The 118,914-nt window shown below is 47.4% G+C and overlaps 9 protein-coding genes across 24 annotated transcripts; 3 read left to right on the top strand and 6 right to left on the bottom strand.

Moving 5' to 3' along the window:
* Positions 1 to 451: 451 nt before the first annotated feature.
* MLLT11 (MLLT11 transcription factor 7 cofactor) lies at positions 452 to 6,880 on the bottom strand. The gene is made up of 2 exons (XM_045896683.3): positions 6,082 to 6,880; positions 452 to 1,768 (listed from the first exon to the last, which is right to left on the bottom strand). Exon 2 carries the CDS (start codon positions 1,760 to 1,762, stop codon positions 1,493 to 1,495), a length of 270 nt encoding a protein of 89 aa, XP_045752639.1. The 5' UTR covers positions 1,763 to 1,768; positions 6,082 to 6,880; the 3' UTR covers positions 452 to 1,492.
* A 164-nt stretch (positions 6,881 to 7,044) lies between these two features.
* On the top strand, positions 7,045 to 15,058 carry CDC42SE1 (CDC42 small effector 1). Of its 2 annotated transcripts, XM_045896684.3 has the most exons (6): positions 7,046 to 7,184; positions 7,920 to 8,000; positions 10,461 to 10,773; positions 11,315 to 11,425; positions 12,150 to 12,238; positions 12,751 to 15,058. In XM_045896684.3, the coding sequence occupies exons 3-5, from the start codon at positions 10,720 to 10,722 to the stop codon at positions 12,222 to 12,224; spliced, it is 240 nt and encodes a 79-aa protein (XP_045752640.1). In that variant the 5' UTR covers positions 7,046 to 7,184; positions 7,920 to 8,000; positions 10,461 to 10,719; the 3' UTR covers positions 12,225 to 12,238; positions 12,751 to 15,058. The 2 variants fall into 2 exon arrangements, with proteins under 2 accessions (XP_045752641.1, XP_045752640.1); XM_045896685.3 differs by lacking the exon at positions 7,920 to 8,000 and having other exon boundaries at positions 7,045 to 7,184.
* Positions 15,059 to 15,361: 303 nt separating this feature from the next.
* On the bottom strand, positions 15,362 to 17,726 carry CUNH1orf56 (chromosome unknown C1orf56 homolog). Its single transcript, XM_045896681.3, has 2 exons — positions 16,633 to 17,726; positions 15,362 to 15,635 (listed from the first exon to the last, which is right to left on the bottom strand). The coding sequence occupies exons 1-2, from the start codon at positions 17,674 to 17,676 to the stop codon at positions 15,615 to 15,617; spliced, it is 1,065 nt and encodes a 354-aa protein (XP_045752637.1). The 5' UTR covers positions 17,677 to 17,726; the 3' UTR covers positions 15,362 to 15,614.
* Positions 17,727 to 18,482: 756 nt separating this feature from the next.
* BNIPL (BCL2 interacting protein like) lies at positions 18,483 to 25,801 on the bottom strand. 2 transcript variants are annotated; one of them, XM_045896682.3, is made up of 10 exons: positions 25,266 to 25,801; positions 24,409 to 24,504; positions 23,916 to 23,980; positions 23,487 to 23,711; positions 21,273 to 21,455; positions 20,985 to 21,087; positions 20,270 to 20,401; positions 19,368 to 19,454; positions 19,094 to 19,192; positions 18,483 to 18,622 (listed from the first exon to the last, which is right to left on the bottom strand). In XM_045896682.3, exons 1-10 carry the CDS (start codon positions 25,307 to 25,309, stop codon positions 18,586 to 18,588), a joined length of 1,071 nt encoding a protein of 356 aa, XP_045752638.2. In that variant the 5' UTR covers positions 25,310 to 25,801; the 3' UTR covers positions 18,483 to 18,585. The 2 variants fall into 2 exon arrangements, with proteins under 2 accessions (XP_045752638.2, XP_064444578.1); XM_064588508.1 differs by lacking the exon at positions 24,409 to 24,504.
* Positions 25,802 to 25,942: 141 nt separating this feature from the next.
* On the bottom strand, positions 25,943 to 45,158 carry PRUNE1 (prune exopolyphosphatase 1). Of its 3 annotated transcripts, none has more exons than XM_045896686.3 (8): positions 44,933 to 45,158; positions 37,717 to 37,809; positions 36,763 to 36,965; positions 35,210 to 35,394; positions 33,963 to 34,121; positions 32,994 to 33,088; positions 30,706 to 30,864; positions 25,943 to 28,058 (listed from the first exon to the last, which is right to left on the bottom strand). In XM_045896686.3, exons 1-8 carry the CDS (start codon positions 44,969 to 44,971, stop codon positions 27,630 to 27,632), a joined length of 1,362 nt encoding a protein of 453 aa, XP_045752642.1. In that variant the 5' UTR covers positions 44,972 to 45,158; the 3' UTR covers positions 25,943 to 27,629. The 3 variants fall into 3 exon arrangements, with proteins under 3 accessions (XP_045752642.1, XP_064444572.1, XP_064444573.1); XM_064588502.1 differs by lacking the exon at positions 44,933 to 45,158 and adding an exon at positions 42,319 to 42,527; XM_064588503.1 differs by lacking the exons at positions 35,210 to 35,394; positions 44,933 to 45,158.
* Positions 45,159 to 46,362: 1,204 nt separating this feature from the next.
* Positions 46,363 to 56,032, top strand: MINDY1 (MINDY lysine 48 deubiquitinase 1). Of its 6 annotated transcripts, none has more exons than XR_008507712.2 (10): positions 46,364 to 46,964; positions 50,555 to 51,373; positions 51,772 to 51,829; positions 52,233 to 52,297; positions 52,713 to 52,871; positions 53,200 to 53,302; positions 53,656 to 53,798; positions 54,533 to 54,683; positions 55,020 to 55,163; positions 55,387 to 56,032. XR_008507712.2 is itself a non-coding variant. In XM_064588498.1 (10 exons), the coding sequence occupies exons 2-10, from the start codon at positions 50,921 to 50,923 to the stop codon at positions 55,465 to 55,467; spliced, it is 1,398 nt and encodes a 465-aa protein (XP_064444568.1). In that variant the 5' UTR covers positions 46,364 to 46,964; positions 50,592 to 50,920; the 3' UTR covers positions 55,468 to 56,018. The 6 variants fall into 6 exon arrangements, 5 of the variants coding, with proteins under 5 accessions (XP_064444570.1, XP_064444569.1, XP_064444568.1 ...); XM_064588498.1 differs by having other exon boundaries at positions 50,592 to 51,373; positions 54,533 to 54,724; positions 55,387 to 56,018; XM_045896688.3 differs by having other exon boundaries at positions 54,533 to 54,724; positions 55,387 to 56,018.
* ANXA9 (annexin A9) lies at positions 56,033 to 71,434 on the bottom strand. The gene is made up of 14 exons (XM_045896692.3): positions 65,992 to 71,434; positions 65,556 to 65,656; positions 64,928 to 65,013; positions 64,649 to 64,745; positions 63,416 to 63,510; positions 63,099 to 63,212; positions 62,786 to 62,876; positions 61,125 to 61,204; positions 60,891 to 60,950; positions 60,269 to 60,353; positions 60,031 to 60,126; positions 59,888 to 59,946; positions 57,120 to 57,242; positions 56,033 to 56,888 (listed from the first exon to the last, which is right to left on the bottom strand). Exons 3-14 carry the CDS (start codon positions 65,000 to 65,002, stop codon positions 56,826 to 56,828), a joined length of 1,038 nt encoding a protein of 345 aa, XP_045752648.1. The 5' UTR covers positions 65,003 to 65,013; positions 65,556 to 65,656; positions 65,992 to 71,434; the 3' UTR covers positions 56,033 to 56,825.
* An 81-nt stretch (positions 71,435 to 71,515) lies between these two features.
* CERS2 (ceramide synthase 2) lies at positions 71,516 to 81,595 on the top strand. 3 transcript variants are annotated; one of them, XM_064588507.1, is made up of 12 exons: positions 72,173 to 72,268; positions 73,120 to 73,305; positions 77,256 to 77,429; positions 77,849 to 77,966; positions 78,150 to 78,268; positions 78,708 to 78,765; positions 78,869 to 78,919; positions 79,154 to 79,246; positions 79,648 to 79,776; positions 79,975 to 80,081; positions 80,212 to 80,365; positions 80,530 to 81,595. In XM_064588507.1, the coding sequence occupies exons 3-12, from the start codon at positions 77,257 to 77,259 to the stop codon at positions 80,668 to 80,670; spliced, it is 1,143 nt and encodes a 380-aa protein (XP_064444577.1). In that variant the 5' UTR covers positions 72,173 to 72,268; positions 73,120 to 73,305; position 77,256; the 3' UTR covers positions 80,671 to 81,595. The 3 variants fall into 3 exon arrangements, with proteins under 3 accessions (XP_054368609.2, XP_045752653.2, XP_064444577.1); XM_054512634.2 differs by lacking the exons at positions 72,173 to 72,268; positions 73,120 to 73,305 and adding an exon at positions 71,516 to 71,626; XM_045896697.3 differs by lacking the exon at positions 73,120 to 73,305 and having other exon boundaries at positions 72,125 to 72,268.
* A 186-nt stretch (positions 81,596 to 81,781) lies between these two features.
* On the bottom strand, positions 81,782 to 116,814 carry SETDB1 (SET domain bifurcated histone lysine methyltransferase 1). 5 transcript variants are annotated; one of them, XM_064588495.1, is made up of 22 exons: positions 116,681 to 116,814; positions 115,339 to 115,609; positions 114,414 to 114,565; positions 100,171 to 100,205; positions 99,656 to 99,755; positions 98,688 to 98,813; positions 98,319 to 98,520; positions 97,713 to 97,786; positions 96,422 to 96,612; positions 94,750 to 94,879; positions 93,916 to 94,090; positions 93,467 to 93,625; positions 91,970 to 92,596; positions 91,419 to 91,535; positions 86,293 to 86,462; positions 85,126 to 85,754; positions 84,023 to 84,051; positions 83,788 to 83,920; positions 83,395 to 83,560; positions 82,799 to 83,010; positions 82,449 to 82,537; positions 81,782 to 82,303 (listed from the first exon to the last, which is right to left on the bottom strand). In XM_064588495.1, the coding sequence occupies exons 2-22, from the start codon at positions 115,596 to 115,598 to the stop codon at positions 82,186 to 82,188; spliced, it is 3,894 nt and encodes a 1,297-aa protein (XP_064444565.1). In that variant the 5' UTR covers positions 115,599 to 115,609; positions 116,681 to 116,814; the 3' UTR covers positions 81,782 to 82,185. The 5 variants fall into 5 exon arrangements, 4 of the variants coding, with proteins under 4 accessions (XP_064444565.1, XP_045752649.2, XP_045752651.2 ...); XM_045896693.3 differs by lacking the exon at positions 116,681 to 116,814 and adding an exon at positions 116,484 to 116,663; XM_045896695.3 differs by lacking the exon at positions 116,681 to 116,814 and adding an exon at positions 116,484 to 116,663 and having other exon boundaries at positions 93,467 to 93,622.
* Between the last annotated feature and the right edge of the window lie 2,100 nt (positions 116,815 to 118,914).

The raw sequence follows: 118,914 nt of genomic DNA, 5'->3' as shown, positions 1-118,914 counted from the left end.
TCAAAGCCTAAGGTTTTCGCGTCTACCTTCTTTTCTGAACTTGCTAGTGTCATCTTTAAAGTATTTACGGCATACTGCCCATGTTCGATCCATTTTGATATTTACGGCTTCCCTTTTTGAGAGTCAAAATCTTGTTTCATTCCTGTTTACATGCTCTATTTGTAAGTTCAAATGGGGGTTTTTGTTTTTTAATGAGACGAGTGGTAAATAAGCAGATAAACATATTTGGGTGAATTAGTTTCTTAGGCACCTAGACTAAGATAATGAAGAGCATATTTGGTAACACAGGTGCCTTCTGAGGCATCTAGAATTATTACCTTGGTATTTTGGTAGCCAGTGGGCAAGTAGAAAAGTGGTTGCAGCTTTCGTCTTAGCGGAAGGGGAAAGCAAGGCTAATTTCGGAGATCTATACTACTTCTCTTTGAAGAGAGAGAAAACTAGAATCCAGTCCTGGGATTGAATGTCTTTATTAAAGAAATGAGTAAATGGCAGCACAAATCAGCAATAATTTTGGAAGGAATGGGGGGACAAGGTGTAGGGTTATAATGTGATTATTTCATGGTCTCAAGGTAGCTGAAGAACTGTGCCTGAGGCCCGCTGATGAGTATTATACATTGCAGATGAAGGGCAAGACTGAAACACTAAAGGCCAAACCCTATGCCTTTTAGAAACAGAATCAAAACCTTACAAATTATCATAGTATTCAGTAAGATTGCATCTTAAGAATTGAAATTGGAGTCATTTTCCTCAGAGTTTTCTGTTAGGAGCAAAGTTATAAAGTGAGTAGGCTTGAAGGAGGAACACCCTTTTGAGAATGGTTATTTCTGAAATGATTCCATGCTTTCCCTTATTTTAATTTTCCATGATGTATTATTTCCTCTTGTTTTATACTTTTAACTACCCCCAATTTCTCTGAGAAAAAGTGTATTACAAGGAGCAGGATCAAATAGCAAGAGACTTATCACCTTAGCCTTTTAGAAATCCTACTGTCTTGTAGCAGATAATCTCAAATTAAAACTTCTAAGGTTTTCATCAACTCTGGAAGAAAGATTTGTGTTTACTGATATGGAGCAGGAAATTAGGTTTGAGCAATCTCTAATGCTGATTAAAATGAAGTAAAAAATCGGTCCTCCATTTTGTACCACTGTACTACTCTCTGGTGCCCCCACCAGGCCTGTTATCTGGAATTAGTATCTGGGGAGGGGAAAGAAGGAATCCCTGTGATCCAGTACTCCATTGCTTGAACCCTTTTCTTTGTGGCTTAAGAGCTTTTGAGAGAAACTGATAAGATAGAGAAATAGATAGATAGATAGATAAATAAATAAATAAATAAATAAATAAATAAATACAACACAACTCTGGCAGATTCATCAGCACCACCTCAACACAATAGAGGGGAGAGAGCAAGATTAATAGGAGAAAAGGGTGGAAAGGAAGGGGCTTGAAAGGGAAGACGGTGAGGGCAAGGTGGTGGGAGAGAGAAGTCTTGGGCTTAAAGCAAATCCAATTCAAAGGAGTGGATACTAGCAATGGGAGCTCTCCAGAAGTTGAAGGTGCTGTATTCAAGGAGGGCATCGCCTTCGGAGTTTTTCTCCTGTTCTCCAGTTGCTTGCCCGGTCATTTTGCCAGCGCTGCTGTCTTTGATCTTGTAGATGGATGTATCTGACAGACCCAGGCCTTCCAGCTCCGACAGATCCAGTTCTGGAATGGGCATCCTCCAGAAAAGAAAGGAGCTGTACTGGCTACTCACGGGGTCCCTCATAACTTCCTAGAAAGAAACCACTTGTTAGTCTTCATGCTACAGCAACCTCTTCATGGCCCATAGCCTTTCCTTACTTAAAAACTTTACATCCCCATTTGCCTCTGTACATGATCCAAGTTCCCTAGAATGAGCTTTGGGACCTCTTCCTTTATGATGGTTTTCTACCATTTCCTAACTTCTCCCCATCTTGAAATGACTTAATTCACTGCCTACTCCTTCATGTCAATCTTGGGCCTGGTTTTCAAGGCTTTCTAGAATTTGGCCCCAACCTTCCTAGCAGTAGCACATTCTCTGCTAGTTATGCTCATTCCTCTCTTACTTACCTTTCTCTATTCTCTGCTTTTTTCCTCTACTCTCCATCTTTTTTTTCCTTTTTTTTTTTTACTTACTAGATCACCAGTTTATCATAAAAGACTGTAACTCAGGAACAGCAGATGGAAGAGATGCACAAGGCCAGGGATATAGGGAAAGGGTGCAGAGCTTCCATGCCCTCTCCAGGTATACTGCTCTCCCACATCTCCACGTGTTTTCACCAACCTGAAAGCTCCTCTCTACTCTCCATCTTAAAATAACTACCTAAGTTTAAAGACTACTGGAGGAGTCCCTAGAAGAATTCAAGTCCTTAGAGGAATCTTTCCCCTGAATCCTTATTATGTTAGTAAATCCTCAACTTCTTGACTTTGGCTTAATAGGTACCTCTATAAAGGGCTTCCATGACATTTCTGCTTTCTGTTTTCCTCCCTGCCTTCTAAACCCTACTATAAACTCACCTTTCCTGGAGGACTTCCTTAAACTTACTCAGCTCCCCCTACCCTGTATCTTCCAGCATCTCTGCCAACACCCTGTAGAGTTTTACCTATTATCAGTTTGGGGCTACAGATCACTGTTATGTGTCTTGTATAGGGACAGTCTCTCTCCTGCAAGAAACAGTTTCTCTAAAGGTAAAAACCAGTCTACTTTATACCTTCTTCATAGGTGCTGGGCTTTGCACACAAAAGACATTCGAAACTGTTGATTAATTTTCTCTCACTATTTAATACAATCCATAACTTGCCACCCCCCATCTATTATTAGCCCATAGATAAGTCTTAACAGCCTATATTTCGCTCTAGCCTATCTCTCCTTCAAAACAAAACCCAGGTGCTAAAAGAATTTTCCTGTGCTATAACAAGACCTTTTTTCTTTGATCCCAATGCTAGATTATACCTGAGAGCAAATGGATTGGAAATTCCAGGTAAGGAGAGTAAGAGCTTAGATTGGAAGGAGAAAGTCCCTTGTCAGGATTAGATACTGTTCCATGCTTTAACGAGTGCTCCTATCACCTTTCCTGCTCATCCCACCCACATCCTGATATATGACTATTCTACCTTCTGCACCCTGCTGGTTACTAGCCAAGGGAAGGGGCCAAAGCATTAGTTGAAATGTTCCCAAAGAAGCAGAAAGGACATTCCATTGCCTCCAAAAATAAAACCCCCATTTTAAAAGGCCTTCCTCCCAGCACACTCCATTGGCTCCTACCAGGCCTTGAGGGTCCTAAATAGTGGCCTTAAATAGGTTCCTAACTGCCTCCATAAAATGTGTTAGGCGAACATGATAACCATTACACTATAGAAATTCTATAACCCCAGGTAATGTGAACCATCTCAACTAAGGCCGAAAAACAACGTCTTAATCTAGAGCAGTTATGTGTGAGTGTAGGGGCTTAGGAAAAGTGGGCAGCCTAGGATGTTTTTAATGTTAAAAGCCAATTGTCAGTTGCTCTTTCTCTTCTGAGGTTCAGACTCCAAAATAAACCTTGGGAACTGAGCATTACTCAGCAGAGAAGCTGCTTAGAAGGAGGGTTATGTGGGGACTGGAACAGGGTGGGGGAGCATGTTAGAAAGGTGAGGTCATCATCCTATGATATTCAGCTCTGATCATCTCCACAGTAATTTGCAGAGACGTGTACAGAAAGAGAGGTACAAAAAAATGGTTGTACCTCTCAGCCTACCAACTCCAGCTTCAGTCTGGGACTACAGAGATCCCAAGATGCAAACCTCAGGAATCATCAGTGTTACTGACTACTGACTAACCACAGGGATTTTTTTTTGTCCTGTTTTTTCTGATTTTGTTTCTTTCCTTCCTCCCCCCACCCCGCTCCCCCCCACCCCCCACCAAGATTACCAGTTATTTGCCTACCTTGCTGGCTTCTTTTATATCCCCTCCCTTACCAGTCCCCTCCAGAGCAAGCTTAGTATAATGCTGGGCATATAATATGTACTTTAAAAAATAGAATCATAGGGGGGAAAAAGCCCATAGGATTTTAAAACTAGGAAACATGTTCAGGGTGCCTGGCTGGCTCAGCTGGTGAACTGTGCAACTCTTGATCTTGGGGTTGTGAGTTTGAGCCCCATGTTGGATGCAGAGATTACTTTAAAAATGAATAAATAAATATATTCTGTGCTATAACGTAGTGTATATTTAGAAAGAAGGACAGAAAGAGAAAGAAAAGAAAGAAAGAAAAGAAAAGAGAAAAGATGTTACAAATTATCTAGTGACTTCTGAAGCCTTCTAGCCAGTTGGATCCAGGTCTCATTCTCAATCTGGTCTTTTTTTGATGTGCTGCACATAGATAGTTGTCCACAGTTTTATATAATCCTATACCAATATTCTCAAAACTCGCTCCTGAAGAACAGATATTCAATGGATTAGGTGTTGATTATTCCTGTGATTCTGATCTGAATGATGAAAATGCAAAAGGTAGTAGAGAGCAAGCTAGAATCTGAGGGAAAAAGCTCTTTGACAAACTGAGTCCTTTTCTTAAAACCAGAGTATATATAAAAATTGTCCAAACAATCCCTGAGTGTCTGGCAGAGTGTGTCCTGCAATTAAAAATGCTAAAGGAAATTTTGTGAAATATTAACTCACAAGGCCTAAAATTTCTGGCTACGCCATTGACTCAGAGACATGTACATAAAGTACCAAATGCATTCTAGAAAGACACTCACACAAGCATGTATGGCATTTAAAATCAAGTCAAGAACACTGACTACACAGAAAATTGAAATTAAAATACCATCTACATTACATTACATTCATTAGTAATGAAATTTTGGTATTTAATATAGTACAGATTTAATTCCCAAATCTCCAAATTTTGCAAGAGGTCCCTTTTCCAGCAAGCTTTCTCTTCCCCTCCCCAAATGTTCTCCACCCATACCTCATCTTTCTTTACATTCCTTAAAGGGCTTGGACTACAATATACGCTCAATAAATACTTCTAACGGTCCTTCATTTTAAATTATCCAGATGTTTTAGGCAAAGGTAATTTCTAAATATCACCATCTATTCTTAGAGATACATGATCAGCAAATACATGGTATAAAAAGACACACTCTCTCTGAGCCACACAGACACACCCAAATACCCTTTGTCTAGACCCTCTGTGGGAATCCAAGGCCTGCCCAACAGGGCCTTGCTGTGTCATGCTGCCACCTTGGGGGTGGGGTGGGGAGGAGGACAAGGGATGGTGGTTGGAGGGGATGGAAGCTCTCTGGCATCTCCTTATATTTGCCTCATTCTGGTCTTGGATTTTCCTGTTAGCCATGCCCTCCCCCCATCTATTCCCACTGAGCTGCAAATAAGCATTCCTTTTCCAGAATCTGCCACCATATGTAGCTTTTGTGCGCTGTACTGATTTCAATGTGGGATCAGGCAGTTCTCCAACATAGAGGCCTCCGCCTTCCTACTTCAAGCTGCCTCTTTCTTTGGAGCAAAGGTTTGAGAAAGGGAGTGGGAGACTGTTAAAAGAGAGGTCAGGATTACTTTCAATATTATCTCATCCCTTCCCCCAAATTCCCTCCTATGGAGACAAATCAGTTTGGGGTGAAGGTAGACACATCAGTGGAACACTACAGAAAAAAAAAAGTAAATATAGGGAAGTACAGGCTGGAGCAATACAGGAAGACTAGAGAGTCATCAAAAAACAGGTAAAACAAATTATAGCTTGAAAAAGAAGATACAGATAACGACTGAAGATAATAAAATACATAAGACAAAATACAGAAAAATAGATACTTGAAATGAGATAAATGCTGAGAAATGATAGCTCCATGTAAATTGTTAGAAATTAATGTCTGTGGATTAGAAGGCAAGGATGGAGATCTTAGCAAAGAGATATAACAAGAGGACCAAAAAACTACTCATTGTTCATAGCGCCCCCTTCTCTCCTCTTGAGCCGTCCCCCAACCTTATCCTTATTTAGGGTCTTCAACCTAACCAGAAGCAGCTGCTCTTCTATCTTTGCAGCCCCTTGCCCCCTTTCCCTCAATTCAGTTTACCTGTTGTCAGTGAATTACTGGTGTGTTCCAAAGATGGAAGGAGTATCTCGGGGGCTCCGGCGTCTGCTCTGGGCGGGAGGAAAAGCTGTTGGGGCTTTGACGGCTTTGTCTTCTCACTCCCTCTCCCTCTTCTGTGGCTGAGTCTATCTGCTCAGTCTCCCCCTGCAATGCAGCCCCTCCTAAGAAGGGCGGAAGGACTCCCCGCCCCCTCCTTGCCTGACTCGGCTAATTCAAATGATAGGTTCCAGAACACTTTAGGGAGGGAGACAGGATTAAAGCATCTCCGTAGGCTTATTGGTCGGCACAATTATTCCCGAGCTCTTACAGCACCCCCATGCTGACTGGGGTGCAATGAATGAGCAGTTAATTGTCCCTTAATTTTAGGCTTATGGATTAAAAAGCTTAGCTCTAGATAACAATAGAGGAGTGTCCCTTTATTCCCCAATTTATGGATTTCAAGTCACGAAGTATTTTATTTTTGAGAATCAGAAAAATCCTCCACCCCTCCCTGCAATCCCTACTCTTGCGACTCGCCTCCGCACCCTCACAATGAGTAAATAAACCTAGCCCCATTCCACTTTGGGTAGAGCACAAGAGGACTGGGGGTTGTGTGTGTGCGTATGGGGGCGGGGGGTGACTGCGAATCTCTAAACTTGGCTGGGTCCGGGGGATTTGGGGGCTCCGCTTAGTTTTGCCCCGCAATGCCTGGCGCGCAAAGGGGACGTGCGACTGCGGGCAGCGCAGCTTGGGCGCCCGGCTCAGGAGAGCCCCTCGTGGGCTCCACGATCCCGGCTCGCGCAGCCCGGGCGGCGGCCGTCGGGGGCTGCCAGGCCCCCTCCCACGGCCCCGCGTGGTGCAGTGCCTCACCAGTCCAGGGGGAGCAGTGCGCCCAGCTCCGGGCCGGACGGGTTTCGTAATCGCGTCGCCGCCGTTTCCGCCCTAAGCCAGCCCCACCTCTGCCCGCCCGCCCTCGGCTCCCCTGCCGCGCCGTGCCGCGGAGCCAGCCCGGGAAGCCCACACTGGCGGGCCCGGAGCGGGAGCCCCCCCGCGCAGCCGCAGCCGCGCCCGCTGCAGCCGTACGCCTCGATGCCGGAGCACGGCAGGTGAGACCGCCGCGTGGGTCCCCGGCCCGCGCGCCCCGCCTGCCCTGCCGGGCGGAGACGCACCGGATGCTGGGGGCTGGAGGGAGGCCAGGGCTGCCGAGATGCTGGGTCGGTGGGAGAAGGGGTGCGCTCCCTGAGTAACAGTCTCCCTCCGCTCCGCCGCTCGTGTGGCGCGCACGCCGAGGCCGCCGTAGAGTCGAGGGCAGGAAGGGCCTGGGGGGCCGGGGCGGGCGGAGGCGAGAGGGGGAGAAGTTCTCCTGGAGACTCGCTAACCTCGGTGGTGGCGGTTGCGGGACTGAGTGTAGCACAGCGGGGCCCTGGAAGGGCTAAGTCTGAGCCCGAAGCAGCCGCGGAAGACAGTGACAGAGCCCGAAAGATTCCCAGGGAGATCCCAGTCCTAGTTCAGCGTTGGGAGGAGCAGAGGATTTCTGGGTAGAGTTGGGGAGCGGGCAGACATGGAGTCTCTGGGACTGAATCCACTGGGGAGGGAGCTTAGGGCCTAGCCCTGTTTCCTCGTAAGCCCCCACAAGACCTTTCCTGGGGGAAGGACACAGTTGGTGCTGGGTCAGATGCCTGTCACTTGACTGGAAAGTGCGTGTCCCCCTACGTCTCTGCTGCCCCTCAGCAGCCCTCCATGTCTGGAGGTCTCCACAAGGAACCAGCTGCAGCCCCGGGCTTGGAGCCAGAATTGCCCACTCTGTTCTCTCAATTCTCTTTCTCTTTCTCTTTCTCCAGCTGCTTCTTGTGAAGGCTTGTCGGGCAGCGGGTTGGAGGCCTTGGGGCTGAAGGCAGCGGGACCGGGAAAACCGGTTTCAGGTTAGGACGGGACCCGGGAACTACCTCTGTACATCCTCTCTGGAACCTTTCTGCCATCCCTCCTCCTGCTCACTCACTATAGTTTGGAAGCTCCTAAGCCCCAGTGTGACCTTGGTGTCTCCTAGCTCCATGTTTCACCCTTCCTATCTGGGACTCTGGCCCAGTTCTCAGTGCTGCTTGTCTGTCAGGATATGGCCTTACACAGTCTAATGCTGATTCCTCCTGCCGTTTTCCCAGCCCCTTCCCCTCCGCTGGGGGTGGGGGGGTGGGGGCACGGCACACGAAAATAGTGGACAATGAATTTGGATGCCTCTTCCTCCTGGGCTAAGCAGCCCAGGACTTCATTTTTCCTCAGCCCACTCTTCTCTAGATATTTTAAAGAAGGAGAGTGGCAGCCGGTTGCTCTTACTTCCTTTTCTGGTCCTGGCCCCCCACCCCCACCCCACTGCCACATTCACCCTGCCCAGTCTTCTCCACACTCTTGACCCCACTGCCAAGTTTCAGACCCTTATGTTCTATGTCCTAGGGAATGGAATTTCCTGGTCACTTCTCATCATCATTGGCCCTTTCGTGCCAAGTCCCACATACGCTTTCCCTCCACCCAGCTCTGGCCAGGTCCCTGGAAAGGGAACAGAAACGTCCTTGTTCCCTCCACTGCCCCTTTCCCTCCCTCTCTTCTCCCCTCTTCTCTCCTCTCCCCTCCCACCCTCCACTTCTGTCCACTCAGCTTTGTTCAGAAGGGGTGTTGGGGGAGAGTCCACACTCTGTACAGTCTGTCTGGTGGTGTTGGGGGTTTCCTCTGATTCTTCATTGTTTTCTTCATTCCCCCGCCTGTAACCCTTACCAGTCGCCACCACCACCATTGCGACAAACCGTGTGACTGACTGACTTCCCCACTGACCACAGCTCCCCTCTCTGGACAGCTGTGTTCTGACTTCCGCCCTGTCCCATTACTCCTCCCCTCCAGTGGTGGGAGGGGAAGTAAGCAAAAGCCCAGGCTCCTGGGTCCTTCTCTCCCCTTCAAGCTGTATCTCAGTGTGCCTGTGACCTCATCCCAGAGCTATTAAAAAAAAAAAAAAATCCTTTCATTTCTTAGATCAGTTTAGAGTGCCAGAGCATCGGGGCTCCAGGCCCGGAAGGGAGAGAGATTCCAGTTCATGCTAGAGTGTAATAGTCATGAAACGGCCCTGTTTGGCATCTTTGAGGTTGCCTGTATCATAGGACTGGGGACGTGCAGTGAGCACAGAGGAAACCCAGATGGGCCCTACCCTGGCTGGCAGGGAGGAAAAGGGGAGGAAGTTCTTCCTTGGACACTAACGCTATTGCAGAGTTCCTTGTGTCTGGTTGGCTGATGAAGCTTGGGAATGGAAGTGGTGAGGAGGGAGGAGAGAACAGGTCCCAGCATGATGGGAGGAGGCAGGTGGGGAGGCCTGGGCCCTACCGGGTGTGAGGCAGAGCAGAGTGGCACGATGGGACATATGAGGAGGGTGGGGAGGCCGGAGAAGGATTCCTCGGGGAACGTATGGCACCTGGTACACGCACAGATGCGGCCATGCCACGGGAGTGCACACATGGGACACAGATAAACAGACTGGAGACAGCCTTCAGGAAGGCTCTCAAAGCTTCTGAGAGAGGTTGGATCTCAGCTGAGGGAAATGAGGAGGAGCAAGGGCAGGGAATAGAGAGGGAAGAAATTCCTCCCTGTAGGAAAAGTCTTACTTGAGGTCCAACCTGCTGCAGTTAGTCACCTGCAACCTGAGCAGACAGGTCTCTGTCTTAAAGAAAATCTAGATGTTCTGGGTGCCTGGGTGGCTCAGTTGGTTAAGCCACTGCCTTCAGCTCAGGTCAAGATCCTGGAGTCCCTAGATCGTGTCCCGCATTGGGCTCCCTGCTCGGCGGGGAGTCTGCTTCTCCCTCTGACCCTCCCCCTTCTCATGCTCTCTCTCTCTATCTCATTCTCTCTCTCAAATAAATAAATAAAATCTTAAAAAAAAAAAAAAGAAAATCTAGATGTTCAGGGTAAGGTAAGGAAAAAGGGAGGGACAAGGGCGGAGGCCCTGTTTGTGAGAACGAAAAACCACCATTTCCTCTTCAGAGTCACTGAACTGCCCCTCCCTCTCTGCCCTAAACCCAGGGAGACGGGAGGTGGGGCTTGCTCATTTTTGCCACCATCCTTCGGCCCCTCCCATCCTCACCCTAAATGCTTCTGTCCCCTTCCTCTCCCTTGGTTCCAGCAGCTACTGCTCCTCTACCCCTTGTGCGCTTCTGGATCTTTTCCTTTCTCTGGGAGTCAAACTGTGAGGTCCTTATGCTTGGAGGGGTTAGTGTTGGGTGCAGGACTCAGGACTTTGAGGGAGAATGAGAAGACCTGGGCTCATCAGGAGGCTTCTCAAGGAGGGAGCAGTGGTAGAGTGGGATTTCGCACTAACTTTCTTCTGTTTTTACTTTCTGCTCAACCAGAGTTCTGCGTCTGAGGAAGACATAACCTCGTGCCCGCCTGCGCACCCTCACCAGCCCTGCTAGCCCCTCAGGGTCCGAGACGCTGACCCTCCCCGCCCAGCCAAGGGTACCTTGGACTCTGCTGTCCCCAGACCCGTGCAGCTGAGCAGACCAGGCGGCCATTACACCTGAGGGGACTGAGGAGTGGGCAGTCAAGGCACCAGAGCAAGAGCCCTCTGGGGCCTCAGGCAGAGGAGTGAAACTGGAACCATCAGGGAACATGAGTGAATTTTGGCACAAACTGGGTTGCTGCGTGGTAGAGAAACCCCAGCCGGTGAGTCCCCAGGCCCAACCCCCACCCCGGCACTCACAGAAGTCAGTTACCGGGGCCTGTGAGGCAGACACACCACCCACGATCTGGTGCCTAGAAAGCAAGCTGCTTGCTTCCCTCTCCGTCAGGATAGTCTCTCTGGCCAGGCAGGTGTGTACGTGGAATCCAGGGGGACTGGGTGACGGAGGAAGTGAATCGTCCTAGCTATCACTTCCTGTTTCTGTCCATTCTGAGCTGGGCAGGGGTTGTAGGTGGCGCTTAATGCCGGTCACTTTTCCCCATTGTTTCCTCATCAGCCAGAGGTGACTTGGATATGTCCTTTCTTTGTCTAGTATTCACTCTGCAGGTCCCTGCCCTCACCACCCTCCCTGTGTCCTTTCTGTGTTTATGTTGTTCCAGACTTACCTTTCAGACCCTAGTGATTTCCCTGTTGTAATGCCACATACCTTTGCCCATTGGGCCGTTAGCTCTTCCCCTAGTGGTTTTCAAGACTCTATTCCCTTCTTCCAATTTCAGACCTAACTCCCCTGTCTTCTCTAAGCAGAAAAAGAAGAGGAGACGAATTGACCGGACCATGATTGGGGAACCAATGAATTTTGTCCACCTGACTCACATTGGCTCTGGGGAGATGGGGGCCGGAGATGGACTTGCCATGGTAACAAGAGAATGGGGAGAGATTGATATGGGATTGTGACCTAGAACCTTTCCCCTTTTTTTGAAGTGTAAGCTGGGGACATGGTAAATACTTGGTGGGGAAGTAATCCTGGAACTAGGATTCTAGTCCTGGTCACCAGCTGCATAAACCTGAGACCTGGCATTTCAGGTCTCTGGCCTAGGTTCCCTCATTTTTACAATTAGCATATTGTTCTTCATCAGGATGGGGGATATATATGACTCAAGACTTATTTGGAGGGCTTTCTCCAACAACCAAAACCCTGTTAATGAAGAACTGCTATTCCAGTGCCGTAGTAAGTCATATCGTGGCTGGGTGTGTTGAGGCAGGAAAAAGGCTGAGCTGAGCGCCCCTGACCTAAATGATGTCAAATATCAAATACTCTTTTCTGCTCTCAAAATAAGGGAAATGGGCCTGGAGATAGTGAAGGAGGCTTTTCACCAATTGTGAAACTCAGATAAATATGAGAGTCCTTTGTGAGAGGTCTTATTAGTCAGAGACCCATTTTATCTCACCCTCAGGAGAGTCAGTATGAAGGGATACATTGAGACTTCCCTTGGAAGAATGGCTGTTGGTTTTCACCTTTTCAGACTGACTTTATTGCCAGGGAGATGGGGTCAGCCTCTTCCATGGAGGGCACAGGGGCGATCACTTACTGTGCAATATCCAGACTTAGGACGAGGGTCTCACATGTGCTTTTTCACAGACAGGTGCAGTTCAGGAGCAGATGAGATCCAAGGGAAACCGAGACAGGCCATGGAGCAATTCTAGGGGATTGTAGCTCCAACAGAAATGGTGAGTGATTAGAGAAACCCATTCAGTACCTCCAGCCCCCGTCAACACATCCTGATGCCCTGCCTCAGAACCCCTATCCTCTGCAAGAATGGGAGGTGAGAGGAGGAAGAAGGAATTACAATGGGGGAGTCAAGAATTTCAGATGTAGGGGCACCTGGGTGGCTCAGATGGTTGAGCCTCTGCCTTCAGCTCAGGTCATGATCTCCAGGTCCTGGGATCGAGCCCCACGTCGGGCTCCCTGCTCAGCAGGGAGTCTGCTTCTCCCTCTCTCTCTGCCTCTCCCCACTGCTCCTGCTCTCTCTCTGTCTCTCTGTCTCAAATGAATAAATTAAAAAAAAAAAAATAGAAAGAATTTCGGATGCAGAAAGGCAGAGAGAGAGGGAGGTGCAGACAGAAATCAAGAAAAGAGCACCCTAGAAATAGTTGAGAGTCTGCGCTGGGTGGTGCCTTCTCCCTGACGCCTCAGTTTTCCTTGAGGCTTATCTTCCTTCTTCAATTTCTTTTTTAATCAGGTTCTGCTGTCTGAAGCCTCTGTTCCATGTCCAGCCCAGAAGAGATGCTACCCCCTCCTCGAACCAGTGACCCCAGGGCCCCTCTTTTCCCTCTCTGCCTATTAGTACCTCAGAAGGCTTGGGGGCTGGACTCCCTCTCTTCCCTCTGGCTCTAGCCCCTCCTGGAGATGGGCTCAAGGCAGCAGGACTGACCAAGTGACTACTGGTTGGCCAGAGGAGCTCAGCTGAAGCCCTGGACACTCAGATCTGAGATAGGAGTTTTCTGGGAACCTGGAAGGCGTTCCCTTCTCCTGAATGACGGTCTAGGTGCCATCTGTTTTTAAACTCTTAACCTGGAACTCCTTAAATGGGGTAGGTGGGTGAGATTACCAAAGCTGAAGCCGGCTTTGCTGAGAAGCTCCTTACCTCCCTGCCCTTCTCCTTTTTCCTCCTGGAATGAACTGAAACAGAGGTCAAGCAGGGGATGGGAGGGTGACCACTGCCTAGTCTCCTCTTTCTCTTTAGATCTCAGACCTTCAGCTCATGGTCCCTCGATATCTCTCTGCCACTACCAGCTCTTTGTCTAGTAGGCCTCTAACCCTGTTTCTGCAGCACTGTGAGTTCTCCAACATCTTTTTCTTTTTTAATTAAAAATGTAACTTAAGATGAGTTCTCTTAATTACCCCCCTCCTTCTACTACCTCTACCTTTAGTCCCATCCCCAGTAGGAACCTTATTGTTTCCCATTGAATGAGAGCTAAGGTAAGAAGTGGGTCTTAACCTGATGGTACCCCATTCAAGTCTTGGGGACCTGGCCTGCCCTCTGCCAATCTCCCTGCTGGCCCAGGTGAGGAGGAAGAGGGATCTGGAGAGAAACTCAGAATGCTGCAAAACTAGGAAGTGTGTCTCAGAGTGGACTTCCTAACCATTGAGATTGAGAGGGTAGGTTGAAAACAATCATCTGTGAGTTTAGGGATCTTAAGATTCTCTCCGCATGGGAGCAGGGACACCTCTAGAGCAAAGGATTCTCAACGTAGGCACTTCTGACATTTGGGTTGGATAATTCTTTGTAATAGGGGACTGTCCTGTGCATTTTAGGATGTTCAGTAGTGTATCTGGCCCACCCTAGTTAGGACAACCAGAAATGCCCCCAGATATTGCCAGATGTCTCCTAGGAGGCAAAATCACCCCCAGATGAGAGCCACTGCTCTAGACTCAAGGTATTTTTCTTTAAAGTGTTTTCCCCACCCTACCCCCATCCCATTATTCATCCTAAGCCTGAGCCATAGATGAACCAGGCCCTCTTGCAAAGTAGGCTCTATAGGGCTGCACATAATGTCTGAAACAGTCCTTTATTCAGTGTGTTGCTTGTGCTTGCATGGGTTCATGTCCCTGATGGATGCGTACTGTGCTTCTCCATTCTTGTTTGGAGGAGGGGTTCCTGCAGTATGGAGGCAGGAACAGAGTATGGCGAGATTGGGGAAGGGAGAGAGAAAAAGCAGTAGGGTCACAGACACCCAGGTTTATCCTCTGCAAACTTTAAGCTCTATTTCTGTGCCCCAGTCCTAGAACCAGACACAAATAAGACTCAGGGAGTTTTGTCTGAAGACCAGGTCCCACTCCCCACCTGGCTGAAGAGTCTGCGTTAGGTGGGAAAATAATGCAGGAGCAGGGTCTTTAGGCAGTTTTTCTTCTCAGGTGTTTTTTCTTCTGGCCCCTCCCTTGCAGGGTGGTTAGGAAGGCGGAACATGACCAGTGAGCTCCTCCTGCTCTGAGACAGGATGGGGGTCTCTCATTAGCTCAGCAACAAGAAGCATCTTGATGGTGAGGGGGGTCAGGAAGGTGGGAACTAGGATCCACTCTGCTGAGTCCACCATCCATCAAGTTTGCCCCACCTATAGTGACACCTTCTAATTTTGTTCCAATTTCAGTGTATTTCCTGCCACTTTTCAGGGTCTAGGGTTGGTCATACATTCCCAATTGACTCTGTTCCAATCTACCTAGTTGTTCTGAAAGTAGCTCATCTTGTCCTAAAGTAGCTTAATAACCTGAGGGCTATAGTCAATCTGAAGGGTTCACAGGATAGGGGAGAAGGATGGGGGACACATGGACTCTGGTCACCCCGATCTTCCGCCTTGTCCTAATGCCTCTTCTTTGGACACAGTCGTCTTTGGTATTCTCTTGCCTTTAGCCACCTTTTCTAACGTATATGCTACCATCACTTGAACAATACTTAAAAAGTGATGGGAATGGGTTTGAGAGTCATAATTTATATTAAAATGTGTTGGACTTTTAAATACATTTTTCAAATAAAAAATGTTTAAGCAAAATAGTCACAGAGTAATCACTACAGGCATGTTTTGGGTCAAAGGATAAATATGGTTGATGAAGGTAACTGCTAAAAAGTAGCTGACATGGAATTTTGTGCCAACATCACCCTTTGCAAGGAGAGAAGGCCAAGTATTGTGGAGGCAAGGAGAAGACCACCATCTTTCAAGGGTTCAACTCCCTGTTCTTCCTGTTCCCTCCTCTTGGCATTCTTCTGAGATTTTTCAAGTCTTTAAAGAATCACTTATTTAAAAACAACTTTGCAAGTGAAGAAGAGGAGCAACATCAACATTTTATCCTGGGGTGCGGGGGAGAGTATAAAATATGCTGGGGGCAAGGGAAGGGATCAGGCCCGATGCTGCTGGTTACACAGTTCAGTTTTAAGGTTCAAGAGATTTCTGGTCTCCACCCTCAGATACCTCTGTAAAAAGACACAAGACCAAACATTTTTTTTTTCTAGTTTTGTTTTTCTGTACTAAAAATATCCAATGGGTGCTGGGATCGAAAAGGGTGGAAAGGTTGAGATGCTGACACCTTCTGTTGTGGATGAAGTGTCCATTACCTGCGGTTTCTCTCTATCTGGGTAAGGAAACAAAATAGAGAAAAAGGGGAAATATTATAACTACATCTATATTTTCCCTTCCTTGCTTCATCTCCCTCCCCAGAAGCCCTCATTCCTTCAACACCACTGACCCCTGTTTATGCTGCTTTTTTATACTGAACGGTATTGGATACCCAAGGAGAAAGACAAAAACTGGCAAAATGACAGACCACGTATACTATTTTATCGTCCTTCCCTTCTCCCCAAAGTTCCTGAAATCCTGTCAATTGAGAATATTTTATCCAGTCAGAGCCTTTGGTAGTTCATTTAGTAAAGCAGAGGACTATCCTTCCCGAAGAATTCTTAAATTGCTGGAGATAATCCCAGGGGTTCTTTGCGATAGTGGTGGTTAGGGGCATCAGCACTAGGGTCAACCAATCCTGTTGTGACTGTCATTTACTAGCTTTGTAAATCCCTGTTCCTTCACCTGTGAAGTGGGGATAATTATACCTCACAGCATTGTGAGGATTGATCCAGGTCAAGTGCACATAGTAAGACCTCAAATATTGGCTGTTACTATTTTTTTTTTTAAAGATTTTATTTATTTGAGAGAGAGAGAATGAGAGAGAGCATGAGAGGGGGGAGGGTCAGAGGCAGAGGGAGAAGCAGACTCCCCGCCGAGCAGGGAGCCCGATGCGGGACTCGATCCCGGGACTCCAGGATCATGACCTGAGCCGAAGGCAGTCACTTAACCAACTGAGCCACCCAGGCGCCCTTGGCTGTTACTATTAAATTGCATTAATAAACTGAGAACTATTAATATCTTCCATATCTATTATCTGCATCAAGCATTGTTGATATATCTCTAATCTTCACAATTTGGGCAATAATCCTCCCATGACCAATGATACACATTGCCCATTAACCAACCAGCAGTGGCTCAAGAAATAGGTGGACTCAGTGGCTAACGATGTAACCAGTATATTATGCATCAGTGACCAAACGAGGTAAGTAACACCTCATGCAAACACTTACTGGTTGCATGTCTGTGAACACTGCAGACAGACTGTTCCAGATATCCTCCAGCCCGATCCTGACCCGTCTCCAGAAAGCAAGGGCTGGACTGGGGCTGCGGCTGGGGCCAAAGAAGAGGAAGGGGGTGGGTCTGATTCTAGAGCTGAGGGGGGGTATGGGAGTGGTGGTGGTGGTGGTGGTGGTGGTGGTGGTGGTGGTGGTGGTACTGGTGGGGGTGGTCTGAGTGGTACAGCGGGTGTCAGAGCAGAGATCCGAGTCCAGAGGGCACTCCTCCCGAAGCCGGTTGCAGGGGCACTTCTCGTAGGTACAAGGCCGGTGCTCTGTGCGCAGCTGGCTCAGCGCGCCAACACGAAGGCGCCCAGAAAGGCCCTGCAGCTGCCCGGCCCGGGTCCGGCTCATGGTGCCCGACTTGCAGTGGCAATGCCACGGGCCCCAGGGCATCAGCACCAGCCGCAGATCCTCCGGAGGTGGTAGCGCTGTGTATGAGGGCTGTTGCCACCGGTTTGGGGTGGACCCTGCTGTTGACCACTGGCTCAAGGTATTGTCAGGGTGCATTATGTCCCCAGTAGACTGCCAGCTTTTGGTCGGCAGGTCTGAAGACATCCTGATCTCAGGCTCCTGGGTATTTGCTTTAAACCTTGAGCTGGGCACCCTCGCTGTGTTGTAACTCCTGCTGAGAGACGCTGCAGTGATGTTATTCTTTCTGGCGTTAATCACAACCCCCTCTTCCAAAGACTCATCCTCCTCGGCCGACACAATCGACTTGCTGACGCCTGTGGCCACTGTGGAGGCCAAGAGCTCCGCAGCAGCCGGGCCGGCCAGGCGGTCGGCACTGGCCCCGACGTCATCCTCATCCTCTATTGTTACCTTCATCCTCCTGGGACCACCGGTCCGGAGGGTGGTCGGGGGGTGGCGGGACATGGGGACCCCGAAGCGTAAACTGGCCGGCTGCGTCTCGGCGGAAGTCAGGCCTTGGGCCCCCGCCGCCCGGGGTCCCAGACTCAGCAGCAGGGCCCAGAGCAGCGCGCCGGCGGCGGGGACCATGGGGCCGGCCGGTGTGCGGCTGAGTGGGAGGCCAGCGAGGGAGGCCGGGACTCCTACCTGCTCTCCCTCCCTTCCGCTCTCGACCTGGCGGGTCGTTTGAACCGCGGCCCGCGGAGGGCGGGGGGAGGGGGACTCCTACGCGCGCGCCACGCCCCTCCCCCAGGCCCTCGCGGAGCAGCCCCGGGGGCTGAGCTCTTTCAGCTTAGGAACCACTGCGGCCAGAACTCCGTGCCAGAACCGACGGACGCATTGTGATGTAAGGGGCCCGGGCAAATAGGGCACTTCCTCGGAGCAGGGCTTAAATCTCGCATCGCAGTTTATTAACCGCTACAGATCTGATTTGACTCAAGAGGACAAAAGTACAAGTTTTGAAAGCACTCCTTCCCAGACTCACAGGCAGCAGCTGTGACAAAGAAGGAAACCGCGGTTCTTCAAGATTTAGGGAGCTGACTCCTGGTTCCCAGCAGGCTGCGTGGTCAGTTAAGCCCTGCCCTCCCCTCCACCTCTCACCGAGCTTCACAGACTGCTAGAATGCCCCAGGTGGAAAGGGTCTTAGCACCTTCATTTACAGGGGAGGAAAAGGACACTCAGAGAGAGGCAGTTATTTGCCCAAGGTTCTGCAGCTGAAGCAGGACCAAAACCCACAGCCTTCCCCTTTCCTGCACAAGATGCTGCTACATGCACCCCTCTAGCTGAAATGATGATCACCAGGCAGATCAGGTTCCGGACCTTGGAGCCCTGCTTCGAAGGCAGGGTCATGAGAGGAATGACACCCCAGTGAAACGTGAAGGTCCAGTGGTACTGGGGTTGAGGATGAGATGGTTGAGGGAACAGCCCAGATGTTTCAGGGTTAGGGCATAGGCAGATCAAGCTTTGCTTGGTTCTAAGGCCCTTGGTTCCTGTCTTCCTCTAGGTCCCTCCTGAGCCATGGAGATCCCGGTCCAGCCTAGGAGAGAAAAACAAAAAAATGGTTCAGGAGCAGGACCTAGGTTTTACTCACTGGTCTGGGAGAGAAGCCAAAGAATTGGAAGAGTCTGAAGATTGGGTGCTGGAGCTGGTGGTCATCAGGCTCCTTTGTTCCCTAGTACCTCCCCACTGGGTATTTTCTCTTCACTGCCCTTCTTGACTTCCTAACTTCTATGGCTGATCCCAATCTCCTCTAAGTTCTGTGCTGTGAATATTCGTTTATTCTCTGATGCCTCAGCACTTATATGTATAGTTTTTTTTCATTTGTTCTTGTTGGATGCAGGCCTTAATTTCTTCTCTGGGTGGGTGCAGTTTTCCCAGATATACCAAAGCATGTGGAAGCAGGGCCTCTATCTTTTAGTTCCTCTTCATCTCCCCCAAGGCATTAAGAAAGCAGGAACTGGCTTTATACATCCCACCCCAAACTTCCCTCCTTAAGCTCGGGACTCACTGTCTGACAGCTTCAGGGATGTGAACCTGATCCAAGGAGATGAGCTGGGCCAGCTCTCCCAGGCTGTTCAGAAAACGGATCTTTCGTGTGAACTTGGAACTGAAAAGAGAGGATAAACCAAGTTACTGGGAAGAGGGTTCCTGGAGACCCTTACAAAGGGAAATGTGGCAAGCAGAGCATGGTTAAGGCTAGAAAGAGCCAGGGTGGGGCAAAATCTTCTTAATCTTGATTTGGAACATGGGGGCAGGGAGGTCCTTGGCCTCAGAGCTGGTACCTGATGAAGGGCCGAAGCAGTGCCAGGAATGCCTTCACGTACCAGGTGGCGTGGACAACCACCAGGGCGCGCAGGTTTTTCCGGAGCCTGCAGAATAGGAAGGAGATCATTCTATTCTTCTTCCACCTTCATGCCAGATGATCAGGTGGAGCTATGTTCTGTGCTTTAACTTCCTTCACATCTGCAGTTTCTAGATTTCTCTGGCAGTTGGGTCTAGTCCCCACAACTTGGCCTGTAATCTGAGCTCCACCCATTGTGTTTAGCCCTTCATGCTCCTCATTTTTAGGCAACTCCCTTACCAGAATCCCTCTGCCCCATCTCCCTCCTGTGCCCTACCCTCACATAAATTCTTGGCTACTCCTTTTCCCATGCCCCCCACGACCGGGACAAAAACAAAAAAGAATGAGCTAGAAAAGTGAGCAAAGGGAAGATGGGGGAAAGAAAAAGGGAAAAGGAACATCGCGGGGAACAAAGCCATAAGGGTCAGGGATGAAGGCGGAGAGCAGCATACGATGGCGGCCTGGGCGGTAAACTAAATGGCGAGACGGGGAGGAGAGGAAGGGGTACCTTCTATGTGGCCGGCAACATGCCACACCGATTTATTGGGTTTTCACCATGGCCATTGGCAAAGGTATCATCATTGCCATCTTGCAGAGAAGGAAACTGAGCCCCAGGGAGGTTAAGTGACTTGCCCAAGGTAAATGATAGAGCAGGTAAATGACAGAGGCAAGATCTGAAACCAGATTTCCCTGACTCTGAGAGTTCAGAAGACAGGAGAGGCCTGGTAAGGGTTGTAGAGGGAGAAGGAAAAGAAGAAGGGACTAAAATGGAAGAGGAAAGAATGGAAACAGGGAAAGAGAAAGCGCAGCGGGAGCTGCAGCCATCCTGTCCTCGTGGCTCACCGCCGGTCCAGAGTGTGGTAACACTGGCGCATCCAGCCCAGAGGTGGGACCTGGGCCCTACTTGTGCCTCCACTCAAGTGAACAAGCAGATAATTTTCAGCGACCAGCAGCTCCAGAGTTCCCACCATATACCTGGGGGGAGACACAACTGTCAAGGGAGGTACACGCTTGGGGTTGTGGGGAGCGAGAGGGACATTATTGTAGACTCTGCAGTCAGCTGCTGATCGTGCAGGGGGTTCTTTTTTCCTTTTTTTTAAGATTTTATTTATTTGGGGCGCCTGGGTGGCTCAGTCGTTAAGTGTCTGCCTTCGGCTCAGGTCATGATCCCAGGGTCCTGGGATCGAGCCCCGCATCGGGCTCCCTGCTCAGCGGGAAGCCTGCTTCTCCCTCTCCCACTCCCCCTGCTTGTGTTCCCTCTCTTGCTGTGTCTCTCTGTCAAATAAATAAATAAAATCTTAAAAAAAAATTTTTTTTATTTATTTGACGGGGGTGGGGGAACACAAGCAGGGGCACGGCAGAGGCAGAGGGAGAAGCAGGATCTCCACTGAGCAGGGAGCCTGACGATGTGGGGCTCGATCCCAGGATCCCGGGATCACGACCTGAGCCAAAGGCAGACGCTCAACCGACTGAGGCACCCAGGCGCCCCAGGGTTGTTTTTTTTTTCCCTTTTCCCTCCCTAACATCCCCCTGAAGCCCCTCAGGGCTTCCACCTCACCTGAACAAGTGCTCCATGACATAAGGATAGTTGGGGATGCTGCTGCTCGGTAGGTAACAGGAAGTGAAGACAATAACAGCGTTGAGGCCATCACCATGGTAACCTGGAGAGGACAAAGGGAAAATTCAGTCCACAACTATGTAGGACAGTACATCTGTTGAGGCTGAGGGACTCCGAGGATCTCTGGAAGTTACAGAAAGGATTTTGAAGCCAGGAGCTGAGTTTCCAACTTCGGCATTTGATTCAAGAAGTCACGGTTCTTCCCCCTCCACGTATGCGAGCCATTACCACCATGAGAGAGGGCTTTCTTGTAGAGCTCAATGACAGTCATGTCCACTCGCTGCTCCCGCTGTCCTGTCCGGAACACCCTCCAGTGACGGCCGTCTTCTCCAACCACATCCCACACACAACCCCGGCCCAGCGTTTCTGCTGCCTCACTGGCCCCCAGACCCTCTGCCCGGGGCAGGTCATCTGAAAGAGAGGGATGGGGAAGGCTCGATAAGGCACGGTACATGCCTTCAGTATCTTCTACCTTCCCCAGGTTCCTAGAGTTGATTGCTCTAACCGCTCATTCCTCAGTTTTTTTTCCTAGGACTCTAGCCCTAGTTTGTCCAATTAATCCAGTGCCTTGCTGGTTTCTCTTTCCTATGACTCACGATCCTCACTTTTTCACTAGACACTGGCCCTGAGGTAACCCTGCACTATGGTAGGTCCATGGCCCTTGCCAGTATTAGTTTTTTTCTAGATTCTTTCTTTCCACGCCTTTCCTTGGGTGAGCTCATCTGCTCCCATGTCTTCAATAACTACCGGTAAGGTGATGATTCCAAATTTGCCCCTCTAACCCATGTCCCTAAATGCTTAGAGTGGACATCTTTAGTTTGTGTCTTTCTGTCATCTCCAAGCCACCAGACCCAAGTGTAATTCGAACTCATTCTCTTCCTCCTCTCTCCCATATTTCCTTTCTGGATGAATGACTCCATCCATCTAGCTGGCTGAGAGAGAAAACTGGTATCAAAGATTTTCTTCTGTCAGCCTTCAAGCCAACTGGACCCCAAATCTTCTTCCATATGTCTCCATTATATTCTCTTATCATTCTTTCCACTACTACTGTCCTGATTCAGGTTCTTAGCATTTCTCACCTGGACTTAGTGCTAGCCACCTAACTGGTTTCCCTGTCTCTAGTCTGTTTACTCCATTCCACCCTCTACCCCACAGCTTGAGCAAGCTTTGTTTTCTACCCTAGCTTTCCTACTCAAATGGCAATATACTATACCCACTAATTCTGCATGATCCTTCCATAGCAATGGAAACAGCTGCCTCATCTTAAAAAATGGTTGTCTAGGGGCGCCTGGCTGGCTCAGTTGGTGGCGTGTGCGACACTGACCCTTGATGGTGGGGTTGTGAGTTTGAGCCCCATGTTGGGTGTAGAGATTACTTAAAAAATAAAAATCTTAAAAAAAAAAAAAAAAAAAAGCTTGCCTAGTATTTAGTATTCCATTGCATGGATGCACCATATTAGAATCAATACTCTACTGACGGACCTTAAGTTGTTTCCAACCTCTTTAGATCCATTAAATCTGATCATGTTACTCCCTTGATTAAAACCACTCAGTGATTTCTCATTGCCTACAGGATAAAATCTTAACTCCTCAGTGTGGAAGCAAGGACCTCCATGATTTGACTCCTGCCAACTTAACACAGCACTCTGATTCAGAAGTTCAGGTGACAACTTGGACATGTGATTTGTGTCTGAAGTCGAGGGCAATCTTGTGGGTGAGCCCTTAACTTGTGGGGTCTGTCCTAACTCCTGTCAAGCACCACAGGTGAACTCTAGGATGCCCTGTTGATGTCTGGAAAAGTGGAGAAGTAGTTGGTGTGGGTAAAATCCATACATTTGGTGTCGGAAGTGTCGTGAGTAGAGAAGAAACAAAGTTTTCCTTAATATCATAATACTTAATACTTTGAATTCCCCAACATGTCCAACATGCCCTGTTCCTACCCAAGTTGTTTCTTCTACCTAGAATGCCTCCCCAGCTACCTGATAAAGACCAGCTCAGAATCACCTCTTCTGTGAAGTCTTTGCTAATGCCTCTCAGGCAGAACTGACCTTGTCCATATCCCTGCTGACCGTCCCCTACACATATGTAGACCATAATCTTCAACTACACTTATTTGTATATGTGTTAATTTCTTATTAAGCAGAGAACTCCCTGAGGGTAGGACGGATCTTACTTACCCTTAGAACTCGGTTCTCGCCCAGTAATAGCATGTAACAGTCACTCAATAAAAGCTTCCTAAACAAAGGACCCTCCCCACCCCTCTACTGACTACTCTCACATTGGATCTACAGACTCGACCTTTCCGTTCTGAGGAAATTAATTTTGCTGACCTTACCACTTGGCCCCCACCTTATTGTTTCTGACTTTCGTCCCATTAAATGCACCCTGAGCTTCAGCTCTAGCTTCCACTTGTACTGGCTCAGGCCTCAGGCCTCTTTCCCACCTTCCCATTCAAATTCATGCCCACTGTCCAGCTGCTCTGAGTCTGATGGGGTCTCCACTTCATCTACGTCCAGGTCAGAACTGCCATCAGGAGAGGAAGGTTCGGAGCACGTGGGAGAAGTTCCGTCGCCTCCAGTCCCCTTAGTCAGATTCAGTCGCAGCTCTGGGGCAGAAAGACGCTTACGCATGGGACGTAGGCCACACAAAGCTAAAGTGCTGGGAGTACCTGGGGTCAGGAGAGAGGAGAAAAGAATAGAAAAGTATGTGTGTGTTGGCAGGGGAGGCTGGAATTCCTGCATATGGTAGTGATATATGGGGTGAATTCTAAAGAACTTACACAGGGGATATTTGAGGAAAGAGCAGGGGAACCACAAACGGATGAGGGCGGCACAGCCCTTCACTGGCCTAGAATCAAGAACTTGAGGCCTACCTGTCTGTGAGTCTCTCTCAGGATCGTCAGGATCTTCAGAAGGGTCCACTTCTTCAGGAAGAAACCTAGAGGGGAAAGATTACAAAGGGGCAGAAAGGCAGGTGAAACGAATCAAGCCAGGTATCAGTTGATCAATCCTCTCACCAAGGCACAATTCTTTTTTTTTAAGATTTATTTATTTGAGAGAGAGAGAGAGAGAGTACACGAGCCAGGGCTGAGGGACTGGTGGGAGGAGGCACAGAGGGAGAGGGAGAGGGGAAGCAGACTCCCTGCTGAGTGCAGAGCCCAAGGCGGGGCTTGATTCCAAGACTCTGAGATCATGGAATCAACTGAAACCAAGAGTCAGAGGCTTAACTGACTGAGCTACCCAGCAACCACCGCGCCACGATTTTATCTTATCTTATCCCCTCTGCCTTCTTTGAACCCCTCCTTCCTTCAAGTCCTAATTCATCCTTCCGGTCCGCCATTCATGAGCATCCCTCACAGTCCTCACCTGGGGAATTCTTCGTCCTGCCATTCCTCCTTCAGCTCCAGTCCCCCAAGTCTCAGGGATGCGGCTGGCCCCACTGCTTCAGCATTCTCCCTGGCCCTAAGAGTCCCCAGGGGGAGGGGGTGATCATGAGACCAAGTAGGCAGTGTCTTAAGGGAACTGGGCTGTATGTAGGAGACACTGGAAAAGACGTCAGAGCTTGTCTCTGGGACAGATACTTCTACCACATCCACCACTTCCTGGAGACAGATGAACCCTCCTGTGGGGCTTAGGAGCAGAGGGAAGATGGAATGTCCAGCTAATCGTATCTACCTCTGTGGCGTTGCTCCGCCTACAGAGTGGGTAAGGATATTCCACATTACACCTGGCTGGAACCAGACAGACCTGCCCAGCTGTCACCAGGCAGAGTTGGGGAAGATGGCACCTCGTCAGGCCTGCCTTTCCTCCACCACACTGGGGAGTGGTGAGGGAAAAACCATGGCAGAGGTGGAGGGGTGGGGGAAGAAGGTAAGGAGGGAGACAGATTTGCTGGGAAGGAGTACCTGCACCTAAATTTCTTTCTAGGTCAGCTTTCCAGAGGGCCATTCTGGGGAGTGGGTGTTAGAAAACAGACAACAGACGCAGTTGACACAAAATAGACAAGCTTCCTTTAAAAACAAAACGATAGGGATTTATCCTGAAACCCCCAGTTCCCCATTTCCTACCTAGAGCCACCCTATCCCTTCTCTGCAAATTCATTCTCTTGCAGTCACGTCTCTTCCAGGAAGCCAAGATTTGCCCTGGTCAGAGCTGGACGGTGGGAAAGTCCCTCAAGACTATTCGTTGCTTATTTCCAATCAAGCGAGCCAGATCTTACTTACCCAAGGTCTAACGTCTTTTCTCCCGCTTCTTGCGTGGTTCCCATCTTCACATGTCTTCCTGTCTCCCTTAAACACTTGCAGCTTTCTGGGAGCTGGTTGTCCCAGGTCCCCAGCACTTCTGTGTTCTTTTTCTCTGTCTCACTGTTGTTGCTCTCGCCTCCAAGGGGGAGGGAAGTATGGAAGGGAGGTAACCTCACCTTCAAACAGGTTTTGCCACCTCCCTTCCTTTCCCTTCCCAAGCAGCAGGTTTGCCCAAAAGAAAAACCCTGCCTATGTGGGGGCGGGTTTTAGGGAAGAGAGGACATTTTCTAAAGTGGCTAGTCTTGGGGGAGTCGAGGAAGGCAGTTTGTTTTCCCTTCCAGACTCCTTATAACTTCTGGAAGCTGCTCTTTAAAAAAAAAAAAGAAAAAGGGAAAAAAAAAAAAAGGAAATGGTAAAAAACATTTTGGTTTTAAGACTATGCTTTTTGAGCATAAGCAAGATTGGGAACGCCGTTATTAAGAGGGTTCTGGAAGAAGAAACAGATGAACGGCCAAGGATAAGGAGAGATGGAAGACTGTTGTTCTTCATTCCCAAAAAAAAGTTAATGGAGACATTCCATACAGCAGGAAGAAGGGAGATGAATCTTGAGGAGGCTGAAACCATTATCAGAGGTAAGAAGAGACAATAAGGCCCCAAACAGGAAAAAAAAATGTATTTAATACTTTAACAAAATGCAAAATAAAGTACCCAAGTTACAAAACATAAATTCCTTTGGTTCAATAATCACACCACTATTTTTACCTTCCAACGGCTACAGACATCATCCCCTCAAAATGAAGTCACACCATCCCCCTCATACTGAAGACATCATGCCAAAACTGTTTCACGCACCCCACCATTCAGTGGAACCGCGGGCAACTTACATGAAGCTGGGCTGTGGGGCAGGAAAAAGGGGAACAGGTTGGTCTGAAGGGAAAAGGGAGACTCTACACATGCAGAACAAGTCGATGGGGGAGTTCTCTGCTGGGTCACTATGGTATGAATCATACCGCTGTACATGCTACGTGAAACTGAGTCCCTTGGTACAATCACATATAAATACAGACAGTTCAGCCACCCTGAGCATTCCCAGGTAGAACAGAAACAAACAAACCAATACAGAGAAGCAGGGAGAGAAGCAATGGCACCAAGAGGCAGATCACAGAATACCAGAGAACATCCAGTCCAGATCCTTAGTTTTACAGACGGGGCGAATGAAGCCTAGAGAAATGAAGTGTCTTACCAAGAGACCCACAGTTCACGGCAGTCGGTATTAGAACTCCATACTTTCTTTCAATGTGAGCAAGAAGAGAACAGGATGGAAGAGAAATTGCCGGGCCGCTAAGGCAGGGCCCAGAGCCGGGCTCTCACTGCAGTTCTTCTGTCTTTTGGGAAGAGTACCTATATGGTCTTAAGGCTTTCCTGGGTGTCGCCCAAACTCTCAAGCACCAGGGGTCTTCTGGGTCTTTCTGGGGTCCCTGTGGCTCTGGGACCAAGGGATCCAAATAAACTGAGAGCCAGGCCGGTTGACCAGGACGGAAGATAATGGTCTTTTAGCTGCTCCCCACCGATCTTTTTTTTTTTTTTTTTTTTTTTTTTTTTAAAGATTTTATTTATTTATTCATGAGAGACAGAGAGAGCAGAGAGAGAGAAGCAGGCTCCCAAGGAGCAGGGAGCCCGATGTGGGACTCGATCCCAGGACCCTGGGATCATGACCTGAGCCGAAGGCAGACGCTTAACCATCTGAGCCACCCAGGCGCCCTCCCCACCGATCTTAAAAGGGTCATAATCAGCTCAGAATACAAATAAATGTAGCTACCTCAGCCTCGGCTACCGTCACCTAACTGGGGACAGAGAGAGGAATCATGGAGTTGGATTCTGCTGAAGGCTGAAAACGGAATAGGAGTTTGCAAAGCACACTCTATTTTCTATCTAGCTGAATGAAGAAGAGGATAAATGAATACACGGAGACAATGGATGTTTGGTTCCATGAGAGATACTGGTTCTGTCACAGAGCCTTACTGAGGGTACACCTTCTTGTGCCACTCTGCTGGAACTGTGCAGGTATCATACTGTGCCCCTGGCCAGGGAAATACAGGAGAGTCAGCGCAGATTCGAAGATTTAAATTAAATAATACGATTTGTCTGATGGGTAGAGATCTGCGGAAAAGGCAGGAAGCCATCCCCAGAGCAGCTCTTTTCTTTCACTTCTTTCTTCTTCCCGGTTCATGAACACAGTACACCAGATCCCGGAGCCATGAAGACGGAACTGCCGACACATCTCAAAACATGCATTTGAAGTGGTTCAGCAACCTCTCTCACCATCGTGTCCCCTCCCAGCAGTCACTTCTTAGACAGGGAGGCAGCGGTCGACTGTGACTGCGAGATCTGACTGCACTTCTCAAAGATGACCTCGGCTGAGAGTTTAGGCAGCCCCTGATCCAGAGGGCACTCATCCACCAAGCTGTTCATGGGTGTGGGGGGCAGTGGAGGCTCCTCCTCATCTTGGCTCAGTCCAGGAACCAGGGAGTTACCTGCCCTGTCCAATTCCTTGTCTGCCTGCTCCCTGCACACACCCTCTGTCTCACGCTGCCCTGAAGGGATCTTCATGGAGTCAAAATACGCTGACAGGGCCTCCTGGAGCAGAGGCAGAAGTTTCTTCCGAGAGACCTGGGTGTTGCCCTGAAGATAGGCTTGGAGGTGAGGGTGGGTGCTTGGGGCAGGGGTTAGCTTCAGGGATGGAGAGTGGGAGTGTTCCAGCACTCCACAGATCTAAAGAGGAGACAAGATGGGGAGATGGTACATGAGGTGGGGAAGCAAACAGCTGCGGTTTCTAAGATAGAGACTTCTCTTACAGAGAAACTTTTTTTTTTTTAATTAAATCATCCAGAGTTCAATATTATTGCTTCAGAAAAAAGCACATTAGCTAATACACATAGTATTTGGAAACAGAAGAAACATTTGAGATCATATATTTCGTTTTATTGATAAGTAAACCCAAGCCTGAAGAGCTTAAGTATCTGAGAGCAAAATCCCGTAGATGATGGGAGAGGCTGAACCACAACCCAGGACCCCCAGCTCCTGACCTAGTGTTGTTTCAAGTGCTTAAAAACTTGATCTCCATCCTTAGTTACAATGGGACAAGCATCTAGATTGAGGTCAGGGGCAAGACAGAGGCAGAAAGAATGAGCAGATCAAAGTGGGGGTGGAAGGTATTCCAGGCATGGTGCCGAGTCTGACCATTTACAAATATCATCTCATTGAATCGTTACCACTACCTTATAAGATGGTTACTGGTATTACCTTCATTTACAGGTGGGGAGACAGAGGCTCAGATGGATTAAGTAATTGCCTGAGGTCATAGTTTGAATGAAGCAAAGCCGACACTTGAACCCAGGTCCACCACCAAAGCCAGTGTTCTAAATCACTCTTTTATATAATTTCTACCATAGGAGGGAGAGGAGAAGGGAGGGCACACTGTGAGAAGAGGGGTGCAGTGGGGAATCTTCAGGTATCTGCACAGCTTCAGGGGACAGCACAGAGGGGGTGTGGTGGGGAGAAGGCAGGGACATTTCAGAAGGTGGGAGAGGCACTTCCTATGGTCAAAGCACCCTTGCCTTCATGACATGATCAGTAAGAGCCACTGTTTGCTGCCTGCTTACTTTGTGCCCTGCAATGTGCTTTACATACGATCTTGTGTTTAATGATCACATCAGACTAATCAGTGGGTGATATTATGCCATGTACAGACTCAGAAGTCAATTGACTTGCCCGAGCTCAAGGAGCAGGTAAGTGGCAAATCTGGGAGAGAAAACATGTCCTTCTGCCTTTTAAAACTGTAGTTCTTGGGGCAACTGGGTGGCTCAGTCGTTAAGCATCTGCCTTCAGCTCAGGTCATGATCCCGGGACCCTGGGATCAAGCCCAGAATTGGGCTCCCTTTCAGCAGGGAGTCTGTTTCTCCCTCTCCATCTGCCTGCCACTCCCCCTGGTTGTGCGCTCTCTCTCTCTGTGTCAAATAAATAAATAAAACTGTAGTTCCTTCCACAGTGCCAAACTACCTTCCACTAAATGAAATTACATTTGCTTCCAGAAAAGGAAAGGGTGACATAACCTTCTTTGGAAGCAAAAGATTATCTGACTGTATGCAGACCAGTCTTTGGTAGTCCTCACACTGCCCAAGAAATCCCAAACGTTCCTGGTCTTTTTTTTTTTTTTTTTTTTTTTAAGATTTTATTTATTTATCCGACAGAGAGAGACAGTGAGAGAGAGAACACAAGCCAGGGGAGTGGGACAGGGAGAAGCAGGCTTCCCGCAGAGCAGGGAGCCCGATGCGGGGCTCGATCCTAGGACCCTGGGATCATGACCTGAGCCGAAGGCAGACATTTACGACTGAGCCACCCAGGCGCCCCCTGGACTGTCTTAAGCCCACTGTTAAATTCTTCCCTGGGCTAATCAGTAACCAACAGAGGAAAAGAAAGGGGAAGTAGTGGGAAAAGTGGCCAAACAGATCAGGAAAGAAAACAAACCTGCTCTTGGGTTTCTTCTCTACAGAGTTAGCAGTAGATAGAGTAATTCATCCCTGCATGGGTAAGTAGTAGAAAAGGCATCTCTGGTGTTTCCCATTTTCAAGGCAATAGGGTAAAAAGAAAGGAACTTGTTTTCAGGGATGAGGAATTAATGATTAGACCAAGAATTGAGTTTTAACTCCAGATTTATGACACTGCTTTTTAATCTGATTTCAAGTTCCTTCAAACAGGAACTGTGTCTCTAATTGTCTTTGGAATCTTTCTTTCTCAACAACAGTATGATTAAGGATATTCACATGTAGAGAGAATGGGGAAAAGCGAGGAGGGAAGATTCGGGAAATAGGTCAAGGGACGTCTGTGTAAATACAAGAACCAAGGGGTGCCTGGGTGGCTCAGATGGTTGAGCATCTGCGTTTGGCTCGGGTCCTGATCTCCAGGTCCTGGGATCGAGTCCCATGTTGGGCTCCCTGCTCAGCAGGGAGTCTGCTTCTCCCTCTTCTTCTGCCTCTCCCCCTGCTTGTGGTCTCTCTGTCTCTCCCTCAAATGAATAAATAAAATCTTTAAAAAAAAAATACAAGAACCAAACAGGTCTTTTTTTTTTTAAAGATTTATTTATTTGAGAGAGAGCTCGTGCACACATGCGCGCAAGTGTGTGCCCACGCAAGGGGGTGGGCAGAGGGGGAGAATCTCGAGCAGATCCCCCACTGAGCCCGATGTGGGGCTCCATCCCACAACCCATAAGATCATGACCTGAGCAGAAATCAAGAGTCAGACAATATACTCAACAGACTGAGTCACCCGGTGCTCCCCAAGGACAGGTCTGTACAGCACAGGGTGGTGCATACAAGCAGAGCTCCGTAGGGACTTCAGGCTGCAGAAGGGACAGACTCACCGTCATTCGGAGTGCTGCATGGGGACAGAAAATAGCCAGCTGCCGCACTGGCTCATTGTGAGTGTTGAAAAAGATAGTCATGGTGACCAGGACATCACAGTTGTGAGACTGGCAGAAAGCATGGAGATCTGCAATGAGGCCAGACCTCTGCAGAAAGGCCTGAAAGAGAAGAAACAGGGCGGTGATAAGAGCTTCAGCCGGACCCTCTTTGTCACCAGCAACAAAACATGCTCACGAAGGGTTTCTTGCCATGTTAACCTGGGGCTTATACTCCATAAGAACAGTATCTCATATTGACTCTGTGTTATTTATGTGCTGGGAAGCAGCAGGTAGAACGGGGAGAATATAGGTTTTAGATTCAGAGAGAACTGGTTTGAAAATCAGCTCTATGACCTATTAGCTATATAATCAGGGAGTTGTATAGTAAGCTCCTCGGACTTGAGTTTCTTCATTTGTAAAAGAGGCTAGAAACTTTATCAAAAGTGATTTTTTTTTTTTTAAGATTTTATTTATTTGACAGAGAGAGAGAGAGCGAGAGCAGGAACACAAGCAGGGGGAGTGGCAGAGGGAGAAGCAGGCTTCCCGCTGAGCAGAGAGCATGATGCAGGGCTCAATCCCAGGACCCCGGGATCATGACCTGAGCCAAAGACAGACTCTCAACGACTGAGCCACCCAGGTGCCCCAAAAGTGATTGTTTTAAAACTTAAAGCATGATCATGTAAGGAACATGCCTGGCACATACAAGGCTCTCCTGTTCTTGCCATCAAACAAGCAAGGCCTTTGCCTCGGAGCTAATTTTATTCTAAAACAGAACAATGGGGCATACCAATAACAACAGACACGGGATGCCTGCACCCTTGGCCCTTCATTCTTTGCCAAACTCATCTTCTCCACAGTCTCAGGTAGTATTTTTTCTACTGGATGATACTGCCAGCTATTTCAGGTCAGGGCTGTGCTCTATCCCTGGCATTTCTAATGTGTCGATTTGTACTGTGTCAATGTATGCTACTTGGCAAGCCTTCTCTGTTCTTATGTTTGTTTCTCAAATGAGGCAGCAAGGGGAAAGACCGGGCTCTTTTGTTTTCTTGAAATTACTTAGTATTTAGTAGAAAGCTGTACAGACTATGAGGGAATGTGTTCAGATCAGGTTGTCAAATGATGTAAATCAATATGACATGGAACCAGGTAGTGAAATACCATTGTCAAAGTTATATTCACTCACCCAGTCAACAAAATTTACTGAGTACCCACAATTGCCACGTACTGCAGAGGTGCTAGAGATACAGCAGAAACAAAAGAAACAGGGTCCTACCTCTGGTGGAGCTGATAAACTACCAGAGGAATATGGACAATAAGCAAGGAAACCATGAAATTGATTAGTTCAGTCCATTAAGTGCTACGAACAAAATTCAAAAACTGTTAGATTTTTGAGCACAGAGAATATTATGTCAATTACAGTGGTGAGGAAAAACCTCTTAAAAGAGGAGACATCTGAATTAAGACCTGAGTGATAAGAGCCAGCTCTGCAAAGGCAAAAGCCAGTGCAAAGGCCCTGAGGTGTGAATGAGCTTAATGGTTCCAATGAACAGAAAGAAAATTAGTGTGGCTACAGCAGTGTGAGTGCAGGAGTGGGGCTGGAAGGAGATGAAGTCAGAGAGAGAGAGGCGAGGGCCAGATCAAGGAGGGCCCTGTAAACCACAGCAGGGCCTTTAAATTCTATTAGGAATGCAAAGAGGAACACCAGGGTGGCTCAGTCAGTTAAGCATCTGCCTTCAGCTCAGGCCATGATTCCAGGGTCCTGGGATGGAGCCCTGCGTCGGGCTCCCTGCTCAGCGGAGAGCCTGCTTCTCCCTCTCTCTCTGCCTGCCACTCCCCCTGATTGTGTGCTCTCTCTCTGTCAAATAAACAAACAAACAAACAAATAAATAAAAATCTTAAAAAAAAAAAAGGAATGCAATGAAAAGGCAGCAGAGGGAGAAGGCTGATGTGATCAACTTACATCTTTTTTGTTTTATGTTTGCTTTTTTCGGACCTACATCTTATAAAGAGATCACTCTGGCCGTTGTGGGGAGAGTGGTTTGTAGGGTGCAAAAGAAGAAGTAGGGAAACCAATATGCAGCCTATCACAGTGGTGCGGTGAGAGGTCATGGACTGTGGGAGTGCCAGCAGACATGACAGAAGGTACACAGGTACAAGACATATTATGGAGGGGAGCCAGGAGTGAGGAGCAAGGTTACGCACATAACTGAGGGCTTTCTCTCCCACCCATACCTACACTTTGCTCTTACCTCCAAATCCATATATATTGCACTAATGGCCACCTTGGTGTCTTGTCTGGAGATGGTCTTCTGATCCTTTCTCAGCATCTGCTCAGTGGTCAGTCCTAGACAATGGATTTGAGACCAGGGGTCAAACAAGAGAGCCCAAGGTCCCCAGACCAGGAAGGTGAGGACACCAAGACAGGTCAAGGATGAGGAAAAACACAGCCTCTCTTTGAGGGGCAATGACTAGGGGAGATAACCAAGAATGTAACTACATAAGAAATTATTTTAAATAACTGAGTCACAATAGTTGCTGTTTCCCCTTTCTGCACAGTTTTAACTTTCTACAAGTACATGTGGTACTTTTCTTTTTTTTATGTCAACAGGTGGTATCTGGGTAAAAAATTATGGAAGTTATTTTTGTTCTCCTCCTTTGTCCTTTGTATATTCACCCTCAATGTTTCTCCTGCTTCCCTAAACAATCATGTAGACCTCACTCAAATAATTTAGTATTCCTTCAGCAGATTTTACTTATATACCTATATTCTCTGATTAGACCAGAAACCTGACACTCATATATTCCTCCTCTTCCTACCCAACAGCCAGGATAGAACAATCCAGTAAATGATTGATAAGTTCATGATCAGACTCATATACTACCTTGGTTCTCTCTGTTGTAAAGCTTAAATCATTATGCATGCTCTGAAATTGTTTCAATGGTGTTCAAGAATACAATGAACAATCAGGGCACCCAGGTGGCTCAGTTGGTTAAGCAGCAGATTCTTGATTCTAGCTTAGGTCTTGATCTCAGGGTCATGAGACCATGCTGAGTGTGGAGCCTGCTTAGGACTTTTTTCTCTCCCTCTGTGCCCCCACCCCCAAGTCTGTGCACTCTCTACTCTCTCTCTAAAAAAAGAAAAAAAGAATACGATGAACAAGTCTCGCCCATCTGTTTTCTCACGTGGAAGGGAGAGAAGTCAGTTTACTGTTTCATACCTGATATATCAAACTTTGCCTTTTGTAGAGAGTCAAAGATGTCATTCCTCTTGGGCAGATCTGGGAAGAGGGCCTCCAGTTTCTCCACATATTTGCTGTCTTTTGGGGTTGCCTTTCCAACTTTCAGGTCCATGTTGACACAATCCAGGATGATTGTCCCTGTGGAGACGAGACAAAACTCAAATCCTATGGCCTTCCATTCGCAACCACTAGAACGCACATAACCCTCAAACCAGACGGACATAATAGAGAAGACCGTGTGGCAAACTCACTGAAAACAAAACAAGAAACTGGGACTGTGTCTTGAGTAAGACTTCCCCAGACCAAATTAAAATGTAGGCAGGAAAATGGGGAAAAGGCAGAAAGGGTGCCTGAGCACCCCAATCATCAGAGATCTTGAAACCAAGTTAGAGAGAGATGACCTCCCTTCTGTAGGCCAAATTCCATGAAAGAAACTTAGAAGTCAGAAGAGATAGTCTAATCCAATTCTCTCTCTCTCTCTCTTTTTTTTTTTACAAATGGAAAAAATGAGAACAAGAAAGGTGAAGAAACTTGCTCAAGGTCACATAACAACCTCCTGGACAGGAATGGTATTAGAATCCATTCCCTGCTTCTGTGGCTGGTTCTCTTTCCATCATACAATGCTGCAGTAGGCAGCCCCTAGGTCTGTTGTCCCGTGCTTCCTTTCTGCTTTCACCACAGCCTTTTTTTTTTTTTTTTTTTTAAAGATTTTAATTATTTATTTGACAGAGAGAGAGAGAACACAAGTAGGCAGAGTGGCAGGCAGAGGGAGAAGCAGGCTGTCGCTGAGCAGGGAGCCCAACGCGGGGCTTGATCCCAGGACCCTGAGATCACTACCTGAGTCGAAGGCAGATGCTTAACCGACTGAGCCACCCAGGCACCCCTCACCACAGCCTTTTAATGTCTAATTGTCCCCTGAAAGGACCCAGCCTTTGAAATGGACGGGATAGCTTGGAGAGGGTATGATCAAGCTGGAAGTCTAGACTTTTCCATTCTCGGGAAAACTGGGTGGCTCAGTCGTTAAGCATCTGCCTTCAGCTCAGGTCATGATCCCGGGGTCCTGGGATCAAGTCTCACATCGCTTCCCCCTCTCCCACTCCCCCTGCTTGTGCTCTCTCTGACAAATAAATAAATAAAATCTTAAAAAAAAGAAAAAAGAATGAGGATCTAGACTTAAAAAAAAACAAGAGACTTTTCCCCTCTCCCGACCCGAAAGCCACCCTCACCGTGCAGAAGGGCTGCAGTCTGCCTGTCCAAGATCTCTGGTGCCCCCTGCAGGATTCTCTCGGTCACCAGGGTAGCACAGGACCCCACCAGCTCCACGGACATGGGGCAGGGAGGGCAGTGCCTCTGCTCGATGGGCCGATGGTCTAGCACCTCGGCTACCGCCTCCTCTAGGGCTGCGTCACCTCTGTGTGCAGAAGCGGGGGGTAGGGCAAAGAGAAGGAAAGATGGGTAGGGACACTCCAGCCAGTTCTAACCAAATCTCCACCTCACCCATGAAGGAAAATGCACATCTTAGGCGAACATTCAGAACTTTGGTCACTTCTACCTCTGCCTCCCTGTTCTCAAGTCTTTTCCTACATGTTGTAACTGAAGTCATCTTTAAATAGTGTATAAGTGAATTTGGTGAAGTATCAGCTACAAGTATCTACAAGTATTTGATGTCCTTGGGAGCTGCCTTTCGGATTGACACCCTTGGCATCCAACATCTAAATCTCTCCTGTCATCTCAATCCACTTAATACCCAAATTCCACACAGTTCATCAGATTCCATGGCTTCTATCTTTTCTACACGCCCCCCACCACCACCATGGCTCTGCTACTGCCTTATTCTAGGCCCTCAGTATCTCTCATCTGGATTATTCCAACAGTTTCCTAACCAAAGACCGACTCCTGATCTTGGGGCCCCCCTGTGCTGTCCTCCACAAAGCTGCTGAATGATCATTTGAAAAATGCAGATTTGATTTTGTTAGGATCTGGAATAAATATAACTCCCAATAGTTCCCCACTACCCTAACACCAAGTCTTGTCTCCTTGGCAGGGCCTACAATCTGGCCCCCACTGACCTCCCTAGTCTCACCTCTTCCTCTGTCCTACTTCTCTGTCACATTTTATGCTCCAGCCATGCAAAACAAATTCCAATTCTGCCAATTTACCATGCTATTTCATGCCTGTCTGCCTTTGCTTATATTAATTCCTTTCTCTGCCTGGATGCTTTTCCTAACTATCTTGCCTCCCCACTCCAGGAGCAAACACTCAAGAGTGAGATCAAGGGTCAACTCTCTTAGGAAACCTTTCCTCACGCCCTCTACTCCCCTTGACTATATTTAACTACCCCATCCTTCGTGCACCTCTTGTCCTCTAGAGTGTCGGTTATCACACACCTCCAACACCCATCACAATGCAACTAATGAGATATTGCCTTATGTGGGAAATAATTTTGCTTTTTAAAAATTAAAAATAGAGTTGTAACCATTATTCAAAAGCTTCTATTACAATAAATCTGCCACAAAATAGTGATGCCAAAGGCAGCTTTAAATGATTTCTGAGTTCTCCTTTAGTTTCACCTATCCATGTTTCTATTTCTTTTTGTTACTTGCATAACTGGAGAACTGACAATATTTTCTGTTGATTTTCTATATCTGATATAACCCAGCAATTACAATTAGCCTGTGAGATCCCGAGAGCAGAAATTCTTTCTTCCTCTCTTTATTTCTTAATCATCAGAACTCAACATGGCACATGATAAATATCGGCTTAACTTCCTTCTACTTACTTGGGTAAGACATGATGGTCAACAAGGATAAGAGTGAGTTGGCCAGCCTGGTGCAAGGCATGGAGGTCAATCTCATCCCGGAAAATCAAGAGGGACTCTGGAATGTTAATCTTCTGAAGGAAGAAAACATTGTCACCTCGTAGAGGTAGCTCAGAACGATTTATATTTAAGACTGGCACAAAGACTTCCTCGGCCTCTGTCGTCTGGATAAGGAAAGTGAAAAGAACACATGGCAATGTTTTGGAATAAACAGGAAAAATAACAAAATTATTGGGACTAAAGGAGATGTGATCTTGGGTAAGTCACTGACTTTCTCAAAGCCACAATTACCCAGTTGATAAAAAAATAAAAGGACCAGGACGCCTGGGTGGCTCAGGCGTTAAGCGTCTGCCTTCGGCTCAGGTCATGATCCCAGGTCCTGGGATCGAGCCCCTCACTGGGCTCCCTGCTCGGCGGGAAGCCTGCTTCTCCCTCTCCCACTACCCCTGCTTGTGTTCCCTCTCTCGCTGTGTCTCTCTCTGTCAAATAAATAAATAAAATCTTTAAAAAACAAAACAAATTAAAAAAAAAAGGACAACTCTTGCCCTCTCTCCTTCTTAGCATAACATGAAGGTCAACAAGGTAACTATTGGAAAAGACCTAGTTCTAGATGCTGCAGAGAAGGGATTATCAGTCCTCAAAAACTGACCTGGGCATGAGACCACTGGTACCCAGAAGAACTCAGTAAGTTTGAATATCGCTTTATGATTTACAATTTCTTCAAAATACATCTACTCATTTGATCCTCCCAGCAACATTGCAAAATAGTATCATTTCAGATTCTAGAGATGGTGACCTGAGACTCAGCAAAGTCAAGGAATTTAACTGACCCAAGACTAAATAGTGTTAAGTAGCAGAGCTGGGTCTTGCATCCAGATCTTATCATTCTAAGGGACTCTGTTGCTAAGTACTCACCTTTGCCAGGTAAAAAGCCAGGGCAAGAGCTGACACCATGGAGTCCAAGTCACAGGCTTCATTTCCCAGCACGATGTGTAGCGGCCGGGACTCCTGGTGAGGAAGGAGAATGGGACACTAGCAGAAGCATTTCTATTTCCATTTACCTTATATGTGAGCAGGGCTTCACATACCTCTTCTCACCGATCTTCACAGAGGAGGTAGATCAGATAATCTTACAGGTCCTCATTTCATGGATGAGGAAATGGCTGAGAGGCCACCCATGTTTAGCTAAATTTAAGCATTCCATACATATCCAGTAAGTAGAAAAGTGCCCTTTCTCCTACTACACCATCTCCTTGATTATTAACTTAAAAAAGAATAGCAGTAAATAAATCTCTAACTTCTTATGCTTCCTTGGGCACTTGAGAAATCAAAGGTAGAGCAGTTGAGGTAGCTGATGTATTCAAGCCATATCAACCTCAGTTTGTTTTTCTGGTCTTTGACCCCTGCCATTTTCAAAATAGGGAAAAGCATCCTTATACTTCTAAATCATAAGAGGTGAAGAGCTCTTGAAAATGAAGGTAAAAATAAAATCTAGTCCAGTTATCCAGGCCATGAAAACTCCCCCAACCCTGAGAAGCCTCAATGATAAGCAGATACAACTAACACTCTCACTACCCAGGACACAGACACTTTCCCCAGCAGGTTCAAATTAAAACAAGAACAGTTGGGAGCCTGGGTGGCTCAGGCATTAAGCGTCTGCCTTCGGCTCAGGTCATGATCCCTGGTCCTGGATCGAGCCCCATATCAGGCTCCCTGCTCCGCGGAAAGCCTGCTTCTCCCTCTCCCACTCCCCCTGCTTTTGTTCTTGCTCTTGCTGTGTCTTTCTCTGTCAAATAAATAAAATCTTTAAAAAAAAAACAAAAACAAGAACAGCTGCTGCTGCTGGAACTTTTATTTTTATAATTTATTTTTATAATTTATTATTTACTATTATTTTTAAGTAATCTTTACACCAAATGTGGGGCTCGAACTCATGAGCCTGAGATCACGAATTGCATGCTCCACCGACTGAGCCAGCCAGGAGCCCTGGAACTTTTATTTTTAAAGCTTGAAAAATCCAGCTATTAATAAGAACCGAGGAGGGAGGAATATCTGCTATTCCTAACCTTGTTCTCTTGCATCTCCCTAGCTGTCAGAATCTTAAATAAAATACATTAAAACCACAGTGCCCACAATAGCAGAGACAAAGCAGGGTTTTGCTTTGTTGGAAACATTTATTTTATTGAGTGTGCCGTGCATTGCTGTAATATTTTTACATGCATGAACTAACTATTTAATCTTCAAAACAACCCCAAAGAGGTAGGTACTTTAAGAATTATTATTTCAGGGACGCCTAGGTGGCTCAGTTGGTTATCTCTGTTTTGAAGATGAGGAAACTGAGCACAGAAAGGTTGAGGTAGGGACACCCGGGTGGCTCAGTTGGTTAAGCATCTGCCTTAGGCTCAGGTCATGATCCTGGGGTCCTGGGATCCAGCCCTGCACTGGGATCCTTGCTCAGCGGGGAGCCTGTTTCTCCCTCTGCCTGTCGCTCCCCCTGCTTGTGCTCTCTCTCTCTCTGACAAATAAATAAACAAAAATCTTGAAAAAAAAAAAAGGAATTATTATTTCATTCCAGGAATGAGCATTCTGCCAGATATAATGAGACCATAAAGTCCATGGCTCAGCTTAGGGCACAAGAATTCTCTCTTACCAGTTTATTTTTGAACTTCTATCTCAGCGTGCTTCTGACAGAGGAAGAGATAAGAGATAAAATGAGATATACCAGTTATAGCAGAGTTTCCTAATTTCAGTACTACTGGCATTTTGGACTGGATCATTTGTTGTGGGTGGGGGCTGTCCTGTGCGAGGGAGGATGTTTGGCAGCATCCCCGGATTCCACCCACTAGATGCCAGTAGCACCCTCAGGAATGACATCAAAAATGTCTCCAGATTTGCCAAATATTCCTGGGGGCAAAAATCACCACCAGCCGAGAACTACTGGGTTACAGACAGGTGAAAATCCAAACAATCTGACTTCTTCAATCAGGAAAGATTTGCTAGATGCAAGAGTTTCAAAAAGTAGGAAAGGGGTTCAGGGGAGCAAAACACAGCAATCAACAGTTATCAAGTAATGTAACTATAGGAGGAAAGGGAATCTTGGTGAACCTAGAATCATCTTGCCTCTTCGGCTGTTACCCACTCCCCTCCCTTCCCCAGGAAGCTACAGCCAGAAAGGTACAATTTTATAAGACTTCTAGTGGCATAAATTGCCCTATCTGGTGCCATAAATTGCCCTAAATAGATTTTTTTTTTTAATTTTATTTAAGTAATCTCTATACCCAACATGGGGCTCCAACTCACAACCCAGAGATCAAGAGTCAGATGCTCTTCCAACTGAGCCTGTCACGTGCCCCAGGTTTCTGTTTTTAAACCACCTTTTTCCGCATCTCCTACTCCCAACCCCCAGAGAAGTACAAAAGGCAGAGATTACCCGTCGAGGTTTTGCAAAGAGGACTTCTGGGGAAAGTTTGCCCTTAGGTTCTTCCCTGCACCCGTTTCTCTAAGCCTACCTCACAAGGGTGGCAGCCCAGACCCGCCCATACTGAACGGTAGGGGAGAGCGGAGATTCTTTCCAATATTAAACTCTTTTCCTACATTATACAAGAATTCAGTCCTACAGTAACTCCTCTAACTTGCAATTCCTCCTCCGGGTACCAGAGAAAGTCCCCCTGTTTCCTGGATACCAAGAACTGCCCAGATGGCTGTGGACCAAAGTGGCAACAAAGCACTCGACGTAAGTGGCTGCACAGATAACGAGCTCACTGAAGCAGTAAGGCGGGCACCATGTTCCCTAGAAAGGGAACCATATCATAAACACGCATGGCCATATGGTTCTGACTCTGGAGAAAAAAGGGATGCGGAACGGAGAAAAGGCAGAGCAAGAGGGACAGACCTAGTGCTGGGCCCCCAAAGAAACTTTCCAAAACTCACATTAGTGCTGCTTCAGCTGAATCAGGACCGGTCAGATCCGCAGCATGGAGGCTAAGCAGAAAAGCAGAAAGAAGGGACCACATACCACTAAGTCTGTGACTCTGAGGAGAAATGAAATCCACAAGAAGGTGAACAACTAATCCCTTGCTCAGGCAAGCCAAGAGAGCAGCCACAAGGAATGAATACAAAAGCAATCCTCTGGGACTTTTGCCATATCTTGGAAAGGACTGAGCAGGGGCTGTGGTGGCCTTCCTTTCCCTGTCAGGGCCCACCACCACCCCAGCCTGTCCGGTCTATGCACCACCCACAAAACGTGCTGTGCATATTCCCAGCTCTGACCTTCGCACTCTGTTCTGTCAGAAAGCAGCAGAACTGCCATTTGAAGAGACCACAGACTAGGCTAAATCCCTGCTCTGCTGCTGCTCCTTTTCCTTCTTCTTCTTCTTTTTTCTTTTTTAAAGATTTTATTTATTTGATAGAGAGAGAGAGCGCACAAGCAGGGGGAGCGGCAGGCAGAGGGAGAAGCAGGCTCCCCACTGAGCAGGGAGCCCGATGTGGGACTCGATCCCAGGACCCCGGGAATCATGACCTGAGCAGACGCCCAACGGCTGGAGCCACCCAGGCACACCCCCCACCCCCAGCTCTGCTTCTTACTTGTTGTGGGACTTGGGCCTCTCTAAGCTTCATTTTTGGTTTTAAAAATGATAATACTGTAACCAGTTTCATGAAGTTGTTATGAGGATTAAATGAGATAGCCTGTAAGTGCCTACTCGGTGGTTAGAAAGATGAGCTGCCTTCCATCTTCTTTCTCTACCCATCCCTCCTAGTCCATTCATGCCACCTAAAGCCCCTGTCTCTGTGTCGCCTTCCCTTTCCACCCAGACCACAGCAATCCTCCTCCTCCAGACCTCCAGCTGCCAGCACTCATATGGAACTCCTACCTTAAGGAACTCGCTATCTTTTCGTGGGCATGTATCTTAATCCTGAACTTAGTTTATGACTTCGGCGACTAAACATTCTGTTGTTCAAACAGGGACACTTTGAGAATGAAAAGGGATGCAATAAATGGTTATGTGCGAATAAACTAAAACTGTCCTGAGCTGCCCGACTTATAAGGCACCCTTCTCTTCATTTAGGAAAAACGTGTAACTCTTAACCCCCACCCCACCGCATCCTCCACCAGCTGAGAGCACAAGCGAAATAATCTCGCTTTTCTGACCATCAGAGGAAGGGGTGAGGGCAGATACAGCTATACTTAGAGCATGAGGAAACCTGAGCTGCCAATGGAAGAAATACAATCTGAGAGCCCCAAGTAAATATAAACTTTTCTTCCTAACAAAGAAACCAATAAACAAAAAAACCACCCAAACCCACTAGTCACAATGACTAGATCCTGATGCTCTTTGTGACCTCAATGCGGGGAGTGAGGATGGGCTCTAGGGCTGGCAAAAGCAACTACCAGCCTTCTGAAGCTGAATATGGTCTGGTGCCTCCTCTACAAAATAGTTAATGAGGGAGGAAAAAAAGGAGACAGAGAGCCAGAGATAGAGAAGCCCTCCCAGCAGAGAAAATGGTACCGATACTGACGAAAGGACTATGGTGTCTTCAGGATAGCCAGCCACTCCCGATTCCTGCCTTCCGCAATGAGCAGTGCAGACAACGCAGATTATCTGAAGGCTGCTGGATGAATACCTACACTTGAACGCAGCTCCACCCTGAAGCAAAGGTTTTTTCCCCACTAGTAGTGAAAGATGAGTCACCATGAATAGGACATTTAGTTAAACAGGATTTCTTTCTTTTTTTTTTTTTTTTAAAGATTTTATTTATTTGACAGACAGAGACACAGTGAGAGAGGGAACACAAGCAGGGGGAGTGGGAGAGGGAGAAGCAGGCTTCCTGCTGAGCAGGGAGCCCGATGCGGGGCTCGATCCCAGGACTCTGGGATCATGACCTGAGCAGAAGGCAGACGCTTAACGACTGAGCCACCCAGGTGACCCAGGATTTCTTTTAAATGGAACATCCTACTATCGTTGTGGCAGAGGCTGCAGAAAATGTCTCTGGTATCAGATGCCAGAGAAAAAAATCTGGTATCAACAGGAGTTGGCTGGTTATAAGCTGTCTCTATCCTGTGTAAAAGTCAAGCATCCACATTTCCCGAAAAGTTAACATAGCTTAACAGAAACACTCAAACTTAACAGAATCTCTGTCTAAATCATGTCTTTCTTTACACACGAAACAACAGTGCAGCCTCTGGGGAACGGGATGAGGAGACGAAGAAAAGATCTTGTTCTTTTTCATTTCATATCTTCTTTGTATTTAGGTTTTTTCACTGTGTGCATTTACCACTTCTATAATTAAAAGCTATCTAAGTTGTTGGCCACCACCTGTACGTCCTGCCACCAGTTCCTTCACTAACATTCCTAGAGTCCGGTTTTCTCATTTCTCCCAGCCCTGGCTAGGCTGTGTGATAAGAAGAACTCTAAGACACAACCTCACCTTCACAAGTTCAGAAAAAGAAAGATCTAGATCTTGCTCCTTAGGAGATGAATGCAGGCAAAAAAAGGTCAGGATACCAGCAATACCGGAAAAACCCAATTATTTTTCAGCTTCATACTGCTGTAGGAGATATGCTGTTAACCTGGGGGGACTCTAAAGCATAGATGCTGAAAGATAGATGCATGCAATGAAAGGCTATTTGGTGAGGTTTCGGGTCCAAGGGCTCTTTACCAAATGGTGGAAAGGAGACCCCTCATTTGGGTTATTATGGGGGAAAACATTCCACTGCTTAGCACTCAGAACAGTGCCACAAAGATTCTACATTGGTCCTCCAATGAGCTCCCAGTGGTGGAAATCAGAGGTAACCAAACGAAATGGTTCCAAATTGCCCTATGCATTATATCAACTTTCCCCAAATCTGTATTTCAGAAACAAAAATTTGGTGCAATTGGTACTATTAAAATTGTCCTTCACCCCTATGCTTCAGCAGCCGAGTCCACAGAAGTAAATTAGGTGACTTTTAGGATTTGTTAAAGACCGGAATTTATTGGCCAGGGGAATTTGCAGAGTTTAAGACACTTAGAAAGGAATGCATAGTCAACCATCCGTCTAGGTCTCCACATGGGCAGTGTAACTTGAAGTGGGGGGGGGGGGGGGGGCAGGTGACCTCCTAGAGCCTCTCTGCTAACTGGGAATAGCAGCCAAATGAAATGCTGCCTGACCAGTCCGCATGGCTGGGAGATTCCAACTAGCTCAGAGTACCAAAAATAAGCCACAGTAAGTACCAAAAATAAGTCAAGCTTATAGTTTTCATTCCAAACACACTTTGGGCTTATCCCTTCCAGGCGGGGGGATTCTTACGTAATTTATGTGCGTTAAGGCCACAGAAGAAAACTGGAGGCAGAGGAATGCAAGTTTTGGGTCAACAACACATATGCCTACAGTATTGAGCATGTTTAGCTTAAAAACAGATTTAAAGTTATGATTAGGGCGCCTGGGTGGCTCAGTCGGTTAAGCGACTGCCTTCGGCTCAGGTCATGATCCCAGAGTCCTGGGATCGAGTCCCACATCGGGCTCCTGGCTCAGCGGGAAGCCTGCTTCTCCCTCTGACCCTCTCCCCTCTCATGCTCTTTCCCTCAAATACATAAATAAAATCTTAAAAAAAAAAAAAAAGTAAAACATGATTCTCTAATCTAGAATGAGTTCCACCCGCCAGACAGAAACAGCTCTTCTAAAGCAGTAAGGCCGTGGGCCCAGGTTCTCTCGTACCTCCGGGGCTCACCGGGAGGCCAATGGGCCAAGGAGGCCGGGTGAGCGGTGAACTGAAAGAGGGGCGGGGAGAAAAGGATAAATACACCTCGCGCGGCACTACAGCCGACGGCACAGCCGCTCCACCTTTTGACGGAACTGACACAGGTGACAGTGAGCAGAGGCTCAGATGCAGGTCCCACATCCACGATTCCTCCTCGCAGCTCTTGGGGAGACCCCAAAGGCAGCAGCCAAAACCCGGGAGACGGAGCAGCATCCCCCAGAGCTAGGTTCTCGTTCCTCACTCCCCCCGGCCCCAAGCTTGATCCGATCCCAAGCCCCCTCCCCACAATTCCGTGTTCCCTCCCCACACCGTCGGGGCTCCCCAGATCCCACATCTTCGTTCTTTCTGCACCTCATGCTTCATTCCTTACGATCACAGACCGGGATTCGTTACCTGCAGAGCGGCTCGACAACCCTGCAGGTAGTCCTCCATGGTGAAGTCCCAGGTGTGCCACCGCCCCTGTCCGTGGAGAGGATACCAGGAGAAAGCGCCCCGCCCGGGACTCAGGGGCTAGGGGCGAAAGTCAGGAGGCGGGACTCGAACCCGCCACACAGCGATTCGGCCCCAACCCCCGCAGGAAGTGCGTAATCCGGCGCTCCTGGAGTCCGACGTCGCCCCGCCCCCAGCGGCGGAGGCGGAGCTCCGCGCCCAGAGACTCACGGGACCCCCTTCCCAGAGGCGCGAAGCGGGGCGTGGCGCAGGGCGTCCTGGGAAACGTAGTCTAGGAGCTCCGAAATGGCCCCAAGAATGGAGGGAAAGAGAATTTTCCGAGATTACTCATTTGACAGGGAAATGTATATGTGTCACAGTAACCTATGTTTGTGGCATCTAAACTTTCCCTTTCGAGTCAGGCTAAGTATAGCATCTTTCCATATATTACACCGAGCATCTGGGGTTGACGTCTTAAATTACAAAAGCAAAAACAGTCTTCCTTTCTCGGATTCTCCCCTTTACCAAACTGACCGATTGCCGCCAATTTTCTGCTGTCCATGTTATAAAAACATTAAAATAATCTTCTGACTCCTCTTCTTAATACCTACGGTCTCTTGCTAATTCCTGCTGCTACTTCCTTTACAACTCAGTAGTAGCCTGTTTGTCTAAAGCATCAGCAAATGACTCTTCCTTTTTCTGGACTGTTGTAACCTGGGTTTTTTGCTCCCTGCCTCCCTAATTGTTCAAACTGCCCTTTCAGCCTTCAGAGTTGCTTGAAGTTTCATCCTGCAGCAGCCCTGTAAGTCAAGTTAGGAGGGCCCTTCAGAATGTAGAGCTGGGTTCCAACCTCCCTTAACTGCTGCCTTCCAGCCCCACGGTAATGCAGAGTACTGCAAATAAGTGTACTCTCATCATCAAATGCCTCCTCCTTTATTGATCCAACCCTTTATTTCTTACTGCCAGCTTTTCCTGCTCCCCCTTCTTCCTGGCCCCCCCCCAAAATTGAAAGGAGGTGACCCATGAGAAGCTGAGGCCTGTGCTGGGAGCAAGGACCGGAGCACAGGGGTATTGGATCTCCTGCTTGCTCAGCTAGTTCTCTCCCTGCTGCCTCTCTTCCCAGAGCCTAGGGAGTCTTCCACACCTTCTGCCCAACCAGTTCCATTTCTAGACACACACACACACACACAAAGATACAGTAAGGGCTTGGAAAGTAGCAGAATTTTTTTAACTTTAAATGAGTAAATATGCAAATATCATGCTCTTTGGCCCTGCTTCTGTGGATTCAGAGCAAAGGCCTGCCAAACTCACTGAGAAAGCCCAAATCCAACCAGCCGCTGCTGTCCAGCCTTGCTCCTCCCCACCATCAGCAAGGGCACTTGCTCTTCCCTATTCTCACCAGAGAGGCACAAGCGCTCCGTCCCTTCCAGCAGCAGGCGGAGGGAAGAGAAAGGGTCTGTTGTTTTTCTCTCCTTGTTTCTCTCTCTCTCTCACTGCTGATCACCAAGCTGCTGACCAGGTCAGAAAGCCCTGATGGAAATTCTCCAGTGCTGGGCAAGCCCCTCCTCCTCCAGGGAGCTTGTCCTTGACTAATTTTTCTTTGTCCCGATGGGAAAAAAGAGAGAGAAAGAAAAAAGAAAAACCACAAACTTCCTTTGAAAACCAGCTTGTAGTCAGGGCCTGGAGCGCACGCCCTAGACTCGGCAACTCAGGAATCCTGAAGACGCTCTGAGCGACCTGGGAGCACCTGGGCTGCACTCCTGCCTGCCCCCCACCCTCCTCTGGTGACCTCAGTCGTGGGCTTGAGTCCGGAAGTGGCCACCGCCAAGCCAGGACAGGCGCTCATAAACCTGTGTAGACCTGGATCAGCTCTGGCCTTGACAGCTGGAAGGCAGCTGGGACTGTGGCAGCGCCCCTCCTTGTAGCCACCTTCCTCATCGAATTGCCACTGCTGGACCCTCCTCCTCTATCCTGGAGCAGCACCCACTTCTTTAAGGTAAAAACTTTGTTTTAACCGTTTCCTTTACCCCCGCCCCCGCCCCCCGCCCAGTTCTCATTTTCCTCTGCAGCTCTGGGGAGGTGACATGAAATGTCCCTCCACTTTTGGTCTCTACAAGTCTGGATTTTGAGAGGAGCTAAGGCAGGAAGGATATGTAAAAGGGATGAGCTTGGTTTCTGCATTTCCTTCGTGTAAGGAAAACTTCCCCCTCTCACTTGCAAGCAAATAGACAGGGCATGGTAGAGGTGATTGACTTATTTGGGGGCAAAATTTTCTCTCTCTCTCTTTTTTTTAATTTTAATTTTAATTTTTTTATTTTGTTTATTTGACAGAGAGAGACACAGCGAGAGAGGGAACACAAGCAGGGGCAGAGGGAGAGGGAGAAGCAGGCTTCCCGCGGAGCAGGGAGCCCGATGTGGGACTCGATCCCAGGAAACTGGGATCATGACCTGAGCCGAAGGCAGACGCGTAACGACTGAGCCACCCAGGCGCCCCTCTTTTTTTTTTTTTTTAAAGATTTTATTTATTTATTTGACAGAGAGAGACGCAGCGAGAGAGGGAACACAAACCGGGAGTGGGAGAGGGAGAAGCTGGTTCCCGCGGAGCAGGGAGCCCGATGTGGGGCTCCATGTGGGGCTCCATGTGGGGCTCCATGTGGGGCTCGATCCCAGGACCCTGGGATCATGACCTGAGCCGAAGGCAGACGCTTAAGGACTGAGCCACCCAGGCGCCCCTTTGGGGGCAAAATTTTAAACCAGTAGTTGCATGAAGATTTGGGTCAGACTGAGAAGGAGATGGCAGTGGGAAAGTTCCTGAGGGTGTGCGTGTGTTACTGAAGCTACCCGCCCATTTTATCTGCTTCTTCCAACTTCTGGCTATTTACTGCCACTGCAAGGGAGGGGCCAGGGCTATTTTACCTCCCTCACCCACCACCAGAGGATAATTCCAGCAGGAGAGAATGCGTGGGACTTGAGAAAAGAAGAGGAAAAGAATGAAATCCTGATTTGTTTGAGTGCCCTCCCCCTCATCCTTTCCTGCTCGGACATACTGGTGCCCACCCCTCCAGGAGTGCACCTTGTAGAGTGGCTATCTTCATTCCATCTCTTAAGACTCAGCCCACTTAGCTTTGCCCAGTTTCTCCGAGACCCAGCTCCCTCCGGTTTCCAGAAACCCTCCGGTTCCTTTTGGCTCATCCCCCTCGCCAGCTAACCACCCAACCCCCACTGAATTATTGATCATTTCTAGCATTGGACACAAAAGATAAGAAATGAATGCTGCTTTTCTCCGGGCTCTTTTAACTTTCTCAGGCTCTGATTTCTGCTTCCAAGGCTCAGCCTGTCATTTGGGAGGGGAGGGGAAAAGGAGATGAGAGACCAAAAAAAAAAAAAAAAAGTAAGGTGCTCAGGCAATTTTTGCTAGTCTGATTCTAAATTAACAACATGTAAATGAGACACAACTAGCATAAGTTATATTTGAAGCAGAAGGAGGATCAATTGGGGTGACCAGGCTTCTTTTGATAACTTTTCTGTCTTTCAACTTCATCTCCCAGGCCTTAACCTAGCCCTGAACTGCTGCCACTTTACAAGAAGGAAGCATGGTGTCAGGTTAGGAGGGAGCTGGAGAAAAGACAAGATTTCTGAAAAGTCTAATTTCTCCCCTTTTCTTACCCTGAGTAAGGGGGAGAGGGGAGCTAGGAGGTTGAAGGGAGATGTTTTCCAGGGGACAGGGTTTATGGCTTTTTATTGTTTGCTATCCACAGCCTTAATGAAATGTCTGTGCTGGACTCGATGCATAGTGCCAATACAGAGAGCAGGTTAAACAGGTCCAGGGTTTACATCTAAGATGACCTAGGTGGGAACAGACAGAAAGAACATACACAGAGGTAGGTAGATGAATGCAGAGGGAGTAGTTCCTTTTCTTTTTTTTTTTAAGTTTTTATTTTAATTCCACTTAGTTAACATATAGTGTTATATTAGTTTGGGTATAGAGTATAGCGATTCAACACTTCCATATATCACCTGGTGCTCATCATGAAGGAATATTTCTTTTCTTTTCTTTTCTTTTTTTTAAAGATTTTATTTATTTGAGAGAGAGAGAACTTGAGTGGAGGGAAGGGGCAGAGGGAGAGGGAGAGAGAGAATCCCCAGGCAGACTCCCCACTGAGCATGGAGCCCAACACAGACACACACGGGGCTCAATCCACAACCCTGAGATCATGACCTGAGCCGAAATCAAGAGTCCACCATCAAGAGTAGGCAGCCCAACCAACTGAGACACCCAGACGCCCCGTGAGCGAGTATTTCTTATGTAAATCAATAATCAGCATTGTCACATTCCATATAAAGAGTGGGCAAGAGAGTATCTCTGGGTTTAGGTGATTTGGGGAGCAGAGAGGAACTGAAGAGAAGTTGGTACCTCAACTCCAGCTGTCAAGAATTTACTGACAGAATTTGTCGGGGGAGTGGTTTTTGTGCTGAAGTTACTTACCAGAACCAGTCTCTGATTCAAGTCCCCACGGCCTACATTTCCCCTCTCGGGCCTACAGGAAGCCCCTCCCAAAACCTTTTTGCTGTGGTTTGGGATTGTGTAAAGTTCAGTAGACTTCTTTCTCCCCGGCGTTTCATCTTTTGGGTCATGATATGCCTGTATCTCCACTCTTCACCCCAAGCACTCTGTGACTGTTAATCTTTTCACGCTTGGGGTGGAGCAGAGAAAAGGGAACCCTAAGGATACCTGTTTGGGGGTGCCTGGGTGGCTCAGTTGGTTAAGCGACTGCCTTTGGCTCAGGTCATGATCTCAGGGTCCTGGGATCAAGCCGCGCATCATGCTCCCTGCTCTGCGGGAAGCCTGCTTCTCCTTCTCCCACTCCCCCTGCTTGTGTTCCCTCACTCGCTGTCTCTCTCTGTCAAATAAATAAAATCTTAAAAAAAAAACGATACCTGTTTGTGCTCTGGATGATCCGTGAACAGCTTGGGGGGGTGGTTGGTGTAGGGTAGAGGAATGACACCATCCTGGCTATGGTGGGGGTTACCAACCTGACGCCTGTTACAGGGTGAGCTAAAGATCACTGTATTAATAACCATTTGCACAGCTGACCCTTGAACAACACAGGCATTAAGGACACTGACACTGATACAGTTGAAAATCTATGTATAACTTTGGACTCCCCCAAAACTGAACTAATCACCTACTGTTGATTGGACCCTTACCAAAAACATAGACAGTCAATTGACACATATTTTGTATGTTATATGTATTATATACTGTATTCTTACAATAAAGTAAGCTAGAGAAAAGAAAATGTTATTAAGAAAATCACAAGGAATACACCTGAAAGTAATGTAAATTGTGTGTCAACTATACTTCAACAACAAAAAAAGAAAATCATAAGGAAAATACATTTACAGTACTGTTCATGTATTTACTGAAAAAAATCTGCATATAGCGGACCTGCGCAGTTCAAACCCCTGTTGTTCAGGGTTAATGGTACAGTTTTAACGCTTCTTTCTCTTTTTCCTTTCTGTCTTTGTCCTTTTACTTTCCCTTTCTCTCCATCTTTTTTCCATTCCTTGTCCTTATTGTTTTAGGGACGCTGACTCCATCCAATGACTTCAATCCTACCAGAATCCTTCCTCCCAGCCTGAAAGCCCTCTACCCTCATTGGTCCCATGTGGTCACAGCAAGTGAGAGGTGAAAAGAGCTCAGGCTGGGGCCCTTCTGTTTACCCAGCCGAGAAAGACATGCACTCCCTGTAGCCGGGAGTGACTGTGTAGACACTATCTAGCCTTCCATACTGTAGTCCTTTAATAAGACTTTTCTGGGTCCATTTGCTTTCCAGCCCAATGACTTCCTTCTTATTGGATCAGTCTTTTTTTTATCTATCAAGCCTAGATCAGGCAACTCCCTGAGGGCAGGAAAGTCCTTTGGTGCCCCTCAGTTGACCTCTTCTGACCATGGAACACCATCAAGCTGAGCATCCAGCCTCTGGTGAGGCCAGGATTGCAGAAGCAGTCAGCCCTGAAAACCATGAGGTCCTGTCACAACCAGAGGAGCACCCCCAGGACAAGGATGCTGGAGATGCTGATGGGACAGCCGGAGAACAGGCACCAGTAGACCAAGCTTCACGGCTGGCCCAGGGCCAGGATAACCTTGAGTCCCCTCCACCTGATGTGAGTTCCAGCCAACTGGGGCCAGCCCACGGGACACAGCCTGAGGTAGAGACAGTGGGGGCCTGCTCCAGGCCCCAAGAACTCCCCCTGACCCCCAGGGCCCAACAGCCTGAGCTAGATTTCTACTGTGTAAAGTGGATCCCCTGGAAGGGAGAACGGACACCCATCATCACCCAGAGCTCTAATGGCCCTTGCCCTCTCCTTGCCATCATGAACATCCTCTTTCTTCAGTGGAAGGTAAGAGAGAGTTTGGACGGGGGCTCAGAAATTGCTGGGGAGAGTCCCCCTCCCTGACCCACCTCCTTGAGAACACCTCTGCTGTTCTCAGACCAGGCAAAACTTTCCAGATTATTGTCTCTATTTCTCCTGCTTGAACAAGTGAGATAAGATATTCATAAAAACAAGACAAAACAAAACAATTCTCTGTCCTACTCTTGTATCTTTTACTGTCTAGCAAATGGGAGTGTCTCGCAATACTTCACATTCATTCCCTCACTGCAGTTGCAAGCCTTTCCCACCATGCCTTCCCCTTCTCCCCCTCCCCCGCCCCCGTCCTTCTATGTATTTCTCCTTCAGTGCTCTGTGAAGGAAAATGCACACATGCCTAACCCTTTGGTCACCCCTTCTGCCTCCAGGTGAAGCTGCCCCCTCAGAAGGAAGTGATCACATCAGATGAGCTCATGGCCCATCTTGGTGAGTGACTGGGCCTTGGAGAGGAATTACACAGAAGGTTCAAGAGCTTACACTTTCCACTCAGCCAGAAATCCAGAATATTGCGGGACTTCCCATTTGGGGCTCTGATGTGGCAAGGAGGGTGAAGGTCTACAGGGCTTCTCTGCAAGGCTGGGGAATGAAAAGCAAAAATCAAGGTATCAGGAGTCCAGGATTATAACCCTACTTCTGCCCTGAGCTTTCAATGTGACCTTGGGTGGGCCCTTCACCTTTGTGTCTCTTCCTCTGAAAAGTGAAAGGTCTGGATTAGATTCTAAGGCTCTTCCCAGCTCTGAAAGTCGGTGGTCTGTGACCATTCTCCAGGAGAAGAGGAAGCAGCTTTTGGGACAATTGGGGAAAACTGATGAGGGATCCTGTCTTGTAGGAGACTGCCTCCTGTCCATCAAGCCCCAGGAGAAGTCAGAGGGACTTCAGCTTAATTTTCAGCAGGTAAGGCAAAGGTCTGGGGGCATGGGAGTTTGCAGGTTTGTAAGGGGACACCTAGGCTATGAAGAGAAGCTTTTCTTCTGCTTCTCAAGAAGGCCCCTTGAACTATGATTTCTTTCTGCAGGGGGAGGAGGGTATATCTCTGTCCTAGAAAATGTGTTCCTTTATATAAGATAAAGAAGGGTTGAGGCAAGGGAGGAATGGAATGGCCTGTAAGAGAACCAGGGAAGAAAAGCAACAGGATTAATTTTTTTTATTTCTGGAGCTAGGAGTCAGGGGAGGGGAGGCTAGAGTAACCATCATTTTCTTCTCCCCCTGCCCAGCTTTATTGGGATATAACTGACACATAAGATTGTATAATTTGAAGATGTCTAACGTGTTGATGTGATATAAGCATCATTTTCTTTTCTAACCCCAGAATGTGGACGATGCAATGACGGTGGTGCCTAAACTGGCCACGGGTCTGGATGTCAACGTGCGATTCACAGGGGTCTCTGATTTTGAGTATACTCCTGAGTGCAGTATCTTTGACCTCCTAGGCATACCTCTGTACCATGGCTGGCTGGTTGATCCGCAGGTGAGGGTGGGATGGCCCAAATGAGACTCTTATCCAACGCAAACTGACAGACAAGCAAGGTGTTGTGGGGTGGGTGTTAGGGAGTTAGGGATTAGATTGGCTTGGGAAAGGAATAGGCATTAGAGGCTGGACCCAGTGCAGAATTCCTTGAATTTTAACCTTTTTGAGGGGCAAACATGGGCAAAACCAAATGCAAATAGGTCAGTTCTTCAGAAATGCAGTTTCAGGAACCTTTGGTTATAGGGTTGCAATCCTGTGGGCATGCTTCGTTTCCTTCCTAAAAAGTTCTTAATTGTTTTGGTACCACCCCACCCCACTGCCCATGCAGAGTCCCGAGGCTGTGAGCGCAGTTGGGAAACTGAGTTACAACCAGCTGGTGGAGAAGATCATCACCTGCAAGCACTCTAGTGACACCAACCTTGTGACAGAAGGTGGTAGAGCCCTGCTTTCTCTTCTGGGGGTCTTCTGTGGAGGGAATGATGGCTACCTCGGTGTATTGTTTACCGTCTGTCTCCCCCCACCACATCCCCCTAGAATGGAAACCCCATGAGAGAGAGTTGGGGGAATTGGCTGTTGCGTTCAGGACCTAGGGCTGCGCCTGGCGCAAGGCGGCCGCTCAGTAACTATTTGTTGGATGAATGAATACAGCCAGGCTTCAAGGGATCTCAGAAGGTGGGACCATCCTTAGGGCTTCTGACAGGGACTCTCTGGGTGATCCTTCTTCCCACTGTGGACTTTGGATTGAAGCCAAGCCCCTCGTGCGCCATTTTGTGCCTTCTGACAGGCCTGATCGCAGAGCAGTTCCTGGAGAGCACTGCAGCCCAGCTGACCTACCACGGGCTGTGTGAGCTAACAGCAGCTGCCAAGGAGGGTGAACTTAGCGTCTTTTTCCGAAACAACCACTTTAGCACCATGACTAAGCACAAGGTGATGAGGCTTTGGAGATGAGACGGGGGTGGGGCGGGTGGAGTGCTGTCACTTCCTCGAGGTTTTTTCTTCCGGGTCAGTGTGTCCGACAGGAGAGGGTAGATTAAGTTCAGGTACCAGATGACCCCGAGAATCCCTGTGCTTTACCACAACCGAGGTTTATTTCTCCTGCTGGATGGCCACTGCGGCTTGGCTGCCATTCTGTCCCACATCGTCTTCGCTCTGGGACCCAGGCTGACGACACGGCCTTCATCTGGAATGTGGGAGGGAAAAGGGAGAGGGACACCCCGCACCCGCTTTTAATGCTTCTGCCTGGAGATGACACGTGTCATTTCTGCCACCTTCTCACTGGCCAGAGCAAGCCCTACGGACTCAGGCTGGCCTCAGTGGGACAGGCGAGTAAAGTCCTCTCCCAGGAAGAGAATGGAATTAAATGGGAGAAGGAAAGGTCTCTGGCTCTCCGAGGATTTAGGCCAGCCCCGAGACCCACGGGGAGTAGGGTAGGGAGCAGCGTCCGGTGGGGGCCCCGGGCCGAGGCCTCCCGCGGGACCACGGTGCCCGGCCTCCTCTCGCCCAGCCGACCGCGGCGCCGCAGCCCGGCCTCCTCCCCGCGGCCACGGCTCGCGCCCTCTCGCCCCGGCTGGCACGCCAGGCGCCTCACACGCTCTCTGCGTCTCAGCCGAGCGCCTCTGGGTCGGCCGTGCCGCCCACGAACTTCGCCCTCTTCTCCGCAGGGTCACTTGTACCTGCTGGTCACCGACCAGGGCTTTCTGCAGGAGGAGCAGGTGGTGTGGGAGAGCCTGCACACCGTCGACGGAGACAGCTGCTTCTGCGACTCGGACTTCCACCTGAGTCATTCCTTCGGCAGGGGGCCTGGAGCAGGAGGTGCGAGGGGCTCCCCCGAGAAGCGGCGGCAGGTCGACCAGGTGTGTGGGCTCTTTGGGAAGGGTGCGGAGAGCTCTTCGCCCTAGGCGAGTGACGTGCGTTTCCTCACGTAGACCTCAGGAGCCACGACGCCCCCTTACCGCCACCTCCGGGCCGCCTCGGAGCCTGGAGCGTGTTCTCGGTCACCACCGAGTGTACTGGCTGTGTGTTTTGCTCTGGAGGAGGAGCTGGTGAATTTGAAGGAGAAGAAAGATGGGTTTGGAAACCTAGAGCCAGCCTGAATGTGCCCCAGGCCCCGGCGACCTCACTGCTCCCGATCTCTCGGCCCCTCTCTAGGACTACCTGATCGCCTTGTCCCTGCAGCACCAGCCGCAGGACACGGTGGGTCTTAGCGACTTGGAGCTGGCCCGGCAGCTTCAGCAGGAGGAGTACCGGCAGCAGCAAGCAGGCCCCCCCGCGCCCGTGCGGGCCTCGCCCCAGGTGAGCGGCTCGCCGCCCTGCCCGCCTGCCCGGGGGCCCCGAGCTCCGCCCTGCTCGTCCTCGTGATTCCTGCCCTCGTCTCTTCAAGGTGCTCCTCTCCCCTGGGTCCCATCTTCTCCCCCCAGCCCCCCGCCCCTCCTGCTCCTGCCCCCACGTCCTTCTAGAACCTCTGTCCTTGTGCTCTTCCGGGCTGACGAGTGACCCACTGTTAAATCCCATGCAGGGGAGAGGAGCCACGTCTGGACGCCCAGTCGGGGAGCGTCGGCAGAGGCCGAAGCAAGACTCAGACTGTGTCGTCCTGTAGCTTTGCCCAGTGCTGGGGCTGCCCTCCCTCTTTCGGAGGTGATGGCTATTCTACTTGCTCCCCCAGCTCAACCCCTGAGATATGCAGGGTAATGTATTTATGGACGTGGGGGATCAGAGCAGGCAGTAAATGCCAAGGTCAGACTCCGTAACATCCTGCCCTCGTGTCCTGCCGCCTTCTCTGCCTCCCAGTCGTCCAGGGCAACTTTGGGGTTGGTGGGGTGAGGATTTCTGGTTCCCAGCGCCCCTGCCCCAGAACAGTCACACTCATATATGGACTCAGGCTCCAGGGTGAGGTCCCTGTCTAGAATGCCTCTCGCCTACTTCCACCCCCAACTCGCTGGGCCCTTCCTGGCCATCCTGCTGGCCTGTCTCCAATTGTTTCAGGGTTTGGTTTGGGTTTCTATCTCCATTATTTGTAATGGCTTTCCTAGGGGTTTGGAAATAAAACTTCTTTCCTGAGATCTGTTGTTTGCCTTGCTCTGCCGCACTTGGGGTTCAGTATTTGCCCCAATTAGGGAATGCAAAAAGGTGGGCGAGGTTATAGAGGCCCGGAGGGTGGCTTTGCTTGTCATTTCTAATAGGGCCAGCAGAGGGAACCAAAGCCTGCTTATTTTCTTTTCTGTCTGTATTAGTTTTTGATAGGTCTTGGATGCAAATGGTAATCCAGTTTGGGAAGTGGGTTTCCAAGTCCCTGCTTTGGACAGATGCGATTTGGGCGTTGTGCTCCCTGCTAACCTATGACTTCCCAGGCAGGGGAGGGCAGCTTGATCAGATGGTCCTTTGCTGCCTCTATTACTGACCTCATTCCGGCTCCTGTTTCTCAGTTACTTTGCCTGAAATTTCCTGGGGAAGAGAGAATAATTGGGGGGCGGGGAGCTTCGAGGGGGGTGTTTGTTGCAGCCCTAGAGCCTCAAACAGGATCCCTGTTGAATATCCAAGTGCATATCAAAGGCACCTCCAACTTCAAGGCCTCCTCCCAGCCCATGTCCTGCTCCACCCAAACTTCAATCAGGGAACACAAACAACAGTGAAGTTTGCCAAAAGAATTCAAGAATCGGTGAGATGTTTTGGCCAGGGTATGGGAAGGATGAGTAGGGCAGAAACCATCAAAGATCTGTCTATACCCAAGACAGAGATGGGGGACCCAGGTAAGGCATCACTTTGAGATGAGGAAATCAAGGGATTCAAAAGAGACTTCAGATTCTAGCCTCAACAAGAAGCTGGAACATGTGGCGCTCAGTGAGGGGTTATCCTATTTGGAGGTCCAGCTGATTTCCGGCAGGCTCAGCCAAACATGGAGATCTTAGATCCTTGGATGTCATGGTGTGGTAGGGAGGGCAGGAGGCCAGGGAGGCCTCAGATGTCTTCGGCCCTGCACAGGGCTAGTAGAGCTGACCGGCAGTCCCCTTTCACTGCCTCCTGCAGACAAGAGAGTCAAGTGTTAGACCCCACTACCACCATGGCCCAGGCATTCTGTTTCCTCCCTTGTGCTGGTCCAGAACTGTCTGATGTCAAGAGTTGTGTACGAAATTAACCAAAGACTCATGAGTTCTCCAGGGCATGAATATGCTCGGTGGTGTGCAGGGAGGGCAGAGTGGAGGTAAGGGGTGAAGCTCTGGGGCTCCAGGTTAAGAACGAGCCAAGTCTCACCTGGAGAGAAGAGTAGAGGGACTTGCCAGATTTCTTTTTGAACTCCGATCGGATGCTTAGAAGGTCAGTCTCACTTCGAGAGATAAGGATGCGCATCAGGACTTGGTAATTGGGCTTGATGTCCTGGTAGAGGGAGAAACAGAAGGGGGAGAGGGTGGTAGTAAGCTTCTCACAGAGTAGAGACTGGACAGCATGGTAAATTACTCTAGAAAGGGGAAGCGAGGTGTGAATCCAGGGAAAAGAGAAGTGTACGTTATCTAAGAGGAAAATGGATCCTTGTCCACCCTCATGGAAGGTGATATAGCAGGAAAGATCGGTCTCTGTGGGAGCAGCTGGTTAATTCTCGTCCTGGCCACATGTCTTTCTAGGCCACGCCACTAGCTTAGAGCCTCATTCCTCAAGATCTCAGTGGTGGGCAGCTCCAACGGCAGTTCCTCCAAAAAGGATAGGAAAGACTTGCTACCTATAAAGACTTCCAGCATGAAAGCCAAGAAGTTCTCAACTTCCAAGTTAGTGAATGTCCAAGGAGGATATACCCAGCCTATCCCCAAACTGAGTTGATGGGGCTCTGAGAGAGAGCAGGGTCATGTGGCTTTTGGTTCTGAGCCTGACCTACCAGGGCCACCTCACATCCCCATCTGTATACATCAGTTTCTCCTGGTTGGACCCCTGGGTCCAGCATCACTGTCTTCCTCCTAAGCCTGTACCAAGCCTCCTGCCTTTTGGTTAAGGAAAGTAATGGAGGATTCAGTTTAGAAATAATAGAGGTACAATACGTGAATTATAATTGGTTATATCAAATCATGAATTTTAACTGATTATAATGAATGTGTTAGCTATCATGAGAGATTTCTAAATAAAAACGTTGGTTGCAAAAATCCTACTTATGTCATGGGCTGTATACCGGCGCTGTCACAATTTCCTAAAAGCTTCTTTCCCGGTGTTTCCTGTTACCGGACTCACGAGACCCTTCCCAGAACTGCCTGATACCCACACTTAAGGCATCTACACAGATCATAAATTCCCACGAGGGAGAAAAAAAGAAAATGAGGAAGTAACAGGATGCCATATTTCATTTGGACTCATTACCTCATGGTCAGTGCTGAGAGCTGCTTTATCTTAAATTTCATGTATCATCAATTTTGTATTGTGATAAAGATTGTTGATCGCTCCCTAATATCCGTTCTTCCCCTTCTTCCAACTCTTATTACTCCAAAGTTGTAGAATTGGGGCAAGGTACTCATTACTGAAAATTCTGGAACATTGATGCACAAGCACCCTGTCTAGCAAACCTACATTAAACATAATTCTTGCCTTGTTACTTGAGAATGTACGTGGCATCTCATACTTCCCCAGGACCTTTTAGTGAACATTCATTATATGGTTCAGATTGGTCCCAATTTTCCTGAATCAGCCTTCACTGAAGGTCATTTTTCTGAATAAATATTTGTCACAATCTATGTTTTCATATATTTCTCATAAGAGAGTTAAGAAGCATATGATTGAGTTTTTCCTTTTTAAAAAAAACTTTTCAGAAAAATAGGCCTATATTATTTTGTGACTCCTAGGATAAACCTGGCATTTACAACTAAGAGCATGGGTCCCACAATCCAAATACATTATAATCATTTACTGCTGGGATACAAGTTTGTTTATGACCGGAATTTAGACAGATAACCAGAACTCTTCAAATCAGTCTTAGTGTTGGCTCAGTATAATAGTACAGAGTTTACTGGGTAAGTAAAATATTAATCTACTGTCAAAATGGAAATCTCCATTGATGATAAAATAAGTGCACATATGTACTGTCTTTTGAATAGCTGTCAACAAGGCATGATGGTTTCTCACTCAGTATACAAGAAGCTATGCCATCTACCAAAACAATAACTCCTTTTATCTTCTTAAAAATTTGGGTGAGTTTTTTATTTATAGGTTTTGGGGGACAGTTGTACTAATAGGAGACCTAGCTCAATGAGTAGAACGACTGGATTCTGTTTATGAAATTACTCAAACCAACATCACCAATTTAGGTGTGGATAATAGGGAACTAGGTCCGACCAGTGTGGAGAAAGGTGGTCCTGGGTGCTAGAACTCTAATGGTTTAGCTTATAGGATAGACCAACACCTATTTGAGTTGACACATGGCAGTTAAATGTCTTATAAGACCATTATGTGTGTGTGGTTTTTAATTATTTTTAAATTCCAACATAAATAACATACAATGTTATATTAGCCATTATGTGTTTTATAGGAAGCCTATATGATTTATTAGCTGTATATGACCTTGGGCAAAGAATTTAACCTCTCTGTACCTCAGTTTTTTCATCTATAAGACAGATGGAGGGTGGCCATGGAGATTAATTGAAATGTGTGTAACAAGTTCAGCATAGGCCCTGGGACACAATGAGAGCACCCAAGAAATGTTGGTTCTTGTCATCACCATCATTATTCCGGTGACAACTGAAATTGGACATGGTGCTGTCTTACAGAGCAAATTCATATCTATATTTGGCCACCTAGACATCAGTTAGGCCAAAATTTTGGCTTCAGTGCCCTTTTGAGTCAACTCATTTAGCTTTAACCACGGCTCACGCCTCTATTATTCACAAGACAGTTTGCAAACCTAGGAAAAGAGAGCTACTATATGTTTATAAAGTAAATATGTGGTTGTCACATTAGCAACAGTGTGAAACTTCCTCTCTCTTGCCCAGAAGATGTCTTCCCCCAGTTTTTGTCCCAAAGGGAGGGGAAAGAAGCGTCCCTCTCACCTGGAGGGCTTGATGAAGTTTATCAGCAAAGTAGAGCGGTGTGTTCCTGATCACCGAGGCTGCAAGCAGAGAGGGAGAGATGGAGAGAGCCAGCTCCCACGCTAGGCCAGAGCCCTACCCGGCATGTGCTGAACAGGCCCTACCTAGGCTGAGCAGAGCTGCCTGGGCATCTCCGTGGAAAAGGTGGTGGACAGTCTTCTCCAGCTCGTGCCCAGTATACCGCTGGTACAGATCGAACACTTGTGGGGGGTGTGGGAGGTAGTTAGAAAGATAAATGGGAGCGGGGGTTGATTATCACAGAGAAGGGTGAGCCCTCCCCACCTTCCTCAGCCAAAACTCATCATTAGAGTAAGCGGGGAAGACAAGAAGTCTTGCGTGTACCTCGGACGAGGTGTTCAGGATTTCGCTGGGTGAAGATTAGGACCCACGTGCCCTCTGTGCTGGGCCCTTCAGCCTGTCTTAATGCCTGGGAGGGAGGAGTAAACCGGGATCATTGGTTGGGGGTACGGGAGCCACGGTTGTGATGTTCCCAGAATCTGTGATCATGATGATGGAAATGGGATTCAGAGTGGAAAAGCTTAATTGAACCTGTGAAGCGGTTGCCTTTATTTATGGTTAAAACAAACAAACAAAAAGGGAATAGGGCTAAGAGAGGGACTCTGCCCTCACAGCTCGATTCCCCAATTTGGGGAAATCCTGGCACTCAAGGAATTAATCTCCAAGGGAAAGTCTGAGGAGGGTTACCCCACCCAAACGCCCCTGAGAGGAGAATGTGTCAGTTGACGAGCTCACTGCCTGTGAGTTCAGGAATCAGAGGCTAAACGAGTGAAAAGCCTTCAGATGGTCACTACCTGAAACTTCATGTCCTCACCTGTCACTGAGGACTCCCCCAAGGCAAGGAGAGATTTGCAGGACAAGTGGGGACACTTGTCACTGGCTCTAGGAGTGGGTGGAGGAGGGTGTCTTACGTGCGTGGCTGGGCAAGCTCCTCACCCCTGCTCACCTGGACATCCTGTTCCACCAGGTTATAGTCAATGATTCCAGAGTAGCTCTCACGGGCCCCCTAGAAGAAACTCTCTCAGGAGGACTCTTTGAGGGGTAGTTTTTTACCTCTAGGACAACCAACCCAAACCAACCAAAGCCCTCTCCCCAAAGCCTTCTCTTGTTAATTATACCAAAGCAATGCTCCCCCCTCTCCCCCAGCCCCCTTACTCTCCTGAAGGCCAGTCCTCCTCACCATGGCCAGGGCCAGGAGCAGTTCCTGCAAGATGCCGCTGGTCTCACATTTGATGTCCTCCTCAGCCTCCACCTGGAAATCTGGGGTGGGGGCAGGAGCTCTCTGAAGTCTCCTGATTTTTCCCAATGTAGATATTCCCTGTCAAATGCCCAACCCACTGTGCCCTGCCTACACTGTCATCTCCTGCTGGGGGTAGCCTGATGGCTGCTGGTTCCCAGGATGTAAAGCAGAAGCACCATTATGGCCACCCTGAAAACATCCCTAAGCTGTGAGTAACCCATGCGCTGTAGGGTCATGCACCACAGGGAGCCAACCTGCTAGGGGAAGGAGGCGTCTGTTATTTGAGGGCCGGCCAGCAGTCAAGGGGGATAGGGAAACTTACATCATAAGGCAGGATGGCTAGGGCCTGGCCCCTTCATTGGAGGCAAGGAGAAGTGATGTGGAAGGATGTGAAGAAGTGAAAGAAAAAGAAGGAAAAGAAAAACAGAAGCAAGAAGTGAGAGGTAGGGGACGACTGGGTGGCTCAGTCTGCCTTCAGCTCGTGTCATGGTCCCAGGGTCCTGGGATTGAGCCCCGCGTCAGGCTCCCTGCTCAGTGGGGGGCCTGCTTCTCCATCTCCCTCTCCCCCTGCTTGTGCTCTTTCACTCTCAAATAAATAAAATCTTAAAAAAAAAAAAAAAAAAAGAAGTGAGAGGTAGGAGAGGAATTTAGAAAGACCAAGAATGGCCATCAAAGGAAAATTAGGGAAAGCAAAAAAGGGGGGGTGCTCAGATAAGGATGAGGGAAGGCCAGTTAGCAATTAGTGGGTGAGGCATGTGGCAGTCAAGCAGGGGCCTGAGGGGTAGTACCCATGACTTAGAGAGCAGGTCCTCCACCTTTCCCCCCAGCTGCAACAAGGTTCCATTCAGCCTGGGATGGGGTGTGAGGGCAGAATCAGGAAGGGGCTGGGAAGATGACATGGGTACCCTTGGGATCGTCACAGTGCCCGACGTCATTACCTCGGAATCTGCCCTGGAGCCCCAGACTAAGATGGCTACTCATTGCTTCTCTTTAAAGAAAGGAAATGATCATCGGGGTGCCTGGGTGGCTCAGTTGTTTAAGCAACTGCCTTCGGCTCAGGTCATGATCCTGGAGTCCCGGGATCGAGTCCCGCATCGGGCTCCCTGCTCAGTGGGGAGTCTGCTTCTCCCTCTGACTCTCCCCCCCTCATGCTCTCTCTATTTTTTTTTAAAGATTTTATTTATTTATTTGAGAGAGAGAGAATGAGAGAGAGCACATGAGAGTGGGGAGGGTCAGAGGGAGAAGCAGACTCCCCGCTGAGCAGGGAGCCCGATGCGGGACTCGATCCAGGGACTCCAGGATCATGATCTGAGCCGAAGGCAGCCGCTCAACCAACTGAGCCACCCAGGCGCCCTCATGCTCTCTCTTTATCACTATCTCGCTCAATAAATAAAATCTTAAAAAAAAAAAAAAAAAGAAAGAAAGGAAATTATCACATTGGGCTCTCGCCCTGGGGGAGACTGAGAACTGGCAAGGGTGGGGGGAAGACCCCAAGGGAACAGAGCTGGGGCAGACACGTTCCCAGAGGGCTTGCCTGTAGGGAGTGCCAGAGAGTGGGCGCTGTCTTGCCATCCCTTTCCCCTCTCCTTACGTGCTCTTACTATGTTTGTAGACCGTCAGGCACTCCTGCAGCTGGGCTGGGCTTCGGGTGGCAAGAATTTCCACGGCCACATCCTCAGCAGAACCTGAGTTCTACAAGAAATTGGGAGGCCACTCTGACACTGGGCCATGTCATTAGGATGGCAGAGAGCAGAGGCCGACCACTTGTCCTTTAAGGGTCATTATGGGCTGTTTAAAGGGGGCCCCTGCCAAGTCGACTCCTCTGGAGTGGGCAAAGGCAAATCAGTCAACCCTCTCCTCCCCTCAGTGGTGTCCTCACTTCCTAGACACCCAGCGAGCCTCCTCTGCTGGTACCTTCAAGGCTGTCCTCAATTCCTGGGCATCGAACTGGGCTGCAGGCTGCAGCAAAGCCATCACAGTCCTCTCGAGGTTGCCAGAGAGTGCTGCCTGCAGGGACTTCAGCAGGTCCTACAATAAAAGGTCCCCATGGCAGAGAGCGGGCACCATGGGGAGGGCCCTGGATGTGTGGGGAGCTTTGGGAACATCTGGCTGGTTTTTTCCTAAGGCCAGAAGCACCAGCCATCCCCCTCTCAGCTGCTATTGCTGTACTCCAAGTCTTCCAGGGGGCTGCTCACCCCAGTCCACTGCTCCTGGGAAGTCAGCGGCCTTACCTGTTGGGTGCGCTCCTGGAAGGCTCGAGAGATGAGCTGCCTTTGCTCTCTGCTCCTGTTGGTCAGTACGTCCACGATGGAGCCACGGTCCACACCTGAACCAAGATGAGGGCTGGGTCATCAGCTGGGCGGAACCCAACAGAATCTTTACAGGGCGGGGATCCCCTTCCTCCTTGGACTTGAAGCCTCCAAAGGGTGTTGCAACATCCCCACTTCCATTCAGCCTCAGAAGAAGATGCAGGGCCACCGGGGTGGCTCAGTCGGTTAAGCTTCCAACTCTTGATTTTGGCTCAGGTCATGATCTCAGGGTGGTGGGTTCTGTGCTCAGCGGGGTCTGCTGAAGATTCTCTTCCTCTCTCTCTGCCCCTCCCCCCAATGCTCCTGAGCACTTTCTCTCTCTCTCTCTCTCAAAAAAAAAGAATTTAAAAAGAAGAGGGCGCCTGGGTGGCTCAGTTGGTTAAGCGACTGCCTTCGACTCAGGTCATGATCCTGGAGTCCCGGGATCGAGTCCCGCATCGGGCTCCCTGCTCGGCGGGGAGCCTGCTTCTCCCTCTGACCCTCCTCCCTCTCATGCTCTCTGTCTCTCATTCTCTCTCTCTCTCAAATAAATAAATAAAATCTTAAAAAAAAAAAAAGATGCAAATAAGATGCCAAAATGGCATGCGAACCTGACCCAAAATTAGGTGAAGGTGGCCTGGTGTGGTGGGGGAGAAATGGCTTGGTGATTATAGACTTAGATTAGAATCCCAGTCCTGCCATTATGAGCTGTGTGAACTTGGGCCAGCCTCTTTGTCTCACCAAGCCTGTTTCCTCATCTGTAAAATGGAAATAAGACTTACCTCACAAGGGTGTCCTGAGAATGGTAATGACATACCTACCATGGTACTTGACATACAGGAATTCAGGCATTCCACAAACATTTATTGAACAACGTCATTTCCTCCTTCCTGGCTCCTTCTTGGTCTGCGGACTGTTTTTTTTTTTTTTTTTTTTTAAGATTTTATTTATTTATTTGAGAGAGAGAGAATGAGAGAGAGAGCACATGAGAGGGGGGAGGGTCAGAAGGAGAAGCAGACTCCCTGCCGAGCAGGGAGCCCGATGCGGGACTCGATCCAGGGACTCCAGGATCATGACCTGAGCCGAAGGCAGTCGCTTAACCAACTGAGCCACCCAGGCGCCCTGCAGACTGGTTTTTAAAAGGTGGATCCTCAGGTGCAGAAGGAAAGGGCTCACCTTGTCCTGCAATGGCCCTCAGCAGCCTTTGCACATCCTTGTCCACGCTGAAGCTCAAGAAGGTCCTGAGGGTGCCCAGGGTTCCCCAAGCTGCAGTCTGTAAGAGCATGAGGGGTGGGGGGTTGGGGGGAGCATCACAGGTCCACACATGCCTGCCCCAGTGCCTCAGCACGGCCCTTGGCATGGTCTCAGGGCCTGCTCTCCCTTTTCCCATCCTCCATTCCTTCACCGCCCTGGAGTTGATATAGTAACAACGATTCCAACGATCACAGCCCCTACCTTGCTGGCAAGGCCCAGGTGGCTGAGGATCTCCTGGGTCAGGGATGATCTTGTCTTCCCACTGGCCACAGACATGGTATGACTGGCTGTCCCAGGGAGGGAAACAGGAGCCAACTGAGGAGAATTTCCTGCCCTTTGGGCCTCTTTATGACCCCCAGACCCTGAGGCCCACCTCCCATGCCGGTCCTTTCCCATGTTGCAGAAAAAAAAGAACATCAACCTGCTTGTCAGGTTTGGGAGCCCAAATGGAGGGGTAAGGGGATGACATGGGTACCCTTGGGATCGGTGCTCAGTGGGGAGCACCCATCTTCCCCACCTCTCACCCCTCCTTCAGGAAGCAAGGATTGATCAGGAATGCTGTTAGAATGAGCACCAAACAAACCCTCCCTGACTCCAGGGTGGTCCCAAGGCTCCCAAACTTTGGTCTCAGGTGGATGACCCCCTTCTGAGATCCATATCCCTTCCTTCTGATGGCCTGGCTAGGTGTTCCTGGGGCGGTGCAGGGGAGGTGAGGCGATGTGGCAGGATTAAGTATGTGGGGTGGGAGATAACAACCTCTAAAACATCTCCCCACCTTCAGCCCCAGCCCAGGAGTAAGCCCCTGCCCCCTGCCCACCAGGCTGTCTACCTGCTGCCTGCCTTTCCTCCTTGGAGTCTCTGGCAGTGATCTTCAGCTCAGCAGGTGTGATCTCGGGGCTGATGTATGTGTTCCTTCGGGTACATGGGTGCCTAGACAAGGGAGCAAGCACTCACATTAGAAAGAGAAAACTCCAGGGGCGCCTGGGTGGCTCAGTCGTTGAGCGTCTGCCTTCGGCTGGGATCATGGTCCCAGGGTCCTGGGATCGAGCCCCGCGTCGGGCTCCCTGCTCCGCGGGAAGCCTGCTTCTCCCTCTCCCTCAGCTGCTCCCCCTGCTTGTTCTCCCTCTCTCGCTGTCTCTCTCTCTGTCAAATAATAAAGTCTTAAAAGAAAGAAAAAGAAAAAGAAAACTCCTTTCTCCCTCTCCCAAGGGATCCACAAGCTCTCCCTCCTCCTTCCCCCCTGAGGGCCCAGGTCCAGTGCTTACCTGGAGGTGCTGGGGGCGAGTGGCAGTCACAGCCTGGCAACTGCCTGTGTGAGCACCGGCTTCTGCGTGGTCGGCCAGTGTGCCTCCCAGGCCGGGCAGCCAGTCAGATGACCTCTCTAGCAGCCCAGCCCAGCCGTCGCCTGGGCTCTGGCCCCTCCCAAATGTGGGAGAGGACCCGGCCGTACCTGGTCCCACAGGCAAACCCCTCCCTAGCGAGCATCTTTCCTCCCAGGAGCCGGGCCTCAGCCCGCGGAGAGAAAATTCTGCTCAGCCTCTCAGCAGCTCAGCTGGACACAAGAGGCTAGGTGCGTTGTTTCCCCTGTGAGGCCAGGGGGGAACCATAGAAGCCCAGGCTTTAAGTCCAGCTTCTGACCTGGCTCCGCCTCTGGCCCCAGCTCCCTGGGGGGACAGGTCAGACAGGCTCCAGGCTGATTTAGAGGCTGATAGAGAAAAACCTGTTGGGGCACATACCAGCAGGGCACCCCAGCCTGCACCCCAGAGGGGGTCCTAACCCCCAAACTCCCTGACTACTACTACCTTATCAGAGCCAGTCAGCCTGGGTGGGAAGGGCAGGGGAAGAAAGAGCAGGTATTTGAGGGTGGGCACAGATCAGCAGAGTCAAGGGAGAAAAATGCAAAGAGTGTTCCCTGTGGACAGAAGCAGGATGCTCCCAAAAGGCAACAGGGAGATGGGAGAGGCTCCCTGGGTTCCTGTGTCTTCGATTCCTTCTGGGGCCTTTTGGCTGCTAGGACTGTTTTAGCAGTAGTGATGCAACCGCTGCAGCTGGGCTTGGGGCTGCCAGTGCACAGAGCGGCAGGTGAGCAGCCCTGGGAGCCCCGGGGCCCCTAGCAGGTAGTCGCTTGAGCCTCACAGCCTGGGACCTAGGAGCAGTCTCCTTCCTGCTTTCCTCCAGTCCGGTGGGGGCTGGGCACAGAAGCTGGAGAGCTGTTTCCACTCCTCTGCCCCTCTCCCCGCCAAGAAAGGCCCTCGCCGGTTCTCTCACGTCCCTGAGGAGGGAGGGACCTGCCCCTCTTCCACAGAGCAGACCAGGCCTAAGAATGCACGAAGGGAGATTTCCTTGGTGGCAATCACTGCTTCTCACTTTGTCTCCTGTTAAACTGGGAAACATCCACCAATTTTTGCCGTGAGAAAGTGGGTTCAAGCCCCAGCTCTGCCAATCGTTCTGTTCTGTAACCTCAGCTAGTCATTTCAGGTCTCTGTGTCTGTTTCTTTCCCTGAGAAAAAAATGGGACTATTGGGAGAGACTGAAGTGTGTGGAGGGGGCATCCTGGGCACCTGAGAATAGTCTTCCTGGGAGGACTGAATTAGGTAATATATGTGATGGCATTTGGCAGAGAAAAATGCCTTGTAAAATAAGGCTGGCAGATTTAATGAAAAAAAATACAGGACACCCAGTTAAATTAGAATTTCAGGTAAACGATAAATAATTTGTTGGTATTAAGTCTGAACCAAATATTTCATGGGATATACTTAGGATAACAATCATTTGTTGTTTATCTGAAATTGTGATTTAACTGAGCATCCTGTAATTTACCTGGCAACCTGGAAGATGGGACTCAGTTTCAGCATGGTGATTAAAAGCAAAAATTCTGGAGCCAGACTTCTTGGACTCAGAATTCCAGTCTCCTATGTGACTAGCAATTACCTCAAACTTTCTTTCTTCTCCTTTTTTTTTTTTTAAATTAATGGCAATTTTTTAAAAAAAGATTTTTATTTATTTATTCATTAGAGACAGAGAGAGAGAGGCAGAGGGAGAAGTAGGCTCCCAAAGAACAGAGAGCCCGATGCGGGACTCGATCCCAGGACCCTGAGATCATGACCTTAGCCGAAGGCAGACGCTTAACCATCTGAGCCACCCAGGCGCCCCTTTTCTTCTCCTTTTTAAAGATTTTATTTATTTATTTGTCAGAGAGAGAGAGAGAGAACAAGCAGGGGGAGAGGCAGGCAGAGGGAGAAGCAGGTTCCCCACTGAGCGGGGAGTCCAATGTGGGACTCAGATCATGGACCCTGGGATCATGACCTGAGCCAAAGGCAGATGTTTAACCAACTGAGCCGCCCATGCACCCCTACCTCAACCTTTCTGTGCTCAGTTTCCTCATCTTTAAAACAGAGATAATAATAGTGTTTATAAGCTGTTGTGAGAAATAAATTAATACATGTAGAGCACCTTATTTTTTTTTAAGATTTTATTTGACAGAGAGAGCGCGCATAAGCAGGGGGAGCGGCGAGCAGAGGAAGAGGGAGAAGCTCAGTGGGGAAGGGCAGGGAGCCCGATGTGGGGCTCAAGTCCAGGACCCTGAGATCATGACCTGAGCCAAAAGCAGATGCTTAACCAACTGAGCCACCCAGGTGCCCCTTTATTTATTTATTTATTTATCTATCTATCTATTTATTTATTTATTTATATTTTTAATTTATTTTATTTGACAGAGAGACACACAGAGAGAGAGGGAACACAAGCAGGCGGAGTGGGAGAGGGAGAAGCAGGCTTCCCATGGTGCAGGGAGCCCGATGCGGGGCTCGATCCCAGGATCTTGGGACCATGACCCGAGCCGAAGGCAGACGCTTAACAACTGAGCCACCCAGGCGCCCCTCAGGCGCCCCTTTAGAAGAGTGCTCGCACAGACTAGTAGGTACACATGTCAAAATGTTAACTAATATGTAACAATAAATATTGATACAATGTTATTTTATAAGGAACTGTTATTGTTAACTTGTCTCCCTATGGAGTCCAGTCTTGGCTCTCTTCCGCAAGTTCTATTTTGCCAATCTTCAATCTGGCCACGGGAGGGCATTAGAAGCCACCGAGAGCCGAATGCCCTCTAGTGGCCACTTGAGGCCTCCGAGGCGCTGGCTCCACCCACAGATAACCCAGGGGCTCCCTTCGTGAGCTTGTTGGGAAGTGCAGTCTCTGGAGGACATCAGGTTCCTAGGTGGACTTGGCAGGCAGGCATGGTCAGCAGAAGAGCCTCAAGGAGACACCTACTCAAGGGACCTCCCCCCGACCAATGGGACCTCAAGACAATTGCAGGAAACGTCCTAGGCTGGGTTACCCCAATACAGTGTCTTCTCAAGTCCCATGCCTTTGGCCTTCCGTATCCTTCAGAGTCCATTCTGGACACACATTCCAAGTAGGTTTAGAGGGAAATGAAGGGAGAGGGAGAGGGCTCTTATTTCCCCAGTCTGAACTTCTGTGAGGGATTCCTGGCAGATCAGCAAGGCTGAATCCTGCGTTTGAAGGATGTACGCAGAAGGGCAACCACACGGCAGAAGAGCGGTCCTTGTGGTCCAGGAGCGTGAGGAGGGAGTACGGGAGATGCTCTACTGAAACTTGGTGGAAACTCACTTCTTTTGTCCTGGCGTTTTGTTTTGTTCAACTCCAGGGCCAGATTGAGGTTGTTTTCAAATTTACTAATCACCTTTTACCCCTGTGCTCTAAATTTTAGAATTTCAGAGTTGGAGGGGTTCTTGGAGATGACTGGTCTACTCTTATTACTGACTCAGGAGGCAAAGTGATTTCCCAAGGGCCACGGTGTTGGAACCAGATCCAGGTCTCCTAACTTCTCCTGTGCTTTCTTCATTACTTAGATGAGGGCATAGCTGATTTGGGGTCCGTCTTAGTAGAGTATATAGGGGACAGGCAGTAATATATAGAGCCTCAACTGTTGACTCGTGAATTCGGGTTCAACTCCAACCCCATATTGCTCTTCTGCAAAATCTTGCATTGCATGATTTCAGAACACATAGAAATTCCTCCCGGGTATTTTTCTCTTGTTATGTAACTTTTTCTCCCCAGAACTCCTGGCACCTGAATCCCTCTGCTCACATAGTAGCCATGCTCTACTCCTTTACCCAAACAGGCTTCTGTGTTGCACGAGCCAGCCTGACTTTCCTCAGCTGGGGTCCATGCCTTCTCCTGTCCACGAAGCCTGCTTATACGTAAATCCCAGCTTGAAGGCCTGGTGGTGTCCTCTGCCTCAGGCCACCTCAGCAGCCCATATAGAGGAAGTGAGTCACAGCAAGGCAGGCAGCTTGGGGCACTGCGGGCGTGGCTGTGTCTGCCCGGGGGCACTGGGGGATGGGTCAGAAAGGTGGCGATCGAAATCTCCTGGTCCAGCTGCGGCGGGGAGTGGGTGTGGGGGGCGGGGAGTGGGGGTGTGGCGCAGGTGCAAGCGTCTGTCCTAAGTATGTTGACAGAACTGGTAGCATCATTCTAATGCTGCCTGAGGCTACTTCCCCTTCTCCATCCACCTTCTCTTTTGTCCCTTGGGGGAGGGGTACACCCTCTTATCTTTATTTCTCAGGCCTTGGCTATCCAACTTCTGCCCCCAAACTTCCCCTGCCCACTGCTATCTTAAAAAAAGTTAAACGGTCTTCAGTCCTCTAAGGAATCCTTTAAAAAGTCTTGCGGGGACCTTGGAGAAACCTGGCATCTAGGAAAACTGCTTGAGAAAAGGGCTCAGAAGCCAAAGGAAAGGAACCAAATAGTACAGAGGCGTGAGGAGTTAGAGAGGGACCCGAAGGTTAGCTGGAGCCCGAAGTAGACACTGAACCCTTCTGGAAAAGGGTGTGTGGGTATGTAGCAGAGAGGAGTCTGGGGAGAACTCTCAAGAAAGGTAGAGGGAACTTTGGATTGGAAGGCAGAGGGAGAGGGTTACAGAGAGGTAAAAAGATGTAAGCAGTGCTAATCAGGGAGGAATTCAGCCCGGGGCAAAGTAAAACAGGGCTGGAGGGCTTGTTGGGAACTGTAAAATCAGGCAGGTCAGGCTAAAAGAGGCGGAAGAGTCCCCTGGGGGCTGGTCTGGGGGGAGATGGGCCAGGGGTTGGGCCAATAATTCTCATTTCTCCACTGGTAGGAGAGAGCGGCAGAGAGCAAATGAACAAATAGCTTGAAAATCAGTCGGCTTCTGCTTCTCTACCTCTCTGGAAAGAGCCTTAGGTGAGGGCCAAGCTCTCAACTGGAATAGGTGGGGAGGTCACTCTCCTTCCTAAGAGAGCTATCAAAACACCTGAACTTGACTAGATAAACCATGAAAGAAGCTACTGTCAGAGGTTCTAACCGTGACAGGACAAAAACACCATTTCATGGAGGTAAAAAACGAACTTACCTCTACGTGGAGTAAGCTCTAGCTCTCTTTCTAAACAAACCTTCAAACACATCCTAGCCACATTCTGTCCATGCTAGGAGTCGAGGTCAGTTTTCTAGGATAAACATGTCGCATCTTCCCGAAACGTCAATTTTACCAGACTAAGGGAAAGTCATCTTAGAAATATGAGTTAGAAGAGGGAAAAACAGTGTAGATGGCACTCAAACACATTCTACAAAACAAAAGTTGGGGGTTGGCTCTTTCAGAGTATCTACTACAGCGGGGTATGTGTGCCACCGGGGGTAGGTTTTAAACACCCGGGTGGAAACGTGGGTTTTGTGGCGCGGATGCAGTGGGGGATCTCGCAGGGGCCGCAGGCTCTGCGCAGGGAAGGGCAGTGGAATCACCAGGGTCCGCTGCCTGGGCCGGCCCGGAGAGGCGCTCGGCCTGGCCGCACCGCACTCGGAAGGGACTCCCCCAGGCTTCGCTCGCCCGAGGCCGGGGCGCTCTCCTCCCTCCGCCGCTCAGTGGGTATAGAGCTGGGAAGTGTGGCAATCGGTCGGGCCGGGGAACCGGGGGCCGCAGCAGGGCTGAAGTCGCCAACCGCAGTTGGGGGCGGGCGGGTGGGGCAGGCGCTCTGCCGCTGCTGGCCCGGGATCCCCGGGCATCTCGCGGGTCTGTCCCCGAGGGCCACGGGGAGCCCGGAGTGGCCGCCGGGCCCGCACACAGCCTTCCCCCCTCGGGGGGTTCTCCCGGCGCCGAGATTACAGTGGGCGCGGCCGCGGGGCTGGCCCGCGAGGGCGCGGGTCCCAGGGCCGGGAAGGGCGGCGGCAGCGAGCGGGGGCTGGGCGAGGCCGCCCCGCGCACAGGCCTGCGCCCCGCTGCCCTCCCTCCTCTTGCTGCCGTCGCCGGGCCGCAGGCCCACGCCCAGTCTCCCGGTTCCTGGGCCGCCCGCGGCCTTGCTCTCCCGGGCTGGGCTCGGACGCGGCTCGGCTGGGCTCGGCGGGCGGAGGAGGAAGGAGGGAGGGAGCGGGCGGCCGGGCGGGCGGGCGGAAGGGGGAGGGGAGGAGCGAGCCGAGCCAGTCCGGAGGGGGCCCGGAGCGCGGACGCCAGGAGAGACGGAGCAGCGGCTCCCGGCCGGGCCAGCTCCGCGACGCCGCTGCCGCCGAGTGAGTCGGGGCCCCAGCTTGGGAGCCGCGGGCGCTGCGCGCAGGGGTGGCGCGGGGAGCGGCCGCGGAAAAGTTGGGAGAAGTGGGGGCCGCTCCGCCGCGGCTCCGCCGAGAGGGCCCCCGCTGCGGAGGCAGCAGGGGGCGACAAGGACAGAGGGCCCAGGGCGCGGGCTCTGGGCGGCCGGGCGGGGGGCGGCAGCCGCGGGCTCGGGGGCCTGTGCCCGGCGCGCTCATGGCGGCGGGCCTGGGGGAGGGCGGGCCGGAGCGCCTCGCGGCAGCGGCCGGGTCCCCAGCGCCGCCCGAGGGCAGGCTGGCCGGGCGCCTCGGCGTGGTGGGGCGCGCCGCCCCGAGCCGGGAGAGGCAAGCCCTCCTGGCAACAGGTAGGGGCTGGGAGGGAGGGCCCGAGCCACAGGCGCCCCCTTTGTTGGGGAGAAGAGCTTGGTGACCATTTGCGCGAGAGCCCCAGCCTGGCAGCGGGCCCGCGGCGTCGCTCCTGGCCTGCACCGGTCCGGTGGCTGGAGTGGCAGGGCGGGGAGGGTCCTGCTGCTTTTTGTTCGCACCGGCCCCCAGTGCCCGCTGCGGGAGCGGGGTCAGAGCGTCCATGTGCTTAACGGGAAACAGGAAGGAGTGGCTCTGAGTGTCTGCCCCGGTCCCCCAAGGCTAAGGCTCCTATACCGTTATGGGGTGTGTGTGGCTGGGCTGGGGAGGGGGAAGCTGCTGGTGAAACTGGTTTTCGGGGCCACGGCTTGTTAATTACCGGCCTGGAGGCTCTCTGGCAAGTAGGTTAATTGCAGGTGTGTGGCGCTAATATTTGGCCTCAGCTTGGGGGTTTCTCTCTCTCCCCAAGCCAGGCTCCTGGCATCAAAACCTGGGCTTGATTCCCTGAGTTGTTGGACCCAGTACTCAGGGGGCTTTTGAGGATCCTGAGGAACGGAGTGAGCCCCTCTTCACAGAGAAGCGAACCTGGGAAGGCCTCCAGCAGGCAATCCCTCCCACATCTGTGTTGGAGGGGGTCGCTGCCCCGTACCAAAGTCCAGGTGACCGGGGCCAAATGTGGGTGGCTGACTGCACTTGTGATGGGCTCCTAGGGATAAGGACTTGTCTGCAGCCTTGTCCCTCTGGGCCTGGCCAGAATCTAAAGTGACCCGCACAGATTCTCTGTTCCAAAGAGAGAGAGTTCCTTGTCTCCCTTGGTACCCCAAGGCCCAGTCCCTTCACTGGGGCCTCTGGCCAGCTTTCCCCCTGGAGGCAGGGCCTCCTCTCTCCCCTGTCACTGGCCAGGAGCCTGGCACCCTGCGGGTCCTTTACTGTGCTCGTCAGCGCTGCCGCCCCCCCCCCCCCCCCCCCGCCTCTTTAACCTGCCGGCCTCCCCCTGCCCCTGGAGGCTCTAGTCACATACAGTATTTGGGTGTGTTGGGGCCTCTAGTGGGGCGGCCCAGACAAGCTAAATTTGGGGACCTACCCTGCCTTCTGGAGCAATGACACACCTCCTGTTGGCTTCATCCATGCTGCAGCCTTCGAGTTCCTAACACGCTGTTGCTAAAAGAAAGTTTTCAACAAGACTTACTCGAACCCTCCCACTTTTTTTGTAGTCCCTCAGGCTTCAGTGGCAGCTGGGAGCCTGTGGGACCCTGTGTTTGTCAGTCTCTCCTCTGCTGATCCTATTTTGCTCAATTATTTCTTCAAGCTCTGAGAGCCAGCGGGACTGTTTTCACATTGAGTCTTTGAGATCCCTGCCTCATGGACTCAAACCTCTGCCCTCTCAGCATTCTGGGTTTACAGGCCCCCATGGGGACCCTCCGCCCCCTTTACATCCATCTCTGAGGGTTTGGGAGGGGTCAGTCAGAGATGGGGCAAGGGCTGGGGGCTGGGCAGAGCCCTCTTCAAGTTCCTGGTAATCCAGTGCCCGTGAAATCCCTGCTCTGCCAGCCCCTCTGCAGCCTGTGCCTCAGAGTGGCGTCTGTGTCTCTGAGGCAGGTGTGTCTGTGTGAGAGGGACAAACAGACACACACACTCTGTTGTCTCTTCATGTGTGCGGTGAGTAAATTCTGTGAGTGGGAGAATATCTGTAGGTGTGATTTCTCCCTCAGACAATCAAATATCTACCCTGAGGGCCAACTGGCCAGAAAAGCAGGGTTGTCTCCCTATACCGAGTCCACGTCCCTGTCTTGTTGCCCCAGCCTCTTGTTTATGGGATCCCATGCTTGGCTTGGCGCTCTGGTGCCAAGAAGCTAGCATCCCTGCCTCGGAGCGGACCTGTTGGTTCTGAGCGGGTGTGTAAGCGAGGCTGCTGGGAGCCCCTGTTGTCCTCCCCACCCTGCCCCCCATGTTGAGTCAGAAGCCCTGACCCTGCTGAATCTGGTGCCTCTCCCTGCTGGGCTAGGCTCTGGGGGTGGGGAGGGGGCAGGGATGGGGTAGCTTTACTCTGCTAATGGAAGTACTGGGCAGCAAGGGAGGGCTGTGGTCACAGAAAGCCTGCTCCCAGGTGTGAGAGAGCCCCCATTAATCTGCATTTCACCACGTTCTCTGGCTCTCCCTGCTTGGGATGGGAAGGGGATAGGTGTCATCTTGTCTTGGGGTTGAGATAATTGCACTATCCTGGTGCTTGCCCTTGACCACTCTCTGGCCTTTTTTCTGCTTACTTCTCCAGCTCCTCACCTTCTTTGTATAGACTGGCAGAAGACAATCCTGGGCCCCAGGAGTCAGGGAGAGGGGCCCCACTCACACCCTCTGGGACCCCAGCCAGCCCTCTGAATCTTTAATCCTCCAAATGTCCCTGACAGAGAAACTTCCTGCCAGTTTCCACTGACCAGGGTGGGGATGGGCCCGATACCCAGGCCTGTCTGTACTTTTTTTTTTTTTTAAGATTTTTTTTTTTAAAATTTGAGAGAGAGAGAGAAACAGCATGAGAGGGGAGAGGGTCAGAGGGAGAAGCAGGCTCCCCGCTGAGCCGGGAGCCCGATGTGGGACTCGATCCCAGGACTCCGGGACCATGACCTGAGCCGAAGGCAGTCGCTTAACCAACTGAGCCACCCAGGCGCCCAGGCCTGTCTGTACTTTTGGCTTTAGATCTCAGTGGAGGACAAGGTGGGCTCTAAGAGACATGGAAGTCAGGGGATGTGTCAGTCATTTTCCCCCACCTCCAATCTAGCTAAGCTAAAAAGGTGGGAAGGAGGATCCAGAGGCGTGCTAGCACATCTAGGTATTCTGCCTTTTCCTTCTCTACTCAATTTTCTCTGTGAAAAAAGTGTGTTTGCACATGGTTGTGTGGGAGAAGTGCCACTGTGGAGAATTATGTTTAATTTTGTTCAGTTCCAAAGGCTTCCATCTCTAACTAATTAAATATTTATTCTGGCTAAGGTAGAGGAAAAGGGGCACTGCCCTCGGGAGCTGAGGCCTGGAGAGTGTGTGTGTGTGTGTGTGTATGAGTGTGTATGAGTGTTCCTGGGTGAAGGTGGAGCTGAAGCTCCTTGATTGTCAGTGCTGACCTCTGACTTCATCTGAGAGCAGTGACCAGCAGTGGGGACAAGAGGGTAAAGTCCTCGAGCTGGAATACTGACCCGTGACAGGCCGAGAGGGATTTCTGAGAGGGATTTCGCAAGTGCTTGTGTGGTGGGTGTGGGCGGAGCGGGGGGAAGAGCCTGCGGAGCACCAGCCCCACTCGGCCCAGATCTGATCAGCCTTCAGCCAGGGGCACTGCGCTCTGTGGTGCGCGGTGGACAACAGTCTCCCACTCTCTTCCCTCCGGGTGGGAGGAGACCACCTTCCTTCTGCGTCAGCTTTTAGTTCTAAGTCAGCCTGAATACCAGCAACCCCCCCCCCCCCCAGCCCTCCTGAGAGGATGAGGGCTGGGGGCCCAGAAACTTCTGCCCTTGTTGTCCCGCTGGTCTTCACTGCCGAGTCCCAGGACTGCCAGGCATTCTGTTGGTCCTGGCATCACTGACTCCATGGGACCATCTTGCTGCTGTGCTCTCAGCTCCCAGCAGCTGCTGTCCCCCCTCGGGAGCCACAGACAATGGCTCTAGAGGACACCTCTCAGGAGGTCTGTACCCTCCCTCATTCCAGTATCCAAGTGGCCGGTGGTTGGTCACTACCTCCCTGTGGAAGGAAAGGGGGAGGCGGGGTGGGGGGATGGGGAAGCAACAGTTTTTCCCTGAGCTGAGAGTCTTTGTGATGGGTGTTCCCCTGCAGACTAGTTACTATTTTCTGGATGAGCCTTAAGAAATAGCTCCTAGTTCCACCAGATGCCTTGGGTCTTCTGTCTCCGTTGTCTGGCCCCCAATCCCAAATTCTTTGCAGCCTTGCCTTCACTTTGTTTCTGAAAAGACGCTTCTGCCTTATGTGCAGGGATTGGATGGCTCGGCATGGGGTGTTAATCTCCTGTGGAATAGTTTGACGTTTACTGATTGTCCTGGAGCTCGCCATCCTTTAGGGACATAATTTTGCTTTACTCTGGCCTCTTAATTTTCCCTAGGGACCTGCTGTCCAGATGGGTTGTAGGGAAGGAGGAGGTAGGGTTTGCCTAAGCCCTGCAATCTGTTTTTGGGCTTCCTTGGCACAGAAGCCTCCAGCTGTGGGTTGGCTTGAGGGATGGAGGGGCTAGCTGGAGAGTGGGGGTGGGGGGAAGAGAAGGTGCCTCCCACTTTACTCAGATTGTTGGTTATAACTCCTAGGGCCAGATCCTTCCTGTCCTCCATGCGGGGGTAGCAAAATGACAGGGAGACCCCAAGGTTCTTAGTTCTAGAGAACTGGGACTCCTGGGGGTCATCAGCATCTTCAGTTGTGGTAAATGGTGAATGTTAGAACTGGAAAGCCACCATATTACAGACAAGGAAACTGGTTTGTCCAAGGCCATGTGGCCAGGACCAGACTCCAGGGCTTGAGTCTCTGTCCCCTGCTCCTTTGTTATACCACGGAAACTTTCATCTTTCTCTTCCCCCATAGCTGCCCCCTGTGATCCCCTCTGCCTTCCCCCCTCCTCACTCAGGATGCTCCAGACCTTGTATGACTACTTCTGGTGGGAACGGCTGTGGCTGCCTGTTAACTTAACTTGGGCTGATCTAGAAGACCGGGATGGACGTGTATATGCCAAAGCCTCAGACCTCTACATCACACTACCCCTGGCCTTGCTCTTCCTCATCGTTCGATACTTCTTTGAGCTGTGAGCATACCAACCTTCCCCCATGCCTTCCCTGGCCGCCAGCCACAGTTTCTTGCACTTAAGTTTGTCTCTTGCTGTTTAATTGGTCCCGGACCTTGCTCTTCTGGCCACCCAGATCCCTGCCTACTATGTGCCCCCCCACTGAACGCAGCATTGTCTTCCTGAGGGCTCAGCACCCCCAGGCCCTTTCCTTCAATGGTCATTTGTTCTCCCTCTCCACCCCGCCTGGTCACTAGTGAACACAGGCAGCTTTGTCAGCTTTGGGCAGCCCAAGGAGGCCACAGAGGGGGTTGCCGGGAAACTGAGGCCCAGGATAAAGTTGCCTGAGCTTGCAGTTCTTTCCCCTGCCAGCTAGGGGCTACCAAGACACTGAGGTGCTTTAAAGAGACAGACCCTTCTCACTCCTGTCCCTTCCTCAGTTATGTGGCTACACCACTGGCCGCCCTTCTGAATGTAAAGGAGAAAACTCGGCTGCGGGCACCACCCAACCCCACCTTGGAGCATTTCTACCTGACCAGTGGCAAGCAGCCCAAACAGGTGTGCGCCGCAGGCCCTGCTCTGGGATCACTGAGTGCGCCCTGGGGAGGGCGCAGGTTGCAAGGCCAGCCCTGGTGGGTGAAGAGATGAGAGGGCAGTGTGGTGCTGACCTAGGTTCTTGCTGGGAGGCGGTGGCAGGAGGATGGGGGCGCTGAACGTAATGGGCTTCTTCACCACACCCAGGCAGAGGTAGAGCTCTTGTTGCGGCAGAGTGGGCTCTCTGGCCGCCAGGTGGAGCGCTGGTTCCGCCGCCGCCGAAACCAGGACCGGCCCAGTCTCCTCAAGAAGTTCCGAGAAGCCAGGTAGGGGAGGTTGGGGCCAGAGAAGCTGGGTGGCAGAGGAAGGTCTGATGTCTTGCTGGGAGGGGTGGGCCATGGCTATATGCAGGGAGAGGTTGTGCCTAGGTGAGGAGGTGAATTTGGTTATTAATGATATTCTTTTTTTTTTTTTTAGATTTTATTTATTTGACAGAGAGAGAGATAGTGAGAGCAGGAACACAAGCAGGGGGAGTGGGAGAGGGAGAAGCAGGCTTCCTGCGGAGCAGGGAGCCCGATGCGGGGCTCGATCCCAGCACCCTGGTATCATGAACTGAGCCGAAGGCAGACACTTAACCGACTGAGCCACCCAGGCACCCCGATTAATGATATTGAGAGGGAAGATATCTGGGGGTACTTGGCAATGGTTGGAGGGCTGTGCCCCTCTCTCAGCCACTCTCCTCGCCCTTTCCGCTTCCTCTTCCAGCTGGAGATTCACCTTTTACCTGATCGCTTTCATTGCTGGCATGGCCGTCATTGTGGACGTGAGTGGGGGTTCCTGGGAGGTGGGAGTAGGTTCTCTGTCAAGGTGGTGTGAGGCCATAGAACGTGGGTCTCTCCTCTCAACCTCTCACCGTCTCTCTACAGAAACCCTGGTTCTATGACATGAAGAAGGTTTGGGAGGGATATCCCATACAGGTATGAGATGGGGTCCTGACTCCTTATCTGGGGTGATTAAGAGGATCAAGGTAGGGCAGGACCAGGACATGTACACCCTTATGAAGAGATGGTCTCTGGAACATGTGGCAGAAGGCACTGGAGTCATGGTGCTAAACAACCCCGGGGTAGAAGGGTTGGGTTGGACAGTGAGACCCTTGGGTCCTGTTGTTCGGGGTACCTTACCTTTCCCTTTCTCTCCCTTCTTCCACCCAGAGTACCATCCCTTCCCAGTATTGGTACTACATGATTGAACTTTCTTTCTACTGGTCCCTGCTCTTCAGCATTGCCTCTGATGTCAAGCGAAAGGTGGGTCAGGGAGCTGTGCCATTAAGCCTAGAAGCCGAAACAAAGCCCTGGACGGAGAGCCTTCCCCTTTGATTTCTTTTTTTTTTTTTAAAGATTTATTTATTTGAGAGAGCGAGAATGAGAGAGAGAGAGAGAGTACATGACGGGGGGAGGGTTAGAGGGAGAAGCAGGCTCCTTGCTGAGCAGGGAGCCCGATGCGGGACTCGATCCAGGGACTCCAGGATCATGACCTGAGCTGAAGGCAGTCGCTTAACCAACTGAGCCACCCAGGCGCCCTGATTTCTGAGTATTTGGATGGAGCTGTGGGTTAAGGGGAACTAAGTGGAAGGGGGAGGAAGTAGGATTAGAGTGGGGGCTGGGGAACAGGAAAAAGTCCCCTGGAGTCTGCATCTTTTCTGCAGGATTTCAAGGAACAGATCATCCACCACGTGGCTACCATCATCCTCATCAGCTTCTCCTGGTTTGCCAATTACATCCGAGCAGGGACGCTGATCATGGCTCTGCATGACTCTTCCGACTACCTGCTAGAGGTCAGGCTTCCCCGGGCATTTCTTCAAACCTAGAGACTCCGGTGCAGGTTCTCCTGTCCCTCTCCTATTTTGGGGGGTGGTGGTGGTGGGGGTTGACATTCCTGGGACCAAGGAGGTGGGGGCACAGAGCCAGTGTATATATGAATGTATGTGGGAGAGTCAGGAGCCTGTGATGATGGACGGGGGCCATCTGTGCAGTCAGCCAAGATGTTTAACTATGCGGGATGGAAAAACACCTGCAACAACATCTTCATCGTCTTCGCCATTGTCTTCATCATCACCCGACTGGTCATCCTGCCCTTCTGGTGAGTAGGCCAGACTATACTCCTGTCCTCAAGGAATCAGGAGTCTTGCCTCTCCCCGCCTCATTTATCTGTCCTTACCCCAACCACCACTTCGTGTGTTTACAATCCCGTCTGTCCTTTCCCGTTGCAGGATCTTGCACTGCACTGTGGTCTACCCACTGGAGCTCTATCCTGCCTTCTTCGGCTACTACTTCTTCAATTCCATGATGGGAGTGCTACAGCTGCTGCATATCTTCTGGGCCTACCTCATTCTGCGCATGGCCCACAAGTTCATAACTGGAAAGGTGAATGATCTGTAGGCCCTACTACCCTCAACTCCAGAAACAGCCCAACCTCCCCGCCCCGTCGGCAAGCATCCTGCCAAGACACTACTGTGGCGCCCTGGGTGCAGCAGGACAAGTTTACATGTTTGAGGACAGCATGTAACCCTTCTTTTCCCTCTCCACAGCTGGTAGAAGATGAACGCAGCGACCGGGAAGAAACGGAGAGCTCAGAGGGGGAGGAGGCTGTAGCTGGGGGAGGGGCAAAGAGCCGACCCCTAGCCAACGGCCACCCTGTCCTCAGGAACAACCATCGTAAGAATGACTGAACCATTGTCCCTGCTGCCCCTCAGATTAATGCGTAAAGCCAAGGAACTAGGCTGGCCTCCCCAGAGGACCACTTTAAGCCCTGGGGAGAAAGCAGAAAGCAAGGAGAGAGTTCCTGTGTCCCAACCCCCTGCTTGTCACCCAGTTGCCTTTAACCAAACTAACCAGCCTATCCCCAGGTAGAGGGGAGGTTGGTGTATCCTTTGCCAGAGGGGGGGATGGACTTATTTTCCTCTCTGTTTTCTAGGTTGTCCTTTCTATTGCTTTTGAGGCCCTGCCTCAGCTCTGGGGGTGGCAATTACAACTCACATTCCTTATTCTTCAGAATTTGGCCCTAGCTGTTTGCTTTAGACTCCCTGACCTCCAGAGCCAGGGTCGTGCCTTACTGTCCCATCTGTGGGCCTCATTCTGCCAAAGATGGACCAAGGCTCACCTTTCTAGGTTCCCTAACTTGGGCCAGAAACCAAAGCTGAGCTTTTTTTCCCTCCTGAGACACAAATGAATTGAGTGTAGGAGGGTACATAAGACCCTTACCCTACCTCTGCCAAAAAAGTGTGTGTGTTGGGGGCCCATACTGGGACTGCTTGGATGGTCTACGTGTTATTTCTCTGCCAGCTCTCTGTCATCACAGGTCTAAGATCTTACTGCCTCCTTCCTCTGGCCTCATCCCCTAGGCTAGCTGGTTTGGAATAGAATGGCAATTAGTTCTTATTTTTATTTATTAAACATTTGGTGTTTTGGTTTTAAAGCCAGAATTACAGCTAGCACCTGGCATTTCAGCAGAGGGACCACTTCAGACCAAAATGTACTGTTAATGGTTTTTTTTTTAATTAAAATATATTAAAGATTAAGTAAAACATGGTAATAAGTGTCTGAGACTAGTAGGAACTGAGAAGGGAGATCAACTAAATAAACTAAGGTAGTCTTCCTCATGGTTATGTAATGTTTCCTTTTTAAAATTTTACATGGCAAATAAGAAAAAGCAAAAGTAGAGAAGGTATGAGATTAATGACAGCTGCCCCTTGGGAAGGACTGGGGGTGGAAATAGCTCTGTCACCGAAAGACCCAGAACTGGGAGAATGGGGGCTGAGGAAGATAAATCAAATCACAATCTTCGTTTTAACATCTTGTTAAAAGACATTCAAGAAACCATACAAATCAAGGATAGTGAATACACAGCCCTCATTCCAGGAATGAAGTCTGTCAGAAGCATGAACACTTGAACAAACATAGGCTGGGAGGGAGGAGTAACAGGAGGACTGAGGGAGATCAGGCCCAGGTCGGCGTGGTGACCTCCCCCCACCCCCGGCGCTTCAGGAGGTGGAGGAGGGACCTTGCCTGCTAGCACCACATTGGAAGAGATCTCCTGATCCAGAGCTCCCATTTCTATCTACCAGGAGCTGGGGGAAGAGCTAGACGGGAGACGTGGGGATCAGAGTTGAACAGTCAGGAAGACCCAGTTCCTGAGGAAAGGACGGTTCGGGAAGGGTTCAGAAAATTGAGAAGAAGGCTGTCCACTAAAGAAGACGCCCTCTGCACTCGATGGCCCCGCAGCAGCAGAGCAGTTCCTTGCCTTCCACACTGCCCACCTCGTAGTTGTAGTCCCACGTGAGCTCTGTGCCAGCCCGGATCCTCCTGGGCAGGAAGACAGGGGAGGGGGCGGCAAAGGAAGCACGTCACCACGTGCGAGCGGAGTTGGAGCACCAGGTGGGGGGCTGCCCCTCCTCAACCCTGGGCTGCGGCTCTTACCCAACCAACCGCCTCCCTGACCCCTTCTTACTTGCTGGCAAAGAAGGCCACCCAGGGGAAGCGAAGATCGTGAGTGTCCACGAAGACATTCTGGACAAACAAGTTGGGGCTGCAGCTATGCTGTGGGTTTAAGGACAGGACCCATAAGAACCGAGAAAACCACCCAGCTTTGTGGGGTGAGTGTGAGTTGGACAAAAAAATGCCATTTGATCCTCCCCATCATAGCAGGGAAGTTCTGAAAGAAAGCTACCTCTTTAAGATCCTAAAGATCGAGAATTTCTAACAAGTAAAGGTAGGTGTATATAGTTGTGTTAAAAAGAACTAGACATTTGAGAACAGTGGGATAATCCAGCATCTAGAGGGGAGAGAGAGGGGTCTCACATTGAGGTAGCGGCCCAGGTTGCCTTCGAGCTTGGCATCAATGATATAGCAAGACTCTTCCCCATCATAGAACTGCCGTGTGTTCTTGCGAACAGGTGCACTCTCCCCCTTTTCCACGGATGCCATGTTGGTTGATTTAATGGCAATCCCATGGGTTGATTTAAGAGCAAAGCCTCGGGTTGATTTTACTGCCACCTGGCGTTTTGTTGGACCTGGACAGGAAGGAGAACAGGGTTAGGCCCCATCCCACCTCACGACTGGACCTTCGACCCCCATTTCCATCCCACTCATTGCACTGCAGGAATACTGATGAGCTGTGACCCTGAAAGCAAAGACCCTAATTGGCAGTTTTTTCAAGCAGGATTAGAGCTGCTGGGTAAAGGAGCTGAGGGAAGAGAGTAGGGAAGTGAAAAGGAGAGAGGAAGGGGATGTGTTGAACAACATTAACAGCTGAGCTGGGAATCAGAGAATCCTCCCAGACATGCGTCAACTCTTAAGATCTGAATGTTTTCCCACTTCTTTAGCTTCCTTAGAAAAGCCCTATCCCAACTGTCCTACCATCCCTTCCTACTACCCCCAACATTCTTCCAGACTACCAGACATGTTCTTCTTGTCCTCAAAGTCATCTGCCTCAGAGCCAGAGGAGATGGTCTGGATATCATCGCTATCCACTGCTGTGGCTGAAGTCTGACCAGTGGTGGGCTTCCGGCTGGTCCCACTTTCCCCCTCGCTTTCTGTGCTGCTGGACAATGTTAGGACATCCTGGGAAACAGAAGGGTGAGAAGAAAGAAGAGTAAATGGAGAGGACCCATTCAAGTTCTTGCTTTTTCTACAGTTAGACAGGAAGAAGCTAAGACTACAGCAAGAGAAAGATTAGATGCTGGCTGAAGGAAAAGGAGGCAGGAAGCCAAAGAAACAAGGGATATATTGGGAATTATCACTAAGGCCCTGATGAGGTGAGGTCCAGCTTGAGGAAGAATGTCACTTACATCAGCATTAGACTGAGCAGAGGCCATGAGTCGTCGGCTCTGATGCATACTAGTCTTACTAGGTGGGCGGCGAAGTCCTTCAAGCTTCATGGGAGAAGGATTGTAACCATAATTTCGAGCGCTTTCAGTAACTCTAATGGGAGGAGAAGGGATGAGAGGGGGTCAGATGATGGGTTTCTTTTATAGGTTTGAAACAAGGCAGATCTGGAAACAGGTCAGAAAGAGAGGCTCTTACATTGACGTCTTGTTTCGGTCATCAGGGTCCTGGAAGAGAGAGCAAGTGAAAGGTTAAAATGTTTTCAATGGTCCTGAGTAACAAATCCAACAATTAGACTTGATCTCAAATGACCTCCAAAGACCTCAGCTAGTGAGAAGTACGCTATCTAGAGATTGCTCTGCAGCTTGACAGAACACTCATGTTCTCATGAGGACATCACCTGAGAGGGGGTTTCCAGCCTTTCCAATGACAGGCATAAAATGCTCAAGGCAAACACTACGGGCAGAATCTTAGAAGGACAAGGGACACAGTTTACCACCCATAATGTGCTAAGTTTCAACATCAATAAAAATACATCTACAATCAATTGTTTTTTTTAAGGATTTATTTATCTGAGAGAGAGAGACCGAGATAGAGAGTGCAAGCAGGGGGAGGGGGCAGAGGGAGAGAGTGAGAGAATCTCAAGTGGACTTGAGCCCAGTGCCGGGCTCCATCTCATGACCCTGAGATCATGACCTGAGCCGAAATCAATAGTCGGATGCCTAACTGAGCCACCCCAGGCGCCCCTCAATTCTTGGTTTTTAAGTATAACAAAAGACAGCAATGCTGTAAATAATTTGAAATCAATGCTGTAGATAACTTGAAATAACACTTAACTTAAAAAAAAAAAAAACTACTGAGGTGCCTGGGTGGCTCAGTCGTTAAGCGTCTGCCTTCAGCTCAGGTCATGATCCCAGGGTCCTGGGATCGAGCCCCACATCGGGCTCCCTGCTCCGCAGGAAGCCTGCTTCTCCCTCTCCCACTCCCCCTGCTTGTGTTCTCTCTCTCGCTGTGTCTCTCTCTGTCAAATGAATAAATAAAATCTTTAAAAAAAAAAAACAACTACTTATATATCCTTTACTTTCGAATGAACCAGATACTTCTTCCCTAGGTTGATTTTAAGATAATTTGGTCCTTTCAGCACTAGGAATGTGCTGGGTGGAGGGGGAGATAATCCGGTTTGCCAAAGATATCCATCCGCACGTAATCTACATGCTGAAGAGTGAGAGTAAGCCACATTAAGTCACTACACCAAAGTTACACAGAAGCTGCCACTCTCAGAGTTTCCTGCCACCACTTACCTCTTTCTTGGCCTGCTTGATGTCTCCCTCATCCTTGAAGCCCAGCCCTGAGGTGGAGGCCTTCTCAGCCTCCCCTCTGCCTCCCCCAGCCCGGCCTTCCCCACCTTCGCTAGTCTTGAAGGAGGACCGGCTGTCAGAGTCAGCAAAGCCACCCTCGCTGACACTATTGCAGCTCAACCACGAGGCCACCTTGTTCTTGGGTGTCTCTTCAGAGGAAGGCGGATTGCAGCCACCGACAGGGATCGCTGGAGGGATAGGAATATGCGGGGGGCCGAGGTCTGGGGGGCGGGAGTCCTTGGAAGCTGTCTCCGACAGGCCGTTCTCCTTTTGGCCCCGGGTCTGCCGCCGGGTGGCATAGCTGCGCCACACGGAGCTGGTGCTGAAGTCCTCATCCTTGCAGAAGTTGTCATCGGAGCTGTCATCATTGGACTCTTCGGGATCCTCTGTACCGCTGTTGCCATCCTCCTGGTCTTTCAAGTCTACCCCGCTGCTGTCCGAGGAACAGGGGGCATCACTCTCATAGCCTTCCTTGAAGTTCTCCACGCTCTCGATATGGTCCAGATTGGCAAAGTACTCATCACCCATCTCCAGGCCCTCCTTGTCCGCAAAGTCATCTGTCAGGATCTTGCCTGGAGTGAAGAGAATTAAAGGCCTTCCATGGTTATGAGGATCTTTTAGAAAGTATAGGGGTCCTTCCAGCAATACCGAGCCCACCAGCACACAGTCAAAACACCTCCATTATGGGCTCTCCCTTGTCTCCTCAGTGTCTTAACTATGAGAAGACAGGCAGCTTTCCTCTAGTTTTAAATCTTGCCCTTTCTGCCATCCCATCTTCCTCTTGGTTTACCAAAAGGGTGTCTGCAGCTATGCTAAAAGCCTGGGGATGGAGAGACGTGGGAGAAAACGACACACTGGACTCTGCTCCCATGTCCCTTGTCTGAAAAATCCTCACGTCCACTTTCATCCCTTTTCCTTCTTGTCCTTATAAAGCTCTTCGTCCCTTCCTGGTCCACCCGGACAGGCACATCATCACTTGTCCTGTTCTTTACAGAAGAAAATCCTGGCCTCCTCTTACTCCCAAGTTTTATTCTTCTGTTCAGCTCCTCTCCGATTCAATTCCCCACCACGTCCTAATCCCAGAGGCAACTCTTTTGTTTCATCACCAACCTGCATAAATACAGACAAAGGAGCCTTTGGCAATGTCATCCAAGCAGCGGATACCCCAGCCCTTGTTCTGCGTCTTGAATAGCTGTAGCCGAACCTGGAGTCCATGCTGCACCAACCGGTTTGTGCACATGTTTGGGTCACATTTGCAGCGCTTGTTACACTCGTAAACTCTGGGAGGAGTGACAATAAACTCAATCATAACATGATCACCAGAGCATCCGTTCAGTCCATAGAACTGTTACAATTCTTAAGGTTTCATCATTTAGTAGGTAGTGATCTAAGTGAGTGAATTTAGGAACTATGCTCTTTGATTCATTTGGGAATAGAGCACAAGGAAATAATTCAGAAGAGGGAAAAGTGATTTATACAGGTAATTTATAGCACTAGTTAGGAACAGTGAATACCAGAATGCCATCACCTGGAGAAAAGGAAGCAAACTGATGTGAATACAGATTAAGAGCCGTTGAAATAGTAGACAGACTACATCACTTCATAGAAAGAGATATATAAAAATAAAGATATGTGAGAAAAGCAAAAGCCAATATAATAGATACTGAAAGAGACTAAAGGGGCGCCTGGCTGGCTCAGTCATTGAGCGCCTGCCTTCGGCTCAGGTCATGATCCCAGGGTCCTGGGATCGAGCCCCGAGTCGGGCTCCCTGCTTGATGGGGGGGGCTTTGCTCTTCTCTCTCCCACTCCCCCTGCTTGTGTTCCCTCTCTCACTGTAACTCTGTCAAATAAATAAATAAAATCTTTAAAAAAAAAAGAAAGACTAAAGAGGAGGAATTGGAACAAAAGTTTGGGTATAGCTGACTTTTATCCTTTTATTCTGTGAATATTTACTAACCACCAAAAGCTGTTCTACGTAAAACACTGGGAACTCAATAATGGAAAAAGTCATAATCTTTCCTCTCAGGGAGCTCATATTCTATCAAGTTTAAGGAACTGCACAGATTATTTAAAAAATAAACCATCAAAATTAGAGAGATCTAGCTAATAGTTATACTGAGAAAAGTTATCTTTTCAGGCATCAATGTTTCTTTTATTTATTTTATTTTATTTTATTTTATTTTATTTTATTTTATTTATTTATTTTTAAAGATTTTATTTATTTATTTGAGAGAGAGCACATGAGAGGGGTTAGGGTCAGAGGGAGAAGCAGACTCCCCACCAAGCAGGGAGCCTGATGCGGGACTCGATCCAGGGACTCCAGGATCATGACCTGAGCCGAAGGCAGTTGATTAACCAACTGAGCCACCCAGGCGCCCCAGGCATCAATGTTTCTGCTCCATCTACTGTTGGATAGATGACACCGTACGATTTGAGAGTTGATGACATTAGTCCTATCCTTTTGGACAAAGTTGGTAAAAGCAGCTTCTATTCACTGAACATATAAACATATACTTTGTGTTTGGCATTGTGCTAATAGGCTTTACATACATTCTCTATTTATCCTCGGAGCAGCCCTATAAGGACGTTTTTTTAACCTTAAAATCTTGGGAAGTGGGGTGCCCGGCTGGCTCAGTGGGTAGAGCATGTGACTCAATTGCAGAGGTCATGAGTTTGAGCCCTACACTGACTGTAGAGATTACCCAAAAATAAAACAATGAAAGCATTATATACACAGAGGGAAGTACACATACATGTCTACAGCTCAATGAATTTTCACAAACTGAACACACCATGTAACTAGCACCATATCAAGAAACAACTTCATTAGGTCCCTTAAAACCTCAGTAGGGATGGCGGCTGTTTGTGTTCAATTCTTCTATTTACAGCTAATAAAACAAGATCAGCTTAGAATGGATGAAGTCAGAATTTGAACTTAGGTCTAATCACCACCCTATGAAACTTTCAGAGTAGCTATACTGTATCATTCATTCATTCAACAAAATTTGTTTGAGTGGTTACTATGTACCAGGCACTGGGTCAGTTAGCTGCCCATGATATACCATGCTGAGCAAGACAGGTTCCCATCCCCATGGAGCTTATGTGCTAATGAAAAAAAAAAGCAAGGCAACACATAAACGAAAGTTGCCCCAGATGCTATAAAAAACACAAACAGGGTGTTAAACGAGAGCATGAAGGGAGTAAAAATGACCTAGTTTTCGGGTGGCCAGGAAAGCTCTCTCTGAGGAGGTGAGATTAAAGCTGAGAGCTCAAGGTTAAAGAAGATAACCATGCAAAGAACAGTGGACGGATGCCAAGCAGAGGGCACAGCATGTACAAAGGCCCCTGAGGTAGGCTGGCAAACACTGGGCAAATTGGATTCAGTAACTGAAGAATATCAGTGTGGTTAGAACAGTTTTGGAGGGAGAGAGATAGGAAGGGGCCAGACAGTACAGTGTCTTGTGACCCAAGATTAAGAGTTAGAATGAAATCCAAAGTGCAGTGGGAAGCTATTAAAGTTTTAGGCAGGGAGGTGACATATTATTTGTGGTTATTTGAAAATATTTCTATGAAACATTTCAAACACGAAAAAAGAACACTCATCTACTGCCCAGCATTAGCAAATCTCAACATTGTTACAACACTCAAGTTTTATTATAATTAAAACATAAATGATACAAGGATGCAGCTAAAGCTAGTAACTGTCTTTTCCTTTGCTTAGTTTTCAATTTGCATTCAGCACAAATTCATCTTCTGACTTCCCTGGTAGCCTCCATCTCTTGTGAAGATCCTCAGACATACCAGGTTTTCTACCAAGCCCATTCTCCCAGAGCTTCTCTTGCAGCCGGATGCGCGCTGCTCTCATGCTGGCTGTCCTGTCTGGTGCACAGCTGTCAGCCTGGAAGCCTCCTTCACCCCACCATCTGTGGGTGCCCCCTCAATCCTCTTTTGAGTTGGAGCCTCTATTTCCTGGATCAGTATGCCTTCCCCTCTCTTGACTTTTCCCCTTATTCTGGCAAACAATTCCAGTTAACTAACTTACTTTTTCTTTTTTCTTCTCTTTTCTTTCTTCCTTCCTTCTCTCTTTTTTTAGAAGATTTTACTTATTTATTAGAGGGAGAGAGAGCACAAGAAGGCAGAGCGGCAGGGAGAGGGAGAAGCAGGCTCCCTACCAAGCAGGGAGCCTGAGGCGGGGCTTGATCCCAGGACCCTGGGATCACGAACTGAGCCAAAGGCAGATGCTTAACTGACTGAGCCACCCAGGCGCCCCTCCAGTTAACTTTCTGGGAAGAGGACTAATTGACAATTTTGAGGTATTTCATGTCTAAAAAATGTCTTTAGTTTTAACACTTAAAACTCATAGCCTGGGGCTTAGACCTCTAGGTTACAAATAATTTCCTCTTCGAATTCTGAATCCTTAATTTCCATCTAGCTTCCAATGTTATTTTGAGAAGGCTGAAGATAGATTCTGAGTCTTTATTTTTATGGTCTATTTCTCTTCTCCAGAAGCTTTTAGGATTTTTTTTTTTGTCTTCAGTGTTCTGTGGACACAATGATCACATTTTATTATCACGTTTTTTAGTGGGGATCTATTTTCATCTGTTATGCTGGGACATGACAGGCATTCTCCATTTGGAAACAGACCCTTCAATTATGGGAAAATTTCTGAATCATTTCACTGATGTTTTTCTCCTTTCTTCTGTTCTCTCTGCTAATTATTTATCTTGAGCACCAGGTTTCTTAGTTTCCATGTTCACATATAACCATTTTACCAAGTTTTATATCCCCCTCTTTCATTGTCTGCCCCTTTCCCTGCCCTTCTCAATCTTACATGCTGGCTTCATCTCCTCTGCTCAGTCTCTAGTTGGAGAGCCCAGGGCTTATTCCTGGGCCCCCTTATCGTTTCTTTTATCAATATTCTCTCTAGGTGAACTCATCCAGGCTTTATTTTTTTATTTTTTATTTATTTACTTATTTTTAAAGTTTATTTATTTATTTATTTATTTGAGAGAGAGAATGAGATAGAGAGCATGAGAGGAGGGAAGTTCAGAGAGAGAAGCAGACTCCCCGCCGAGCAGGGAGCCCGATGCAGGACTCGATCCCGGGACTCCAGGATCATGACCCGAGCCGAAGGCAGTCGCTCAACCAACTGAGCCACCCAGGCACCCTATTTTTTATTTTTTAAAGATTTTATTTATTTATTCATGAGAGACAGAGAGAGAGAGAGAGAGAGGCAGAGGGAGAAGCAGGCTCCCAAGGAGCAGGGAGCCCGATGCGGGACTCGATCCCAGGACCCTGAGATCATGACCTGAGCCGAAGGCAGACGCTTAACCATCTGAGCCACCCAGGCGCCCTCATCCAGGCTTTAAATATCACCTCTCCCCTCTGTGTTCAGGATTCCTAATTCTTTATGTCCAGCCCTTATACTTCTCTCCAGGAATCTTATTGCCTTCTTGATATTTCTCCTTGGAGTGCCTAGGAGGCACCTCAAACATAACATGGCCAGAGCAGAAGCTGAGTTTTTCCCAGACCTGCCACTCCTCTACTCTTCTCAGTAAAAAGCACCAACACCCACTTTGTTGCTGAATTATAGTTTAGAGGACTTGTCCTTGATTCTGCCACTTCCCTCCCACTCCAGTCAATCTATCAAGTTCTGTAGCTCTACCTCCAAATGAATCCCAACTCTACCCTCTTTCAGCTCTACTCGCTGTGTGCACTCTAGTCCAAGCCCCAGCAACCACCGTCTCTTGCCTATATTCCCGTAATTAATCTCCTAAGTGGATTTCCCAGTTTTACTTTTGCTGCCCTAAGACCTAGTCTCCACAAAGAAGCCACGGTAACCTTCAAAAAGCAGATGGCATCATTTGCCTGCTTAAAATTCTCTAACAGTTTCCTATCACACCATGATTTGGTTCTAATTTTTATTCTCATTTACAAAGTCCTATATAATCAGGTCCCTGCATATTTCTCTCTGAACACATCTCCCTTGCCAGCGTAACCGCAGTCTGTTAGGATATACATATAACTATGAAATTAAGAACATCTTTAACTGCAATTCCTAGATCCTATTCAATCATTAGAAGTCTTCATTTAAATGAAAGCCCAAGGAAGAAACATGTGCTAGAAATTCAGTAAATAAGATTTAATTGATAAAAAACACCTGGTTTCAGTTACTCTATTTTTGGTTCTAATTTTTAGAACTCTATCTCCGAGGTACTTCGCTTTCCCCTACTTACCCTGTGGGCAGACACTCTTCTAGTCTCTTGTACTGGTAGCCAGAGTTAGGGTTGATCTGGCCGCCAGGGGTGCAGGCTGTGGCCTGGATAGTTAGCTGATGACAGGCACATTTGGACCTGAAAAAGAAGGGTATGACGGCTAGAGCTGTGAGACTTTCTTTAGAGGCAGGAAGTACTATAAAAGGATAGGGAGAAGACAGTGAAATTCTTTTCTGTCATACACGTAAATGAGAAGGGAAGAGACAGTAAGAACATGACAGAGTGAGAGTAAGATAGAATGAAACCAAGTGGCAACTGAAAGCACGATAGAGGGGCACAAAGGAAAAGGGGGAGGATCAGAAGAAACAAACACAGGACACGAGCACCCAGGGGCATGCAGTGGGGGCCAGGTCAGACCTGAGCCTCTCTCATAGCTTTCACGGAGGCCTTATGGCAGGAACTCCAGCCGAGGAGGGACGTAAATAGGAAACAAAGGAGATTTAAGGCAAAGGAAAGACAAGACAAGGATAACAAAGTTGGAGGCAGGGCCAGCAATTACCCTACCAACTCACTTGTCACGGCACCCATCCTTGCAGTCACAACCGACCAGAAATTCTGGGCCTGTGTTAATGAAAACACCCTTGCCCGGGATTCGTTCCTTACTGTAGGCCACCTGGGGTGGAGGGGTTGTGTCAATCTCATTGACACAGGATAAGGGAACATCTTCCTTCCCATAAGTGATGTCCAAAATATAGTAAAAAGGTTTATAGGGCTGAAACTTTCGGTCCACAAGAACATATGGATCCAAACAGAACATCTCCAGGAAGAGGAAGTCACAACCAGTCTCAAAAAGATAGCGTTCAATCTCCTGCATTGTCCGAAGGCAGAGGCCACAGGGTGTCTTATAGATAACATGAAAGCCCATCTTGCGGTTAACTCGGCGGCGGGCCGTCATCCGCCGGAAGTCATAGAGTAGTGGGACCAGCAGAGGATTCTTGCCCCGGTACTGAGCACTTCTCATAGGTCTGACTCGGGACAGACAGGTATAGCTGCACACATGAGGTAAGTAGAAGAGCTTCTCCATGGGGGCGCGGTAGGAGGGCTCTGCTGGGGCCCTCTCCAGCATGCCGTGGAAGGCGGGGGGCGCTGGAGGTGCTGAGGGTGCTGCTGGGGCAGAGGCTGTGGAGCCTAAAGGTGATCTGCAAGGACATGCAAGAGATCAGGTAAGAAGGCAATAGGACCTCTCTGCTGTAGAAGGACCCCTTGCAGCTGGCTAACCCACTGACCTTTCAAACAGCTGTGCCCGGGAAGCTACAGAGGACACAAAGAAGTCATGTTTTCCCTTGCCTGGACAATGAAAGGCTCTGGTTACTCTTCACTGACTGAAAACATCTCTACCTCAACAGTATCACTTTTCCTAACACTTTTTTTGCCTGTGAATTATAGAAATACAGTCCAGTTTTCTACCAATGTTTTTTCCCCTTTTATGTGTCCTACAGACGTCTTTACTCACTCCTGTGATTCAATGAGGGCAGCAGTAGTAATCCCTATTGTCCCAATCGTGACACCACGTTCAATGACAAGTTTTAACAAATAACTTCTAGTGAGTCCATAGTTCTAGGCACCTAATTTCTAATTCAATTATTTTTACACCCTGTTTGTTGGAAACTTGCCAAGTTAAAGCTTTCTTTTCGGGGCACCTGGGTGGCTCGGTTGGGTAAATGTCCGACTCTATTTCAGCTCTGGTCATGTCTCAGGATCCTGAGGTTGAGCCCTCCATCAGGTTCCTTGCTCTGTGCGGAGTCTGCTTGAGATTCTCTCTGCCCCTCCCCACACTTATACGGGTACACTCTCTCTCTCTCAAATAAATAAATACATCTTTAAAAAAAAAAAGCTTTCAAGTCCAAACCACAAATAAATAAATCTTAAAAACAAACAAAAAAGCTTTCAAGTCCAAACCCCTCACCATCATAACCTTAACTAAGCACATTGGAACCAAGGAACATCCCCCATACAGTGACCATTTAGTCCACGCTGCCACCTCCCCAGAGAGTCTGGGAGTTTCTCACCTGTATGTCTGGTTGCTTCCAGGTTTCCCAGCAGGGACATTTTCACTGAGTGCAGGAGATGTAGGGGAGGAATGACCAGAGCCCACAGAACCTGGCCGGAAGGATGTGCTCTTTTTGGCTACCTGCTTCCGAGATTGGGCAAGCTGACTTTCCAAGCTGCTAAGAGATTAGACATCATACAGTAAAGAATACAGAAAATGGGGCGCCTGGGTGGCTCAGTTGGTTGCCTTCGGCTCAAGTCATGATCCTGGAGTCCCGGGATCGAGTCCCGCATTGGGCTCCCTGCTCGGCAGGGAGTCTGCTTCTCCCTCTGACCCTCCCCCCTCTCATGTGCTTGTTCTCTCTCATTCTCTCTCTCTCAAATAAATAAATAAAATCTTTAAAAAAAAAAAAGAATACAGAAAATGCAATGTGAAAGAAACTAGTAAATAAAAAAGAATATCACTCACTCATTGTCACCTGCCTGTGGGGACTGAGGGGGAGCAGGTGGGGCAGGTGGGGCAGGGGGAGCCGGGGGGGCAGGAGGGGCTGTAGGCTGCGGGGGCTCCATTGGCTTGAACTGGGTCCCAGTACTGGTCAGATCCTGGGTGTATTGGACCACAGGGCCTTTGCTCCTTACAGCACCTAGAGGAAAAAGGAAACTGACCACTGAGGATGACAGCTGTGTCAAGTATATTCATGCCCACACCCGATCCTCAATTTACATAATGTAAATAAGCAGCAATGGAAACATTTTGAGTAAGTGTTAAGACTGTTGGTTTTCATTATTTACACCAATGAGTGAAAATACTGGCACAGGCTGGCTTTGACTCAGTAAGGTTTTATCTTCCTGCCTCAAACACAGTTTATGTTAGTAATTAGGTTATTCTTCAGTGAAAAATTTTAAAAATGTGTACTTGTGATCAAGTAACGTTATCAGGAAAAATCAACCAAAAAGTATGCCAGGAATATATAAAAACAAAAGCCGTTTGGGCTTTAAAAAAATGACCATGGATCACATACCAAGCAGGTAATCCTCATGTGGATAACAGAGGTACCTACTACCACATCGGCCCCTAACAGTCGTTTCAGATTTTTACGGGGCCGTTTAGAACGCATCAGAGCCACCGCCTGTGGAGGCAGCACCACAAATCCACCAGAACTACCGGAAACAACTCAGGGCACATCCTGTTTCCAATGAGTCAGCAGTGTCATCCTGGTAAACGAAGGACAGCTATTGTATATGCTCTCCTTTGCTGCTTTGTCCGTTTTTTTCCTCCCCTTTGGTGTCCTTCAGGACATACCCATATTTGGACGTGTCCTCAGCTGTCCCCCTTGCTTCTTCTCCAATGCAGAGGCTGAGGATGTCTTCATGCTGAACATGGGCTCTAGCCGTGTAGAGCCTCGATAGATCCATTCACATCTTTTGTCATCCTAGGGGATTGGGAGGAAGGAAGGTTGGAGGGAGATGAATTAAAGGCTAGAATCTATCCTGCCATCTGTGGAGAATACGCCTCCAGGTGCCTCCTTGAAGGAAATCTCCCTGATGAATCCCAAATTCCCTATCTGTTAATAAACTTATGTTCCAGGCTCCATGACAGCCATGAGGAAAATGAGAAAAGAAAAACATATGCTCCTTACTTAAGAAATTACAGGAGAGACAATTTTTTTTTTTAAAAAAGATTTTATTTATTTGACAGAGAGACACAGCGGGAGAGGGAGAAACAGGCTTCCCGCAGAGCAGGGAGCCCGATGCGGGGCTCGATCCCAGGACCCCGGGTCCATGACCCGAGCCGAAGGCAGAAGCTTAACGACTGAGCCACCCAGGCGCCCCGAGAGACAAATGTTTATATTTAGTATAAGTGGTGTGACATGGACTATAAGGCCTTAGGAACAAAGGGCTGAGGATAGCTCAAAGGACTGTAACTCTAAGAAAGGCATGAGAGGGGAAAGGAGGACAGGCATAGAAGATCCAAGAGTTAAACTGGGCCTTGAAAGATCATCAAGGGTTGCCCGGGTGGCTGTCAGTTAACCATCTGCTTTTGGCTCAGGTCATGATCTCGGAGTCCCAGGATCGAGCCCTGTATCGGGCTCTCTGCTCAGCGGGGAGTCCGCTTTTCCCTCTCCCTCTACTCCTCTCCCACTCCTGCTTGCTCTCTCTCTCTCTCTCAAATAAATAAAATCTTAAAAAAAAAAAAGATCATCAAGACCTCTAATTCTCTGATGCCTTTTTGTCTCACTATGCTACCAAAACCCTGACCCTGGACAAATGGCCTTCTCTGTGCCTACATGCAAGTATTCTGAGAGAGAAAAACAAACCAACATGCAAATTAGCTCATAATTAAATTCAGGGAATTTATTTTACTTTTTAAAAATTATTACTTTTGGGCGCCTGGGTAGCTCAGATGGTTAAGCGTCTGCCTTCGGCTCAGGTCATGATCTCAGGGTCCTGGGATTGAGTCCCGCATCGGGCTCCCTGCTCAGGGGGGAGCCTGCTTCTCCCTCTGCCTCTCTCTCTCTCATGAATAAATAAATAAAATCTTTAAAAAATAAAAAATAAATAAAAATTATTACTTTTTAAAATTTATTTTTTACTTTTTTTTTTAAAGATTTTATTTGAGAGAGAGTGAGTGAACATGCATGTGCACGAGTGGGGGGTGGGAGGAGAGGCAGAGGGTGAGGAAGCAGCAGACTTCCTGCTGAGCAGGGACTCAATCCCAGTACCCCAAGATCATGACCTGAGCAGAAGACAAACACTTAACCAACTGAGCCACCCAGTGCCCCAGGGAACTTATTTTCAATAACCATCAGAGAGAAACAAAAAGACAAAGTAAAATTTGGCCCCAAACAGTGAGAACAGATAGGATAAGAAAGAGGAAAATTACGGAGAACTACAAAATCATCCTCATTACTGCCTCTTACGCTCCCCCATCCCACCCTGACCCTTGGCTCCAAAACTCTGGGGAAGAACAGTACCAGGAAGAGGATCCTGACTAGGCTGCCATCCACCTCCTCGACCCGGGACTTCCACCATGTGCCTTCCCACTCAGTCTTGATAAGCTGGCCACTCTTGAGCAGCACCATGGGGCGGTTGGGGTAAGCCGTAATATACTCTTCTATGAAGTCCCGGCAGGAGATGTCTTCTATGTCCTCCCAAGTCTTTTTCACTGTCCCAAGGAAGAAAGAGGGCTGAGAGAGGGTAAGTGGAGCAGGTCTTTTTCTCTCTCTTTTTTTTTAAGTAATCTCTATGCCCAACGTGGGGCTTGAACTCATGACCCCAAGATCAAGAGTTGCATGCTCTACCAACTTTGCCAGCCAGGTGCCCCAGGGCATGTCTTGATAGGAAAAAATAAATGGTTGGCAAGGAGTCGTTGGGCATTTTTCAAGTTGGGAGGGAGAGAAAAAATAAATGAAGACAACATAACCTCAAAAGCAAAACCAAGACTACCTAAAAATACTGAACCTATTGTGTAAATGCACATACAGATCAAGTAAATACTAACTAAGCAATATGCAAATATAGGTAAATCACTATTTCATAAAGATGGATGTTTTGTTTAGGAAAATTCAAGTGAAAATTCTTGCTAACTTGATGTAAGTCTAGAGATAAATAAAAAAGATCAGGTGGCATCATGAAATTGATCAAAAAAAAATTTTTGTCCTTCCTTCTCATTCTGTATCAGGCTACTTCTAAGGGACCCTGAATGTATTTACTGCCATGTCATGTGGAAAGGGAGCAGTGTTAGTTAACTCTTTTGTAATTAAAAAGAACTGCTTTGTAGGAGTCTGTTCGTAAGCCACAGACACAAGTATAGAGGACACTCTGAAGCCTCCATCTAATTCAGCTTTTGCAGAGAGCACCTTGCAGACTACAGATTTATACAAATGTTAGATGAAGGATAAGACTAGGAAAGAAGTAACATCTTCTTAAGTATAAATCATTCAGAAATGAAATCAAAACACAGCTACAATATGAGAATCCACCAAAGGTCAGTCACGATCTCCTAGTGTCCCACTCTTTGACTACAAAGATCCAGCACTAGAGATGAGCAAATAGAACTGTATCTCCCAAAAGACATTACTCAAACTTAAGCTCTTTGAGATGGAAGCACCACAAATATCAGGGCCTTCCTTCCTTCCTCCTTCCCTCCCTCCCTCTCTTTCTTTTCTTTTCTTTTAATATCAGGGCTTTTCAACTTATCTTAAGAAAAAATACAAGGTAGAAGAGGAAATGGATAAATCTCAGAAAGGAAGAAGGGACACTCACGTGGCCGGCAAATGGGATATAGTTCAGACTGTGTGACATAGGAAGCATAGCCATCATCAAAGAAAATGAGAAACCTGTAAGGACAGAGTGATGGCAGAAAGATCAGGGGTTACGATATTTAACATGACCTACAGAAATTACTGTATCATATCAAGAAAAAGACCTCTTAATCACAAATAGGACACAATCCTGGGAAAATGTTCCAGTCTACTACTTCCTTCCTATTATTCTTCCTTCTAAGAGTTAGGAATTCTCCTTCAATCTAATGAACTTACTGCTACTTTTCCAAAAGCTATTTATTCTTGTTTCACTATCAGACTCCTATCTTGCTAAAACCATTTAGTTTCCCCTTCCTTCCTATTCCCCTAACCATTAAACAATCTTGACAACTTTCCTCCTAGTTTTCCTCCAAGTTTTCCCCTTGAGAAAAAAAGAAAAAAAGGAGGAAGAATCACCTACACGATCCCTGTCACAAAAAAAAGAGCAAGGGTTTCTGTCACTGGGGACTAAACACAAAAGCTAACTGTGAGATCTGGACTATGGTTTGAATAGGGCAGGTGCTTTGCTACTGGCCTCCACTCTCTTTACAATCCTCTGTCCAGGTACCTGAGCTTGTTTTTGACGTTCGGTGTCTCAGCTACAATGCCAGCATAGAGCCAGACCTGATTCCCATCCTTGTACTTGGCCACCACCCGACTGCCCACAAACAGCTTGTCAGCAGGAGGGTGGTAATCATAGGCAATATGGTTCCCCGACAGTAGACTCTTTCCTTTGTTGTCGAATTTCACCTTGTACTTCTTTCCTGGTCCTGAGTAAAAGGAAAAGATAAACAAAAATTTTTAAAAACCACCAGTTTCTGTGCAAATCCTGACTGCTACATGAGAGACAAAAGGCAAGGCTGTGGAGAAAAGAAATGATCAGCAATGGAGACCTGCAGGTTGCCTTTCATTAGCTCTTCTTCTAGCTTGAACATACCAACCGTCTGGATGGCAATAAGGGTGCCTTTGTGCCATGTCTTAGTTCTCTTCTTGCCCAGGATGCGCATGCTGACTATCAGGTCACCATCTTTGCTCAGTTCTCCAGACATCTGACTCAAGGTTCCTACAAAAGAAAGCAAAGTTGTCCTAAAGAGATACGGCATAGACTGGGGGGAGTGAATGGGAAAGTAAAGAGGGTATAATATAGTACCTGGGGAAAATGGGGTAATCATTGATCCTTAGTCACTTTTGCTGCTCTCTTGGGCAGACAAAAACATAGCTGACTCAACTATTTATGCTAACAGGAAATACCTGCATAATTGAAATTCACATGTAATTCAAGAACATCTCACTTTAACCAAGTATTTCCAACTCCTTATTAACAATATTAATTACACTCATTAAGTTCTAAATAGTAATTATAAAACATTTTCCTGTAGGAGATCTATTAACAACCCCATTGGACAAAGTTTCCCTCAGACCTCTTCATAAGAGTTTGAGTTGCAGGATGCCTGGGTGGCTCAGTCGGTTAAGCAGCCTGCCTTTGGTTCAGGTCATGATCCCGGGGTCCTGGGATCAAGCCCTGCATCGAGCTCCCTGCTCAGAGGGGCACTTGCTTCTCCCTCTGCCTGCCACTCCCCCTCCTTGTGCATGCTCTCTCTCTGGTATACAAATAAATAAATCTTAAAAAAAAGAGTTTGAGTTGCTCTCTTCTAAACTTTATCTAGAAGTAGTCATGAGCACAAGGCTAAAAAGGTACATGGATAAAGCCACCACACACTGGAAAATCAGCAGACAAAAGACTTAAGCAGACAAGGAAAACCTGTGGTGTTTAAAGAACCCAACAGAGGTGAGGAAGAGGATTCTGAGATGCTAAAACAAAGCCAGATACCCATGAAATCTCTGTAGGAATTCACCTCCCATCCCCGCCCCCACCCTCTGTACAAGGCACCTCCAGACCCTAACCTTTATGTAAATCCTGGGAACTGCTCTTCTTGTTGACAGCATCCATGAACTTCTGGACATCCTGAGCTGACTTTCTTAAGGCAGCCATAGCTTCACGGAGCTGTAAAAAAGGGGATGAGGGAAACAAGTTTTAAAATAGCATGGGTTAGACTTGAGAATAAGAACTTGTCTTTCAAAAAACAAAATAGAATGAGTTATGGTTGAGAAGGTACGGTTACTTCTTCCCCGGCAAAACTGTCCTTTCTTATAAATCTAATTCAGAAATCAGCTTTAGGGAACTTTCCTTATTAATCTCACCTAGCTGATCACTGCCAAATTCTACATTCCTATAGCACTTAGTGCATGCATCTCTAAGTAACCTCTGCTGCATCCTTAGAACACCTATTAGAGGACTGGAACCCACAGGGCTGATTACAGAGTGGATAATTATGTTGATGGCTGAAGTGGTCAGGCCAGAAGTTTCTCCCATTTTGATATTCTTAACTCTCACCTTTACCTTCCCTGTCCCAACTCACCTTCTGGTCTTTGGGAGTTCTGCTCCCAGCATCACCTATGGATGAGAAAAGCTCTAATGAGTGTAAGAGACTTACTTGTAAGAGTTTCCAAGAAATCAAAAACTAAGCTACTTTTTTTTTTTCACTGAGGCATTTTATTTGCATGTATTATATATAACTAAGCTACTTAAAAACATTATCACGGAGCTATTACTAAAAACTACTGACAACCATATATAAATATATATATAGAAGTAGTAAATGGTCCAGAAAGATACACAGCAAATAGGTGACAGTGTTTACCTGAGGATAAAGTACTGTGACAGGTGGTAGTCTACAGGGTTTGGGTTTTTCACTGTATATTAAAAAATTTTTCTTTACTGTTTTATTTATTTGAGAGAGAGAGAGAACGAGAGCGCATGAGCAGAGGGAGAAGGCGGCTCCCCGCTGAGCACGAAGCCTAACACTGGACTCGATCCCAGGACCCTGGGATCATGACCTGAGCCAAAGGCAGACACTTAACCGACTGAGCCACCCAGGCACCTTGTATATTTAAATCTTTTTTTTTTTTTTTTTAAGATTTTATTTATTTACGTGACAGAGAGAGACACAGCGAGAGAGGGAACACAAGCAGGGGGAGTGGGAGAGGGAGAAGCAGGCTCCCCACAGAGCGGGGAGCCCGATGTGGGGCTCAATCCCAGGACCCTGGGATCATGACCTGAGCCAAAGGCAGGTGCTCAACGACTGAGCCACCCAGGCGCCCCAGAATCTGTTGTTTTTATAACAACAATTTGCGTATGGATTATTTGAATGATTTGAAAAATGAAAAGTGGTCAATGAATGAAATAAAAATGTTTATTCTTGAGTAGTGCTGTCCAACAGAACCTCCTGCTGTGATAGATATGCTCATCAATAATCAATACTTGTTACTGTCTCTTTTTTATTACAGCCATCCTAATTAGTATAAAGTGGTTCTGATTTGCATTTCCTTAATGACTAATGATGTCAAGCATCTTTCCATTTACTTAGTGGTCATTTACATATCTTATTTGAAAAAATAATTATTCAAATATCTTACCCATTTTTAAACTGGGTTGTCTTTTTATTCTTGAGTTGCAACAGTTCTTTATATACTCTGGAAAATAATAGACCCTTCACATTTCACGTAATTTAAATAGCTACATCTGGATAGCGGCTACTACTGTATTGGACAATGCAGTTTTAGAGATTTATAACTATTTAAAAACAGAGGGGCGCCTGGGTGGCTCAGTCGGTTAAGTGTCTGCCTTTGGCTCAGGTCATGATCCCAGAGTCCTGGTATCAAGCCCCACACTGCTCAGCAGGAACCCTGCTATACTCCCTCTCCTTCTGCCCCTCCCCTCGCTCTTGCTCACGCCCTCTCTCCCCCCACCCAAATAAATAAATAAATCTTTTTAAAAAATGGAAAGCAATGGTGGTAATCATTTCACAGTATATCCATATATCAAATCACTATTTTCACACCTTAAGCTAATACAATGTTATATGTCAATTATATCTCAAAACTGGGAGAAAAAGGCAGCAAAAAATAAAAAACAAAAATGGAGGGGCACCTGTGTGGCTCAGTTGATTAAGTGTCTGCCTTTGGCTCAGGTCATGATCCCAGGGTTCTGGGATCAAGCCCCGAGTCGGGCTCCCTGCTCAGTGGGGAGCCTGCTTCTCCTTTCCTCCCTGCTCATGCTCTCTCTCGCTATCTCTGTTGCTCTCTCTGTCTCTCTCAAATAAATAAAATCTTAAAAAAAAAAAAAGGGAAAGCAATGTAAATGTCCTAAAAAAAAAAAAAAGTCCATTTAACAAAATGGTTAAACAAACTAACATCTCCAAATGAGGTTCACAAAGAATCTTTAATAACATGAGACTGCTAACAATATATTAAGTTTCAAAAGTTAGGATACACAGTAATTTATTTGAGATGAACCAAACCTTGGAGAGAATACAGACACACCCCTATGCATACACATGCATTCCTCAAAGAGCTGTGGATATAGTATACGACTAAACACCTGTTAAACCCAGACCTCTACAACTATAAAAGTGCATTTTATTTATTTACTTATTTATTCATTTATTTATTTATTTAAGATTTTATTTATTTATTTGACAGAGAGAGAGATAGCGAGAGCAGGAACACAAGCAAGGGGAGTGGGAGAGGGAGAAGCAGGCTTCCCGCTGAGCAGGGAGCCCGATGTGGGACTTGATCCCAGGACCCTGGGATCATGACCTGAGCTGAAGGCAGACGCTTAACGACTGAGCCACCCAGGCGCCCCTCATTTATTTATTTTTATTTTTATTTTTATTTTTATTTTTTTTATTTTTTTTAAGATTTTATTTATTTGACAGAGAGAGACACAGCGAGAGAGGGAACACAAGCAGGGGGAGTGGGAGAGAGAGAGGCAGGCTTCCCGCAGAGCGGGGAGCCCGATGTGGGGCTCGATCCCAGGACCTTGGGATCATGACCCGAGCTGAAGGCAGACGCTTAACGACTGAGCCACCCAGGCGCCCCTCATTTATTTATTTTTAAAGGTTTTATTTATTTGACATAGAGAGAGAGACAGCACAAGCAGGGGGAGCGGCAGGCAGAAGGAGAAGGAGAAGCAGGCTTCCCGCTGAGCAAGGGAGCCCGATGCAGGGCTCGATCCCAGGACCCTGGGATCATGACCTGAGCTGAAGGCAGTTGCTTAACCAACTGGGCCACCCAGGCGCCCTAAAAGTACATTTTAAAAGTAAAAATATTCATGTGGTAAAAAAAACTCAAACATTATGAAAGGACACACAGTAAAACATAGCTCACCCTCAGACTCCTGCTTCTAGTTACTCTCCTCAGAAACAACCAATAATATCAGTTTTTTTGCAGCCAAAGATACTCTGTAAATGTACATATGTACTCTTTCCCCTCTCCATTCTTTTACTCATAATCAACATGCACTTTTTATGTTGCTTTTTATCCCCACACTTCAAATATCTAGGAAAAGTATTCCCTCTATCTATAAATCTGATTCTTTTGTCCCCAATTTTGTTTATTGTGGTAAAATACATGTAACATAAAATATACCACCTTAACCATTTTTAAGCATACAGTTCAGTAGTATTAAGTACATTGGTATCATTGTGCAACCATCAACTTTACTGTTTTTGTTTTTGTATAGAAGAATTAAATAGTATAAAATGATCAGCTATCCCTAAATTGATCTTTTAATATTGTCAATAGTTTTTTTTGGGGGGGGGTGAGAGGGGAACATGACAAGCTGATTCTCAAATATATATAAAAGCATGACAGGTGAAAAGAACCAAGACATCCATAAAGAAGAAAACCACAGTGAAGTTACTGCTTTAACAGATGTAGAAACATACAAAGCCCAGTTATAGACAATATAGAACTGACGTAAGAAAAAATGACAGAGAAATGAAACAGAATAGAAAGTCCAGAAATAAATCCACAAATATGGAAATAATTTATGACAAATAGACAATGTAAATCAGTAAGAAGAGACTCATTTCAGTAAGTGGCACTGGAACACTGATTAATAACCATATGAAAAAAAATTAGGTATTTACTTCAAATACTACACAAAAAATAAATTTCAGTTGGATTAAAGGCAAAACTATGAATCTTTCAAAGGCAACATAAGAGATCTTTATAATAAAACCTCAGGGCAGAAAGGCTATACAAACCAATTACCATAAAAGAAAATGCTAAAATTATAACTTCTGTTTATCAACAAATAACATAAAAAATAAAGATAAACCATAAGCTGGGAATGATGTTTGCAACTCATAACTACAAAGGATTAGTATTTGTGACATATAAAGACTTCCTATGAATCAAGAAAAAGACAAATGATCATTGAGCAAGCAAGCAAGAGATATGAACAGACATATCAAAGAAAAACTACAAGGGGCGCCTGGGTGGCTCAGTCAGTTAAGAGCCTGCCTTCAGCTCAGGTTGTGATTCTGGGGTCCTGGGACTGAGCCCAACGTTGGGTTCCCTGTTCCTCCCTCTCCCTCTTCCTGCTGCTCCCCCTGCTTGTGCGCGCTCGCTCTCTAGTAAATAAATAAAATCTTTTTTTTTTTTTAAAGATTTTATTTATTTATTTGACAGAGAGTCACAGCGAGAGAAGGAACACAAGCAGGGGGAGTGGGAGAGGGAGAAGCAGGCTTCCCGCCAAGCAGGGAGCCCGATGTGGGGCTTGATCCCAGGACCCTGAGATCATGACCTGAGCCGAAGGCAGACGCCTAACGACTGAGCCACCCAGGCTCCCCATAAATAAAATCTTTAAAAAATAAAATAAAATTTAAAAACCACAATACCAAGTGTTGTCAAGGATGTGGAACATAGGACACATTCATCCACCGGTAGTTATAAATATAAATTGGTACAACCACTTTGGAAAGCTGTTTCTTACTTATCCAAGTAATATTAGAATTTCCATATCCTAAGAACTAGCAACTCCACTCTTACAGTATATATATCCTAAAAATTCAGTTTAAGACTGCCAAAATAGAAAAATTCTTGCACACCATAAGAGACTCTTTTTTTTTTTTAAAGATTTTATTTATTTATTTGAGAGAGAGAATGAGAGAGAGAGAGCACATGAGAGGGGGGAGGGTCAGAGGGAGAAGCAGACCCCCTGCTGAGCAAGGAGCCCGATATGGGACTCGATCCCGGGACTCCAGGATCATGACCTGAGCCGAAGGCAGTCGCTCAACCAACTGAGCCACCCAGGCGCCCCCATAAGAGACTCTTAACAACAGAGAACAAATTTGAGGGTTGATGGAGGGAAGGGGTGAGGGATGTGCTAGAGGTGATGGGTACTGAAGAGGGCACTTGTGATGAGCACTGGGTGTTGTAAGTGATGAAGCACTTACAGAAATCAGTATTGCACTGTTAACTAAAAATTTTAAATTAAAAAATAATAAATAAATAAATAGATTATTTGAACTGAAAACAAATGAAATGTCAACTGGCAGGAGAATAGATATATTGTATCATATTCATAAGATGGAATAGTATATTCTAGTAGTTACCAAACTAAGCATCACACATCAGCATGATGTTAAAGAAATGACTGAAAAATGCATATACTAAGATTCCATTTATACAGTTAAGAAATAGGCAAAACTATGGCACTTCTGATAATAGTGATATGAAAAGGATGATTCCCCTATGCAGAAGGGGAACAAGTATAAAACTGCAGAAAACAAGTATAAAACTAGAAAAAAATTGTTAAAAACAATCAATTCAGGGCACTGGAAAGTGACCAAAGACAACAAACTGAGAAGTATTTGTTCTTAAAAAACTGCTAAAATTCTGACAAGGAAGGTTAAGTCTGTGGCCCTCTTGCCTGGGGCAGCTCCCATCCCTACTCCACCTCTAGTTGGGTGAGCAGAAACTACAGCTTTACCATTGAGGCGCTAGCCATGACAAGGAGCAGTTCTGTTAGTCTGAGGTTGCAGCTCTTGTTTAGTGTGTGCAGCAAACCAGTCAGAAATTTAACAAGGAGATCCTGAAAATGAGAGAGCTGTAGACAGGCTTAAATAAATTCTCCATACATTCTTGAGTGACTGCTAAACAAGGCACATGCAGAGAAGACCCAGGAGAGTCAATGGAGACTTGAGAACTAGAAGCAACTCAATGAATTCTCTATACCTCTGTAAAATTCACTGGCTTAAGTGCACATGGGTGGCGCAGTCTGTTGAGCGTCTGACTCTTGACTTTGGCTCAGCTCATGATCTCAGGTTCATGGGATCAAACCCCATGTTGGGCTCTGCACTCATTGTGGAGTCTGCTTAGGTCTCTCTCTCCTTTCCCTTTGCCCCTCCCCTCCACACTCTCTCTAAAATAAATAAATAAATCCTTAGGGAAAAAACAAAAACAAAAACCCAAAAAACAAAAAAACCCCACAACTCACTGGTTAAACTCTGCAAAAAAGGGGGGGGGCAATGGTTAGGAGCCAAGCTAATGTATATAAAAGCAAGTATGAATTCTGTGGGTGACTGCTAAACTATGTACATACAGAAAAGATCCAAGAAACCCAATGGAGACTTGAGAACTAGATGCAACTCTGAATGTATTCTCTATACTTCTGTAAAACTGAATGGCTAAACTATTTTATTTTAATTTTTCAAAGATTTTATTTATTTATTTGACAGAGACACAGCAGGACAGGGAACACAAGCAGGGGGAGTGGGAGAGGGAAAAGCAGGCCTCCCGCTGAGCAAGGAGCCAGATGCAGGGCTCGATCCCAGGACCCCGGGATCATGACCTGAGCCAAAGGCAGACGCTTAACAACTGAGCCACCCAGGCACCCCGGCTAAACTATTTTAAAAAAGGGGGTCATCTGTCAGGATCCAAGCTAATACATAGTTTAAATTTAAAAACCAAGCAGAGATATCAGCTGCACACTAAAGGGAAGACAGAGTTGGCAGTATAAGAAAAATTATTTAAAAAAAAAAAGAAAAAGAATGAAAAAAAACCAAAAACAGAAACCAGACGAGTGCCTGGGTGGCTCAGTTGGTTAAGCGTCTGACTCTTGATTTCGGCCCAGGTCATGATCTCAGGATCATGAAATTGAACCTCGCATCAAGCTCTGTGCTAGGCATGGAGCCTGCTTAAGATTCTCTCTCTCTCCCTCTGCCCCTCCCCCACCAAAAAAAAGAAAAAGACAATAGCAGCTTTAAATTAAAATTCAGAGTTGCTACATTATATAAATGTCCAGCTTCCAACACAAAAAATGGTGACGTTCAAAGAAACAGGAAAGTGCAACCTATACTCAGGGAACAAACCATGGCAATAAAACTGACTTGCTGCATGGGCCTAGATACTGGATTTATAAATATGCTCAAAAAGCTAAAAGAAATTACATTCAGGGCACCTGGGTGGCTCAGTCGTTAAGCATCTGCCTTCGGCTCAGGTCATGATCCCAGGGTCCTAGGATCGAATCCCACATCGGGCTCCCTGCTCCGCGGGAAGCCTGCTTCTCCCTCTCCCACTCCCCCTGCTTGTGTTCCTGCTCGCTATCTCTCTCTCTGTCAAATAAATAAATAAAATCTTAAAAAAAAAAAAAAAAAGAAATTACATTCAAAGACTTAAAAAAAGAAAAATATGCTAATACTTAGTAAACAAAAGACCTGATTATAAAAGGAAGCAAATGGAAATACTGGAGTTGAAATTACAAAAACTGAAACATTCACTAGAGAAGCTAAAAAAGCAAATTTAAAATGATAGAATAAGTTGGAATATAGATTCCTATATAGAGAAATTTTCCCATTCAAAGCACAAAGAGAAGACTGAAGAAAAATGAACAGCTTCTGAGACATATGGGACAATGTGAGGCATTCTACCATATATGTAACATGGATCTGAGAAGGCAAGGGGAGAGAGAATGGGGCACCTGGCTGGCTCAGTTGGTAGAGTGTGCAACTTGATCTTGGGGTCGTAAGTTCGAGCCCCATAATGGGTGTAGGGATTACTTAAAAATAAAATCTTAAAAAAATGTATTGAAAAAATATATATTCTAAAAAAAGAAATGACTGAAACACTTCTAAATTTGATGAAAAACCTGAAACTACAGTCGAAATTCAATGAATCTCAAGTAGGACAAATACAGAGAGAATTATACCTAGACACAACCTAGTCAAACTACTAAAATCAAAAGAGAAAATCTTTAAAGCTCTAAGACAAAAATGACTCATACCCAGAAGACAAATAACAATTTCATCTGACTTTCCATCAGAAATAATGGAGACCAGAAGGCACTGGAATGGCATATTCAAAGTGCCAAAAGGAAACAGCCAATCAAGAATTCTATATCCCATGGGGTGCCTGGGTGGCTCAGTCTGTTGGGCATCTGCCTTCGGCTCAAGTCATAATCCCACGGTCCTGGGATCGAGCCCCACATTGGGCTCCTTACTCAGTAGGAGGCCTGCTTCTCCCTCTCCCTGCTGCTCCCCCTGCTTGTGTTCTCTCTCTCTCTGTCAGGTAAATAAGTAAATAAAATCTTAAAACAAAAGAATTCTGTATCCCAGGGGTGCCTGGGTGGCACGGTCGGTTAAGCGTCGGACTCTTGGTTTTGGCTCAGATCATGATCTCAGGGTTGCAAGATCAAGCCCTGTGCCAGGCTCCATGCTCAGCACAGAGTCTGCTTGAGATACTCTCTCCTTCTCCCTCTGCTCCTCCTGCTTGTGCATGCACTCACTCGTGCTCGCTCTCTCCCCTTCTAAAAGTAAATATAAATAAATCTTAAAAAAAAAGAATTTTATATCCCAGGTAAACAAAGGCAGAGAATCCACTTTTAGCAGAACTACAAGAAATATTAAAGGAAATCTTTCCGACTAGAAAAAGATGACACTAGATGGTAACTCAGATCCATAGGAAGGAATGAAGAGCAATGAAAGTGTAAACATCTGGGTAAATATGTATTTTTCTCTTTTCTTCCCATAACTTCTTTAAAAATAAGATTGGTCCTTGCAATAATTGTAACACTAAATTGTTGGCTTTAAACATACGCAGGTGCAATATATTTGATGACAGTATCACCCAAGAAGAGAGTGAAAATGGAGCTATCCTGGTGCAAAGTTGCTATATTTTACCAGAATTAAGTCAGTATTAGCTTGTAGTACATAATGATCAGATAAATATGCAAGCACTTTTTAAAAAGCTAAAAAAAAAAAAATCAGAGGAATTAAAATGATTTACTGAAATATTTGTTTGACACAAAGAAGGCAGTAAAAAACAGATAAATACAAAAAATATGGGGGGGAAAAGAGTAAAATGATTGATGTAAATCCACCCATATGGATTCACATGAATGGACTCAAAACTAATTAAAAGCCAGAAACTGTGAGACTGGATTTAAAAAAAACCACAAGATCTAACTATATACTGTCTGTAAGAGATACACTAAATTCAAAGACAGAAACAGATTTTAAGTAAAAGGACAGAAAAAGACACAATACGCAAACGGTAATCATAATAAAAATGGAAATGCTATACTAATATCTGCTAAAACAGACTTTAAGAAAAGCGGTATCGCTTGAGACACAGAGAGATATTTTAATAATAAAAAATCAACTATAAATGTATACATAACAGACTCCAAAATACAAGAAGCGAAAACTGAAATAAATTGAAAAGACAAACAATTCAACAATTTTAGTTCAAGATTTCAAAACTCCTTTCCAAGTAATTGTTAAAACAACTAGACAGAAAATTAATAAGGACACGAACTTGAACAGCACTATTAGCCAACTTAACCTAACCAACATTTATAAAATACTCCATCCAACAGCAGAAGAATACAAATTCTTTTCAAGCACACATGGATCATTCTCCAGGACAGACAATATGCTAGGTCATTAAAAAATATTTAAATGGGGCGCCTGGGTGGCTCAGTTGGTTAAGCGTCTGCCTTCAGCTCAGGTCATGATCCCAGGGTCCTGGGATCGAGCCCTGCATCAGGCTCACTGCTCCGCAGGAAGCCTGCTTCTCCCTCTCCTTCTACTGCTTCCCCCTGCTTGTGCTCTCTCATTCTCTGTCAAATAAATAAAATCTTTAAAAAAAAAATAAATAAATAAAAATAAAAAATATTTAAATAAATTTAAAAGGATTAAAATAATACAAAGTATATTTTCTGACCACAATAAAAAAAAATTTTTTTTAAAGATTTTTATTTATTTGACAGAGACAGAGAGAGCGAGAGCAGGAACACAAGCAGGGGGAGTGGGAGAGGGAGAAGCAGGCTTCCTGCAGAGCAGGGAGCCCAATGTAGGGCTCGATCCCAGAACCCTGGGATCATGACCTGTGCCAAAGGCAGACGTTTAACGACTGAGCCACCCAGGCGCCCCCCACGATGAAATTAAATAAAAAACTCACAAAAGAAAGAAATCTGGGAAATCCCCAAATATTTGGAATAATCAACTGGTCAAAGAAAAATCACAAAGGAAATTAAAAATTATGAGTTAAATGAAAATACAACACACAAAAATTTAGGAGATGCAGTAAAGCAACACTTAAAGGGAAATTTACAGCTTTAAATGTTTACATTAGCAAGAAAAAAAGATCAAATCAAGGGGCACCTGGGTGGCTCAGGTCATGATCCCACGGTCCTGGGATCCAGCCCTGCATGGGCCCCCGCATCGGGCTCCCTGCTCAGAGGGAAGCCTGCTTCCCCTCTCCCATTCCCTCCGCTTGTGTTCCCTCTCTCGCTGTCTGTCAAATAAATAAAATCTTAAAAACATAAAAAAAAAATAAGGGGGCGCCTGGATAGCTCAGTCGTTAAGCGTCTGCCTTTGGCTCGGGTCATGGTCCCAGGGTCCTGGGATCGAGCCCCACATCACCCCACATTGGGCTCCCTGCTTGGTGGGAAGCCTGCTTCTCCCTCCCACTCCCCCTGCTTGTGTTCCCTCTCTCACTGTGTCTCTATCAAATAAGTAAATAAAATCTTAAAATAAAATAAAATCAATAATCTGTTTTAATTTTAAGAAACTAGAACAAGAAGAACAAATCAAATCCAAGTACAGGGAAGGAATAAAGATCAGAGTAGAAATCAGTGTAATAGAAAACAGGAAAACACTAGAGAAAAATAAATGAATGAACCCAAAAACTGGTTCCTTAAAAAAAAAAAAAAAAAAAGACAATCTGTTAGCTAGGTTAACCAAGCAAAAAAAAAAAAAAAAAAGAATATCCATATAACCAGTATCAGGAATGAAAGAAGGGACATTACTACAGAACATACAGAAATTCAAAAGAATCATAAGGGAATACTATGAACTTTATGGCAATAATTTAGACAACTTAGATGAAATGGAAAAATTTTTAGAAAGATACAAATTAACAAAAAGGACTTTAGAAGGAATAGAAAATCCAAATGGGCATATCAGGTAAAGAAAAGTAATCAGTAATTAAAAACCTTCTCACAATAAATTCAATGTGGTATCCTGTAATGGAAAAAGCCCAGAAACCAAAAGTCTAGAAATTAGGTAAAAGTAATGTACCTATGTTTGCTTCTTAGTTTTGACCAATGTACCACGATAACATAAAACACTAACATTAGAAAAACTGATGAAAAGTATGCAAGAACTCTCTGTATTATCTTTGCAATTTATACAAAAATATAAAACTATTCCAAACTAATAATCTTATTTAAAAAAAACCTATCCACAAAGAAAAATCCAGGTCAAGATGGCCTCACTGCTGAATTTATCAAACATTTAAGGAAGAAATTCTATTTCATACAAACTCAGAGGAGGGAACATTTACCAACTCATCTTTATAAGGACCATAATACCAAAGTCAAAAAAACACATTACAATAAAACTACAACAGCTCTCATAAACATAGATGCAAAAATTCTTAACAAAATATTAGCAAATCTAATACAGAAACATATAAAAAGGATTATACACTAAGACAAAGTGGCAGGGGTGGGGTGGGAGGTCATCCCAGGAATACAAATCTCGTTTAACATCCAAAAAATCACTATTGTAACACTCCTTATTAATAAAAAAAAGGAAAAAACCTATATGATTATCTGAGGATGATAAAGAAAAAGTAGCTGACAAAATCTAAACTCCAATCGAGCCATGATAAAAACTCAGCAAACTAGGAATAGAAGCAATTTCCTTCAACCCGCACAAAAGATATCTACAAAAACCCTACAGCTCACATTACAATTAATGCCTATAGACCAAATGTTTTCCCCTAAGATCAGGAGCAAGGAAAAGATGTCTGCTCTCAAAACTTTCATTCAACATTGTACTGGAGGTTCTATAGAGTACAATAAGGCAAGAAAAAGAAATAAAAGACATCTAGATTAGAAAGGAAGAAGTAAAATTGACTTTATTTGCAGACAGCATGAGGTAAAAATATAGAAAATCCGAAGGGATCCACAAAAAACTTCTAAAATAGTGAGTTTAATAAGGTTACAGACGACAAGATTAATACACAAAAACCAACTAAATTTTCATATCCTAACAAAAATCTTAAAATGGAATTAAATATCATTCACATTAGCATTAAAAATAAAACACTTATGAGAGATGTACCATATTAATGCATTATAAGACTGAGTATTTGTTAAAGATAATATTCCCCAAATTGACCTTTAGATTCAATATAGCTCCTATTAAAAATCCCAGCAGGTTTAAAAAAACGTTTTTGATAGGAAATGACAAGCTGATCCCAAAATTTATTTGGAAGTTATATGAAACACAGGCTTACAGTATGGTGCTGGTATAAAGAGAAATACTTAGATCAATGTGACAAAATAGAATCCGGAAATAGACCCTCATATACATGGCCAGTTGATTTTTGACAGGAGTACCAAAAGGATAGTCTTTTTAACAAATGGTGGTGGAGGGGCGCCTGGGTGGCTCAGTCGTTAAGCGTCTGCCTTCGGCTCAGGTCATGATCCCAGGGTCCTGGGATCGAGTCCCACATCGGGCTCCCTGCTCGGCAGGAAGCCTGCTTCTCCCTCTCCCACTCCCCCGCTTGTGTTCCTGCTCTCGCTATCTCTCTCTCTGTCAAATAAATAAATAAACTCTTTAAAAAAAAAATATTAACAAGTTGTGGTGGAACGAATGAATAGCCATAAACAAAATAAGCAAACCACCCTCAACTCTTTTTTTTTTTTTTTTTAAAGATTTTTAAAAGATTTTTAAAGAGCCCGATGTGGGACTCGATCCCGGGACCCTGGGATCATGACCTGAGCCGAAGGCAGACGCTTAACGACTGAGCCACCCAGGCGCCCTCAACTCTTTTTTTTTTTAAGATTTTATTTATTTGACAGAGAGAGACACAGTGAAAGAGGGAACACCAGCAGGGGGACTGGGAGAGGGAGAAGCAGGCTCCCCGCTGAGCAGGGAGCCCGATGTGGGGCTCGATCCCAGGACCCTGAGATCATGACCTGAGCCGAAGGCAGACGCCCAACGACTGAGCCACCCAGGCGCCCCGAACCACCCTCAACTCCTACCTTGAGAAGTTTTCTCTTAAAAGACACCATTAAGAAAATGAAAAGATCACATCTGAGAGAAAGTGTAAAATATATCCAATAAATGAATTGTACCTAAAGCCTAAGTTCTCTAAGTCAATAATAAAAAGACAAGCCAATTAAAAAAAAAAGACTAAAGATTTGAATAGATGTTTCCCCAGAGAACATAGATAAATGGCAAGTAAGTATGTGAAAAGATGCTCAACTTCCTTAGGGAAATGCAAACTATGATCACAATTTGATACCACACACACACTAGAATGGCTAAAAGACTGACAATACCAAGCACTGACAAGGATGTAAAGAAACTGGAACCCCATACTTTGCTAGTGGGAATATAAAATGGTACAGCCACTTTTGAAAACAGTAAGGCAGTTTCCTAAAAACTCAAACATACACCCACCCTAAGACCTAGCAATTCTACTCCTAGGTGGAATATCCAAGAGACATGAAACATAATGCCGATATAAAGATTTATATAGAAATGTACATAGCAGCATTATTCCTAATAGTCCCCAAACTGGAAACAACCCAAATATTTATCAATTAAAGAATGGATAAAAACCTGTGGTATATCTATAAAATGGAATATTATTCAGCAAAAAAAAAGGGGGAGCACACTATGGATACATGCAATAACATAGATTAATCTCAAAAACATTATGCTAAGTGACAGAAACCAGAAACAAAAGACAATAAATTGTGATTCTATTTACACAAAATTTCTAGAGAAGGCAAAAAGGAAGCAAGCAGATCAGTGGTTACTTGGGGGTGAAAATGGAGAATGTAGGCAAATAAATGTGAGGGATGTTTTTGGAGTAATGCCAAGTATTCTTAAATTGGACTGTGAAGACTGCACTACTGTATAAATTTACTAAAACTCAAACTACACTTAAAAGTATTTGAATTTTATAGCATATAAATTATACCTAAAAAAAAAAACCCCTCAAAAATAGACAAAATCAAACACTCTACCATTTTGAGATATATACATAGGTGCTAATGCCTATGAAGTTACACAGAATGGAGAAAGAAAAGTCATTCAATCAGGAAATCAGGAAGTAGTACATAGGGGACATCTATGATACTAATAATGTTCTATTTCTTTGGTAACAGACAAGTCCAACAGTTTGGAATATGTAGTCAGTGACAATGGTTTCTCCTTTCTTCTTTTATCTGCTTAACTTCCTGTCTTTTAATTTCAATCCTCGACTTTCTACCTGGACCCTTATCTCTTACCTGAATCAATACTGAGGACATCATCATCTTCATCAGGAATCTCGATTATTTCTGTAGGCCGGGAAGCTTCATCCTCAGAGCTACTGTCCCGGTATTGTAGACCCAGTTTGGAATAAAAGTCCTTCACCAAAGACTCACAGTTAGTCACTGCCCTAATATTGGAACACATGTAGAAAAGGTCAAAGCCAGAAGAAATAGGTGTAGATTTTATATATATTTAAGTATACACTGACCTCAATTTAAACAGGCCAAGTGTCTCCGTTTAGAATTCATTTTTATTTTTATTTTTTAAATAGGCTCCATGCCCAATGTGGGGCTTGAACTCACCACCCTGAGATCAAGACCTGAGCCGAAGTCAAGAGTAGGACACTTAACCAACTGAGCCACCCAGGCACCGTTCATTTAGAATTTAAAATGCTTTTCTCATAGAAAAATGTTTAAATAGTGGTTTCCATACCAGTGCCTCAAAAATCCAAAATAAGCCCTGAGTACAGTCCTCTCAACCACATTTCATCATTTACCTTATTAATTGAAAATGTGTTCTAAGTGACAACTAAGGTACCAGACACAAATCTTCTGGGGCTTTTGGAGTAGATACAGGGCTCCACAGTTACATAAGACAACAACACTTTACAATCCTCACTCCCTAGATCATCCTACTAATAAAGCAATTGTTTGGAAGCAGAGTAGAGAAGAAAGAAGGGGAAGGGACTCAAGACCTGAACTCCCCTACTGCTGCCCATACATTAACTTCTGATAGATGAACATTCTATATATGGGTGGTTATGAGGTCAGATTTTGGATCCTAACCTATGAAGGAAGGTTCTATACATTTGTACCTTGTAAAGTATGAAGTGCTTAGCACAGTATCATGAACAATTATACTGCCAAAGGGGAGATTTCCTATTTTCCAGGTAGTCCTCACCTGGATGCATCATCAAAGAGCTGGTCAACATGGGCCACCTCAGATTCCTTCTGTATTACCCACGTTTCCAACTCTGCTAGTTGCTTCTTACGCTGCTGTACACAGTCCATCTTTTCTAGTTCTTCATCGATGAACTGCCGAAGTTCCTCCATTGAGATCCCCAGCTCCTCAACCACTGCTTGTTGCAGCTCTGCAATCTCTTCAGACTCCACTGCAGCTGTTGCTGCATCCAAACCAATGCACCCAGGGAGGGAGGACATGCTGTTGTCCTCTACATGGAAGAGAAAACTAAGATTACCTTTGGAGTCATCACCACCAAATTTCAGTATCCTAATAAAACTCATTCCTACACTACTAGTTATTCAAATACAGTTAAGTTTGATTCTATGTTCTCTCTCTCCATTCTCCTGTATCTGACAGGAGATCAGATTTTGTAGCATTCTTATCTCAACCTATGGACTATGGGCCTAAGATTTAAAAGTTTCAGGGTATGGAGAACATATATTACGCAACAGGGAGCTACCGAAAATGTTTTAGGAAACGGAAGAGAACCAATTTGCTGAGGAAGGTATTTCTGTGACCTGTGTTCCTTAATTCACTAAAGAGATAAATCTTTGTTTGCATGCTATGCCAGTTTGAACACTTATCTCCACCTGGAGGGAAGCGATTGCTCTATAACTCACTAACTCGTTGTTTCCTCTTTAACTACTTGTTCCCCTTACATTACTTTGCTTCCAAGTGAAAATTTACCTTTTAAAGTCTATTAACACTTAAGCATTCAAAAGCAAAGAGGCTTCCCAAAAGTAAAAGGAAACTAAAGCAATCTGGGGAAAAAAATGTGGTTACCTAAAAAGTACAATTCAAATAACCCATACATTGGTGTTAACTGCTTTTTTGATCAAACGGCTAAAGCAAAACTGATGCCAGAATGCCGTGCGACCCCAGAGCCAGTTCTCACTGCCTCCATTTTTCCTTTGCCCGCACACCGCCCCACCCCCGCGCTACCCTTTTTGGGGTGCGTCCCACCCACCCCGCAAATCCAGCTCAACCCCGCCCCCGCTCGCCTCCCGGAGAAGACTTCCTTCCCACCCTCGCCCAACCTCCTCCCACAAAGCATTCCAGACAGGCCCCTGGTCTCCAAATACCTCAATTAACAGTATTTCCCACACCTCCCTGCTTCCAGCTACAACAGTTCTTTTCCACCAGCCAGACCCCAGACTCGAGACTCAGGGGTCGGCCTCGATGGGGTAGAACGAAACCGTAAGGGAAAGGGAGCAGGGGGAGGGGAAGAAGCGTGAGGGAGGGAGGGAAAGGGAAGCGAAAGAGACGCCCGGAAGCAAACCTCAGGTGCCGTTCCGGTCGCCACGACGGCGGCCTGACAGGGTCAAACCCAAGGCCTCTGAGCGCCCCCGCAAGGCCAGGCAAACTCAGGCAAGTACGCATGCGTCAAAGCACAGCCGTCCGGGGCACACGTGGGAGACAAATGGCCGGGTAAAGTAGGCGTGGCCTGGAGTATATTGCAGAAGCTCCGCCTTTTCCGCCAACCCCAACTAATGGCAGCAATGTTAAGTTTATCGTGTAGACTCAGTAGCCAAACACTTAGGTTTAGATTTTTTTTTCCTCACCCAGTTTTGGTTTTATTGCACAAGTGGTACAAATTGTAACAAGTGGAGGAATATCAAGATGTAATAGGAAAAACGTGGTAATATCCTCTCCTCCCTCCATCTCGTATTACTCCTGCTCCTTTGAGGTAAAATAGCTTAGTTTTCTAGGTTTGTATGTACAAGGTCATGCATGTGGGTTTTTTTTTTTTTTTTAAGATTATTTATTTATTTATCTAACACAGAGAGAGACAGAGCACAAGCAGTGGGAGCAGCAGAGGGAGAGAGAGAAGCAGGTTCTCCGCTGAGCAGGGAGCCCAATGCAGGGCTCCATTCCAGGACCTCGAGATCATGACCTGAGCGGAGGGCAAGACGCTTAACCGACTGAGCTACCCAGGCGCCCTGTGAATGTGGATTTTTTTTAAAGATTTTATTTTTAAGTAATCTTTATACCCAGTGTGGAGCTTGAACTCACAACCCTGAAATCAAGTGTTGCATGCTCTGCCAGCTGAGCCAGCCAGGCACCCCTGAATGTAGATTTTGTTTTGTTTTTCTTTTATTTCACACGTGGACATCCCTTGAAGACAATAAAAACTGTAACATTTGTCTTTTTGACAATTGCATAATACTTAATAGTATGGTTAAATCATATTTAGAAAGATGTTCTCAGTTTTTAGCTACTACGAATAGTGCAACAATAAACATTAACATCCTTTTGAAGTAGTACTTTTATTTCTGTGGAAGAGATTCCCCAGAATGGAATCTGAATAAAAGGTGTATATATACACACATGCATATATATGTATGTATATATAGGTATATATGTACTCTTTTTTTTCTACTTTAATAGAATCTTCTGTCAAATTACTATTCAAAAAGTTTGAAACATGGGGCGCCTGGGTGGCTCAGTTGGTTAAGCGACTGCCTTCGGCTCAGGTCATGATCCTGGAGTCCCGGGATCGAGGCCCACATCAGACTCCCTGCTGAGCAGGGAGTCTGCTTCTCCCTCTGATTCTCCCCCCTCTCATACTCTCTCTCTGTCTCATTCTCTCTCTCAAATAAATAAATAAAAATCTTAAAAAAATTTTTTTGAAACAATTTTTGCTCCTGCTAGCAAATCTCTGAAAGTATGTTTCCCCCCACCCTCATTAAGATTGGATGTTAACTATTTAATTTTTAAGCATTTGATAAGTCTTAAAATAATAGCTGCATCAGGATAGACTACGTTGTGCTGTGGAAACAAACAATTCCAAAAGGTTAAAACAAAAACCATGCATTTCTTGCTCATGCTGCATAATCATCTCTAGTTGACATTGGAGCTCTGCTAGGATATCTACTCAGGAACCCAGGCTGATGAGTAAGTCAGGCCAGAAGGAGACCACTGACGCTCTCATATTGGCAGTTAAAGTGATTCAGGACACTTTCATTAACAACGCATTGTTCTGACTGAGTCATAAGGCCCTACCCAAACACAAGGGGGCTGGAAAGTACAATCATGTCTCATATCTGGAAGGAGAGAGAACCAGTTGTATTTGATGAACCAGCAGTATTGACTACTACATTATTTTGTTATTGCTTTAATTTGTTCAGCTATCTTTACACTAATCGCACCTAACTTCATTTAAAAGGTATAAACCAGAACCTTCTGTGTAAGACTGGAAACAGGTTCGGGCAGCCTTGAAATCCTCTCCTTGTGACCACACTTTATCTTTGCTCATTTCACCTGTCCACCGGTGTCCTGTAAGTCCCTATTTCCAACTGTTAAGACACTAGGAATTGAGGTACAGAGAAATGAAAGTGTCCTCTAGATATTTCAAATTCAGCATGTTCCTAACTCATCTTATGATATTATTTTCTAATGTGAACTAGAAATTTTAGACTACTCCTCCCTGTAAAACACACATGCACACACATACCATATTTATTGAATGTTTACTTCATACTAGGCACTGTTCTAAGCACTTTACAATTATTA

The sequence above is a fragment of the Mirounga angustirostris genome, unplaced genomic scaffold (assembly GCF_029215605.1).
Source record: "Mirounga angustirostris isolate CCGP_5_RB_7025 unplaced genomic scaffold, mMirAng1.0.hap1 SCAF_4, whole genome shotgun sequence".
Taxonomy (NCBI): domain Eukaryota; kingdom Metazoa; phylum Chordata; class Mammalia; order Carnivora; family Phocidae; genus Mirounga; species Mirounga angustirostris.
Note: the sequence above shows the minus strand (reverse complement) of the source record. Positions and strands in the feature narration are given on the sequence as shown.

Coding starts and splice junctions, on each gene's coding strand:
- BNIPL (XM_045896682.3), bottom strand. CDS start 25,309: ATGGGAACCACGCAAGAAGCGGGAGAAAAGACGTTAGACCTTGG. Junction 24,505..25,265: donor GAAAAGACGTTAGACCTTGG/GTAAGTAAGATC, acceptor GGGGACTCTTAG/GGCCAGGGAGAATGCTGAAG. Junction 21,088..21,272: donor GAAAGCCCTCTCTCATGGTG/GTAATGGCTCGC, acceptor TGTCCTCTCCAG/GTTACCATGGTGATGGCCTC.
- MLLT11 (XM_045896683.3), bottom strand. CDS start 1,762: ATGAGGGACCCCGTGAGTAGCCAGTACAGCTCCTTTCTTTTCTGGAGG.
- PRUNE1 (XM_045896686.3), bottom strand. CDS start 44,971: ATGGAGGACTACCTGCAGGGTTGTCGAGCCGCTCTGCAG. Junction 35,395..36,762: donor GACCATCATGTCTTACCCAA/GTAAGTAGAAGG, acceptor TTCTGCACACAG/AGGTGACGCAGCCCTAGAGG. Junction 28,059..30,705: donor ATGCAGCACTCCGAATGACG/GTGAGTCTGTCC, acceptor TCTCCTCTTTAG/ATCTGTGGAGTGCTGGAACA.
- CERS2 (XM_054512634.2), top strand. CDS start 77,257: ATGCTCCAGACCTTGTATGACTACTTCTGGTGGGAACGGCTGTGGCTG. Junction 78,269..78,707: donor AAGAAGTTCCGAGAAGCCAG/GTAGGGGAGGTT, acceptor TTCCTCTTCCAG/CTGGAGATTCACCTTTTACC. Junction 79,777..79,974: donor CTTCCGACTACCTGCTAGAG/GTCAGGCTTCCC, acceptor CCATCTGTGCAG/TCAGCCAAGATGTTTAACTA.
- CUNH1orf56 (XM_045896681.3), bottom strand. CDS start 17,676: ATGGTCCCCGCCGCCGGCGCGCTGCTCTGGGCCCTGCTGCTGAGTCTG. Junction 15,636..16,632: donor TGTTCACAGACATGCAACCA/GTAAGTGTTTGC, acceptor TTCCTTACCCAG/ATAGAGAGAAACCGCAGGTA.
- MINDY1 (XM_064588501.1), top strand. CDS start 50,921: ATGGAACACCATCAAGCTGAGCATCCAGCCTCTGGTGAGGCCAGGATT. Junction 51,830..52,232: donor TGAGCTCATGGCCCATCTTG/GTGAGTGACTGG, acceptor CCTGTCTTGTAG/GAGACTGCCTCCTGTCCATC. Junction 52,298..52,712: donor TTCAGCTTAATTTTCAGCAG/GTAAGGCAAAGG, acceptor TTCTAACCCCAG/AATGTGGACGATGCAATGAC.
- CDC42SE1 (XM_045896685.3), top strand. CDS start 10,720: ATGAGTGAATTTTGGCACAAACTGGGTTGCTGCGTGGTAGAGAAACCC. Junction 10,774..11,314: donor TGGTAGAGAAACCCCAGCCG/GTGAGTCCCCAG, acceptor TTCTCTAAGCAG/AAAAAGAAGAGGAGACGAAT. Junction 11,426..12,149: donor CCGGAGATGGACTTGCCATG/GTAACAAGAGAA, acceptor GCTTTTTCACAG/ACAGGTGCAGTTCAGGAGCA.
- SETDB1 (XM_064588495.1), bottom strand. CDS start 115,598: ATGTCCTCCCTCCCTGGGTGCATTGGTTTGGATGCAGCAACAGCTGCA. Junction 96,613..97,712: donor ATATCCCATTTGCCGGCCAC/GTGAGTGTCCCT, acceptor TCCTTGGGACAG/TGAAAAAGACTTGGGAGGAC. Junction 92,597..93,466: donor GGAAGCAACCAGACATACAG/GTGAGAAACTCC, acceptor ATGTCCTTGCAG/ATCACCTTTAGGCTCCACAG.
- ANXA9 (XM_045896692.3), bottom strand. CDS start 65,002: ATGTCTGTGGCCAGTGGGAAGACAAGATCATCCCTGACCCAGGAGATC. Junction 59,947..60,030: donor GGCAGCTCTGCTCAGCCTAG/GTAGGGCCTGTT, acceptor CTCTGCTTGCAG/CCTCGGTGATCAGGAACACA. Junction 56,889..57,119: donor CCCTCTACTCTTCTCTCCAG/GTGAGACTTGGC, acceptor TCTTGTCTGCAG/GAGGCAGTGAAAGGGGACTG.